The 115,200-nt window shown below is 40.1% G+C and overlaps 1 protein-coding gene across 1 annotated transcript; it reads left to right on the top strand.

Moving 5' to 3' along the window:
• Window positions 1–20,578: 20,578 nt before the first annotated feature.
• On the top strand, window positions 20,579–90,958 carry LOC139780664 (tyrosine-protein kinase Dnt). Its single transcript, XM_071719385.1, has 9 exons — window positions 20,579–21,149; window positions 43,258–43,391; window positions 65,451–65,724; window positions 73,005–73,179; window positions 78,311–78,515; window positions 84,188–84,344; window positions 85,056–85,323; window positions 85,745–85,931; window positions 86,308–90,958. Exons 1-9 carry the CDS (start codon window positions 21,023–21,025, stop codon window positions 86,554–86,556), a joined length of 1,776 nt encoding a protein of 591 aa, XP_071575486.1. The 5' UTR covers window positions 20,579–21,022; the 3' UTR covers window positions 86,557–90,958.
• The last annotated feature ends 24,242 nt before the right edge of the window (window positions 90,959–115,200 follow it).

Here is a 115,200-nt window from a genome sequence, read left to right as displayed (position 1 = left end):
TCTCTCTCTCTCTCTCTCTCTCTCTCTCTCTCTCTCTCTCTCTCTCTCTCTCTCTCTCTCTCTCTCTCTCTCTCTCTCTCTCTCTCTCTCTCTCTCTCTCTCTCTCTCTCTCTCTCTCTCTCTCTCTCTCTCTCTCTCTCTCTCTCTCTCTCTCTCTCTCTCTCTCTCTCTCTCTCTCTCTCTCTCTCTCTCTCTCTCTCTCCTCTGTCTTCCTCTCAAAGCTTTCACCAATTAAGGTGACGCTCACGCGGGAAATGACTTCCTGGTGGCCGATGTGTAAAAGACCCGACGGATTACGCGGCCCGAGGGTGCTCACTCGGTCGTTTCTGAAATTCAGTACGAGTCCTTTGATCCTGTTTCTCCTCCTCCCCTCCTTGATTGCAGGTGTCTGCCGGAGGGACATTTAAAAATATTCACTGCAATTCGAAATAATGTGAATGACGCTACGTGCTCTGTCGTTACGAAGAAATGCTCTACTGTTAGTTTTAAAGCGTTAGTATTCGATATTTTATTATAAGCACACGCGTCTTTTTAGATAATTTCGGAAGTTATAAAGTTTACCGCATGTATGAAATTTTATGCAGAAAGATAGTATACTTTTATATTCGTGATAAATAAATAAATCTCAAATAAAATCAGTACCCCATCGTTCGTTTAATATTTAAATTACGCTTTCTCGTAAAGTCTGAAAATGCGACAACCCGGAACAAGGGTGAAGACATAATTTGGAAAAAACCTTTTATGTATAGCACACGTTATGTATAGTACACGTGTTTTATGCCTCTGAGACTTGATTGTCGATCTTTGTGTATCGATAAAGATTTACAGTTTGCGTACATAAAACGCGTCCGCCGGAGACGACTTGGAGACCAAGTGAAATAAAGCAGCTAATAGGGAGAACTCGTATCGTAAAATCATGCTCGTCCGTATTCTTATACGCGAGTCAATAACGTCCCGATAAAACCGCCCATAAAATTTTATTTCGATGGCAGTACATAGCTCTCTCGATATTTTTCGTTATTAGTACTATAGTGATAGAAAGCGTCTCCGCGATATTATCATATATTTGGCTTTCTCGCCTTAAAGGAATCGGGAATAATAAATCTTTATTTATTTTGTAAATCCTGCATAAATCGCGTATATTTGAAAACGGAATGTATTTCATAAGAATAAAACTTTCACCACAATTCTGAAATATTATTAAAAGCACCTCAGAAGTTTTATATCGGTTTAAAAAGGTGTTAATTAACACTTACAAATCAAAGATCATTGAATAATGTTTTAAAATGTACATTCTGAAAGACACTGTCTATGCATCTTAAGACTTAGTTATCTATTTAAGAATAATATATTGGAGACACTGTTTATTTTTTTTTTTTTCAATTTATTAAAATGTATTGAGAGAAATTATCTTTTTTTCAGAAGCCGATTTATAGAGCAACAATTTTTATTTTAAATTGCAAAGCTTTCAGGGGATTGATTTGTATTTTCGATTAACGCGATAGTTTGCAATCGTGGCTCGTACTGCGGTAAAGCTGAATATAAAATTTAATCCTCGACTGATCTTCCTCGCTCGTGCATTTTGGATAACTGTTACAGTCAGCGGATACGTTGCTGGTTCACACGATCCGTTCACGAGCTACTTTCGCGAAACGAGCTTGCAGCAGGTGAGTTTGAGTTTCCTGCGAGAGAGAACTCCCAGACGCTCTCGTGACGATCGATTCGAATTTCCAAGTAAGTGAGTATACAACCGCCTTATTCTACACTAAAATGACACGTTTGCGACACGTTCAGCAAGCTCTTGATTTACAAACAAGTGCGGCACTTTCTGGCGATTTTGCGTAAATTGTTACGTAAACTTCAGCTGATCCTGGATTACACAGCTATCACTGATAATTGAAGGACAAGTAATGTTACCATTTGACCGCGTTCAAGCGATAAGATACTTGTAAGCGCTCGATATTGCAAGAGTTACGTAAGATAATCGACGGTGTAACGCACCAACGTCAACGTGCGACTCGGAAGAAACGAGTTTCATCCCCGTGTCGCTGAGCGATAGTTCGCGAGGGAGGATCGAGACGCGTCAGAACGTTTCTAATATCCTGTCTGTCGGCGGGAGATGAGGTGAAAGGGCATCGAGGATCAGCGCGGGACGCGATCGCGAATAGATTTGACGAACGCCCGCGGTGATCCCCGGAGGGGGTGCGCACAGGGAGATGGGGGAAGGGGATGATATTCTATTCTCGACGAGCTGGCCCGGACAGTTACGAATATTAGATTAAACGCCGCTTCGATCCCCTGTCATTAGCAGGATGCTCTAATCAAAGTCGATCCAAAGTTCGGTACCCGTTCGACGTGGGTGGTGCGGCGTCTTATTAAAGCAAAGACAGCCCCTCGGCACTTCTCGTCCTGCCCCGCAGCCATCTATAGAGTAACTCGCCAGCTTATCCGCGTCGTTACTCGCCCGCGGGGGCACCCCGCATTAAGGGATCATAGACGGATGATGCGCGCGTTAAGTGTAGTTCGCCGAGGTGCTGTAAGTGAATTATCTCCCCGTGTAACGCGCCCGTGATCGACGTCGATGTCGGTGCCATTTCGGGAGGTATACGGTCGTGCATCGCAATTTGCACTTAGGCGTCTCGGATTCTGGCGCATTCACGCTCGTGAATGCGCGCGAGATACAACTTTATCTATGGGATTAATTGAGAGGAGTCGTTACGCTGTAATAGTCGTCTCGCGTGACGCGAAAATTGGATCGCGTTTAAGCGGCGGCGTGCGTTAAGACACAGGGCCGGTAATCAATGCGATTTTTGCATGTTACGTTGCGTGTTACCGGTCTCCTCACAAGTTAATTTAGGTAATAACGCTTTGTATCTTTCATTCGGTTTTTTTTTTATAATTGTACGACGTCTAAAGGTATCTGCGTGCAAATTTACATAATCTCTCGCACAAGTGCTACGTACTACAGAGAGCGCGGAAAAGATAGCGGTACAATGCTACTCCACTCGTTTTTACGTTCGTTAAGTACCGAGCGTTTGCTTGATTATTTATTGGCTTTGCGCGAGTGGACGAGGAGAGCGACGCATTAAAGCGCACGATAATGAGAAACGTCGCGCCTTAACGGAACACTCGGTAGGTTCCGCCACTCGTTCCGTGCCGTAGTGCATAATCGTTATCGTTTTCATTATACAATACGTTTTCTACGGCGCCGCCGCTACGCCGGTCCAGACGCGCGGTGTTCCTCGAAAACGCGCCAGAAACGGCGCGTTCCAAACGTCCCATTCACGCTCCATTTCTCGTACACATTCATGGTCCATTAATCTTTAACTGCAGGTACGTAAGCGTACGTGAGTTCATGCTAATTTTATCACTCGCGGATACGGGAGAGAAAGAAAGAGAGAATGAGAACGGATCGAACGGCTCTGGTCATAATCTTCGATGACAAGATAATTAATTTGTTATTGTTAGATATTGTTAATTAATACAGATGAACAAAAGTTGGAATAAAATCTGCGCGTTAAATAATAATACAAATTAATAATTATATAGTATTAAAAATTTTATTAACAAACTTTATTTGTAATTATATACGTATATATGTATAAACGTGTACGATATTGGATTTATGACACAAGGATTTGAAGTTTTCAAAGATTTGAAAGTTCGTATAATATAATTCTAAAGAATAAGTCACGATCTGAAACTGTTGAAAGAGCAATTTTTGTGAAACTTTTCGATATGTTTGCTTCACGAGACGGAAGTTAAGTCCTTCAAAGAGAACCAAGTTGGTTCTCTTATCGGATGCGATAAGAAGACTCGCGAAAAATTCCCCCGGTTCATCCAGATGAGCGTCGATACGCGCAGGTTTGGCGAGTTTTTGCATTTTTCAATGTGTCCAGCGCAGCACCGGCAACTATCGGCGGCGGATTCCTGTCCGATTTCTACGGGAACACACCGAAGTTACCGCACGGTTCAATGGGACAAAGAGATACCATTGGTACTATTGGCGCTGCCGACTCGATCGATATTTACTGAGGCGTACATAACTCGATAGAATACGCGAATGAACGTAGTGCGCAATCCGTGTGATAACTCGCAGCTTCGGGCATTGCTGGATCAAAACATTGAATAGATTCACCGCTGAACAGAAACGCGACAAATTTGTCACCGAACAATTTCCTCGAACACATAAAGAAATGTATTATTTACGTAATTAATAATACGCGCATTGCGCAGATGAAAACAAAAAATGCAGTGCCAATTCTCAGCGTAGATTTGGCATTGAATGCCAATTAAAGATTATCTTTTGATATCATATTGGTATAAGATATGTATTAAATAGAGAACTAAAATGCAATAAAATTTAATTCGTGTTAAAAAGATGGATGATCATATTTGGGCCACTCTGCACACAGCATTAATACAGACAAAAGACCAAGGAAAAAGAGTTAAATAAAATTTTAGACTGTCAGTGGCACAATATAAAGGTTTTTTTTTCTAAAAAATAAAATTCCGCACATCTTGCGAATATAAAAACTGCATTTTTTCATTTTACCTCCATTCTATGTGTGGCAATTTAGTACGCAAACACAGATAAAAGATATAATTTTCGGCACAAACATTGCTCATGTAATTGCGCCCGGAATTCGTGTACCTAGAATCTTTCCTGTTTTCTTTTTCCTTTATAAAGTACACTGCCGCGTATCCGAATTATTGACATTTAACCATCGATATTATCTCGTGCGGCGGATAAATCCACCTGCTCGTCGTTCCTCCGCGTCGAGGTACGATGCGGGAAGCTGGAAATTTTATGGAAATTATGCTCCAAGAAGAACGAGATGGGATCCTGCTACGGCGACTCGCAAATCGAACGCATTAAAAGTCCATTATCGGTCGCTGCGAGAAAGAGGAAGAGAGAGAGAGAAGGAAAAGGGAGGGATGAAGAACAAAGAGAAAAAAGTGATGGAAGTGGACCAAAGCATCGAGGAAGATTCAATTGGTCATGGCCCAGCAGTTAGTTAAGATTCTACTACTTGTTAATCCTTAACGTAATAATCTGCCTGCTGAGACATAGAATATCAATTGCTAAATAATGATAATTTAGTTAAAAGCCGTTCATATTATTCTCTAATGCTCGTATTTTATAGGACACATCATTAAAAATTACTACTCCAAAATCTCTTGGAGATATTGTAACCATATAGATAATACAAATATTAAAACTACACGTATGTACCCCTTAATTTTCAATAAAGTCATTTATCATTTAGAATCTATGATCTACTGAGAGTTTTTGATTAGAAAATTATTAAAATATATGATTATGTCGAACTGTAAATACTGTTTCAAGTTTCTGACAATTGTAATGTTTCATTTCATTATATGTATATATTTGCAAGTTTCGAATACATGTTTATAAATCAAGACAATTGCCTTAAATTTCACTTATCTTCATCAAATAATTGTTTTATCCTAGAGTCTTTTCTACAAAATAATATTTTCTTGTATTCTATATCAGTTAAAAGATAGATAACATTGATGCCTTTTTCCATCATTTTTTTCCTCTTTTTCCACTTAATGGGTATGATGAACGAAACAAACTCATTAACTCTATTAATCTAACATATAGTTCACGTAGGGCTGTTTCCCCGATTATATGTACTTAAGGAAGGGGCGACTGAAAGGCTGCTTGTGAAAGATAAAAGGGTGGTGACCCCTCGAGAAGATGGATTCGACAATATGCTAGACACGATTCGGCATTATTATAATATATTACAAAGATTTACTTTCATTACATACAAAAGGATGCGAATGGAATAGAAATTATTATAGTAATTTACATTTAATAAGATATTTTTGTATCTATTCTAGCTCACATATCTATTTGTTTAATAAAAAAGCAATATTTATTAAAAATATATAGAATTTGGTAAATGTTACTTTGCAGAAAAAAAATTTAATTTTGTAGGTACTAAAATAATTATTTGATGCGTAACAATATCTTGATTTAAAGATATACATTTAAAACGTATCTATAAATGCGTATAAAATATTTGTTGTCGCAAAGGAACATAATCCCGTAGAATCGAGATTCTCAGAAATATTTCGTTCAATATTAAAAGCTCATATATCAAAAGCATTTTTCCTTTCTCGGAAGTTTACAAAATGTGCGTTAAAGCGTGCGATCGATGGAAACCTTCAATCTAATCACCGAGAGCTACCCTCTGAAATTCGAAACGTCCTGTCAGGATCGATGTCGTACTCACACTCGCTGCGCGTGTCGTCGTGCCACGTTGAAGCGCGCGCAGAGAAAGCGGAGTCATACATACATGTATATATGTATATATACGCGGGGGCTCACACTGCAGCATCCGAAGAGACGCGGTGGAAATCGCTGTATAAGCTTAAGTACATGTGTCTGCTCCGGGATAGGGTAGGTATGTAGGACGTTATCAACGTGCGCCACATTGGTCCGAAGGCCGAAATACGATTTCGTACTTTGTTCCCGCGCGGGGGGTTCACGATAATTGCGCAGAATTGCGCCTCTTAGATTACACCGGAGAGTGCCTTCTTTGACGGCCGGGACCGCTCGAGTGCCCTTCGGCAAAGGCGAGCAAATTCGGAGGCGATGGGCGTAAGTAATTGGTGCAGCGAGGCTGAAGCGGATGAGAACGGAGGCCGGAATTAGATGTTCTTATGTAACATTGAGAAAGAAAGAGAGTTGGCGTTTTTCGTATCTTCCTGGATTCGTAGCAGAAAAAGAGAGAAAAAGAGAGAGAGAGAGAGAGCGCCGTTCCTCGCGGCCAGATCGGACGAAACGAAGTAGCGTGAAATACCTTGATGAAAGAATTATTTATTAAAGACCGACGTGCTTCACACGGAATACGTTGGCTCTCCGAGGAACCTTCCTTTGGAAAGTTTACGTTCTTCTTTCGTGTGATAGAGCGGGCTACACAGATTAAAGTCTAGAAATTGTCTTATTGCATATAGGTACACATATAATTAATGAAATTAAGGAAAATAATATACCAAGCTTGTAATATTAAACGTAACATTTCGTTTTTTCTAATATTTCATATGTAAGATTACAAAATTATACATATACACATATTTTTTAAATCGGATATGTTTCCTCTAAACTTGATACTGACTACTTGATCTGATAAACTTGCTATCTATATTTTGAAGCCTGTTTAATATTTTGCATTTTGTTGTATCAAAGTGGCGTGTGCGCCAGTCAGCTGTTTCGAGGGAAAACAGAGCGATTTCGCGGCATTAATTTAATAGAATCAACCGTTGGGAAGCTGTTTGCACCGTAAGCCTGCCTACGTGACTTCCGCTAAAGACGTCGGCTTATTTCCCCCCCGGCACCGCTCATACTGGGCAAACAATGGCATTAAAATCTGTTTGGAACGATTCGGCACCTCACCATCGACACCGTCGCATTCCGCCAATTTTCCGCGTTATGATCGCCAAGGCAATTTAATCGGCTAACCAACAGAAACGCGATAGCTTTCGCCGACGTGTAATATCGATAACGAGCGCACGGAAAATTACTTTTTCGCTTTACTATCAATTAAAATAGCTCTCTCGCGCAACTAAGCTCTCTAGCATTATCATTCACTTACATAAAGAACACATTTAACGCAGAGAGATAAATCATTGGGGTTATTCGCAGGAAATATCGGCGATCATATAGGCAGGGTGAGTTTAATAACAGTACCTATGTACATACAGCGCGCGCATTCGAAATATTTATATCTCCATTCCGGACGACCAGGGAAACGCCCCCTTATTGTCGTGGAGAGCCGCGACAGAATCGACCTTGGGTTAACAAAATATCATGACCAGGAACGGAAAGAATTTATAGTTTATTAGCTTGGAGCTGGCTAGCTGGGTAGCTATTGGGCTATTGGGCGAAGTCCATTTAAACTTCGCTGGCACCGGGAATAGGATAATAAAGAAAGGGAAGACCAGTGGAAAGAGAAAAAGGAAAGAAATAAAAATGTATGTAGACTTTGCTACAGGCGAGTTTCGAGAATGCATGCGAGAAGATTAGAAATCGAAGATTTTAGTATATAAAATATCATTTACGAATATGCAAGTGGAAATATTTGAAAACTTTTCTCTCACAAAATTCAACATCTTCTTCATCTCAATTTTGCAACATTTTCTGTATCCCTTTCCTTCCTTGTTTTCTTCTTTTTTACATTAGCAAACGACAGTTCGTATATAGAATTCGAGAGATTCGATATTTCCGATGTCATCAGTTCATGTGCATGTTTTATCGTGAAACATTTCCAATATCGTACGCCATCAGGTCCCCTCGCAGATTCCTCTACGAATGAAGCAACAGAAACTAGGCGGAACGCACGCGGATATGGCGATCGACCAAAAATTATGCATTCCGTCGGTTCGGTCTCGCAAACAGCAATTTACAGCTATTCACTATACGTACGCGAGATCGAGGATCATTCTTCCGAAGGAAGTGTAGGATTGGCCGAAGCACACGTCATAGACCGCCACTCCCGTTGGGAATCCGTCGTGGCTGACGGGTCCGCGTTTACCCTCCGATGGCTCGACGGAGAAAGGGGTCGCACGGACGGGAGGGACGATCTTTTACGAGCTCTTGGCTCGCTTGGAAATTTGTCTGGATGCCATGGCACCCGGGTATCCCGAGCGTCGGTTTTTCTTGGCGCGCCAGGAGTTAGGGCTCGCCGAGAGAAACAGGAAGTAGTAAAAGAAGCTTCGACTGTGTTTCCTCTCGCGTGTTCTTAAACCGTCGGTATATATACGCGACTTGCTTCCTCTCTTCCTCACCCTTACGCGATCTGTTCTTTCGTTCACTGTCGCAGATAGCTCTCCGCGTCGCTAGTAAATCCGTCGCACCACCAGCCACATTACTCTCGTCCGAACGAGAACCGTCCGATTACGAATAAACGACGCTACGGCGCGCGGCGTGGGTCCGGATAAACGGAACGATATAGGCGGACGAGACGAATAAATCATTGGACGTGCATCGCGCGGCATTCGTTTTTACGATCCGTCGCGCGTCGCAGCCGCGCGTTTGCGGCGAATTCGCACGGAGCCGGTAGCGAGACAAGTCAAGTAGTAAATTACCTTTCTTTCCCATCTTTCTCAAGCAAGCGCTACTTATAAGATTACAGACGTTCCACAGACGTGTTCGGGAAATAAACAGCAAATTGTAAAACGAATGGTTATAAATATATCTAATTGTAAGTTATTATTTTATTTATTCGCTAGAACTGTCAGAATTCATAAATATAATTAAAGCTTCTTAAAAAAAATCAAGGTAAAACTCTTAAAGTTAAAAATGCAAGGAATATTAGCACAGATATCAAAGTGTATACTGTTAATTACTTTCTTCATTGAAACGCCTATTATTATACAGGGAAACTTCAAATTTTAGGAAAATATTTAGTTTGCCTCGTAACTCGCTGTAACTCTCTATTAAAAGTTAATAAGTTAAAAATTAACTTCCATCTAACTGTTATCTCCCAGTTTTAAACAAATAACTTATACAATTGACTCGCCTTCTCTGTAAATCTTCCGTCAATTTAAATAAGGACTATACTTTCTCGCTCCTTCTTCCAACATTACGCAGATTGCGGTACCTGTGTACCCACCTGGAGAAGTAAATCCCGCGAAGAGGTAATTTCTCTCTCGCGCGCGTAATATATATACCGGTATGAATTAAACCAATCTTCTGATTAACCAATCCCGATGATTACAAACGGCGCGCTTCATCTACGGACGGCCATTAACGTGAAAGGCTTCACGGATGGCCCGCGCCTCCGGATTCGCACCGGAACCGTTCTCTGTCATTGGCGTTCGAGAGTTCTAAGGTATTTATCACCGATCTTTCTCACCCCCTCCCCCTCCTTCTCTTCCGGAGCTTCGCACCTCCGAGAATCACGCGGAATCACCGGTACGTGAAAAGAAACGAAAGTAATCTCGCGATTCTTGTTCCCGCCACTTCCGCCTCCGCCGTCGCTTGAAAGAGGAGGAAGAAAAAAAAAAGTGAACGAGTACAAGCGGATTATCTGTCGGCGAACACACATTGACATCCGCAAACTGCTGCAGTTAACTACCGTCCGCCAATGCATATATTTGCTTTTTAACCTTTAAGTGTGTAGCTCAGCATATATGCGATCTCTCGCTTATCACAAATGTAATTATACTTCTGTAAACGTAATTATTATATATGCTCGAGAATATCTAGATTAAATCTCTAAATTTGAGGCGAAGCCAGTAAGGGAAGGATTTTAAGCTCGCGTACGTGACAAAATTAAATTATTAAATATGTAAATATTTCAAATAATATAGCAAAATATATATTAATAAATATATTGATTAATTTATATTTTTAATGTATACGTGAGTGTGCGTGTCCAGCTTTGCAAATTCACGCAGAATACAACCGGATTATTTTAATGTAACAGATTAATTTTCGGTAATAGTGGAAAGTGCTGCGGGTACTGTTTATAAATCCACGTACATATATTCTACCGCAAATAAACATACACGACGATCACGTTCTGCTAAAACCTCCCGCGGCCGCGCGAGCTTTGCAAACATCTCGATATTACAACGTCGCGACATGCGAGCGAAATAAACGTACATACGCTGAAACAAATCTAGCGGGAATGTAATTTCGAACAATCGATAGGAAAACCCGTGGAACCGCGCGATGTCGCGTAACATCGGGGACATGTATAAGCGCGGTCGTCGCGGCGTGACGGCAAACTTTGGGGGGGCCGCGAGTTATTAATTTAATTATGTATGCGAAATTCAATTCTCTCTCGTTAAAATGCTCGCTAAATATTAATCGATCGAACGTCAAACGCCGTTCGAATTATCGCCGGCCGGCGCGGCGGGAGGAGGGCAATTAAGTGGCCAAATATTATTCCATCGTAAACACATTGGACACGCGCATTCCGTCGCGTATAATGGGAAGAGCGTCGTTGAAATCACATAAATATTTTCTCGATCAAATGAAGCAGGTTTCGCTCTTCAAACAGACGTCAGATTTAATGTGAAAAATGAGACGATAATCTATATCGAGATTCAGAATGCAAAGAACGGGATGTGCTCTGTTTTTTCATTAGTCCCGGTCTACAATAGGTGTTTTAAGCCCTAAGCCTTAAGAAATTGTTCAATCACAGTTGAATTTGAGGAGAATAATTGACTGTGATTGGTCAATTTCTTAGGGCTCAGGGCTTAAAACACCTATTGTAGACTGGGACTTATCGGATCTTCTGATGAACCTGATATATTTTTGCTGACTGTTATTTACTAGCTAATTATTAGCATCTTTTAAATAATAACACAGTTTTTTATAAAGAGAAAGATATGATTGACGCCTCTTTTGTAACTGTAATATTTTTTAGATATTTATTAAAGTAAAATTTTCAATACCTACATTGGCAATTATTCGTTATGTTTTATATTTCAACGTTTTATTCCTTATAACATTGTACGTACTGCAATCATGATAAGAACATATACAATATTCAATACAATTATTTGCAAAACGCAGAAGACCCGTTTTTGTTGCATGTCGCTACGTCAATTTTTCGTGAAGTTACACTGTTACACTATTTTGAAAATCGGATGCGCGTGCGCCATAAATACATAAAAGAGCAAAAATATGCTGCGCATATTTTTTGCTTGTAATTTGACAGATTCGTTATTTAAAAAACAGGTGCAAAAACATGCGAGGTGCTTTGAAATATGATAGTGCGCTGACATCGAGAGCACGCGCGCGCTGGACATGCAATTTCACCACTAAATTGTAATCCTCGATATAATCGTAATATTTTTGCGTAGAAAAACCGCCGCAAAATAATTTTGGACTGGTTTAAAAGCTAAAAGTCTAACGCTTCCATTGAGCACAAGGTTTTGCTTATCTCGGACGATTAGTTTGCGAGATATCGTCGATTAATTATGAAAATAAGATGAAATTTGCTTTGAGATTTTTGTTATTAAAGTATTCCCGTGAAATTGCGAATCGATATAATTGCCAATACCTTTAGCCCCATTATTTTAAATTAAAATAAAAAATGATTAAAAACTTACCGACACGATGCGCTGCAGCGGAGTAGTTGCACAGCACGTCCATCTGTAAAACACAAGAATATCTCAATTATAGCATGCTGGTAATATGTGACAACAATAATAAATATTTCAAAAAATGATTATTGCTATACAGTGAATTATTTCTTTGTTTCTTAAACCGGATTCAAATTACATATCTCGATGTATAAACTAAATTCACGTTGAGCTGAGATTATGCGCTACTCGCGATTCGTATTTTACCATTACTTTGTACACTGATTCGTGGCGATTCGCGGTGAAAGATACTTATTGATTTCGTCGAGAAACCTCTCCGCTCGCGAATCAGAACGTTTAACGAATTTTCGCTTCACATTATTCACGAATCGCGAATATTATTAGTTATTACTCCGCGCAGTCAATTTGAAAAGTAATAGGCAAATTGTAACTATTAAATCGGTGAAGAATTTAAAACCCGATGTTGTGAGAGAGATGTATACTCGAATCTAATTGCTAAGATGCAATTATCGCTCTAAGGCCGGTTCTACAAAATCAGTCGTATGTCGGAGTCGGAAGCATTCCCGATTTCATTCCCATTTTTCAATACAGCATTCCCAACGTTAATCGCGACGCGCATCTTATCACGTTGCAAAAAGAAAAGTACTTAGAATCGTGCAAAGCTGACGATTCATTCGGCGTTTCGCGACATCCCGCATATTAACGCCACACTCACTCTAATGGCAGACAGTCGTATGTAACTGCCGAATCGCTGTACGGCTGTACAGAATCGCGTCACATCGAATTCGCGTCACGTCGGTAATAAATATCAAGATACTTGCGCTTATTTATGATAGTACTTAGTAATTAGACGTGCCTGAAGGCCTGAACATCGCACGATGGAACGAGCTATTCGCTATTCTCCATTCAGCCCATGATCCGCGATATCCCACGCGGAAACGGGACTTACGGGACAGTGTGCCGTCCAGAAAAATCGCAAGGAAATGATCTTGGGCTCGTTTGAAAGCTAAAGCTAAAACTCTAGCAAGTTAAATTTTAATAAGTATTACATTTATTTCAGATAAATACTTTGCAAGATCGTTGACTTATTATATAAAATAAAATTAATTTTATTCAAGAGAGAATCAAAATATTTAACGGTTTGTATATTAATTTTACGCTAAATATTCTATTTTGTATTTTGCTTAAATCTTTAAGATTTGGAAGCAAAAGATATTAAAGCTTTTTATATATGCATTATCTCTCACAAAACCGTAATTTAAATGCATGTATGCAATGTGTAAATGTATGTGTGTGCGCAGTGTGTATTGAGCTCGGGTGTGTGGGGGTTCGTTAAGCCCAAAATGATTGTGCGGATCGGTAATCCTTGCGGAGGTCCGGGATATCGCGAGCTACGATCAAGGGTCGTCGTTGATGCTATGGACGCCGGGAATCGATTCCTGGACTATCGTTATCACAGCCATGATTGACGTCAAATGTAAATGACTATTATACGCAGCAATTCATTCATATTTATTCATATTTATTCATTCGCCGCGCATTGCTCGCAATATTCCGATTATGTTAAATTGTTAAAATTATTATATAATATTATATAATATTATAGTAAGTCTCGACTCTCTCTCTTTCATAGTTATAATAATATTAAGTTATTACTATATAGCAAGTCTTTTAGAGTAATATTTTTAGTAATTTTATAATAATTATAAATGTAAAGTAATTTAATTGGCATAAGATCGATTTGCGATTTAATTAGAAAAATTCGGATGTAAAACTAAATATATGCGCGATTTTCAAAAAATTCCGATTGTTTTCTAAAAGTTCTAATATTCCTGCTACGTTTCTAAAAGAATTTAAAGCAATTACAAGCGACAAAAGCGATAATTGTAAACTTTGGGTGATCCTTTAGTTTTTGTACAAAAAGTTAACGTTAAATCGAAAATACGAAATATAAATACACGGATCGCAGAATCGAACAAAACAACCGCGGGGTATGGGATATTGATTATTTATTAATAATATAGTTTTACACGTTTTCGTGAGATTTATGAGTTCGGTGTGTATCGCATAGGAAATATGAAATTTTAATTCCACATTTTCGATTAATTAACCGCGGTTATATTTGCCGCGTCCGGTACCGCGCGAATACCGAACTGAAGTTGTCCTCGAAGTCCGCCATCTTTGAACGTTTCGTCGCCACTCGGCCACTCGCCATCATTAACGGAACGCGGTGGACACGGGTTGGATCGTCTCCGGTCTCCGGGCGTCGCGACGCGTTTAAGTGGTAAGTAAAACATATGTTAATCCAATATTCATCGCAATAAGGAATAATGCGATATTACACGCGTAACAGATTCGGCGTTGGTACGTTAACGCGCGCATTTCGCGAGACTCGCTCGGCCGAAGAATCTGTCGCGCGAACAGTCGACAAAGCGAAACGGTTTTCTCTTTCTAGACGTCGTCGCAAGGTATCGCGGGTATCTATATATAATTTCAAATTACATATTCAGCTTGCGTTATAGGGCGAGATAACAGTCGCGTTGGAAGGCGGGCATGTACTATTTATTACTCGAAAATGCGGAAAATGCGTGAACGCGAAGCTACAGGAGCAACAGGTCGCGGCGTCGCCGCCGTCAAGCTGACCGCGTACGAATCTATCTTCCGCCATCTTAGATGCGTTCCGTCGCGGGTGTCGAACGTGCCGTGGTCTCGCGCGCGCTTCTACTCCTCTGCTCAGCTGTGCTGTCGCGACATAATTAAGTGCGCGTCCGCCGCGTCGTGCGCGTCGCGTGCAAGTAGTCTAATATCGAGAGTTTCGTACGAAGTGCCGCGCGAGTATGTATGCTAGCGATTACACTTAATTAACTAACGTGTTTTCGCAAATAGATACATCAGTGCCACGAAGAGGCGACGACGGAGAGACAAGGGAGCAGGAGAAGGCCAAAGAGATACCGGGACACCGGGTGACGGCGGAGTAATCGCGAGGTGAGCACTTCATAACCTATTTCGATGTTTATTCTGTTGAAATGTTGATGGAAACAATCATTCGTTTGCGCAGTGCATTTCAAATCACTGTGCAATATACAAAATATTTTAAATTATATCTTAAGATTCTTCAAACTGCTTAGCAAAATATGTATTTATGATATTAACATATTTAATGTTAACAAATACGTATAAAATATTTCAAATTGCCAATTCATCAAAACGAAAATGTATTTTCTATGTATATAAAACTCCTTTTAAATCGCGTACTTAATTAACTATTCAAATCCTCATTGAAATAAAGACAAACAATTTGCGTGTAAAATTTATTATTAATATATTGCCAAATTTATTACTACACGTACATTTATTTTATTACACGCATTAATCAAATTGCGTCAAATTATAGGATACTATAACAATTCCATTATAGAACTCTCAATTGAATGAAATTAATCGTTTTAGACAAAGATTCGAAACAATCGTTTTATGCTAACGAGTCCACGTAATATAAAGCATAAAATTTGCGACAATAGCTTATTCATTGAAATGTAAGGAATAAAATATCTGGCTCAGAAGTCACGAGTAATTTTATCTATTGTATTTTTTGATACGGGACGAGATACGGGAGATATATCTCAATAACGGGAGAATATATGTTGATCTCGTTGTACAAATAACAGTGACAGAGATGCCACTGTTTTTATTATACGGGAAAATTGTATATACAATATTTTTACCATGCAATAATTTGAAAAACGATAATTGTCATCGATCCTTTGCCGAAATTATCGGAGGCAATCCCCGAAAGATTCTTTTCTTCCTGCGGCGGGTCCTTTGCTTAACTTCGTGGATCGATCCTGTGGGATTCGACAAAAGCAGGGTGTTTTGAGGTCGCTCTCCACCATGAGAATCGTTATTTTTTTGTGTCGTTTACCAATCAACGTGCCATGCGTCTGTGAAGATGGCACGCTGATTGGTAGACGACATTCTACGAATTTAAAAAAAAATACTAACAAGAATTCTAATAGCACTTTTCATAGTTCTACAGTTCTATAGTTCTACAGTTCCTGATAAAAATTAAAAATTAAAAGTTCCTTATATTAAAAAATCGTGCACGTGGCCAAAGGGTGGCCATGATGAAAGGGGCTTTGATTTGACTAAATCGTCGAGCTAATTATCATTCATTAAACGTCATGATAACGCGATCGTTTCATAAGGCCTATAACACACGTCAGTAATCGCAGTATTATTTCCTGCGATTGAGGAACATAAATTAATAAATTCATTAACGAGTTTTTTAGTCGCGGTTGCTTGTCATTTAACGCTTAATAAGCTCCATAATTGTAAACGAATAATTAATAATTGCCTGCCGCATAATTAATTGTCATTTATGAACATACCTATTGCACACAGTCAATAATTTTGTGTCTGGTACAAAAATCATGAATTCTGTATTATTATATACGCATTTTCGACATTTTTGAGTAATTTGTTATTAATAAAATTAAATGTATAAGCAGCTTGATTATATATTTTGTAATAATGTTGTATTTGTAACATTGTATTTTGATGAAATTTATATCGTATTGTAAAATAAGTCATGTGAAAAATAATGAATTATGCACAGACAAAAATAGAATAACACATGTGCAAAGAAAAGACTGCCGATTACAAACGGCGGGAATGGCGAAAGGTCTTTATGGTTTGTTTTTACTGAATAAAAGTTTGAGACTTTAAAATTAAAAGTGTAGCTTAATTTATAAAAATGTATGATCAAGCCAACCAAAGTATATCTAACTGCAATGATATTCGGTGATAAAATCGAGCAGTTTATATAAAAAGATACGATTTCTTGCATATATTCTGACGATAATAAAATAATACGATAATAAATGACAATAATAAAAAGTGTAACAAAAAATCTAATTAATATAAAGTATAATATCAATTTCGCGATAATTGTTCTCTATTAATGAAATAAATTTATTATTAATTATTTTTGGACTTATAACAAAATAACGCTTCCATTAGAAGGATCTTTTGATTCATTTCAGTTAAAGGTAAGAGGACGGCCAATGTGTGGTCGATCGATCACAGCAATCAAACATTTGCGGATGTTACACACATTTAGTTTGTCTTGATTTAATCAGGAATTTGGCGGAGTGTTTATTTGGCTCTCTGAAAGTTACTGATATAGCGATAACATTATTAACGTAATATAGATAAATCTATATGTAAATAGCTATGACAAAATTGGCTTCTTAAAGTTATATATGTATAATTTAAACAGAAATTTAATTTTATTAGCTATAAATCTGTGTTTTTTTTAATGCGTTCTAAAGCGAAAGATTCATTGAAAGCGTAGATATGAAAACAGTGGAGAAATTTATAAAGAATGCATTTCAAAATTTATTTGCGAAGCGTTGCAAGCTAGAATTAATTCTCAGTGTAAATCATACAAAATACTGGACGAATCGATATGACACGCGAAGATGTATATCGCTTATCAGGAAGCGTACAATCCGGAATATAGTTGCTCGAAATGTGTTGAATTGTGAAAATCATAATAATTCAGTCTGGAACGCTGGAAATCCCCGGCGGCATTAAGTTGAAATAAGAGGGACGACGAGGAAGAAATATAAATGTAAATATTAATACAGAGAGAGAGTTGGGCTACTATGGATCTTAAGAGCCGAGGGGAGACTTCCTCCACGAGCTTGCTTCCCTAGCCTCTTTCGTTCGCTCAAATATTTAATGGATTCGGCTAGATCCACTCTTAGCTTTAGGTATATTCGTGTAACTTTCCTTATATATGTGCAGATTGAGTTCGTGTGCCGTCCAATTTATATACGCACATACATACGCTATACGCTTGCGTGATTCTGCGCACGGAAGCTCGAACTACATCCTTAGAAGTTGTAGTCCGATTCACATTTCTCTCTGGTGAAATTACTTTTGCAATCAGGTAGAATGCATTTTTCAACGATAAGTCAAATTACATCGAACAATATGCAATTCGTATAAAACGAGAAAATATTATATTGAAAAATGTCATGGATGGAGCAAGATGAAATATATTCTTAAGTTATAAATCTCTAAAAGTTTCAATCAAACTTTTACTGATTTATTGCTAAAAATAGAAAAATAGGAAATTGGTGAAAATAGAAAAATAGGATACAGTTAGAGATATAACTATATGAGATTTGGGACTCTCTTTTTCTCTTTGTGCTTTTTATACAATTTCTTTAATATAAAACAAGAATTTATAAATTATAATACCTTCTATTGATCATGTTGCGCAGTTTGCGGTATTATTGCATGCTATGCAACTTCTTTCCACGAACGTAATGACATTTCGTTCGTACATCGAGCATCAATGTCGTCACATCGACGAGTCGTCAATAAATATTAATCACTCCGTCAATCACTCCGCGAACTCCGCGAAGCATCTGTTTGCGTGTAAGCGCGAGGGAGGCGCGGTTCCACGAAGGAAAGAGCGAAGGAAACGAACGAAAAACGGTCTTTAATTATTTGCGATCGGCTCGGCGAGTCCCGCGGGTGTGTTCCGCCGGAGTTCGACGGAGAGTTAATTAATCCCGCGGTATAATTAAAGCGCCGTTTTGTCGAGCATCGCGGAGGGTAGGACGGAAGGGGGACCAGAGGAATGGTCCGCTCTCTGGAAGTTAAACTCTACGAAGATCAAATTGTGAATCCCGAGGCTGCGAACTGTCCGGCGAGGGACTCTCGCCCGAGCAGAGGGTGGAAAGGAAGTGGACTCTGCGACACGACAGGGGTAGCCGGGGACCGATTTAATTAAATTCTAACGCTTTCGGACAACGCGCGCGCGAGCGGCGTCGATCGCGCGCCGATATCTCCGACCTTTCCCCACCCGGGATCACGGGGCACGAGGAATCGGCGCGGGTGATCTGGACCGACAGGCGAGGTCATTCGAAATTATTTCTTTCGTCGTTACGTTGCCTACGCCCTTTCGTGTGTCGGGCTAAAGCTCGTCAGTGACGATATTGCGTGCTAACGAAGCCAGGACCCGGGGATACGAAGTCGCGAACACGAACGGGCGGGGAGGGTGGGTACCATTACGATGAAATTTCATGACTCCAAGTGGATTGAAAAGTTTTTGATGTTATTGGACGCCGAACGTCAATTTCGTCGTTGTTCGCCGAGTCGTGGCCGTTAATCGGCACTCTGTCGTCACGTCAATAACGAGCTCGATAGAATTACGAGCGACAAAGGTTTCCGGTATTATTTCGAAATTATATCCGTAAATCCGATTCATTTCACGTCGCGGTACACGTCGCGAAAATATTTATATGTTCTATGAAGAAACTTTATTCCCGATTTTTCTGCGTTATACGCACCACCAAGCGTTAATATAAAATGGATTGCTGATTTTTATTTTTCTGCATTATATACAATCCTCGTGAATAAATTATGTTTTCACAAACGCGTATATCAGTTTAAAACTGAAAAGTTCTCCCTTCTATTTCATATTTTTATACCTCGATATAAGTTCGTCGCTACAAAACAGATGTTTTTCACTCAATATCTATAATATAACTAAATACAAATTTAAATAATCACTCATCAAAATAATTTCTCAATTATTTAATAAAAAAAAAATGTTTTTAAAAATATTTATAATAGACGAGTGTTGCGTGCGCGAGCGTTTACAAAATAAAGCATCTGTTCTGCTATTCTTGCAAAAATATTATGCATATTTAAAATAACCAGTGTTTGTGTAAAAGATTTATTATTCATTCTGCCATGTCTCTGAAAATTCACAAATGACGAGGGTATGACAAAGGTGAACATATTATAAATGTGCACGGTCCTTGGTTAAAGCGTTTCCATGGAGATATATCATTGTGGTTGGCCTATTTCCAACCATGAGGACGTACTCAGTGACCGCAAATATTTGCTAATTACAGTGTAACGTCGTCTATAACTGCAAAAGCTGTATCTAGTGATTACTGCCAGCATCGCTTTTGATCTCAAACGTTATCGACGATCACGCGGAATATGTTCAATGATCGTTCGAGCATCCTCTCGATATCGCGTCGAGTAGCGGGCGCGCACCTTTGCGCGATTTTTCAATCAGAGGCAATATTCCGGCAGTAGCGCAAAACCGGATAAACCGTTGGAAAAAAAGCGCGCAAGTGGATAGTTTTTTTCCCCCGTGCAATCCGCGGACGATGCATATTCCCTCGCTATTTTCGCAGCCCGCGCCCTGCCGCCCGCGTCATTTTCGCGATGTTTATCCGGCTATCTATTTTTGGCGACATAATTTACACCTTACACCGGGACACGCAATGCGTACGCATGCATACGCACTGTTTTTCTAGCAATCCGTCACACGTACGTGCATAATACGCGTTCCGTACGCGATATAGGTGACTGGCCGCATAGGCGCAAGCGCGACCAGACTCGCCGTCGAAAACGATGGACGTACAGTCGCTCGGCACTCAGTCGAGCACCGACGTCGTCGACGACGACGTCGTCTCCTCCCTTGCGCCAGGACGCCACCCTAATCTCGTCATCGCGCACCGCAGTGCCATGTGATCGTCTCGCCGTTCGAGAACGCGCTCGATTATGAACGACTTATGACAGCACACGCGCGAACGAGACACTGAAGACGCTGACAATTGTTGAAATTCGCTTTTCTCTATGTATCATACATGTGGATGGACGAAATTTTTTCCACAATGATCTCTTATGACGATTACAAAGCGCGCTGAATTTTTGCGAGCGCGGTAATCGAGAGACTCTTAAATATATCTCGAGGGGTGGCGCGAGAAATGGCAGGCCACGTCCGTGGATGGAACCACGTGCGAGCAGTCGGTGTCGAAGCGAACGATAGGTGTTGAAGTTGAAACTAACTAACTTGATTAGGCAGGTGCGTGGTACGTACGGAGCATGTAAGACAATGCGGTGGTGTGGTGGTCCTTGCGATCTCCTGCGGCGCAACATTTTCGTCCTCCTGTTTCTGATCGGCTGCAGCGATGGCTATTTTAATATATTCATCAGCCATTCCCAGGTCATGAAGCTTTTAGGTATGTAGGACTCGATGTCAACAAATGTGAGAAGGAAGTAGAGGGAACTAAATAAATAGTCACCAGGACGAATTAAATATGTAGAAATTAGATTTTATTTTACTCTATAAATCTGTATAAAATTAATCAAATTTGTAAAAGTAATATTTAAAAAAATATGTCTGAAAGAGCAAATATGAAAAAAAGAAAAGTACTTGCATACAAATTGCATAATTTATTTACGTTTATATTTGATTCATACTGGTGCCTATTGTGTTTGTGATACAACGTGAAATTTTTCAAATATGCAAATTTTTTGTTCGAATGAACATAGGTTTAGCAGTCTGTATAATTTTTTTAATATCAAGATTGGAATATGATTTGAAATGTTGAATGTAATAAAAAATTTGATGCATTTTGTTTGAATATAGTCCTATTTGATGTAGGATCCATTGAAGCAAAGTTTTAGTGCGATTCAATTAACTAATAAAAAATAACTTGGATAAAAATAATCTTTGCTACTTAAGTTTGTGCATTACAAATAGAAATTATCTATTTAAAATTTATTACAAGCAAGTTTGCTAACACAAAGACATACTCATCCGACATTGATTGCAGAGCAACTTTAATTATACCTGATTTATTAATAGAACAATCTATTATCTTCTTGCGAGCAATCTTTTTCTCGTGACACCGTGTCATCCTAACTCAACGCGTTAATTGCAAAAGTGTTAAAATCCTCGTCCCGCCCTGCCCTTACTTTTTCCATTCAATCTAAACTCTCACGTACATTTCCGCGTGGCGGGTAAACATGAAAATTTCCTCTCCCGCGACTTGTTAACAGGTCCCATTACAATTGCACGTCGGACGCGGTATTTTCTGAAGGTAAACGAAAGCCGGCGAACGCGCGAAAAAAGGTTGCTAGAGAGAATCTGCGAAACCGGACGATTTACTATGTTGTCGCACTGTCGGGGTTTGTGCGTGTGAAGTCGACCAACAATAAAAATCACTTTAAACATATAATATAAACAAAAGAAGATAAATGAAGAGTGACGTAGCGGGAAGGTTAAGAGGATTAATTTAAGTATAAAAAAATCAAGGATTTCTCAAAATTAACAGACGTACGACATGTTAAGAATAATATAGATTTTTATACATAATTAGCTTGGAATTTTGATATATATTATCAGCAAGAATCCTGATTTATGAGGAAAAATCCTTGAGTTTCATGTATCTTATAACGAATTCTGTCGATTAAATATAAAAAACAAGGTTCTAAAAATAATAAAATATATATAGAACATTTCCGTTATACAAAAATTGATAGTTTCTCGTTTGAATTAGGATCTTAATTAATTAAAATAAATAGGGACTGTTAATATCCTTTATTATCTCGGAACAAACATCAAAGGTACTTATATGCATAACATAAGCATAATAATGTTAATTAGCATCAGAATACTCTCTTTCCGCTTTTACGATTATAATCGCCGTTGTGACTGTGTTATCCCTTGTACCTTATCTAATTTCGCCTCTTTAGCGTTCGCATCGTTCTACATACCCCCAGGGCGCAATTAACGCGATTGTAACGCGTCGCGAGGGAAAAATTCTTTCGCGAGAGATTCTCGTTGCGGCACGGTTTTAACGAACGCGGACGGAAAAACTTGAGGTCATGTGGCGGTATATCGGGGGATGGTTACACCACTTTGTGGCATCGCGAGCGACGGCGCCGGCGAAATCGCGGGACGGCCGGTGAAAGAGCGAATTAGCCTCGGGACCGCTTATGGCGAGTGTGCGGAGTGTCATTTCAGCAATTTGCGGCACGAGCCACTCGTTTTAATGGTCGCCGGCCATATACCGGGCAGAAGTCGACGCTCGCGCGCGCGCACATATGCACCTAGAAAGTCTCCGTTCCATTCGATATCACTTTACGGCTTCGTGATTCATGTATCGCGCGCGTGGTTGCGCCGCACCACCGTGGACCAGACGTTCTCCACGCGACGTCGGTCGATTGGGTCGGAGGGCCCGATGAGGACCACGGTCGGCCGGGCGAACGTTGGTGGACGGCCAGGGGAGGAAAAAAATAGTGGAATCGCCGTATTTACGAGCGATCGGCGGCTCGTGACTCTTCGAAAATCGAGGCAATTCCGGCGGTTGCGACACTCCGAATGGCAGAGCGATCTGACACGTTCCGCTGGGTGCGTGTGCCGTGCTGCAGCGGTATAGATTGCGCTACGGCACTTTCGTACATTTCGCGTTAATCGCGAAATATGGCACGTCGGCGAGTGTGCGAAAAAAAGGGGAAAAAAGAGATGCACGCAGAAGTGAATTCGTTCGCGAACTGAAAGCGCGGGTCGGCGAAGTTTAACGTATTTTTTTTTTTTAATTTGTTGGTTTATCCGGCGCAGTCCATTTGGCGATGAATAATTGCGCATTTATTCGCTAGAAATGGGAGTGGAGAAAGTGGTATAATATCGAAATGCGCGCGGCAAGTAGATATGAAATATTTACGATAAATTCAAGTTTCGCAATATATACCGATATAGATTATATTAGATTAGTTCGGCTTTTGGTAACTTTGGAAATATATAATTGAATTTCGCCAGAATTATGCGAGTAGTATCAGCATATATTTGAGATAAATGAAGATAAACCCCCATGCGAGTGATATGAAATGTCTTCTATTAATTTTAATAATATATTTTTTAGCGCATGTAAAGTGACTTTTCTATCAGAAAAATTTGTACGACAGCATCATTTCTCTCTCTTTCTTATCTATTAAAAACTACGGGGGGAGAGAGGACTACTCTTTAATTATACATACATATTTGTTTATAATAACTTTATTTAAAATCAATGCAATCTTTTATTCTACGCAACTGTTACTAATTCATGCAATTCGGTTATAGAAGCGAAACATTTTGTTGACGGTTGGTTAAAGTTAACTGTTTCATCTTATAGTTTATACAACATCGAGTAAATTTAGCAAAAAGGACGGTGGCTCTGTACCTTAAACGAGTCTATTTTTCAAGTGGCCCCGAGCGGCCCACGGATCTCTAGATACAGGGTAATCTTCGTCACATTTCGGATTCTGTCGTTGCGGCGATGGAGGAGCGGGGGGGGGGGGGACGATGGGAAAGTGAAAGGGTTGCTCCTGAGAGGAGGTAAGCGGTGGGGCAAGTTTCGTCGCCGGGGCTCTCGAAAGTCACTTAACTTAGATTGCACGAGCGAAATGACTTTACTTCCCCGGAAAACTTCGTTCCGTTGGAAAGGCATCTCCTCTCTGCAAGTACCCCCAAAAAAACGAGAAAGAGATAGAAAAAAAGGAGCGGAGAATAAGGATGAAGAGAGAAAGGCTGACAGAGATGGAGAGAAAGAAAGGCAGAGTGTGTGCGCGAGAAAGGCGGTTGAAGGTGGTGTGTTACGTATAGAGATGGAGGGTACGGGGGGAGCGAAGGAGAGAAAATACTCACCGCCACCTTCCGCGTACACGCCCTCCCGTTTCCACGCTCTGCGAGGACGAAGATACGAGTCGACTATTACCTGACACCTCCGTGCGGATTCAGCATTTACTTCCGCCGTCGAGTTCAGAACGTTTACACGGGGTTTGCTCTGATTGGGCAGGGGATTTCTCACCGTGTGATGAAAGGCGCGGGATGAGCTTGCGCTTTGAAGTAATATCCTTATTCCTCGAATGGAGTTGTCTCTCGGCAACCTGGATTTACTACCGAAATTGCTTCGCGCTAGTCAACTGGTCTCTCACGGCTTCAACGGTGTAGAGTATCGAGTTTTCCTCCTCGACGAAGTTATCCGAAGGCAATGTCTGAGGGCATAAGTCTAATTTACGTCTATTTGTACGACAAGAAAAATTAAATGAATGGCGAGTTTAAATCGAAAGACAATACAGAATATAATTAATAGCGAGAGCTGCTCGGAATTTACGTAAATATAGACAATTTTTTTTTAATTTAGAAATATTAATTGGACCGTGGTGATGCGGATGTTCGCACATTGTCTCTATCTTGCGTATACAGATTTTGGGGAATCACATGCTGCGCGCAATAAGCAGGGACTCCGGAATTGTTTCCCTCTCCTAGAATTGATTTTTAATTTACCCTCGAACACACACGCACACACACTATGCACTCTCGTTGCAATCGTCTCCGTATGTTTGTCCTGTCTGGACCACGAAACGCTCCGACAAACAACCGACAACATGTTCATTGCCGTCGACTATCGGACTAGCTCGTGAAACGACCCTTGTCGATTCCCCAGGCTCCAGCTGCGTTGCTGGAAACGACACGAGAAAATCGATTATTCCGCAAGAACACCCATTAAAAAAAAAAAGTATTACGCGAAAAGATTATCGCGTACATTCATGAAGTACCTTGCATATCCATGAACATTTTTTTTAACGTTAACGTTCATCACTTTTGCGTTGCTCCAATTTAATAATATATATTATTTATTAATTATATTTTATCCATTGTACACATTAGTGCGTGGTTTTATACATTTAATTTTTAATAAATTTGGAATTGATCTTCTATACTTATTTAAAGATATATTATTTAAAAAATCTATCGGCCGCATTTCTGATGCAAAGATATAAAAATCATCCACGAATAATAACGCGAGAAACGGACATATTCCGCACATGATCGATCTAATTTCTTTATGCGATTTCGGCGTTGCAAACTTGAAGGAATTAGGGCGTCCAATTTTCCCATCCGTTGAACAAATTGCTTCCACTCTAGAACAGTTTCTTTCGCTTCTGGTTTCCCTCATCCAGGTTTATCTAGTTACCGGTCACGAGCAATCCGCTACTAATTTCTCCTATTAGATGCAACGCACGTTGTCTGGTGTCGCGTCACATGATCTTCTTTTCAGACTTATTTATTTAATATGAAATATTACACTATACACGGAGAGAATTTTTTGTTATATTTTACCCTTAAATTCACTACAAACTTGGGACAACTTGGCAACCAAGGAATTTTTAAAATGTACAAAAGACATTTTACAAACAACGTGATAAAAATTACCAAGCAGATTGGTAAATTTTGAAAAATTATTGAACTTTCCTAGATATATTTTAGTAAAATTAATCAAACATATTTTATATTTTAATGTAATAGATATTAATATATCTTTTATTATGGTAAATATTAATCAGAATAGCTCGCATAAAATTCTTGGTGGTACATGTTGTCCCACAACTACCATGATTTCAGGGTAAATTTTAAGAAAAAATTCTCTCCGTGTAATAGTTTACTTAGTTTAGAAGATTATATTACAATGTTGTTGGCATAGACTAAAAATATTAATAACGATACATTCCGTTTCTTTATCTTAAAAAAAAATAAAAATAAAAGAGAGAGAAGATCTTCCGAAACAATTATTTAATATTTAGGACTTTGGCTTAGGAAATAGGAAAAATATGTCACTCTGTATCGGTTCGAATAGTGTGTTTCCGTATTACCTGTCATTACAGTATTACACTATGAGATATTGACGAAATTCTTTCTCTTCCTCGAAAATTTCGATTTTTAAAATATTTATACGTAATGTCGGGCATACGCGAACACAATGCCCGACCGTATCAATTTCGAGCGCGTGCGCTGGTTGGTGGCAAGGTGGAGGAACAGCGTTAGCCTAAATTGCAGTAGTTTGCCGACGGATAGATCCGACCATACGATAACGTAAACCGCCCATGGTTTATAGCCGCGCGAGCGAACGCTCCCGTGCGCTCGTATTCACGCATACTCGCGCGATCCGCGATTGAACGTGCAGCCCGCACGATCGCCGTGTGCGTGTACGCTGTAGGAGCAGACTGTGTGTCTCTTTAGCCGCGCGTTACTGCAAAGCCCTTGATCCAGCGATAATAGATTAATTAATACGTCTTTCCTGTAATTGACGGCATTTACGCCGTCGCGTTTCCGTCTTTCGCAAGTGCGACAAATTGGGAAAGGGTTTGAGCTGATAAGCACGTCGACGGTGAGGGTGAATGTGGCGTCTCCACGGTGCGAGATTTTCTTTTCTTTTCTTAATTACTAAGAACTTAACGGAACTTAAAGGATAGCAATCAATGAGTTTCAATTTTCAAAGAAAAATAAAGCAAAATTAAGTACCTATATTTACTTTAACTCTTGATAGAAATATAGTCGAAGTATCATTTTTATATAGTATAATAAAACTGTTAAAAAAATAATAAGAAAAATAAGAAATTATTAAGAAGAAGAAATATTAGATTTAAAATTGCAAATTGTAAGGTTCGCTACATCCTAATACATTTTACTATAATTATTTTAATTTTGTCAAGATTATAATTTTGCTATAAATAATTTCGCATTTTGTGTATGAAGAATATTTATATGGAATTTACGTACAACTATCAAATAATTGTAGACACATCGCTCTATTTGAACAGAAGTTTCAAGTGTACCTACGATTGCGAATTACGTGCGATTGAGACTAGTTGAGAGATTTTTACGAAATGCAATTGTTTTTTAGAAACGGACATTAGCGAGCCTTCTACGCACGATCCATTTGACGTCGGGTGTAGACGCTACATATACATCACAGTTAATTTGTCGGCTAGCAAGTATGCAGCTGATTTGCAATCCGATTCACGAGCGCGCCAACCGCCGCGCCGCGCCGCGTCGGCCTGCCGGCCGGCTTACACAGGAAATTGATATGACCGTACAAACGCCGACGTTCGCGATATGCACGCTTCTCCATATCCACGATTTCGTACATATTTACACGCGTCTCGCCCGTGCACCGGCAGACACGCGTGATTTACGCAAACGCGCGAAGATGCGCCGACGAAAATTTATCTTCCGACCCGCCATTGATGTACCTATACATAGCTAAAGCATATTGCATTTTACGGTTTATACATTATATACACTTTATATTGTATATATATATATATATATATATATATATATATATATATATGCATATATGTATATACTTTACATATTGATTTTCTGGGATAAGTTGATAGAATATCTAAGAACGAGAGAATACGCTATTAAAACATATTTTAATTCTGTGCAAATAGATCGATTAATCATAATCTTACTTTAAAAACAGAGTCATATAATTTTCGAGATGTTTAAACGTTGGGAGAACGGCATGTTGCGACAAAAACATAATTCTTATTAAAATGTTCGCATAAAGTAAATCTATTTTAAAAATGAACATTTTAGTTATTAGTTGTATTTTTACATTTTTTTTCAAATATTATGTAAATGATTGCTTTTCACCCGTCATATTTCTGTTTTCTATCCATGCGGCGTAGATCCATTTTATGCATTTGCGCCGCAACTATTAATCTTTTTTTTTTCGTCGGATGCTTGAAAGATTTCTATTGATTCGAGAACTCATCGTTTCGTACGTGACGTATGGTACGTGTCAAATGCATCGTGCACGCATCACGTACGAAGTGGTCTCATAGGATATTCGTAGGGACACAGCGCAAATAGTATAGATATAGAGGTGTTGGCTACGTGTATTCGCCCTGGCACTTGCACATTAGTACCGCTTCGCCTATACGTCGATATCCGTGCATACGTGGTTAAACATATTTGTATATGCAGCTAGGGTCAAATCCGTTCGTATTAATTGGCAAACATTAAACTCGTTATGTGTATTCGAGCCTCGCACACGTAACGCGAGCGATGAAATGTTATTTCAAGTCGGTGAAAACGCATCTGATAAAAAAAAAGTACATCGCGCTCTTGATATGTCGTACTATTTAATTATAGTCCATCGTTTTTGAATATTTTCGAATACTTTGATCCTATTTTAATCGGCGCTCTCTAAACTCGTGTGTCGAAATGTATACAAATGTTTCTATTTCCTTCTTCATTGTGTATTATAATTTACTTATATAACGCAGAATACTTTTCAATATTTTTATATCGCACGCGCGTGCACGACGTATATATCGTATTTACTTTTTCAAAGCGTGTTAGAGTATTTTTATAAATATTTCCATCGCGATGCCTGTGTGCGCGCGGCACGATGGATGCACCTAAAACAAGGATGCAATTCGAAAAATAAAGAACACGCTTTTACGCTCTATATGTACACACATGCACATGTCGGTGTATGCCGTTAAGCGTTGACATCGTTATACGTACAAATCGGACGTGTACACGTCGATTGATGGGATCGATAATGTAACAAAAAGCGTGACGCTGTATATCGTTGTCGTGCGCCGCCCATACCATAAATTTGGCGTCATTTAATTCCTTCATTTAATCGGATGACGTGGTACACGAGCATTTCGACAGGAACAAATTTGCGAAGCAAAGCGCCAGAATATACACGTCGTGTTGCGGGTATACGCGTTTTCCAAGTCGCCTCTTTTTCTCGGGTTCACCGTTCGATTCCGAATATCGACGATTCGCGTTCGCAATAATCTCGCGAAATTATTCTAATGCAAATTGTCGGGATTCGCTGTATACGCGTTCGTCACGTTCGAGAGCGCGAAGAGAGGAAGAGAAACCAAAGCGGGAGCGGCGAGAAGGAAGAACGGGAGGGATCGAAAAATGCACAGAGTGCGAGAGCCTTTTCATGGCAGCGCAAATGAAAATGCGCAGAAAATCGCCGGGACGGTCGTCTCTGCCAGCTCTGCTTTCTGCGGTTGCGTATACCTGCAGTACCTGTCGAAACCTATCACTGTATGAAATCTTCCTGTAGGTGCGATAGTCCGTTCCGCCGCGACCAATGGAAATTGCTCGTGATTCCCGAACATTTTTTACACCCCCGTTTCCTCCTCGTTGTCCGGATCCCGCCTGCCGTTTTATTCTTTTCGCGTATCCCTCGGTCTCTCCGCGTAGATAACATCGTATCGTTCGCCTCCACTTGTAAATCACGCGGTATCGGTGATGCCGGTCGGCTTTTCGATATTTTATTGGGGTGATTTAAACGGATATTAAACATGCAAATGTAAATCCTTCGTTGTGTATTCTCTTTACCCCATGTATACATATTACAAGATTCCCGTGTATATAGAGGGTAGCAACATCAAAAAATTAAAGAATGAAATAAAATGAATAACAAATACGATGCAAGCTATATACTGAAAACTCGATCGGCTCTTTAGTAAACTCGGATCTCGGTTCGAATTTTATATTATGCGGGGATCGTTTATCCCGAGGTTTATCCATTTCAGTAATTTATTGCGCATTTATGTACACGTTATTCACGTTTAGTCTGCAAATCGTAAATGCGCATGTTGATAAAAACCACCGGTACTAGAAGAATTAATATCGATTGTACACCGAATGAATATTCAGCGTGTGATTGGGACCCCACAATGTTGCTACGGGTCCACATCCTAATGAGCGTTGCATTCCATCGTCATCAATTATCCTAATTGACAATTAGTCGCCAGACATCATGAGGTATCAAGAATGGAAAATGTGGCATTAAATCGATAGCGATAAAATGTAAAACATACAACTTCGTTCCTCATACAAATAAATTTATAAATCTTGTTTTTTTGACAGATTTACATTTATGTAAATTAATATAAGACTCTTCGTAAAAAGTTATAAATGCTTACGTGAACGTTAATGTTTATCCCCCTTGTACTATTTCTACATTTTCTTAACAGTTTCATTTTTTACCATAAATCAAAAAATATTAAATATACTGAAAAAAGTTTAGGTTTAGATATGTTAAAAAGTCTATATTTATTTCAATTGGAAGATTGAGCATACTCATTAGCTTTATTGCTTTATATTTAAACTCGACGTGCAGTTTCGTGATTCAAACTTTGGCTAGGCTAATGAGATACAATTCAATATCGAATAGCTTCGATAAATAATGTATCTGTAGGCACGTATATAGCCAGAAATTGAATTTTAAAAAGTAGTTATTCGGATTTACGGAAATAGCGAGGAACAGTGGTTGCGTGCAAGTAGTACGATAAGTGAAAAGGTCGACAACACTGTAAAAGGAACGTTTTCTATGAAAATTACATTCTTGAAATTGTCGTGTATAAAAGAGAGAGAGAGAGAGAGAGAGAGAGAGAGAGAGAGAGAGAGAGAGAGAGAGAGAGAGAGAGAGGGGGGAGAGAGAAAGAAATGAGCTTGAGCAAGATTAAAACTTGTAACAGAACTTGTATCATTAAAACTGTAGTACAGAATAATATAACAACGTCAGTTTCTTTTTAGATATGTTTCTATTTAGATATAATAAATAAAAAATGTTCGTACTTTCTTAATTCTATTTAAAAAGTACGCGATAAATCCTTAAAAGATTCTAAAAAAGAATTCTAAATAGTTGCTATCTAATTTAATTTTATGCAGCACACTTTTAACTTCATGAGAATATATTTAGAGATTTATAAAAACTTAAAGAGTTTGTATAGAAAGAAGTATCGGGCGTAACATACATAAAGTGCATGCGAGTTTAGGAATATATTCATATTTCTGAAGGAATAAATATATATATATGGCAATGAGAGACTCTCTCGCGTATAATATATAATAACTTCGTTTGAAACTACCTGGTTAATTCTGCAGTTTGAGGAGGTATTTACCGTTATTAACAAAGTGAGAACGTTAGTTCGAAGAGTCAGGTCAATGCGTTGGGGATATTAACGAAATCGATTTTCGATTCGACATGGCGGTGCCTGGATTGAAACTTTATAACGCGAACAATCGACAACTTGGCACACGGTGTTACACGCTGTTCGTGATAGATATGTAATTGCGGCACAGATTCGCTTTGACGTAGTACGCAGTGAATTTGTTTTACATATATATAATTAAAGATGACGAAACAAGTTATAAAAATCGGATTATCTAACTCAGGTATTGCCGCCGTCCTCAACAATAAACGCTTTATAATCAATGCTGATTATTGAAAAACACAAATAAGATATCTCGTAACTTTACATAATTTAAATTTATATAACTGTTTTGTTTGTTTGACGAACTGTTTATCCGGAACTCTTCTGTTTCCGTTACATAGGGGTAAAGAGTACAGTTGTTGACCACTCTACAATGATTGGCCACATCTTAAAAAATTAAAGATTATAAAAAAAGGAATAATTATAATATTTTTGTACTAATAATTAAAAACATTTTAATAGTATTTCTTTAATATTATTTTATAATATTTAATTTTTTAAGATGTGGCCAATCATTGTAGAGTGCCCAACAACTGTACTGTTTACCCCCATTAGACAAACTGTCCGCGATAGGGATTTTGAGCTAATTCTCTCGACGATTGCGATTCCGATAGCGTTCTCGATCTGTATTTCAAACAATAAAATTCATTCGCGAAATTAATATCGCCAACGAGACGACGCAAACTTTTTCATACGATTGCGAGACCGTTCCATTTGACGATTTAATTAGCATTCTCTGGCAGCGTCGGAACTCCCGCTTTTCTTTTTCTATAGCTTGCTTGGGTCAGTCTCGTCGGAGAAGAGCAAAAATTTTTCCATCGGATGTTCCCCCAATTAAAAATTCCGGACAGCTGAGCGCGCCTAATTATCGCTCGTGCACGAACAGCCGCGGAGCGAAGTTCTTAATCAGCGATGGTTAATTGAGAAGCTGCGGTAGCGATCGACCAATTCCTACGAACAAAACCACTTCTGCGGAAGCACTTTATGCGTATGCACCGCTGCCTCGTTTTTTCCCTCTCTTCAGGCTGCGTCCTTTATTTTTCACAAGAAAGGAAAGTAAAGAATAGATCGTGAGAGAGAATCGAAAATTCTGCCCTCTCATAGCCTGCCTTCGCGAACTGAGAGCCATTTTTTGCCAGCTAATTGTTCAGTTCCAGGGGTTCGCTCTTCTTATTTAGAATATTCTCTGATCGATTTGAGATCGAGCTTTCCTTAATAAAAAATTGGAATATCTTTCTGCAACTTCTATCAATCCGTAAATATTCATAAAAACGTTCATTAATTTCTTTCAGTCGCAAAACTCTGTTGCCTCACGAAATCTGGAAACTTCTTAGGAACCGTGTATTTGTATATTTAACTGTAACGAAAACTCGCTGTTTTCAATTATATTATTTCTGTATTTTAAGCAAACCTGACTTCATTTTTTAAGGGAATCTGTCGACGAAAGCAGGTTCGGTGAACTTACAATTAGAGCATTCTGTATGTTCCATGCATGTCTTCCTGCAAATTATGCAAACTCGCGGAGATGGCCGGCCGATTGTAAAGTAGAATGTCGTACGGGAAAGTAATCAAGTTTCAGTCCTGTTAAATCCTGCAATGAATGTGCATTCCGAGGAGCGTCATCCGAGGCAGACCGGGGGAGGGGGGGGGGTGGGAGAAAGGAGACAGGGGTTGGGAAAGGGCGTGAAAGGAAAGCATGGAGAGGAAGTACCGTCACTCGAGGGCGATTAACGATCGCTGATAAAACGCCTGATGGTAGGCGAGTTAGAGAGATTGACTGCTTTCGCAATAACGCCAGGATAGCATTAGCAATCTAGTTTATTAATTTGCTCGCTACTTAGAGGAATGCGTTAATTAATCGGCGTGTTATCAGATAGTTGTAGTGACTGATGAGATACGAAGTGAGGGATATACATCCTTGAAGATATCGCAGTATTGTCGCTAAGTAATAGGTAAATTGATTACGGAAAGTTAATTCATTATTTTTGAATTAACTTGAGTGGTAACAAATAAATTCGTTTTTTTGTTATTAAAAAAAAAGGAGGGATTGATATAAAAATTTATATAAAATAATTGATATTAATATTGATTTAATATTTAAATTGATCTAAAAGTGCCGCTTTTGAGAACTAATTAAAATGACATAGATTTCACAATTTCCGCGGTGTATTGTTCTATCCTAATTTAGCTCAATTAAATCGAGTTTGCTAGCATCAAATGTACTACGTGTTTGTAAAATTTAATGGAACACTTAACGTATGTTCGATTAAATTGATGTATCGCTGGTATTACGTTCATTAACGAACTGGCGGCGCGTTTGTATCTCGTCGACGTAACTCCTCGCGATAATTGTCGCTAATTACGCTTCGCGCATTCGCTTTATTTGAACAAATGCGCCATTATTTCTTTGCTTCTTGGGTCATTGCCCACCTCGTTTTACAGTGATCGTTCTAATGAATCGTCACGGGTTTCAGTATCGATTTAACCGCAAAGTGTCGCGGCACCTCTGTTTCACTTTATCAGATTGGAACACGTTAAATCGAACGACAGTTTTCGACAGTTAATAAAGCAAGAGACGATCGCGTTTGCTATTTTTCCGAAGATATCTTTTTTTCAAATATCCTATCGTAGAAAAAAAATCGGTATTTTTTCCATGATTTTCAGCTGGAGTTAAAATAAAGGATATTGTTACATATCAATTTTCTTGGAGTAATATTTAGAGTTTAATTAACCAGTCAGTCTTAATTTTCTTTTAAAATCAATACGTATATTTTATTGTTCGATCAGCAAAATCTGTTATCTGGATCAAATATAGATTGCATTCAACAATGTATCGATTCTGCTTCAGGCTTTCACTAGGGATACATCACGTATACTGTCAAACAATGACAATCGATGCACGAACGCCACTGCAATCGTGCAGTTTATATTGAATGCGCTTTTTTCCAGGAGAAATCCGTGTAGCGAATAATTCGTGAATAGCGTCCAACTTGGTTTAGCGCTAAAATACTTCCGCAACAAAGAGGCCTGAATAAAATGGCCTTTTTTCTGTACAGTGCTGCAGTGCTCGATGTAATGAAAGCTTGCATCGCGGTGGCCCCCTTTTTCGCATTCATCCCTCGGTTACCATCGTCGCCTCTCTGGCGAGTACAGTTTTTCACGGTAGCAGCCACCTTCCGTTTGTTTATAGCTTCAACTATTTACCGTCGCCGAGGAAACAGGAAGGTTTTATCTGACAGACCCAGGTTAAATTGTTAAAAGAACGACATGCGAGGGGAATTTCATCGAGTTTGTTATAAAAAAGCAAGCAACTTTAGCAACTTTTAGATAATTTTTTTCAGTTTTTTGCTAAGCTTTCCCTTGTTTTTTTTTGGCAATAGTAATCTGCGCGTTTATTCTTTTATCGATATCGACGTGTATAATACTCTAATATACATATCGAAAGTTAAAAACTTTTCGTAATTAAATGGACAGGCTAAACAATAGTAATTATAATAAATAATGATCAACACAGATTTTCAATCGATTCTTACTTTTGTTTCTTGTCTTGTGATTGATTGACAAATTCTATTCTCTCTATTTTAGACAGTTAATGTTAATGCAACGTAAATTAGCATGGAAACAAGTAGCTAGCTAACGTAAACGTAACGTAAATTAACGTGACTGTGCATAAACAGATCTATACCTGTAAAATAAATAAGATAAGACAGTTGAATAAAGGGTAAAGAGGAGCTCGTCGCACAAGGAATTTGCGACGAACAAAACTTAAATTTGCATTAGATCGTCAGTTGCGTAGGAAAGGCTTACTGACGTGCGGACCTCCCGACTTGGAGCGAAATCCAAATATTGCTTACGTGTCCTACGAGCCGTTGACATTAACCGCGCGCCAATTCGTTGGCTATCGCTAATGCCGCCGTACCGAAATTAACGAAATTCAGTAATTGAGTAACGGGAGAGGGAGAGTAACGGGCAGGTCGTGTAATATTCACTTCGTTCTCTCGTGACGCCGGATCAATATTTAATAAATGTTTCAATCTACCTGGAACAACAAATTTATTGGCTCGAACGATTACCACTCGTCGACAATCGCGCCCGAGGGTCCGTGCACAACTAATTAAAAGCACGGGGGGTATAATTGAATATTAAGAATTCTGCCCGAACAAAGCGACAGGCGAACGACGCGGGGAGGGAGGCAAACCGAGCGTGCGATAGGGGAAAAGCAACGGCGAATTTTCGCGGAACAGGCGAGTTGCGACTGATTTTAATTAAAGACAAACATCCCGCTCAACTAGACGAGGACGCGACGCTCTTTCGTGGCCAACTTCGAGGAACAACCGTCCCGAAAGACTCGTCCGCTTCTTTTTGCCCCTTCCGCTTTGTCTTTCTCCCGTTAACTCCTTGTTTTTCCGTTTTTCTCTCGGTTTTCTCCCCTTTCCTCTCTACTTCGTCGTTGATTTTCCGCGGCATTCGCCCTCAGCTCTTTTACGCCAACTATTCGACGAAACCTCGGACAAGACGTCGAAAACTAGAAACGAAGCGAGCGAAGAGAAAGCCGGCAATAGAATGGGGAAAGGTTTTCAAAAGATGGGACTGCCGTTGAACGAATGTAGATAATTTTCAGAGAAAACTCACGAGCACAGAAGGCGGTTGGTTTGGACTTTTGTCGAGATAATTTGCGAAAAATGACGTCAGCTTGCTCTAACCCCTGATTCTTGCTTTTTTTACGCTATTCTCGCTTTTCTCTTTCACTCGAAGTTCGACACAAAGTGTACAAATAAGTATTTAAAAAATTGGTCACTTTAAACTTGAAATAAAATAATGGTTGGTGCTCTTCGCGCTTGAAATGAAATAAGTTCTGCTATTATAAGAAAAAGAAGGAAGCACAGTATGTAGAAAAAATGTGGGAAGTGTAAGCCACATAAACGGAATTAATAATAAAAATCTGGTGAAACATTATAAATTACTTTTGATATAAAAACAGGTATAATAATAAATTTCAACAAAGAGGCACTTTTACCGCAAAAGAGGTAACAAAAGTAAATTCACGTTACGTATGTTTCCATCCCCTCGTACGTCGTCGAGTCTCTCTCTCTCTCTCTCGCAGCGAACTGCAACTCGTACCATATCGCTTTGCCGGTGAAACAAGGTGGACTCTAATGAATAACGAATGAGGGAGGAAGACCGAGCGAAGTGGAAGAGTAAAAGATTAGCTTCTGGCGAGATATTCCTTCCATCGCATCTATCTTCTTTATTGCAAATTCGACTAGTCGACGTGACGCCGCGCACTCTACGCGCCGTCGCCGCCGCCTCGGGAACAATAAATGACTCCTACGGAATTCCATCCGGCGCCCAACGCACACGCTCGCACAGGCGCGGATCTCGCGATAAATGACTCAGATAAAATGAATCGTGGAAACTGCTCAAGGTCGTACCGAGGTGCCGCACTGCGCTCGGTTCGATGCACCAGTGTATATCGATTGTTCCTCGCGACTCTTTCAATCATTAGAGTTCCAATATTTGCAGTCCATCGCGCATGAAAATCCAGGGTGCTGAGTCTCATACAACATACGGGTACATTTATCAGATACGATAAAGAAAGTACGCAACTTTTTCAAAGAGTAAATATATTTATTTAAATATTTTCCATGTTAATTGAAATGTATTACGTAAACCAAAAGACATTGCGTTCGTGTCATCGTCAAGTTACTGCAAATAGAGTAATCAATCTTTTGGCGAAGTGTCGCGAAATAACAAAATCACAAAAAAAAAACACAAATCCGCGAAACTGGCGAAGTTAAACGAAGGGTGAGTCGAGTATCCGAGACACGAATACCCGTGGACACGGGATATCGTTGGATGAAAAGGAGCGCGCTCGTTACTGACGAAGGGGGTAAACGGGTGGAAACGGCGATCGGCGGAAACAAGATCCGAGCGCAGGAGATTAGTTTCCAGGGGATACCGACCTCCACTCCTCCACCCACGCGACTTTTTCCATCTCCGGCGATCCGCGAGACGTTCGAATTTCCGTCGTAGTCAGCCATGCGACGCACGCGGAGTTTCCCCCTATCGGCGGGAGTATGTGTTTCCTGCAGGATGTTGTATCCTTAATGTGTTTACCTTGGCTCCTGACCCTGATCGAACCCTCGCGTGTCTTCCCTCCTGCGCGCTTGGAATATCCACTTAAAGAACAGCCGTGCGCCTCGTGCGCTTAGCCCGGCAGTTAGGCGAATACAAATTGCGCGGTGTGCAATGTTAATGGATTGTCGCGACTTAGAGGCGAACGATCCCAGAAGCATATGCTAAAACATGGAACCATGCTAATAAATTAGACTTGTTAGTTCCACGTGATGACAAAAGATAATAGATTAGTTAGATTAGTTTACTTTATTTCAAATAATTGTAAAGATTGTTCAATGTTAAATATGTTTTTCTATTAATATAAATCTTATTTTATCTTATATTTAGAAGATATCGCACGTTATATATTATTGACAACGAAATCATATTTCTCAATTTCAAGTGAATTTTATTTTAATAGACTATTAATTTGAAACTTAGCTCAAATAAAAATATATGATATTGGAAGTTGAAAGTTGCGACAAATATAATCCTCCCTTGGCATTTTCGCTAAGTAAAACTCGATTTCAAATTCATTTCAAAGAATCTGCCATTAAAATTTAAAAATTCGCCGAATTGTGGAATACCTCGTACGTAATATTTGGGTGTGATCTTCAAAATTCAAACTTTGCAAACCGTTTACGTTACTGACAGAGGATTGTACGAAACGCAGTTACTCGCGCGCGTTTATTTCAAATTCAATTTGGCGTCGCATCAGTCTGCGATACACAACGTCAATCCCTATGCTAATTTAATTTTCCGGGTATGGTATATGCTTCTAGATGAGACTTTCCGCCTCGAAGTGACACACATGTATATTTAACTTCAAATAATGTCTTTCGGCATATTTCTAAACATAGCATTTAATTAGGAAAAAATTAACGGGAGTGTTCAGCCAATAACCGCGATCAATTATTTGACAACTGAAATTTTCGACGAGATAGCTATAGGTCCTTAGAGATTTCTGCTTAGAGACAGCTGAGGATAACACAGTAAATGAAATCGCACTCTGCTTTAATGACCCAAGATAGTCGTTCATATGCCAAACACGGTATTCTACTTAGCACCATCAATGCAGGAAGCCCTACCCGTAGATGAAGCTTCACTTCTGAAGAAGCATCCATAAACTATCTTCCTCGTTCCCGTACTCTCATCCAGAGTGGAGAGCCATCTCCCACGGGACAAGACAGGAGAACCGGCCCGCCCTTCTTCCTAAATTCTTCCTTCCGTGATCTCGACGGCAAATTGATAGATCGCCCTGTGACCCGGCCGTGATCTCGCGCGGTTGCATGTGGGAGATACGTCACGTGATTTGATGGATTCGACCGCGATTTTATCATATGAAAGGACAAACTATGTAATAAAAGATAAAATAAATGATATTTGCACGCGCGCTTGCATGTTTGCACGCTAGCATCGTTCACAAGTCTCCGCGCCTTACAAAATTTCCATGCCTTGAAAGATATAGGAAACTTTTATACGCGGGTACTTCTCGAAGATATGTAAAAAGACTGAAGAAAGATTGCCGTGGAGGAAATGCGACACGTGACAGCTCTATGAATATATCTCCAGCGGAATTAAGCATGTGTGAAAGCAATAAGTAATATCTTGTTTTTTTTCCAAGTAATTTTAAACAGAACGAAAAGGGATTTATTTCGCCAGAAGCTTTTTACTAGAGACAGATATTTAATGTCAAGAATTCGGAAAATGCGAAGAATGGTTGCGCTTCACGTCTCGTTTAGAATCAAAATAAGACATATTTTAAATAAGTAGATGCTGTATTTCTCCAGGGAGAAAAATATGCACTTAATATATATATTATTCGCTCTCATTCTCTCGTGCGCGTGTATTAAAGTTTGCCCCGTAGATGCGGCACGCCAATTTAAGCAGCGCGGACGTACACGACGCTGCAAAACCACGCGTAGAGCGCGGCGCAATTACACGTTCGCTCGCGCGCCGCTAACTTTTCGCCGCTTCGAACTTTAATGCACGTCGAAACGAAGATGCGGCATGCCGTGAAATGAAATCTACGGCGGCGGCGGCGGCGGTCGTGCGGGGGGTCGTATATATACGTGGGTCGTCTACACGCAGGAAGTCCCCACGTAATCCTGGCAACGTAATGCAACGGGGCTTGTGCCATAGCTGCGCGGCGCACAACCTGATTATGTCCATTTGTTGCCCACTCGAAACCCCCGGGCGATATCGCGGAACTTAATCCACCTGAGTTAGTTGCGCGTGCTCGTTCCTCGTGGGATCGTCTAAGATTTATCTTCTTGTGAAATATTTTCTCCCGGCTTTCCAACGCACCATCCGAGTCTCTCTCAGGCTCTCCTCCACGGTGGAGACGAAGCGAGGTGCGCTCGCGCGCGCGCGACAGAGAATACACGCTTTTCTCGGCACGCTCATAGTCCCACCGCTCGCTCTCGCTCCTTCCGCTATATCCCGAAGCCGTTCCCGTTTTACGTGTGCGGCATTCCCGCGGGTACAGACTCGGATAGCTGCGACTGATAAACCGACGTATAAATATCCCCGACAACTTTGCATCCCCGACTACCTCGCGACGCGTTACACGGTGGGGAGGGGGGAAGGGGGCTGGTAATAAAGAAAATTCGCGATTTTCCGGCTGGCCGCGCGCGTCCATTTCGCGAGCGAGTGATTTAATTGGCTGGAACTGAGTACTAATCGTTCACTGGAGTTCGTAATGAAAAGGGTCCCCTATTAGTGAAGTCGTTCGTATTATTTTTACGATGAATCAAGTGAGAATTTCGATGTCGTTGAGAGAGGTCAACGCGCGTTTGCGTCCCGAACTGACGCGTTTATATGATAGAGCACATTTCTATCCAGAAAATCTTCTAATTACTTACGCTACCGTTTGACATGAAAATTAGATATAAATTACGAGTGATATTTATATCTTTAGGTTTTAGCTTTAGGAGATTACACTTTACTTGATTACGTGAGTAAGAGGCAGTTTCATTATCTCATGCAACTCTCAGAATATGATAATACCATTGAACACATCCTCTTTTTGAAGAATAAAATGTACCTTACAAATGCAGGATACGCGTAACACAATGCCATTAAGTAGCGAAAGCGACGAATTTCGGGGCGTCTTAAAGTGCAAGTGGTAAAGCGTTTATTTAGTCAGACACGACTCTCCACTTTAGCCGGGATTAACGTCTGATAATAAAATGGAGTACAGAGGGATTAATTCGATTTCGCGGATGTTTCGCTTAATACACGGCCGACTGTCATTATCAGTTTCTCTGCCGGGTGTTAGTCTTTCCTCCGTAAGACCCGGGGCACGAAGTAGAAAGTTACTTAATCTTCTTACTACGCTTACCCTCGAGCCCGCCCGACGCCGCCTTAAACTTCGACTACCAGCATTTCAATGTATACGTATATTCACGAAACGCTAAGCTATCGCTAAACCGTATCACGGGCATTCGCGTCTTGCTCGACGCTGTACTTGCACACACACAAAAAAGTAGAGTGTATAGTCCATTAAGATTTTTCCAATTTCATTAAGATCTTATTTTGCAGCTGACAGATGATGTGAATCTGTACGCGAATAAATAATAAAAATCTATGCATTTATATTATAAAATGTCTAACAATTGCAGACAAGTAGTTTTGTCTTCAATAAATTTCAAAATGTTGTTAAAATAATAATATTTATATATTATAAGGTATTATAAGAGACGTAACGTTTAATATATTTTTCGAAAGTGAATAGGACTACTCTATTACGGATAATCAAGAAATTAAATGTAGACTTTCAACTGTCAAAGAGCTGAGAGCACAAAAGCAGTAGTAGAACTCTCTGCAGAGTCAGACCATTTAGAGTCAGAGTGGTTCCCATTTGCTACTACAGTTAGAACTTTCCTGGCCCCGGTACACAATGCGTAATGTGAGGATGCCTGAAAACAGCACCGTATAGAAATAGCAGCAAAAATATTTCTCGACAAAAGTTACTGCATATAACAATTTAAGTTCAAGTAGAAATAGCTGCCGAGAGTGTTATATATTTTAACTAAAATATAAATCTAGTGCTTAAACCAAAGACGTGTTAATAGCGAGTAACAGTTCAAGAGCGGACAAAATTTTTCAATATCTTACGTCAAATCGCGACAAGTATTTACGCTCGCAGCATGCTGTCATACGGATTTGTAAAACATTCTATCCTCTCTGCTTTTTTCCTCTTCGCTCCTGTTTCCATTTTCCTGTCTTTTACTGCATTTTACGTGCTTCTCTTCCATCCGAGTGTACAGCACTACGGATCTGAATATCTCGCTTCTTTAAAGGGGGGTCTTATCGCGGAGCAAACGTGACCACGGTTGCGCCGTAGCGCGACGTCGAATACGACGGATACGTACGTACGTTACCTATGTACGTACGGGTATATCTGACAGAGCTTGTTCGCGAGCGTGATATCGAATTGCGTAGTCATACGTGAAGGCAGACGGATGACGCATCCGATCGCCCGAGGAAATTCAGAGATCCTTATGTATCTACACGAGATTTTTCGGGCTGGGGGTTGACAAGGGGGCGTCGCGCGGGGGACGGGGGTGCGCGACTACACGTGTGAGTGCCCAAGAGGAATTTTCAGACCGTGATACACTGAGAAAGAGGATGTGCGCCGAGAAGCGGAGTAGGATGGGGGGTATACCTGGCATCGACGGGATCCGTATTATAAATCCGTTCGCGGAATCCCCGTGGTTATTTCGCGGTAGATATTCCCCGAGATACGATTTCGCCGTATGAGAAATATGCCGATAATAATCGTCGTATTAGATCTCAATCCTGCCACGCCGACATCATACGTCGACGTATGTGTGCGCTCGTGATATATTTCGCTCTTCCCGCCGTTCTCCTCATTTTTAATCTTTAAATCTCTATACACGAGTCTACGTATAAGTGTACAGCGTGCTGCGACGATAAGATCGAGAAGGAGATTAACGCGAGCGCGGAATGTCGTAAAGATATATCCAGAGGAGGATCACATAATACTTTATCAAAGCTCCGACAATAATAATGCGCACTGCGCGATTCGTGTGCCGCTGAAACGAGAAGTTTGCTCCACGGCGAAATTATATTCTGCCTCCTCAAGTTTCCATGGAAATGAATTCCGTACAACTGCGATACTTGGTGTAAAGAAGACGCGCGACCGTGGTCAATGTCCCCAACTTATAACGAAGGGCTGCACGTGCCGTAGTTCGCGATCGGTCGATTCATCGGGGGGAGGGGGAGGGGGAGGGGACAGAGCAGGCGGCGGAGGGAAACTTTGCCGGCGGCATGGTACAGCTTTTTCATAATTGATCGTCCAATCGATACACTCCGCTATTCTGCTTTCAGGAGTACAACTCGAGGCCGAGTTGTACTACGTGCGGGAGGGGGTGGTCAACACGTACGCGATGAAGTTCGTCGTGCCTGTGCCGGCTAACATAGCGGATCTAGAATTTTCATGGCAGAGCCTCGTAGGACACCCGGTAAGTACATATATCTAGGTGAAGACGCTTCTAGCATAATCAAGCACCCAAGCCTACGAGTTACAATTTCAATCCCCATTTGATATTTATTTGTCTTGCCTCGATATCTGCTCGAAGCAAAAGACTCTGGGGTTTTTTTTAGTATACGACATACGTCATACGTCATACAAGACTGTTGCAAGGATATTCGTATATATAACCACGTTCTACGCAAAAGATTTCTTTCGTCATACAAGCGGAATTTTTCAAGATCTCTCTTTTACATCCTCGGTTACGAAAGAAATCACGTTTCGTGTATCCGCGGCGCTGCCGCCGAGGGACGTTAAAAGCACGGGTCTCCCGTGTGCTCGAGCAAAACGTTTCCGCCGGCGATTAACGAGACGCAACAATGCGGAACAAAGTAAACACGTGACCCCGGCTGGAATGGTAACACACGGTATTCCTCGTTTACGTTCCGCTGCGGGATGATGGCCCGTCACGGTGGTTTACCGGGGGTGTTCGCCGAGGGTTAAGAGGGGCTCGGCACGGCTCGTGAGGGGGTGAGACACGACGGTGTGCAGGTCTGTATCAATACTCTATCAATATGAAATACAAACAGATGGCCTGGGCGTGAAAGGGACGGAGCGAGGCCGGTGCACGCCGTGCGGTTCGGTTTTGCGCTCCCTTCGGTCACCAAGGAAACCGAACGCGCCCTCGAAACCCCTCGTGATGTGGGTAGGGCGCGGGAAAAACGTGAAAAGTCGCGATCGGATGTTAAACGACAAGGAAATCTCCGTTCTACAACTAACCGCTGTTGCGTCTGACTGATCGTGACCGCCGTACCAAATTCTGTCGATTATTATTCGGCCGATTAGTTTCAATCGATACATCATCATGTCTCTTCGTTCTGTCACACTCTTTGTATAATTAGTCATCGTTAAAGATGATACAGAATCATGTAATTTGTTATTTGCAGTGATTTTGTCCAAGAACATTGAATAATGAAAAATAGAAAGTTACGAAGCAGCATTCTATGCAATAATCGTTTTAAAAATATATAGATAATTAGCCATTTTTTGGTTTACATTAGTATGGAATATATTAATAGTATAAATAGAGTAATTCCCCTAAAAATATCGTTATATACATCAACACAAAGTGAATTAATGAAATCGTTATAAGATCAACATACGAAAACAGAAATTTATAAATATATAGCTTTTAAAAAGACGTTTCGTATACTGGCTCGTGTTTGCTCGCGCTTATTTGACCGCAGAGTTACTTTAAATGACGCCAACGAGTCTTTCTTGTCGCCATTCGTACGTTGAAATGGAACTCGTATCGCAAATTCATTGAATCCAGGGATTTTTGGAACGAGCGTCCGTAAAAGGCCGATATGTTCGTGCCACGAATCCTAGCCTGTTGTTGGACGCGTCACGACCGTCGGAAAGACGTCCATCCACTCGCTCGTAGATGTATAACATACATCTGGTACCATTACGGTGCGACGCTTTATTGCGGGAATACCACGGCGACCCATCTTATCCCGCAAGGGAGTGTTTTCCAGCCCTCCACCTTTTACCCGTTATCTCGTGGACCCATCCGTAGGTTCGTTAACCGCGAAATCGCGCCATTTCCGTGATCACGGAGCCGTCGTTTCGCCTTATCTCCCGCTCACTTTCGACACGACGGAAGAGTTTCGCTGCTGGAAACGGCCGGAGACGGCGAAAGAATAGAAGAACGGCGTGCGTAACGGGACGAGAACTAGCATGAAAATTGGTCACTTAATTTCGTGCAGATAGTTCCACGATAGCTACTCGTTAAAGAGTTAAAGAGTTTGCGCTTCATTGATTCTAAATTGCTTGAACGGTATGTAAATGTTAAATTATTAATATTGGAATGGAAATTGGTGTGTCAAAGTATTTTGAATTCTAAATTCAAAATTTACTTTGAGAAAAATTAAATATTATTAAATATTTTTTTCGTTTATCAAAATAATCTTTTAAACATTCTTTTACTATTTTTTTTTAAAGAACTTTTAGAACTTTTTAGAACTATGTGTTTTACGTTTACATTCTATCTTGCGTTAGATATTTAGAATTCTAATATCTTGAGTTAAATATTCTCTCAGAAGATAGTTTCTGAAGATTTATCAATAAACTCATAAATGGTAGACACAGGTGATGCACGTGCGAAACGTTAAAATGCTTTCGCGAGGCTCTGATATATGTTGGAAATTTCTTGCTGCCAGCTAAAAGCATAGCAAATACCGTCCAAACACATTTGTGCGCGTTGAGATATGATGCCTCGTAGCACATTCAACAGCGACTCGATTAAACATAGTGTTATCCGGTTTTATCGGGGCAAAAACTTTCCCTCTATCAGGGGAACGCTACATATATTCGTCGTGATTCTGACTCACCAGAGTGTCGTTCGATTTCCGCGTATCTGCATCCTGCGATCGGATGAGAGATCTCTAGTAGGATATCCCGATGTGCATCCCAACTAATCTGGTCATCTGGACCGACCGAGTTCGATCGAGATGAGTCACGACACTTTGTTACTCGCCTTATCCGACAGTTTCATCTATCGAGTGGCTCCCTACGAACGAATATCGCGTATCGCTCCGTGTATAATTCCTCTGGTATTCCGGTCGCGAGATGTTCGACGGAATCGGGCGTCGCCGGGCTCTCATTGTTGACGGCGCGAACAGGAAGGAAACGCTATTTTTCACTTTTAACATGTCTCATCGTAAGATTGCCCTCGGAAGACGTCGCGCTGCGGCAGTGAAAAATGGAACGAAGCGAGAAAAATCGAAGAAAGCAAAAGGAGATTGCGAAGTAACAGAGGAGGCGGAAGCAACCTCGAGCGATAGCACTCTCGATTAGGTTCTCGATTCACGGATCGGAGTGTTACGCGTTTATTTCTTCCTCCCCGGTCCTTTCTTCCTATCTCTCTGTTCTGGATTCGTCGCCCGCGGCGAAACGGGAGTTATTGGTCGTTCTGGACAAGGATATAGACTGAAATGAAGTTTCTCATCGACGAGGGGTGGCGTCGGGCCCCGAATCGGGGATGATTTGTGAATCATCCACTTGTTAGGCGAAAGTTCCGCGCTACTTTTTTTTCTTTCCCTCGAGTCGGGACCGGGGTATATAGCGATAGGGTCGTGGAAAACGTAGGAAGGGTGTCGCAGTCTGGCGGTACACGGTACTATTCTTTCCTGTTCTCTCTCGATCCTTTCTTCTTCTTTTTTCCCCTCTCCTCGTCCTTCTTCATGAAGCTGATTTTTCTTTTTTCATATCTCGTGTTATTTTCCTTCGTATTCTTACTTCGCTTATACGTTTTTCTCCTTCCACCGTGTTTTCCTACGTATCGTATTTTTCCTCTATCTTTTTTTTCTTCGTTTTTTTCCGCCACTCATTTTTCCTTCGCCTCGCCTCCTTCCTCCCGCATCCTCGTTTTGTCTCGCTCTCGAGATCGGGTTGGGAGCTGGGGTGGATATAGGGTCGATCTGCGATCTCCCCAGGGCGACAATTACTTGTAATACCGTTGGTCTCTCGGGGCCGATGGGAACTCGATGGGGCGTATTCCCCGTAAGAAAAAAGGATATTACTGTAACCCACAGTCGAGTCCGACGCTCGCACCCTTACGAAGAGCTCGATCTGTCGCCCTTGTCTTATCATGGTTGACATGTCTGATGATCTGTCAGGGGCCTCTCTTCAATTAGACGTGTGCTGTCCTGTCTATCATGGGAATGGCGCATTTATTTAATTGAAACGCGTAACGTTAGTAGCAACATGTAGTCATACTCGACGAAAAAATTGCAAAAGTTGTATCTTTAAAAATAAATAATTATATTAATGATTTTTCAGATCTAATATGAAACTGTAGTATATAATTTAATTAATATAATTTAAAATAATAATTTAAAAAGCTTTAAAAAATAGATACGCATCTAGATTGCTACTAAACAAAAATCCATTTGAAGTTTATTAGAAAATACGGTTGTTCTTATGCCGGTCCATCAGATATTGACGTCAAAACTTGTATATCGCCATGAACCTTTGATTCTTAGCGCGGAATAGCGTCGCAATTAAGCTTTTGCGTTAAAATTCTCGCGAGAATCAGATCAAACCAATATTCGCTCGGGAGAACATATCCTTTAACAGCTAAATACCAATTTGCGATGCACTCGGCGATGTATTCGCTTTGTCGAATGACGCGGATCCCACGTACCATCGAATTCCGGCCACTTCCGTTAATTAATGAAATCCGAGCCGCGGCTCATTCATCACCGGCGATCGTACGTGTCCGCAATCGGAACGGACGCGGGTCGTATCTCGTCCCGCGAGCGCTCCCGATATGTATGCACGGTGTAAACGACGTGCGCCTTTACGGTGCGACGATGACGGCAATTTCGAATTAATTGCAAATTCACTGAGATCACGCTGGTTGGGGTGACGCGGGGGTGATTAATGTCTCCGTGGTAATCCGGAGGCCGGCTTCCCGCCCCCACGGTCCATCCGCCAGTCGCCCCCTTCCCCCCCCTCCACCGGCCCCGTTTCGTTCTTCCGGCTCCGTTCGCGACGCTTACGTATGGTAAGTGCTGTGGGATAACAGCCTCGTGTTTCGGATAACAGGGAATATCACCCACGGGGACACCCGACACCCCGACACCCCGCCGCCCCCGCCGCCGCCGCCGCCGTCGCCGTGGTGGCTATGACAAACGCACTCACCGCGGATTATACGACATAATCGCTGGAAACCCGAGCGCCCGACGAACGCGCGGTAATTTTCCTGAAATATTCACGGAAGATTTTCGGTGTCGAAGAACGGCCACGTTTGCGGCCGTGTAACGGGAGACAATGACGGAGGGATGGTTGTGTTGGATTTAACGATGGTAGATTACACCCTGACGTTCCACCGCGCGCGGTGATTTCGGTAGACATTGGCTGGACCTTATAAACGAAATTGAATGGGACATTGCTTTTCCATTTTCCACGTTAATATCTTGACAAGTCTGTAACGAACTCGTTAAAAAATTGATCGTTTGTTTGATATAATTGAAACATGATGAAAGTTGTGTTACGTCACGAAAATTGTGTTTTCTCGACACGTTACAATAATTTTGTCAATTATAAATTTTTAGTTTTTTCTTTTATTTTCCGAGATTTGCTAATATATACACAAAATGTCGTGAAACGGCAAATATCACAAAATCGCGATGCATTTAGTTTTTAGATGCATCGTGTTCGATGTTTCTGTGACGTGAAATATATCCGATGGCGAAGTATCTTTTTTTGTCGAATGCAGAAACCTTGTCGGGGAATATCCGTGCATGTCTATGATATAAAATATTCAAACAGGAGTCCCATATGGAGTCATCGTGCTCTGTAACGCTTTGCATTGTTGAAGCGAGAAAACGATGTAGACCGTTTATTGCCCCCTGGGATTACTCAGGAGCCGATAAAAAATTTATCCGGCATCCACCGGATCCTTGCTAAAACGCATAAACGTAGCTGAGTTAGACATGTTAATCCTAAAATCCAGTATTAAACCAAACATATTCATTTTAGCAGTAAGTTATATTCTCACACGCGCACGTCATTGTTTGTCTGCTTAAATAATGTACATCTAGTTTTAAATATTTAATATTACATCGTGACAATTACACATTACAATTCTGAAACATTTACTTTGATAATAATTTATTTCGACAAAATATTCTCGTATTCAGTCATGCATCATTAATTTAAAATAAAATTTAGCTGTTTCTAGCAGTTGCAATGTGCTATATTATTCGCCTAACTTTCGAGAGGAGAGGAAAATCACTTTTTTTATTGTTATAATGTTTTAATGGAATTTGATCGTGATAGATCGTGATTTACATTCGTGAGTAACTATAATAATACGTTAGACATTATAGAGTTAATATTCCATGCCGTTCTGCAAAGTGTATATTGTGTCGATTTAGTAAATCGTCTCGGAGTTGAACGTAACTTTTGCGCGAACGGAACGCGGAGTTTCGGAACTCGAATGTCCGCGAACAAGACGTTAAGGCCCGAAACGTGGGTCGCGTTTAAACTGGAAATTTTGTATATACTGCATAATACGACCTTATTATGTTAAGGTATACGGTAGACTGCGACGCTTGTGGGGTTCCGCGGAGGGGTGAATGCATAATACAGTGCTGCAACCCGGAATACTTGTTCGATAGCATAGGTGGAGGAGATTCGAGTTCGTATCCGGCGCGGCGTAGGAAGGATGCGAAGTAAAGGAGTAGAGTTGTTGCGTGGTCGATTCGGTACTCGAGCCGCCGGGTACGGTATCGATATTCACGATTCGACAACGTTCATATTTTCTCTTGGCTGCGGTGGTTATCCGGCATTATTGTTGCAATAGGAAATAATAAAAATGCCGGTGGAAAATCTCGCCTGCATTTGTATACGAGCTTGCGGCGAATAGACCGGAGCAAATTGATATGCAATTATTTAGCGTTTCTCTAGTTTCGTCTTATGTTTTTATGCATACCCGCGAACGGTTATGCATACGTATGAAGTATATGCGGTGTTTTAGAGGAAAATCGTGTATTCATTCTCAGTATTGTAGAAACATTGAACGTAAGACAGTGGTGATTGTAATAAGCAAAGGATTGTATTTGCGAATATATTGCTTATTGCAAAGAATCCTTATTGGGAAGAATTAGCGTTCACGTTAAGCGTATCTTACGCGGCTAATAAAATTTCAAGAAAAGTTTGTCAAACGCAAAATATCACGCGATATTCAAGAACATTTATTAAGAATCCTTTAAAAAGTTATTTTAATGACTGAAACGTTTTTCATATCGCGCGACTGAATGCGATATACGTTTCTAAATGTAGAAAACCGCTTATCTCTCTTTTTTTGATGTCATATAAATGGCGGATCCGAACTGAATGCGCTGTATTCACAGCCGCGTTTGCAGGAAAGAACTCTAACAGCGGCCGTCGCAAGCGCAAATAAGTAAGGTAAGGCCAAATGATGCGTATATGTATTAATTTTCTCCCCTCGCGACGCCTGGCGACGCTGGTAACGGCTTTCATCGTCAGATATACATGGCGTTGACGTTTTAATAATTTCATTCGCCGCGTCAAGAGCCCCATTTCCCCGGCGCCATCGCGAGGCATTTTCCGCGAGAGGATCGAATCTGCCCCCTTTCTCTTCGGAGTAGATTCAATTCCAACTTGCAGAATTGCATGCACCCGTCGGCGACGACGACGACGGCGGCGCGGCGCGACGCGCGGCAACGTAATTCCGCGCGATTCTTCGGGAAACTCGTTAATTCCTGCGAGAATAAGACTTTTCAATGGTGGCGGAGCGCGCGGAACGCGCGATGTCGTACGGAAAGTTCGTAATGGGGATGCGCGTCTCGCGGCAGCGGCGGGTGGATAAATAAGGTGAAGCGATCAACACGCGAGAGGGAGAGGAAATCACGCGTCATCGAGGAGCTTCGAATACCGTCTCCCGAGAACGATGAGCTTAGTCACCGAAGCAATTTCGAGTTCCGAGACATTAAAGTTTCGATTCATTAAATTTATTAGGTGCGACTAAACAACATCGCTCAATGTAATTGAATAATACTGTTCATATATACCTATCATTTCCTTTAACGCATTATATTAGGTTTACTTTCACAATACCACGAGATCGTTTCAAATTTAAATAATTGTCAAGTGAGCACAGGAACGCGATTCTTTTTTATCCTTTAGCGTTAGTTAAATATCTCTCGCATTTAGTCGGAAAATAAAAATACAACGCTAAAAGAATTTAGCGCATAAATCATCGTTATCGCTTCTAGCGATGCCTCGTTTATCGACAAAAGACCCGCTACGTCGTTCGCCATGGCACACGTGAAGCACGCCGCCAATTTAAGCGCGAGCTCGCTCCGTCGAACGAAAACACGATAACGGCGATGTCCATCCCCGGCGTCGAACACCGCACTGAAACCTATTGTCGCCGTTTTCCTCGCGCCTCGTCTCACCCTCATGAATTTGTTCTACCCGACGGTGCCCTGAAGATCCGATGGTAAAAGTTGCCTATAGAAAACTCTTGGATTCCGTCATTAATTTTCCCCGTGGGTGCGGGAGGAAGGGAGAGGGGGCCGGGGACCGGGGGCGGACGGGCCGGGCTATAGTGAAGATAGTAGCGTCGGTGCCGCTGGCATTGAGCGATCATCTCATCTACTCGGAGAAAGTTAGATGAGGAAATTTGTCCTTGCGATAGGTTCACTCATAGTTCACAAACTTCGGTAGAAGGCCACGCTAGCTACATCGTATATATACCGTTATACGTGTGCGCGTACGTGCGCGTGTGCGGGCAACACCCAATGTCCACACTCTCACGTCCGGCATGTGTACGTGAGAAGCCTCCGTCATTGTGGCGACACCACCACCCGCTAGATCGAATCATCCCTCTCGTCGTGGACCACCCAGCCATGGAGATTCCGGAGTGCGACTACCCGAGAAAAGGAATTGACTAAACCCCTTGAGAATTAATATCTCGGTGGGGGAGCGAACGATCTAAGTGCTTCAATAATCGTCAGAGCGGTTAAGGGTGGAAGATAAAATCGTCCCCGTTCATCGGCAGCGGCGTACAATCATTCGCGACCAGTCATTATATTTTTATTATTTTACCTCTACACAGTAAAGGCGTGCTATGGGTATATTATCAATTCTCTCGTTATTCAAATATTTACAATTTGTTCGTAGCTGATAATTTAAAAACTACGATGGAGCTCCATTAACGCGATATTATTATTATTACTATTTATTAGAATGTAGAGCGGTAAAAGAAATTTATACCCGATCGTTCGAAGTATTAATTTACGGTATTGTTGAGACGTCAATCGAGTTTCTCGCACCGCTATTCTCATCCTTGAAATAAAATATGATGTAAAATATATGGGGCGATATGTAAGGCGATGCGTTACGATAGAGGCAAAATATGAGAAGTTCGCCTAAAGGCGTTCTCGCTCAAAAAGGCGCCTTCTGCTTTATAGGAAACTTGGGATCAAGCGCTCGTTTATCAAACCGAGAATTACGGACATCTGTCCGCTTTGGAACCGCGCCAAATTGAGCGAGCGTCCGCCTTTCACCGGCCGGGCGAGTACTTGAGAATCGATGGAATATTATCGTCCATACCTGCCCTCTGCCTTCGTTTGATTAACGACGATTAAAACTGCAAGGGATCCTCGCGTTTAACGCGATTCAAAACGACCGGACTGATCTGGTGAAGTGCCGGAAGTCTCTGTCTCGGTTTTACATAACGAGGCTTTTACTCGAAACAATTCAGACAAATATTGAAGGTTGTTATAAACTGGATAATAAAATCGAAAGGAGAAATATTAATGCGACAGTCGAGATTTACATATATTTTATGTTTATATTATACATGTGTCTATGAGTTTTTAAAGAATCATTATATTTAAGACAGATATCGCGAGTATATTTGAAATATCTTTTCCATGAAACTTTTTAAGTAGATATATTTATTTCCAGGAATAAGTAATTTTCAGATTGACAGATATATGTATAATTTAATTCTTTAGTTGGTCCGATTCTTTAAGAATGACAGTGCAACGGTATAGCATAAAGAATGCATATATCCATATCAAGATAATGAACGAATTTACTGCGCAAACGATCCGTAACAAATCGCTCCCGCAAGAGTGCTTTCGAAATGGACAAGTTATTACCGCGGACGTGCAAATTCGATATGAAAATTTGATTCCAAGTGGACAATGTGCTAGGTGGTTTACGCACGTGATCCCACGAGAGGCGTCCCTTGATGGACCGACGGGCATCGTGACGGCGTATCCTCGCGCAGGTAACGCAAATGTAATTATCGTTAGGTCTGCGGAGGCCAAGGATCTAATTACACGGTCGTCCAGATTCCGGGACTCAATGACGTGAGTCCATCAAGGCGTAAGCGCGTACGGCTTACGTGACCGGGGGAGGGGGGGGGGGTGAGCGAGGGGCGCGACTTGAGCGAACTGCACGAGGACGCGGACTAGCAGAGGGCAGTGCTAGTGGATGCTCTCGTGTAAGGTAGAAGGTCGGGATCAGGGGCTCGTTTATCAACCTCGGGATTCCAGACGTCTGTCCCGTGTCCCACGGGATGAATTTATCGGTTTTATAATTAAGCGTGGCTCGCGCAACACCAGCGAGGTATAACTTGCACAGTAATTTATATATCTCTATGCCTTCTCTCCCCTCCCCTTCTTTTCCCTCCTTCGCCATCACCCTTTTTCTCCACGGCGACGCGATTTCGAAATACGCAGGCGTGCTTCGTTAACTCCTTTAATTCCCTTTCTTTCTCCCGTTTCTCTTCCGATACCATCTCGTCCGTTCCGAAACACACTACGTGTTTTGCACGCAAACATTTTTCGGTCATCTAGCTGCAGGGGATAACGAACGGGACGAGATAGTAAAAAGATCGCCGGTTGCGCCCGAAGAATTTAATCCCGCACCCGCCGCTCACGCTCCGATGTCCAACGCGTTTAAATGGTAATACTCGACTGGACGATTACGTTGAAGCGTTTTGATAAAGGAAACGATATATATGAGAATGACATAAAGTTTATTTTATAGTGTTCGCCCGAATTTTTAGTATATAAATATGACATTCAATAAATGCAATACATCTTTAGTAACAGAATGCAAAGCTAATTAATTGAAACAGAAACATAGTTGTTCTAATACATGAACTAACATTCAATATCCATTAGACGGATGTAATAAATAAATACGATTGTAATATTTATGTATGTGTAAATAAATAGTAAATGTGTAAATAAATAAATAGATAGCGTATGTCAGTATAGATACATTACCTTCATAAATATGTCGAGCTTCGACTAATGTACATTTTCATTAACTGAAAACGGGTAAATTAAAAATTAAATAGTTATAAATGAGATTAGATACTTCGGTGAGCAATCTTGCTCTGTCGTGCTCGCTAGTGCTTTGCCCATCTATGGAGTGGGTAATGGAAGCTTGATTTCGCCGCGAGATGAAACTACGGCATCTCGTTAGCAAACTCTCTCTCTCTCGCTCGCTCTCTCTCTCTCTCTCGTTCTCTCTTGCTCTCTTGTTGCTGTTTTTCAGTTCCGACAGGCACTAAAGCGACCCGTTATATGATCGCAGAGTATGAAATATTCGTCCGCGCGGGATTCCGTGGAATTCGATTCGATCGGTGGACACGAATGCACGTTGCGGTGGTCGATAATGAGAAGCTATGGACGCGCAAATGACGAGAATTAGAAACGCAATTTTCGAGCACGCCGAGTATTTACATACGGAAATAATGCCGCGGCATCGGCGAGTCGTTATTTCGCAATGAACTTTCCTCATTTATAGTGCGCTTAATTTAAAATATTTCGCAAATAACGAGACGTATTCTCTGCATTCAATTTACATAGAAATTACTGTGCGATAGTATCATCAGTGCTATCACACGTGAGAGATGGATTTATGTCTCTGCGGCGGACACTCTATAAGAGTCCTAGCTTCACTAACATTTGGCATATAAAATTATTATAAAAACCCGGCGACTCCTTGGCGAGTTATCATCCGCGTGAGAAATGGTAGGACCAAACAACGTAAAAGAAGCCCGAATATTTTCTTTCTCAATCCTGAGTTTTATTTCGGATACATATATATTAAAAAAAAAAAGATCGTAATGGCGCATAAATTCGTTGTGTCAGAAGCCATTTTGCGACCGCTCGTATATATGGCGCTTTACGAATTATTCTCGGCACAGAGATGAACGATGATACGAATCCCGTCGCATGCGGACTACTCCCGGCATAGTAATTCGCATTGCAGCCGTGGCCGTGAGACTCACTGTTGGACGTATTATGGCACGTCAGAAAGCCATGCCGCAGGCTTCTCTGCCGGTCGCAGGCCATAAACTAAATGACGGGCTCCAAGCTCTCGGGACTCGCGCACAACCCATCGTCGCGAAACATACGAGAAGAGGGACTCCGCTGTTATTGTTGCTAGCCAACTCGCTCGCGCAGCGAGCGTTAGCGTAGAGCGACGCGCTACGCTAACGAGCAAGTAATTACAATGAAACGATTGAGCCGTCACTGCCTCGTAGTACGGGAGAGATCCAGGTAGTTATCGCAACTGTTGAAATCCCGGAGTACCGTTCGCGGATTTGAGTTGGGCGCAACCCCCCGAAAGAGAGAGGGACGGGCAATGAAAGACGGATGCGATATGCGAGAGAGCCGCAGAAAGACGGATAGCGAGAAAGAGAGATCGGGGAAAACGAGAGAACGCGAGATAGGGGGGGGGAAGGTGGATACGAGGAGAAAGCGGAAAGGAGTGAGAGAGCGAGAGAGAATGGATACGAGAGCCTAGTATGGAGTTTGAGGCTTGTTTGAACAGGCTGCAGCTTCCAGGGAGGGTGGACCGGGGGTACCGGGGGTTGCTATGACGATCACGCCCCATCGAATTACGCGAAAATTGCCCTACGTACCCTCGACCCCTCATCCATCCCCCTTCCACCCTCGTGCCCCTCTCTCACTTTCTCCCCGTCGTACCTCATCCACCCTTCATCAGGACTTCAGTCATTCCAATCTCCCCCCCCCCCCGCCTCTCCCCGTCCCCGTCGCGTTGCGGATGTGAGCGAGGATAAACGGCTCGGCCGAATTGTGCTTCTCGATGAACCTCCTCGAGCTTGCGATACCTTTCGTCGAGAGGAACGGCGCTCGAAGTAAGTGGAGTCTTAAGTCAATGTTAAGAGTAGACGGGTCTCTCCGCCCGGTGGTTTGTCTTAATCATCGCGTTGCCGAGAATGTGGTGCACTCGGTTATTTAACGCGGGCAATTCGCGATATCGTCGAAACGTAATTACGTCGTGAAACAGCTTTACCGAATATATCGAGTTAACGACTTCGATAACTAGTTTTTCAGCTTAATTCATATAAAATATTAGGGAAGGTATACATACTTACATACGTAGGTAATGAGTTTATGTAGATTCATGGCAATTAGCATATCGGAAAGTTTGTTTCATTGGTAAGACGGTGCAAATTTGGGAAAATAATTCGCAGAATCCGGACATCGATCGACAGCACAGCCGCTCTCTCACCCGTCAAAGAAACTAATTTCTCCGTGCGGTTCAGATTTCCATTATCGTGCACGAAAGCGTTTTCATTTCCTTACAGAAGCGTCTGCCGTGTAAACAGCGCATAATGGAATATATTGGAGTCGAGAATATAGTTTGGTGGTTGTGGGGAAGGGGCTAAAACGCTTACCAATCGCTGAAGTAAAGGAATGAAGTAACATAAAGTCTTCTTAAAGTCTATATAAATATCTAGCAATATTATCTAGCAATTATAATATAATTGTTCGTCAAATTTTTACCAATTTCGGAAATCTCAACTTATATCATTTTGCAAGGAAATATGTATTAATTAAAAATTTGCTTATCTCTGTCGACGCTTATCAATTGCCATCAAAGCGTTAACAATATGTCGAAAAATGTATCCTGCTATTACCATGAAGTGCAAAGTAACATTATGTAATTAACTTAACATTGTAAATGCTGTCTGCCGTTAAAGCGCTAACAATGTTGAATAATTTAATTCACGCGACCCTTGGCTTGTTAATGCGTCACGTCACAAATAGGGCACAGCGCCGTGAGCGAAATAATGGAAGCCTCACGCGCGCGCGATAACAACGCGCGTTCTCCAACTTCGACTTCTAATCGCTCGCAGACTTCGCGCGGGGGCCATCGGATTCGGTTAGAACTTCTCGCTGCGAGAGCTGCTGTTCCGCGAAGTTCACGTTCGACCGGCAACCGCACTGTTAAGCCGTCTCGATCTCCACCGAGATTTCCGTCGCGCAGATTTAAAAGGTCGTTACGACTCCGCGCCGTGGTCGCCGAATCGTATTTCTTTTTTCGATCCGCTCGGCAATAAGCCGTCCGCGGGATTAAAAGATTACGACCGACCAATATCGGCGTGGAGGACCCGACCCGGTCGGGTTCCGAGTAAGCACGGGGGGATAGACGTCGCACGAGATTCCTGCGGGAATTCCGGCAATCCTTTACGTGACTACCTTCCGACTTGGTCTCTTGCTACGTGAGTACCGAGGGGAAGCAATGTTTTCGCATTAGGGATAAACTGTCCCACGTCCCGACGGTCGGTCGGTCCGGTCGGTCCGGTCGGTGCGAGCGAGTGTCGCCAAGCCGCTGCAATTTATACGTTCCTGGCGCCAATTAACTGGACTTCCGCGTAATAAAATTAGTCTCGTGCGATTTGACCCTGTCGTCGTCGGGCTGCGTGGTTAACTCCACCGGAGGAGTACCGGAATATTGCGCCCCGGCGGTCCCCGAGCGTCGCTAAACGAATTTTACAAAGTGGACAAAATAAAAACCTTCGGGTGGAAATAAAACGTCTTACCTCTTGTCAGCGTGATAACAAATTGCCGGGTGAATATCGGGCGAAATCATTGTTTAATGATTTCGTTTTTCGAACAAATTTATCGTAGTATAACGCAAAGTGTTATTAAGCGTAGGATAATAGAATGGGATGAAGATTGATTTAGAACTCTTGCGTTAAAAAATTGTTCATTTATTTTTTTTATCTCAACTTACTCTAAATATTTTCCTGATCTCATTAACAGGTAGTCATTACATTATTCCGAACTATTATACTTTTTTTTAAATTTAAAGTATAACCTTTTTATTTTCCACACGCGCAAGTACGCATACGTATTGTCTTCCGTTCTTGTTATATTATCATTGCTGTAGCTGTTCCTTTTTTTGTCTTCACGAAGGATACTCCTCATTGTTTTTAATGCGAGTCGGAGAACGTTCAGAAAGGATACATATATGTATGAAATATGAAACACACTACGTAAAATATTCCGTTAAAATTAAAAAAATAAAGAATAATGCTACGAGCGCTAGGGGAAAAAATGGATAGGTAGCGAAAGTAAAGGAGTATAGAAGCAGACGGCACGTTATAGAGGCAAGAGATTCCATATTTCACGGAGATAATGAAGACAAGTGATGCCTGGGAATATGAAGCTCGAGAAAATGAATAAGGGACCGGCGCGGTGATATGTATAGCGCGGCGGAAATGTCACAATCATAATTGTATATGTATAACGCGTTTAATGTATCATAAACTGTGCGTTACGGCGAGATAGAAGAAACGAAGAAAGAAGCAAGATAAATATATAGAATTAAGGAGTAAAAACATAATGCTATCGGTTTTAAACGAATTGAATTAAATAAGATTGGATTAAATTAATATGCGGATAGAAATATTGGAACAAATGTGCCCTTAAATTACACGAGCGCTAATTAAATATAGCTGTATTCATTTCTAGCGGCATCCAAGCAAGTAATTTATTTTCGTAGCTACAAAAAGCACGTATCATTAACGAGGAAAAGCGAAGGAAGGGAGAGGATATGCCGACGTAGGCGCTAACTGCGAGCTTATAAGAGAAAATGGATGCACGTGGACAGACAGCCCGCAGACGGGCAACGTTCGTGTACACATGCTAAGTGCGTCGCGCCCTAGAGCGAGTATATTGCCTTAACACCGAGGGTGCAAACAGCCCTTGCTTCGCTTGCGCCCTTTGTACGTCGTTCTTGTTCTCTTCGCGGTACAGTACAGTCAGGCTAATTATTAAAGCGTTAAAACCGCTCGTTAAGTTGTCATTTACGTCATGGTAGCATAATTACGAAAATTAATATAGAAATAATCTTTTAGCAAGGTTAAGCGAACGTAGAAGGCATGGAATTTTGCTGAAATAGAAAACTCGTTGTCTAAACGATATTGAGGCTTGTTAGTTAAAGAAATAATGCTATGTTGCGGTCTTTGAACTTCAAAATAGAGTTTTCGCGGAGAAACTTTAGGTGCATAATAAATATCATTCGCGTAATTTTACGATTAGGATCTTCAGTCATAAAAAAGAGAAATTTGACTTGAGATTTAAAATTTGAATTATATATATCATAGAGGGGAAAGAAAGGGAAGCGCAAAGAGAATCTTACTTGAAATATTTTAACTGTTTAATTATATAATCTGCAATTGTTCCGCGAATTGTTATTCATTCGTGTTTTACCGCGTTTCTTCGAACTCAGGATAATGACGTTTATTCGCGATAGAAGGAGTATTAATCAGTTCTATATACATATCTTGTGCCTGTTATCTTTAATTAATCTCATGTATGCGGTGTCATTGCATCTGCCGGCACGTAAATGTTAACGCTTTCCACGAAGGAGGTTTCTTCGCTCGTTCTCCCTTGTTGTTAATTCATTTGCCTACGAAGCAACTAGACTAGAGGGAGGGGCAGTCAAAGGCGGCGCTGGAACGAGAGTGATTAATTCATCGTGTCGTCGGAAGTGGCATTAAGACGCCTTCGTATAAACGCTGTCCAAAAGGAAGTGGCAACGCCTCACTTCGCCTCTCGGGCAACCAGTCTATCTACGTATAAGAGCATTAGCGGCTATATATACGTATATATGCGATTGAGATATTATGGAGAGACTATAAGCGTCCTTTGCGTGCCTCTAAAGAGCCCCGTGAGTAGATGCCGAGAGAGGGATGTTAAAGGGTTTCCGTTCGAGCATGCACGCGATGCTCGACGATACCCGCGATCCTCAGTCGCGCTTTTCATTTTCTTTTCTATCGAAAATTTTTATTCCGTCCATATTTACAACGTAACGTTATTTTTTATCTCTAAATCTATAGTGAAGTTTCTTAGAATTAGTCGTATATATTGCGCGTAAAATATATAAATCGATGAATATCTGATTTTTCTCAAAAATTTTTCAGTTATTTTATTTTGTGATTACTCGGAGCTATGCTAGATTTTTATTTGATTTTTTTTATGTGACCAAAAATCGTCGCGTCTTGACGTACGTCTAAAAGCAATTTGGAGATTCGTCTAGGCGTTGCCTATTGAGAAATTCTCAACATACCGCGAGTCTCCTATGCTATGTTTCTGTCAAAGACTCCGATTTAATTTCTTGTGGCTAAAGGCCATCGGTCAAAGAAAAGGGAACCGAATCAAAGCGTAAACTCGAAACTTTCGTCCGTCGCAGTTCAAGTGCGAGGGTTTTCAGCGGCGATACGGAGGGTGGACACGCAAAAAGACCAATGGCATTTCGTTATTGCACGCTGAAAGCAGGAGGGAAACCATAGGAGGAATCTCGTAAGGCATCGTCAACTTGTTATACCCAATGCTCTTCTTTTTTCTGGCTGTTTTTCCCACTTGTTTGTAGATATTTTATAGAAAGATTAATTACATTTTGTTCGGAATGTTCCTTTTTATTTAAAGGCAAATAGAAAACTCGATATTATTTGAATAAAATAAATTTTGTTCACTTCTTCTTTAATTAAATGATTTCAGATAATTGATAAGATATATAAATATATATTAATATTAACAAATATGTATATATATATTATATCTAAAATATATATAAATCATATGTATATATAATAAAAAAAAGTTCCTTCTATTCTGAATAGAATATTTTTTAAATGTTATCTTATTAAAATGTTATATTTATTATTGCGATCTTATAAGATTTGCGATTCGATCAGCTTTCATATATGTATGAAAATTGTCGTTATTGTCATTGTCTACGAGCGAACGAGATTTTAATTTATAATTTAGAGCTGCATTATTAACGAAGAATATACTGCTGCTCTCCCACATTTAAATTTAAAATGAAAGCAGGTATATCTGTGGGAAACGACTCGAAAATACGCTGTTTTAATCGATCGTCCGATACGATACGCGGTAAAACCGTACGGGTTCAATCGTGTAAAAGATCCATCGGAAAATTCCCATAAAAATTACACGATCGTTGCCTCGAGTGCTTAGCGACACGTGACTAATTTCGTGGCTTATGCACCGATGGATATCGTTTGGGATCGTGTACTTTTGGTTACGCGAAAACGTATGCCGTGTAAATACATATTTGAATAATATTTGTTTAACATGTTTTCTCCCAATTTAAAAATAATATTCATCACACGGTGAATTCGATATTATAATAATGAACGTAACGTTGTTATTCTCCAAAATAACGAAATGGCTCAATCGAGCGAATTTTCGATATGATCAAAGAATTAATGCACGTTTTTAATAGCGATAGATCGCTTGAACGCGTTAAACAAGTTAAAACGTAAAATAGCTTACTTTGGTATTTATCTGAAATGAATAAAAGCTAAAGTGGAATTTTTATTTATCGTAGAATTTTACAGTTGCTGAAACTTTTTTTTATTCAATTTGCTTATTTTATATCATTACGTCGCATGAGGCGTTTAATGCTCGCTCTAAATTATATAACTTATATAAAATATAACTTTCAAACAAAAACGTAGCAGCGCGTGTCAGGGGATCGATAAGAAATATCATGTCTAAACTTATTACTGTTCACGACACACGCTCGGCTGATTCGCGATATTGAAACCTATCTCGAAAATCCTGGCGCCCACGATTAATCACCGAAGCCGCGATCGGCGGCGTTGACCCTTTTCTGTACGCTTCATGCCGCGTTTATCATCGTACTTTTCGCATGGCCGCACATTTTTCATCGCTCACGCGCATCCAGCCGAATCAACCGGCGCGGCTCGGCGGGCTCGCTCACTGGAATAACACAAGGACGCGAATAATACGAGCCGGGAATAATTCCGGGATAAATCAGCTCGCCTTCGTCCTTTAATATTCTCCCCGCTGCTGTCCGATAATACAAAATCGCGGCATAATTTCGGTATAAATCGAGGGTAGGGGGGGAGGGAGCGCGGGGGATACGGGGAAACACCCTCGTCCCTTTAAAAGCCACGGGCGTTTCCTTCCTGGTGTCGGACGATAGGATTCCCTCGTGTTATACGACTTCCTTTTCATCGACAGCAACAATGGCGGTGGTACGCGTCGCTCGTCTCTTGTCGTCTCTTCAGAATCGAAGTTTGCTCTCTGTACACAGAAACACTCGCGCACGTCCCCGCTCACACGTGCGCTCTCGCATACCCCCCCGACTCCCGTGCACGAAAAACGTGGAAAATACGGAAGAAGGTTGACGGATCGCAATTCACACGACCTCTCGCGACTCATGAGCGTCGGAGAGGAGCGCAGAAAGGCGCCGGATATGCGCCGCGTGCCCTTGACTGTTTCCGATCGGAAGATCTAGCCCGCGTGGAAAATTTAACGGGGAAACTTGTAGCTAGCCTTAGGAATGTAAACTACCTGATAAACTCATTAGCAACACGCCGAAGCGGCTGGCGGCTGGCGCACTCGTGCGAAACTGTTTTAATCGAGAAAGTAAAGAAATTCATTGAGACCCAAATGCAACATGCATGTTGAAAAGCGCAAGTTTGCCTATAGCTGTCTCTTTAATTGATAAATATAATAAGTAGAAAAGTTTCTAAGCTCTTTTCTCTCGAGAAAAATTTTCTCGTGCGCCTGCACCCTCGGAGAAATCATGTCGGCGCCCATGATTCTGTTCTCTCTCTAGATTCGAGAAGCAGTGCGCGAGAGGAGCAGACGCCTCTTGGGCAAACATTTTCACGCTATTACGGGAATCCGAGACTGGATATTAAGCAAACGCTTACAGCTGCAGGAAATCACTCGAGTCTCACCCTCACGAAATTCTCAGTCGCTCTTTCTTCCTCTTTCGAGCGCTACCAAACGGGGAGAATCGAAATCTGCGATTTATTTCGCGAATTTTCACCGAAAAATACGTAACGTTACGAACGGGATGGCAGTAACAATTCGATCGATATAGCGCGAATTAAATTCTCTTCAAAGAAAATTTACAATATTCATAGCTGGAAAAAGAATAAACTCTATATATCGTTTCTTTTGTTATTACCGTTTTATCGAATTCAGTGACGTTACCGTGACAAAAGAAATATATCATTTGTTCTGTAATTAAATATTGATTATATTATTGATACAATTTATATGATTATTTTATTAATATTATACGATTATTTTCATGATTTGTTTCAATTGATGGTATCGATACTTTCCGTTTTAATTTCACCTTTGCCGAGCCATAACTCTTGTCCCGCGTCATAAAATATATTTGCAGCACACCACAAATCAATCTAGATTTGTTTAGAGATATCGGCCGTTCCTCTCCACCGGACGAGAGTTCGGAGAGCAATTCCGAGAGACGTGAACGCGTTTAGCCCGGACGCAGTTGATTTATCGTGGGAGAAAAGGGCGGCGCGGCGCGCGGTGAAAGAAAAGGGTGGCTTTTCGACGCGAGAGAACGAGAGGCACTTCTGTCAATTACTACTCGTATAGGTAGAACGGTGAAAACACGGTTTTATCCCTGGCAGCTCGTACGCGACGGATAGATGTCACGTCATCGCCACCCTCGAGAAGCGATTACGAGGCAAACGGCGTCCCGTCTCGAAGCCTACCCTCGACAGCGCGTCCTCGATTCAACCGCATCGTCATTAAGTTACCGTCAATTAGAACGAATGCCAGGGCGAACGCGCGTTCAGGATGAAAAAGCTCGCGTGCCTGGCTGGAGAAAATCGGAAATGCCATTCGTCATTTGTCTGCCCTTTCGAGAAAGCTTTGACTGCCCCCCCCCACCCCCTCTATTCGCGAGGGAAAGTTTGCTGAAGGGAATCTTTATAAAAAGAAGTATCGCTGTTTTATATGCACCGCAATTGATCTTATACAAAAAGTTTATCGAATTAATTATGTTAAGACGAATTTACATCGGCTGGTCGCGTTTACTGGTACCTACGTAAAAAAAAAATTGCTTAGCGCGCTATACATAACCGTAATTAAATTACAGTAACAAATTCTGTTAAAGATAGCTGAGAGCCATAATTCCCGCAAGATCTCTTTCTATCGCTAGCGTCAACGGCTGTGATTAATTACTCGCGTGATACCTATGCAATCCTTTGAATCAAAATAAATCGTCCACCGTAAACTGAGCCACTTTCTGTAATTAAAGGGAAAGGCTCGAGTATATGCGGCACACGGAATGATCTAAGAGCTGTTCGAGAGCCCTGATATAACGGGGGGTACACATTCGCGGTATCTTATGTACGGATATTCCACGGGGAGTGTCGTGACACGCGTGCACGGTCCATTCGTCTCGTTCACGATATCCGCGTGTACATACACGCGGTTTACATATAGGGTAGAAGAAAATAATAAATATCCAGCGAGAAAGCGAGAATGAGAAGAAAAAGAAAAGGAAAAAGAAAAAGAGAAAGAGAGAGAGGTGCGCGATCTCGGGTACGTCATGGGGGTACGATAGGCAGGTGTCACGCCACCGCGACCCCCCGGCGCGACGATTACGACGATTACCGGAGAGTCGGTGGTGTGCTCGCGGGAGGGTGAAGTCCGCCTTTCCGTTGACACCGCATCACGAAGCACTAACCAGGTTATTTATGCTACCTCGTAAAACTTGTGGCGTGCCTGAACACACTAGTCGCCGCCACTGTCCCGTTCTCCCCCCGTTCCGTCGCGGTCGCACGGGGGGCCAATCTCGAATGACAGAACGGGGGTGGTGCACAGTCGTGCCTTCCAGGATCGCGGACTGCCTACCGCGATGCGGTCTTAGCTCGAAAGTTACGGGATAGACGGCAGTAAATACGGAATAGACCGACGTGTGTAGGATTTAATGTAAAATATCGCATGCCGGCCGATACGGCGGCGATATATATATATATATATATATATATATATTCATATATCTATAACGTTAATATGCGCAATCGTATATGCGGCGACCGCGAGAAGGGACCGCGAGTCTGGCATTTTCATGAGTTATGGGCGCCGCGCTATTTTTATTACGTGCCGGCATATCGTCCGACGGACGATAACCGGAATACTTTCCCCAGTACGAAATATCGGCTCGCCAGAAGGAAGCTTGTATTGAAGCACCAGTGTAAATAAAGTTTCTTGAAAATTTGCCTTATGTTGAAGAATGATCTATACGAAGCGATCTATGACAATTTTGCAATAACAACGTACATGACATAAAATCCCTGTCTGTCGAATGTCAAATTATTTGAGAGGCATATCTTTTCTTTCAGTTACCGTATTCAATGGAACTGGATTACGACGTGGTACCGGGCGTACCGGGTGGACCGTCTTCCGGGATGATGGCGTTGCTGCCACCGAGGGTGAACGTGTCCGCCAGAGGCGAAGTACCGGTCACCCTGCAGGTCTTCAGGATCAGATTGCCGTGCTCGGGTGTCGTTAGCGCCGAAATTCCACTTGCGCTCAGATTGAATGTCACCGCGCCGCCCGGCACTAGGTACAACGACACCGTCTTGGTCTTCAAGAGGAACAAGATCTGCTTGAAAGGTTCGTGGGCAGTGATATATCCAGCTATCGCGCGCGGCGCGGCGGTGGCATCTCGCGCGCGCGTGACGATTATGCGTGCTTCTTGCAAGAAGTCGTTATGCTAATTTTGAAAAATGTCGACAAGGCTAATCGCGCTTTATTGTTCTCGTACATGAGAAAAAGCGGTACCCCCCTATTTCATTATTCTCGCGCATGGAATTTAGTGCGGTGCACTGAAATCCCGCGCGATTCTCATGGCAGCCGCGCATTAACCGGCAACCAGATCCGGATCCTAGATTTCATTCTTTTTTTCTGTTGTTGAAGGAACGAACAGCGTTTTCTTCTTCCGCTTGCTTTATTCAGAATCTATGAAAGAATCATGACGACGCGCGCTGTTTGTCTCACTTAAAATTTGAAAATGCTAAAGTGTGAATTATTTAACTCTTCCGCTCAGTAGCGTTTTACCGGCGTAATTAAAATTGTAACTCCTCTTGAATTTTGAATAATGTTTACCCGATTCTCTCTCTCTCTCTCTCTCTCTCTCTCTCTCTCTCTCTCTCTCTCACGCCTTTTCAGATTTATATATTTTTTCATAACCGTAACCCCTTCCTCCTTAATTAATCAATAAATTTTGTTGTAATACAATATGCAAAATTGTATGAATTAAGTAACTTTATAAAATAATTCACGAACGTTAATTAATAGTTGCAGTATCACGTTGGTGTGTGGCTTTCTGTGCTTTGTTATTTTCAACGTAGGAAGTCAAAGGCCAAAATACAAGCAACAAAGAACGTTACTTTAAATTAATTAGTTCATTGTTCAACGGTAGAAGAAACATTGTGATTAATAGTTACAGCATGGTCTTCAATTCGAGAGGATTTAGAGTTATATCCTAAATTCAGATATAAGGATATTAGGACATAGAATATATAACCCTAAATTCTTGTTTCGAAGACCATGCTATGTAATTATTAATCAATTATTAATCAGAACGTTTCTTCTACCATTGGACAATAAATTAGATTAATTCAACAGTAACATTCTATATTGCTCGAATTTTGGCTTTTAACTATCCTGTATTGTTTTTAAATATAACAAGCGTGATTTATTTATTGTCTTGTTATTTTCAATGGCGATATTGATCTACAGTGCACTATATGAAGATCCATTTCAAAGGGGTACTATTATTTAAGCTTTGTTATCTATATAACACATATGCTACTCGCTTTTGCATATCCTGCGGTTCGCGCTGAAACGCCGCTTTTCGTTTATCTACATTCACTTTAACGCCATTGCAGTCTGTTGATAATTATTTCGTTTACGTAATCTCGGATTTAATTAGCACGTTCGCGCGTACCCGGCTGAATATCTTCGTTACGGCGAGACAGTTTCGACGCGGTCGCGATTAAAACGGGAACGCGCATTCATTTCGCGTCACGCGCAAACTCAATTTATACACGCGATTTATGAACTCTGCTGCGGACTGATAACTTTGACGTCGCGATGTTTAAACGTTTATAACGCGTCGAAAAGAATAACAATAACAGGTTTTTGGAACGCGGGATAAAGCAGCTGCGAGTTAATCACGTTGATATTATCGAGAAGTAGTTCGAACACTCAATTTCGCTGCGGTCTGACACAACAATATTAAATACACGATAAACTTTTTATTAACACCAACCGTAGAGTAACGTGATTACAATTTTATAAAGTATTAATCTATTAACTATTTCAGAGCAAATATCTTTCACGGCAATTATCTTTCCGGATCTCTCCTAAGTAAACGTCGTCATATTCTAAATGCAGAAAGTACGGTCGTTTTAATAATTAATTATGTTTAAATAATGAAATTATATATATACACATATACGTACGTTCAGTTTACGTTATGCGGGAGAAATGGAAATAACGGACCGGGGCGAGGGTACAAACGTAATTTCCGCGCCACTTCCGACAAGGGTGCTTGTAAGCTTGTACTCATAGGTACTTCACAGGCGGTTCTCTCGACTCCGCAAACCTCATGTAACCTCGAAAACGTATGTTTTCTAAAAAAACAAGCCACGCAGCAGCGATGAATGCAATCTGGCAAATAGCCCCGATTTTCGTTTCTCTCGCGTCATAATAGCCTGCCAATATTCCATACAAATTTTGTGTTAACTAAAGCGAATTTTGTATGCAGTTTCCGGTAAATAAAAGTACCGCCCGAACTAAATTAGAACCGTAGTCATACTATTTTTTTCACTTTTTTTGTAAATGAGGAAAAAATTAATATTGATTTCCGATAGAAGGAGATGAGCTAAATTTATTCGCCGAATAAAAGAGATGAAAGAAATGTATTTTTAAATTGAAACTATATTTTTGCATTTTGTTCTCTAAGATGTAAATAATATTGTTAGAGATACGGAACCAAAAACCGGATAGATTTTTAAATAAATTTTATTATTGTCATGTTGTATACTCATGCTTGATATTGCATATATGTTAATTACATGTTACGCACACAATTATCTTGAAACTTGGTGAACATTCGTTTCAAGCCACTACACGCCAAGTTGGTAACTGAATATTGCTTGTGCCGGAAAATATATGCGTTTAAGTGATAGAAAACAATCCGACGGCAGAGAATGGCGACGACAAAGAGAAAGAGATGAAAAGAAGAAGAAGAAGCGAAGAAAAAGCAAAGAGGGAAGATAAAGAGAGAGAGAGAGAGAGAAAGAAGCGCAGATTCGGATCCGGTTACCGAAGCAGGCGAAGGTACAACAAAAAGCAATCCGCCGAGTAAAATTGAATCTCGCCGGGGGTCGGTGTATTTAATGAAAGAGAAGAGAAGAGGCAGAGGATACCACCCCTCGCCGAAGATCAAGAGGGTCGGCCGCGTAGAAAAACGAAGTAGGTGGACAGAGGTACGGCGGAAAGGCAGGGAGAAGGATGAAAATAAGTAAGCGTCTCCGCGGTGAGGGCCTTAGTCGCGTCCTGAAGAGCAGATTTCCCGCTTTGTCGAATTTGCTTCTTCCTCGTTCCGCTCCTACATCGCCAAAGTACTAGCCGGTCTCTGACGAGTCCTTCGGCGATCGTTTCGAGCTCGAGAGGTCTTGCTGCAATCCGAAAGCGCACTCGAGATCACTTGAAAATAATCGAATTCTCTATATGGAGACTCTATACTCGACACTCGACGTTCGCGTAGAATTCCATATATTGGAAATCTCCTGTCAAATTGAAAATAAAAGACTCGGTGATTTACACTTCTTAATCCTCAATCTCTAGCTACTGTAATATCTGCGACTTCAGTTTTTCAACCATTTCGATGCGTCGAGAGCGCGTATTAGCTGTTTTTTTTTTCACGTATTGAAACGACGATCGTTTTCACGTCCTATATTTTTTTCAGATTTTTATATTGTTTTCAAATATTCAAATAATTTTACATCTCAAATATGTTCGAAAAATGTTGACGTTTTGAATTATCGAGTATGTTTGCAAGTTTTGCAAGCGTGCGCGCGTACTACGTGAAAAGTATCGAAAAAAATATTTGAGACAAAAGTGGCGCTAGTAAAAATTTTATTTCACGCGACCCTGTGGATTTACAAATATTCGACATGCGTGTACGAGAACACAAAGATTTCTGTTTTCTAAATTGATATTAAAGTTTTTTTTATTCTGCAGAGTAAAAATAATCATATCAGAGCCGCGGTGCACAAGAGACGTAATTCCGTGATTTACGTAAAGCCTCTCAGCATGACCAAATTTGTTTCTAAAGTCCACAGAGCTCCCGGCGAATGAGGGAATGCGATTCGGTGGAGGGTCATCCTGTTAATCCTCCGGAGACTTAATTCCGGGCCTCCGTAAATCTCGGTTAAGGTCTGTTTGATGGTAGCAGATAGCATAGCTCGCCCGGATTTAATTGAGATACGCAGTCGCTCTTAACACGCCTTCCTGACTCCGTTAGTCGCTCTTAAGTCTCGAAGTTTCGGAAACGCGCGTCGCTCGCGCTCTAAGTTACGTCGATAGGTACTCCACTGTTCTTTGAGTGCTGTGTGAGCAACACTCCGCTGCGAGATCGATTTCCCTCGTTACGATAGCATCGGAGCATCGAGATGAAGACGACGTAATGCACTACTCGATTTTTAAATAATATATCAAATTAATTTTGACAAAAATCGTAATACAGGCGGTAAAAGTGAACGCAATAATACGTTACAAGTTGTGAAACAAAATTGAGCTGCAGCTACATCGTTCAAAAAAATCTAATAATATTACAGGAAATGTCAAAAAATAAATATTGCGAAATCTGATGTAGTTACATAATATTAGCGCAGAAATAGTAGAAATCTTTCAAAGATACTTGTTTGTATTTTGGACGCGTTGTAGCGTGTGAGAGGAACATTTTAGGATGATAGAAGGACTGCAGCGCGCAAAGGAACGATGCGAGTTTTGCCCCTGAGAAACTACAACGCCGAAGACTGCTACGATTTATTTAACTTTTTCTTCCTGCTGCTTCCTGCGCACGTCTCATCGCGCTCGAGCAAACTCTTTCTCGTCTTGCTCGTCTTCGTAACTCGTGTTCGCGATGCTCTACTTCGGTTATCACGCAACCCCGCTTGGTTTACGTTATCTTGGCAAAGGCAAGAAGCCTGTTTCCTTCCTTTATGAAACGAGGAAATGAGCGAGGGGGAAAGAAGGAAGTTAAATATTATGGTTTATTACAGCCAATAACGTATTTATTAGAAAATTGCGTTTGTAAGTTTTATGAAAACGTGAAAAAGCAGTTGAATATAAGATAAATAAGATTTAAATTAAAAAGAATATTTTTTTATTGCACGATTATTTTAAAGTTCACATATCAATTGCTTTTATAAAACCGTAGGTAATCAAAAAGCATATGAATTTAAGAAACAAAAACATGAAATACACAAAGTCATATCCTATATGGACAGAGTTACAATTAAAAGCTTAAATATAAAGAGATTTATAAAACATTTTATAATAAAAATCAGAATATTGTATAAAAAGGTGACATTTCTCAGAATATAGAGACCGTTGCACGTTAACACAGTAATTCAATATCAGCATCAACGGATTATAAATTTAATCCTTGACAGTCAACTTTCTTAGTTTCTTTCCATGATAGAAAGGAGAATTTCGCGATGACTGTGTATTATGTCAAGTCTTAATCTCCGAGGTGGATTTTTCTCACGCCGCGCCGCAAGCAATGCAGTGCGGCGTATTTTTAATACACTACGACTTGCAGCTTAACGAACATTTCAGAGAGAGTACGTCGTGGCATTCTTTTTTATTTCCGTAACCAACGTTGATGTTACTTACTCGGATGAGATTGCTCTGCAACAAAAAGCCCCGGCTTTCAAATAAATATAGAAGGGAAAAAAGCATGATTGTGTGTGCATCTTGCTATTAGATCACAACGATAGAAATTTAACTTTTATCGTTAAAAGGTTGCAACTTGAAAAAAATTCTGCGTTAACGTTTCCAGAAATTGAAAAATATTTTCCGCTATATTTAGCTTTTTTGTAGCAAACAAAAGAAGGCGAGAGTCGTAACGAATCTCAAGTAAAGATTTCGCAATTAAAATTTCCATGAAATTGAAAGAGGAAAGTAGCTAGGAATTTGTATAGAGAAATATATGACAATCCCGTACGATGTCCTAAGGTATAAGAAATAATTACTCACACGCGAGTTCTAGACGAGGAGGGAAGCAGAATGTGATAATGCACAATCTTACTCCTTTACGGCGCGCGTAAGTTACCGGAGGGTGAAGAGCTGTTTTGGATTTTAGGCGAGCAATGCCGATGAAGGAATGCATTTAGGGATTATACGACGCTATAATCTCGGGGACGAGTTAAGAGTTGATGGAGTTTACTTAATTTTATCATGACGCTCCGAAAGGATGCGCGTCCCTTTTCCTCAGCGTATCCTAGTCGGGGCTGACGTGCTCGGTTCTTGAAAGCTTTTGAGCCCTCGCGCTAAAGTTCCTCCGTCTAGGCCACGTTATTTACCTTTATAAGAGACGACAAGGCGCCGCGCCCCGCCCGTTCGACCCGAGTCTTTTCTTCTCGCGAAACGCGCACGAAAGGATAGAGAGAAAAGAAATATCAGAAAGCGAGGTACCGGCGGGAAAATGTAAACGCGTGACGCAGCGAAAGAAAAGTCTCGACAAACTCCTTTCAGGCTTTCCCCGCGAGAAACGAGAGTAACGTCAACTGGGTTTGATTAATTCGTTGAGATTTCTTATGAGACGTGTGTATTTTAATAAAGTAACAATTCCACGAAAATTGCGTCACATTGTACATTCGTTAAGTCCCAATATGGAAGTAGGTACTAATATGGTAATCTGATAATATAAAAATACTTAGAAAAAATATTCTACAGACTTTCGGCGGTCAAAATAAATTCAAGAAATTCGGGATTTGAGATGTAAAATAATAAGATGCTAAATTTAAGAAAAGTTCTAAATGCATTAAATGCTGTTTCCAATTCAAGTGAGCAATGAACAATGAACACAACGAAAAATAATGAATGTAACGATGGGATAATTACGTGTAATTCGAAACCACCGTGGTGCGTGAGAAATGCGTCGCTACGCGAGATAAAAGTAAATTGAACGAAATCGCGATAGTGGCTGCACTTGCCAGAAAATTCGTGGTTTACCGGCGAACGATTCGCCATCAAAGTGAGATCTCTTTGAGCACTTTCCATGGCGCTCGTCGATATTCCCGCCCGTTCGATAGCACTCTGTGATACGTATAAACAATGGCTCGATCCATGTCCAAGGGCTTCCCGATAGATTCGGATCTCGAGCACGTGGTTGGAGTGGAAATGCTCCAATTGACAAAATGGATTGCCGATACTATAATGGCGGTCATGCAAGCTTTGCAGATCGAATATACGAATATAAAAACGTAACCGTCGAATGAAATGTGAAGAGGGTACGCGAATCAATTGCGTATCAATTTTTTTTTTAAATTGGAAATCAAATAAAATTAAAATCAAATTAAATTACATATTGACGTTGTTTAAGTCATATATATTGTTTATCGCGTTTATGCTCTGGAAGATTAAAGCTCGAGGGAGGTGCTTTAGTTGACGTTCAACACGTTGGATTTTCGAAAAAATGAGATCGATTTTGTTTTATTAAATTGATTCGATTACCGTCAATTTATTTACGACAATAATTGAAATTTTTTGAACGAATGCCATACTTCATCTGATCATTCTCGATAAAAAGACTGCGTAAGACACAAAATACGCATGAAAATTCCAACTACTGATGAACTGACTTGTATTTGCAGGTGTCGAGACTCCTCCCAGCAACGATTCAGTACGCTTGGAGCCCGATCCGCTCGTGAATGGTGCCGGTGCGCTCTACGTCGCCGCCACGTGTGCTTGCGCCTTAATTCTGGTCGTCGGCAGTGTCGCTAGCGCGTTATACATCCGCAACAGCAAGGCTCGCGTTCAAGAATCTCAGTGAGTAAAATTTGATATCAACGGATATTATATTTAATCGACAAAGAATTAAGCAGCATATAAGAGAACCCTGCGTATTTAATTAATATTACTGCAGTATCTTCATCTACTATTGTTTCCGCATTTAAACTATCCGTTTAAACTTTTCTGTTAAAAATGGAAAAGATTAAGAACGAGAGTTTTTGAGATGTAAGCGAAGTAAGCGGCTTGTCGGAGTCGGTCCTACAGAAATTCCTCGTCTTAATCTTTCCTTCGTTAGAATTAACAAAGCGCGCATTATTAAAAACGCGACGGTAAAAAAGTACCGAGATAGTAATAAATTCAACAAAAACACGTTACCGGTGAAACGCGGTTCTTCGAGCGACGTCCACGGGTGGAAAGAAAACCGACACGAGGGAATAACGTGGACGCCATCCGGCTTCTCATTCTGCCGCTTATTAAATTCGCGTTTCTAAGGATTTTTGTGCGCTCGGTCGCACACGAAAATAAACGCTCGGGGGGGAAAAAAGATTTTCATTACGTAAGACATCGTCGTAAGACGCGTCGTAAATGCGGCTTTTCCGCCGCGCTCTCATTTTCGGCGAGTCACTCGAGCGAAAAGTATCGCGCGGGCGCGAGTTTCACGACGACGCGTCGTCGCGAATTTTCTGCCGAATACGAGAGACGTACTCGGCGCTGCGACCGCAAAACCGGTCGTAGGAGGAGGAGGGTGGGGGGGGGGGGCAAAGGGAGAGCGACAGAAAGATTTCCGCACCCCCGCGGGAAATTCGCGTGGATAAGCTGGATAGGAGGAACTCGTCCGAATGAAATATCCTTTCAATAAGCCGCCGGTGATCCGTCGGCTGCTTGGCACGGCAGCCGACATTTTATTGCATAGCTATGCGCACTCCCTTTCTCGTATCCGGGGACTTCTGCGGGAGAGAATGTAAGGAGGATGTTAGGGGTCGAGAAGATCCGCTTTTACCTCTCTTCCCATATTCGTGCTCTCTCCTTTTTGCTCGTCGACCGACCTTCGCGTGTATGTACCAACTTGAATCTCGAGTGGACTCAATTGCAATATACTTTCTCAAATTAATAACGCTTTCTTCACAAATATACGTTATTGTTGTTCAATTCAATATTCTTAAAAATCCTCCATTTTTTGTTGTCCTCTGTTTTTTATTTAAAGTACGAAAATCTTTTTTGTTTTGTGCTTATAACGTGAATTTTTATTATGATAAAATAAAATAACTTTTATAAATGTTTTTAATTTTTCTCGTGTTTAAAGTATTTTAAATCTTTTTTTAATCTTTTAATAGGATTGTCCCTCCGTTTTCCATCGGCCGGAGCCAATTGTCTTTGCTCGAATGTATTGAGCCCTCTGAAAATCTTCACCATGAATTTTTCTCGTTAAACGAGAAGCGGATCGTGTTTTAGCGCCATTACCCTCATTAACGATGAATATTATGTGAAAACTTCTATCCGCTATACCTTTAAAGTTTGATCGTTACTTTCACTGTAATTATTTTATACTTTAGCACGTCGAGTGTTCCATTCCAGTGCCTCTATTTCAGGAGGTGCATAACCGAAGAACTTGAACGAGATAGAAACCATGCTCTGCCAGGGAGTTAGGGTAGAAACAAAGCTACTCTCTTGCCTCGCTTTACTGCCGTTTCCTTCTCTTCCCCCATTGTTTGTCTCAAAGAGGGAAAATTGTCTTTTACCCGGATATTTATTAGCTCTTTTGATGTTCTCCATTGCGAATTTTTCTCGTTAAATGATAAAGAGGAAAGATTTGCTCTTTCTACGAACTTTGTCAGTATTATTACACATTTATACTTCGTACACGAAACTACTTATTGCAGCCTTTCTTTCATGATAATAATATCATTATTTAAAATATTTACTAATCGTATATAACAGAAAACTTTTCGATATACAGATAAAGCATCAGATATAAAGCATAGGTATATGTTTATATACAGATGCATCGAAAAGTTTTTTTGTTATCTGTGATGAGTGATTGGTAAATATTTTGAAATAATAATGTTATTGTGATATATATGTATATATAAATAAATACTCGACAAAGTTATAATTGGTTTTAAAGGCTAAAAGAATCTGTTTCTCGTTGTCCCGAGTAATCTCTACATTGGGTTTCGCGAAGAAACGCAATGTATAGGAAGATATATTACGTTTATTACGTCCAGCGTTATTTTACGCTGGAGATTGAAATATTACACGGCGATCTGTCGCGCAATTGAAATCAATATCCCACTGCGTGGCACTGACCGCAGCATACGAAAAAGAAAGCAACAGATGTTTCGCTCGAACAAACAACGCACAATTGGCCGGTGCGTGACGCGAATGCGATCGAACGGCGATCGTCCGTAACAATGCGATCTCACGTCGGAAGATGCGGAAGACATCAAATATTTATCGCATGGCAAAGTGGCCTTTATAAGAAACCCAGGGGTGGAGCGCACCCTCATTTTATATCATCTTTCGCTCTTTTTTTACGCTCTCCTCCCGAGACGTAGGCCAATTGTCTCTCCCGGGATATATTAGCTCTTTTGAGGCTCTCCACCCCGATAACACGCGGAGAAACGTCTGGATCTTTGCTTTCCTTGCTTTCTCTTTCTCTCTCTTTCTTTCTCCCCTGTGCCTTCTTACGTCTCTACCGTGTTCGACGTACATCCCCGCCGGCGGATAAAACTGCAGATTTTACATCCGTACGCTCGAGCGAACACGGCCAACCCTCGCCTCTCGTAAGCCCTTCTTCTTGCTGCAGTCGAACTGCACACGATGTACGAAAGGCGCCTTCGAGATTCGGCAAGCAGCGAAAAGTTTTCTCAGGAGTTACGCCACTCGCGAAACTCGTGTCGGAACTTTGCTGCAGTCTTCCAACTTTTCGATTCCCTCCGATGAGATGTTTATTTTTGTGTTTTGGTATTGACTCGATTGGCTCTTACGTAATTCTGTACACGCACGTTGGTTTCTCTTTTTTTGATGAGAATTTTTTTTTTTACAATGAAATTATTGACTCGTTAATTGGTAAAAACGCTTATTTAGGCTAAAATATCATATACCGATTCGTGTTTTAGCGCCATTACCCCAAAAATATATATAAAAGTTATATATAAAATGTAAAGATGTTCAGAATACTCGATCACATCCGTTCTCTTTCACAGCTTATCAGATTGTATTAAAAGTTAGCTCGCCTTCGATAATACTGCGGCGAACACGTCGTCGGTTTCGTCATAAATTCTCAATGGAAATTTCAGCGCAAATACTTGCTCGCGAGTTACAAAAGTGATATTACTTTCCGAACGACACTTTAACGTTTCTGTTCCTGGCGGGAGGGCTCGGTTTCGCAGGTACAGACGGATTCGTCGGAAGTCGATCTGGTCGCGAAACGTTTCCGTAAGGGTCGCGTAAAAATAAACGGGCACGAACGAGCGAACCGGGGATATTTGAAATCGATGGCTGTACGCGTTTTTCCATCGTTCGTCTTTTTAGCGAAATACGTTCGGCGGCAGATTTACATGCACGAAATGGCCAATAAATCTCTAAAAATAGCCTCTTCTATTTCTCGCTGGTATTTTTCAGTCGTCATTCCGTCTTTTTCCTTTTTTTTTTCTTTTTCCCCGCTTGTGTCTCTGGAAATATCGCCCTTATTTTAATAGAACGACCTGCTTCGAAAATTCTTGTTCTAGTAACCGGTACTTTAATTTTAGAATAAAAATGAGCGAGAATGATTTCGGTGCATGTTTATATAATTTTGATGTAAATTATGATAGGTCTTAAAGACTACGCTCTTTGTAGCTTAAGACTTTATAATTATTCTATTGCTAATAAAGTATCTAAAGTCTCCATTCTATTTTTATTGATTTAAATGTTTTCATTTATGTTGAAACTATTGTATTTTCTTCTAAACCATATTAAACTCGCACTACAGAAATGAGGAACAGATAAGTCAAAATGAGTACAGTTGTAAAATTAGATCAGTAATTTAGAAGAGAGAGAAATACATTGAATTTAAATCGAAAATACAGGAGCAGTTTCTTATGTTAAAGTTGAATTGATGCGTCTTCTTGCGAAAGATCGTTGACGGTACGAAAGAGAAAAGGAGAAAGACAGAGAGGATCATTTAGAGCTTTTCGGGAGCTCATCCGGGACGAGATGTAAATCCTCCTAGAGATAGAGAGTGAGTACTCGAGGAACTTCTTGTCGAAGATAATTCCTCGTCGAGGGTAATGTAAAGGGCCGCGGGACGGAGTATACTGAAATATGATAATGCACCATTCTTCCCACTTATGCTCTTCTATCTTTTGCTTGGGAGAAGTGTATGTACGTCGGACTTTATAAAGTGACCGTCTATCTCATAAACGATGTTGTAATTTGAACTGCGTTTATCTCGACATATTGCTGCCTGAGCAGCATCCCACGGGGAAGAGCTTTGCTAAAAGAGCCTATTACGCGGTGATCCCCAGGCGAAATTAAAGCAGTTAAATTAGCGGTTACGGTGTGGATTTTCTGATCCTATAACAATGGAGCCTTATAAATGTTTTTGAAACGTGTAATACGCGATATGCAGCGATGCGTTATTCAATAAAAGGGTAGAAAAGTTTTGAAAAACATTACTTTAAATTCAGATCGCGAATATTGAAGTTTGAATATATTTTTAGAAAAGAGTAAGCGAGAGAGAAAATTATAACAAAATGTTTGAATCATATACGTGGTATTTTTTATAAATTACAGCTAGGTAATTCCTAGCTGTAACTGGACTTTGTAAAAGTCAGACAGCTGTTCTCCGATAGTCGATTGTAACGTAACGTATTAGAGAAACTAATTAATATTTGTGAATCTGAAAAAAAAAACGTAATGTTTCATTTGCGCGCTATTCAAAAGCGCCCCGCGCAAGATTATCGCGTAAAATAATCCTCTCGACGTCCAAAATCGACGGCGGATTCCCGGATTTGCGGAAGAGACTTGGCGCAGCGTGTTAAAATTTGTTTCAGCGAAATCGTCTCGCGGTGGAATCCGGAGCTCCGTGACAATTACTCGAGCACCCGCTTACCCGCCATTGTAACGATAATTAACTCGGGTGTAACAATCGCGTTCGCTACAGAGATCCTTTTCGCTCTTTCAGGAAAACTCTGCCCTGCTGCAGTTACTCCGCGGCCGACACCGGTGGCCTGGCCAGGAGTTCCGTTTTAGTTAGGGTCGACCCACGGCCCGGAAGCGCGAATTCCGGAAGTTACGCCACCATCGCCGACCTCGAGCCGCTGTACGCGAGACCATGCGGTTCCAGAGCCAGTTACTACGCGGCGAGCCACGTGACGCATCTCAGCCAGGTATGCGACGACACGATTTCGCGGATGGAAAAGCGACATTGTCAGTCCGAAGTTATAAAGTGCATACGAAGTATCGAAACTATCATTTTATATTCATATAAAATTATAATTTTATGATGTTCTTTTTTTCACCGCTTTACATCATTATATTACATAAATTAGACTTATTGTTCACCTTATAGTTTCAAAAGCGCATTTCTGAATTAATTTAGAGCTAATCCTTTTTTTATTATCATTGATATCGATACTCTTTGAAAAATTTAAATGTTTTACTTGCCAAAGTATTAATTAAAATTTTAATTCTTAAAATAATAAATAATAGAGAGTGTAACTCGAGTAATTATCCGAATTTGTCATTCATAGTTTCTCTTTCTTTCTTTTCGATAGATGGATATTCAAGTTTCGCGATATTAAGGTAAATGTACCAATGCCTGGACACTTAAGATTAACTAATAAGTTGTAACGCGAATTAAAATCAAAGAATCAAAGATAAAAATATTTTTCTTGTATTATATTTTTATCTTTAATTTTAGTTCGCATTATACTTATTTAAGAACTAAAATGATAAAAGTGTCCAGACATAGGTACATGTCCGGGCATTGATATATTTACCTTATTTGTTGTTTCTTTTCGCGCGTACTCTTGATTTTTCTAATCGCGACGAAACAGCCCGTGAAACAGATTCGACGACGGACGCGAAACTCGTACCGCGCATCAGGAAATCCGATTTTCCCCCGGTCGTTCCTTCCACTTCACTCTATCGCGAACTCCTCCGCGTCTGCCACCGACTACCGGAAGCGGAAGCGGCGCGCGAGACGGCTCCTCCTCTTGTCTCATCCCGCATCCCGTCCTATACCGTCTCGTCTCGTCCCGTATACACAACGAGTGCCGCGCCTCGCAACTTTATCGAGTTTGCGGCCGAGCGAGCCGCTTTCCACGGACAACTTTGGCGCGCCCAACCCTTTCCAGTCCTTCGGCTCTTTATTCAGCGATTCTAAACCTGCCGACTTACAACTCTCATCCCTCCATCCCGAGAAGGGGAAAAGGTCTACGCGTGTAGTGCCTTAGTCGCTTCTACAGCTTCTACTTTCGTCTTCTCGAGCATGCCGGCCGATTTCTTGCGTTTCGAGCAAACGGAATTTCTCTCTTCCTCTCTTTTTCCCTCTTTTTGCTCGCTTCTGTCGTTGCTTTGACACAACTGCTGATCGCGCCTTTGATCCCCTTTTATACCTTTGAGCTCGCGTTTGGGAAAACGAAATGTTTGGCGCATCGAGCGCTTCGTTGGATCCGTTTCTTCAAGAAATGCTGTATAATTCTTTCCGATAAAATTGAAGGTTTTCAACGTGGCGAAGGGTATACTTACCGGCCCGTTATTTTGTGCTTGACTTTATCAACATTTGGTTAAACTAATTATTATTTTTTTCTATCATACACTATTATGTCTCAATGATAACATTTGATTAGTATAATATTAAAATACTAGGATAAAAAATGCGCTTTGCGGACCAAAAGTTATATCTATGTTATATTTTATAATATAAAATAGTATAAAATTATTGTTGTTATATTAGATATCTATATATAATATAAATATACATCATCATCTGCGGTCTTTCCGGAATTTATTATTTTTATAGTATATATAAATCGATATTTTCTGTTTAAGCAAAAATGTAGTATCAGGTAAATGCCTCGTCGAAAGCTGATAATTTATAGGACTATCTTTATAGGAAGATAAAGCAATTCGTACGTAATCTTCGCGCGTAACGCGGCATTTGTACATAGAGCGACATTTACGAGCAAAAGTGGTAAAGGTCGATTTCAATAACCGGCTGTACACGCAATCGCCGCGTGTCACGGTCCGCCGCTTCGTTTTAACTACCGTTTCGAAGCACGCGCTATTACCCGCCGCTATTACTCGCCATCCTCCGAAGAGTATCTTCCCCGCAAAGTGGGCAGTCAAAGAGCGGCGCGAGGGTCGCGCGAAAATGTCGAATAAATATGAGATCGCGCGTTGCCGGAGCGTTCGCGCTATTCTCGCCGGTACAAGCGTTTTGCATTAATTTCCCCGGGAAAAAGAAACACGGTTTCTGGATACCACCTGCACTTTGTCGAGCGCGAGAGACAGAGAGAAGGAGAATGCGTCGGTGGCAGGGGTTACACACACCCACACACATGGGGGTTACAGCGGTCTCCGATGTTGATGCCGACACTCGCCCTCCTCAGACGCGGTACGCACCGAAAGGAGGAGGACGCGAGAGGGCGAGGCTCAGCAGCGAGGGAAACAGCAGAGAGAGACGGAGAAAGAGAGAAAGAGAGAGAGAGAGAGAGGGGGAGGGAAGAGAAAGGGAGAGAGGGAGTGGAAGTGGGTCCTGTGATTGTTTCGGCTTTGATCTTGGATCAATTTACCGGGTATACGCGCGTATGTGCCCGACGAACCCTCCGACGCGACGCTCCGTCTCGAACGCAACCAACCCTATGAACGTGCACACTGAGGCGTCCTCAGAGTCGGCATATCACCTACGCGGTTCACGCTCACGTACATACACCGGGGCACGTACGCACGTACACGTACCGACCGATTGATGTAGCCGTGAACCTTCGTGAAAACCTTACCCTCACCGCGGCCCTTAGCCATCCCATCCCGAAGGCGTCTCACGGACCGACCGACCGACCGACCGACTGACGTAAACCAGCGACAGCGTCTTACCCCACACCCTGTAAAACGATACGCTTGAGATCCCATTGCTGGGGAAGCCATTACCTTGACGCTGTCTATCGGAGGAAACGATCTTCGGCACGAGGACAAATACACATCTTCTTTCCGCCCTCCCCGGATCCTCCGCCGCCACGGATTTCCGCGCGCGAGAGAGTCGGGCGCAGCGAAATGGCGGAATAGCCTGACGACCCGGCATTTTCCACATGGCCTGCCCGGGGACACCGATACTCGGGGCGTTTTTTTTCCCTCGTAAAAGTTGCAAGCACCTCCGTTGCGATGATCGCGATTGAGATAACCGCGGCCACGTGTTTGCCGATGTTCCATTTGATCTGCGCATTTCGCACTCGTATAATAGCGAGCAATTAATTGCAATAAAAAGTGGCAAATTAAATCCAAGAAGTCTAACTCTTTCGTACGCGTTATAGATTGACCCTCGCCTTTTATTTTCTCGTGAAGGAAATTTTGCTTGACTGTCGAGTTTTTGTTTTGAAAATATTACAAAACGAGATATAAATCGAGAAATATCTTCTCATGCTAATTCCTAAAAGTGTTTTATATTTAAAATCCTCTTTTTCTTAAACTTTTTGTTAAAACTCCCAGTTAAATTGGCGCTGAGTGCAGTTTACTTTAGAAAAAAAAACGAGCGTCTAGCAGTTTATCTTGTAAATCGCTCGAGGCGACTCGGTAGTTCACATCGGTAATAATTTCCAGCAGATTAAAAACGTGTAATTATCCAAGACAGTAATAGAATTACAAAATTGCAGGCGCTGCAGTCGCACCGTCGATTGGATTATCAATTACAATTCATATATCATTATATTAGTTAACCGTCGTGTTACATTAGTTACGCGGGTTTACGTAAAAGCTGATTCTTCGATTTAATTAATTCTCACGGCCGCGGAGTTTCGTTCCGTCGTGCCGAGCCGGGGCGCGGGCGCTTTAATCGAGGGAGACGGAAAACCGTATTATTAAATCGGCGGGGTCGAATTAAAAGTGCTCTGGGCATGTCGAGCGTGGTAGTCTGAAAACGAAGCTTTTAGAGCGCCTTCAGCGGGTCGAAGCGAACGAACGAACAAACGTACGAATGAGTGAACGAACGAACGTGATGTTTGACGAAAGCCTTTCAGTAAATAAATCAAATTGCTGCACCGCGCGCTAGATGAGCTAAAAACGCTCCGCCCGTGGCGCTATATACGTTCGATACTACGATTCTGATCCTGTAATGTAAATAGCGAAGTAATCCATTACTAGATTCATGAAAAATTTCGCATAGTCACCAGACGTATGTATCTTCTATTATTTTTCTGCTGCGATCGATAAATAAGTCATGCGCAGCGAATCATTATTCGATTTTAAATCGCACAAGTCACGATTTTTGTTTCAAATTCCAGAACTCCAGCACGAGTTGTTGACAGCCTTAATCGGTTTATTTCGCTTGTATATTGATGAACCCTCGGAACTGCCGATATTAATCAATTTTTTTTGCTCAATGCAATGGTCACGCAATCATCCAACGTAATATTTAATCAGGAATCACTTCAAGCTTCAGATTAATTACGTTAGAAAATTACCGTGACGGGAAAGAATATATAAAACTTAAATTCTTAATCCTAATCTAATTTATATTTATAGCTTCGTTACGCAATACAGCGAATTCCATTCGCACCTTCAGCGCGTCGGGCGCGTACCCGCCCGGCAATTTCCACCTCGCTCATCACATTTTTATCGGGAAACGAAAAAAAAAGCACACGCGAGCGCATATACATTGGCGCCGCCGAGCCGCGGGGAAAAAAAGAAGAAAATATAACCGCGAGGGGGAAAGCGAGATCGACGAATCGCGCGATTCGTCCTCGCGTTCGGGCTCGCCCGTTGTTCACGTTGAAAACAACGTTCGCCAGACGCGCCGCGCCGCGCCGCGCCGACACAATTCGTCTCTGCAATAATCACAGACCCCGATAAGCCGCGGAATTAGCCGCGGTGTTTGCATTTTCACCGAGCATCCCGCGCTATCCGGGAATTTCGTAAATAATTTCCGAGAGACCACTCCGGACCGACCCCCTCTCGGAACCAACCACGGAACGGCGTTATCCGTCCATTCGAACCTACCGCGCCGACCGTCGCCGCACCCCTTTCTCGAATCCAATATATCGCCCGGTAATTTCGCGGCGCGGTCGCAATCGACGTGTTTTGAACTGGTTTTCCGTCGTCTCCTTTCCTTTTTTTTTTTTTTCATCGCCGTGCCTCCATCCTGTCCCTCCACGCTCGTTTCCGCGTCTATGCGCGCGTGTGCGTACGTCCAAATGGAATGGGCGGGGGCCGAAGGCAAAACTCCGGAAAATTGAAATTAATGAATAGTCACCCCTCCCGTGCGCGCGCGCGCGCGTAGCTTTCTCGCGTTTTACGTCGGCTCCGATGGAAATCCGCCTGGCGAACAAAGAGGGCCGCGCGCGGCGATGCTATAACGACCCCCGGGAGGGGAGAATTCTTCCCTGCGCGTCCCCCGGAGGACCCGCGCGAGGTCTCGTCCGCGTCTCCTTACACACGACAAATGCCTTTTTAATGAATCCCCGCCTGATGAGGTTTTTTTTCGGAAGTTATGAATTATGCAGGCGCACCCTCGCGCGTGATTGAGAATTTAAACGACAGCGGGCCCGGGTTGTTAACTACTAACATATAAATAATCGCGTAGTCCCATTTCTCATCGCAAGATGACAATCGCAATCTTTCACTTTTTGCAGGCTTTTGCAATTTCGTCCTGGAATGAAGAACTCACATCTTTTCCAGAAAATGATTTAAATGATCGCTGGATCAACGAGAATATCTGTTTAAAATAAAATAGAAAGTTCTTCTTTATATTGTTATTATTACTATTGTAATATCCTTTGTAACAGATTTTTCATTTTTATCGAATTCAATGGAATTTCTTTGGAAAATATGTACTATTGATTTTTAGTCGACCGATCCATGTGAGAAGGCCAGGGCACTCGCGATATCGAGATCGGCGTTATACTGCCGTACTCTCGTGCAGGAGGGTACTTTCGGTCGCGTATACAAAGGAACTTTGGAGTTAGCCGGACGAGAGCAAGAAGTCATCATAAAGACAGTCACAGGTGAGACTTAATTTTAAAAATATTCGATATCACGTTAATGCACAATTATGTACAGTGCAACGTATCAAGTCGCATTTATTACACATTTTTTTTAAGGAATACTGTAGTTTTGTTAGTTAATATTTTTAATTTGATGAAAGTAATTGGTTTAATATATTAAATTAAATTTACGAAAAATTGTGATTTTCTTACATATTTCACATCTCTTCCAGAAAATGATTTAAACGATCGCTGGATCAACGAGAATATCTGTTTAAGATAAAATAGAAAGTTATTATATCCACCATCGGCTATTCGTAATTCCATATGATTGGATAGAGCAATGTTTAATACTTGAATATAATTGTCAAATAATTACGAGTCGACTTTTATACTTATTTTATTGTAGAAATAATTTACAAATGTTTATAAAATGATTTTCATTTAGATAGACAATTTCACAAAACAAAAGAGATAACTTACTTACTTTATTGAAAAATAATTAAAGTCATATGTTTATCTAATCAGAATAATAATTTTAATTATAAGTTTGGACTTTGATTATTTCATTTTTATTTTAATTATTAGATACATTGCCCTTTGTTAAAAATATTTTTTAGATAGGAGCGACAGGAAAGGAAAAATAGTTTTCTGACAAAACAAATGTTCAATTCCGATGTGATTGCTTTAATTACAAGTATCATTGATACTCGATAATACTGTTTGTTTCAGAAGTCGCATCCGCTTACCAAGCCTCTCTGTTGGTCGTGGAAGGCTCGCAACTGGCTGGATTAGTTCATACAAACATCGCCTCTTTGGCGGCCGCTTGTCTGGACAGTTCGTGCCCTTTATTGGCTTATACGAGCACGCCCGGTGAGCTAAACCTGAAGGTCTACCTTACGGATGGAAATCACCATCCGGTGACTAGAGACTTGGTGCACATTGGTGCGCAAGTCGCTAGAGCTGGGGCGTTCCTTCACGGGCGAGGTCTGCTGCACAGGTAAGTTGACCTAAAGTATTATCCACGTCTCCATTACAGCGTTAAAATCAATGACGAATAATATCGCGTGTTATCGCAAATTATCGTTTTCCTCCTCTATGGTACGATCGTAAAAACTTCAAGTAATTTTCAAACTTAAAATAAAAACATAATAGTTCATTATAGTTAATAAATTTCTCAGACAAAATTATCACATTGCATTGAATAAAACTATTTCTGATAATTAACGATTATATATTAAATCAGGCACTAATTAAATAATTTACTGAATATATATAGAATAAAGTAAATTATTGTTGCTATCTCTCAGAGCTACCATTAAAGATAACGTTAATGTCCCTCGCGATGTACGAGGTTTGCCTATCACGAATATCGCCAAAACATCAACGATAATTTTCATCTTAGACTCGATAATTTCCAGGGATATCGCTGCCAGAAATTGCATAATCGAACCGGGCAGCCTTCGTGTGAGACTAGCTGATGCAGCCCTGGCTCGAGATCTCTTCCCTCAAGACTATCATTGTCTCGGCGATAACGAGAACCGACCCATACGCTGGATGGCCCTAGAGAGTCTCCAGCGCAACGAATACAGCACGGCGACCGACGTGGTACGATCCCAATTTATATACGCAAACATGAATCAAAACTGTGTTGCTTCTTTTCGTTTTTCCTGGCAAATCTAAATAAATATATTAAACATATCTCTATGGATTAATATGTATTATATATACCGGCAAATAATGAGATTCCTAATAAAATTCTGAAGAAAATTGTAGATTGTTTTATATTTACAATTTTGTACGTATTAAAATTCACGCTTTGAAATAAAAATACATAGTTATAAAAAGTACGTGCATATTAAATCAGAACTTGTGTCTTTTTACTTGAACGACTAAAAAATAAAAGTTATGTGTAATAGTATCAAGTTAAATCATTTTGTACAAAAATGCGATGTTCGACTGAAATATTTTCTTTGCTTTCAAGTGGTCCTTCGGGGTTTTCCTATGGGAACTGGCGACACTGGGTCAACAGCCGTACGTAGAAGTGGACCCGTTCGAGATGATGGCGTGTCTCCGAGACGGATATCGGCTCGCTCAGCCGAGACCTTGTCCCGATGAGCTCTTCGCCTGTATGGAAGCCTGCTGGCTCAGTCCCTCCAGGGATCGGCCAACCATGCCGCAGCTGCTCGCCTATTTGCAAGATTTCCACGATGCGCTCGGCGGTTTCATTTAAATCGTCTGTCCGCAAATCGTCGATCGCAACCCGATCTGGCATCGTTCGAAGGACCGACAGCGCGTACCGTCATCGATTCAGACTTATCGATTGCACAGCTGATTAAATTCGACAATTAGAAACGTATTTAGAATCCTATTGTAAGTTGCGAACGGTCGGATGACGAACGCTGTCGCGGTCCGAAACGCCCATTCCGAAACGCCGAAAGGACGTCCACTAAGTTCGCAATCAAATCGAAAGTTACGAAGGAAGAATAGAATCAAAGTCGCATGGAATTGAATGTCGCTGCCCATTTGCAACACACTGCCCTTATCGATAGGTATATCCGTTGCAACTATGATACGTACTGATAATTATATCTATTCCAAGTTGATCGTGAATCAAAGTAGAATATTGGCGAAAGAAGTCGCGGAAAAAAAAAACTAAATCGACACGGACACATCCGTCCATAGTAGTTAAAACGCATATACATGAAGTGTAATCGTTCGCATTTGAGCGATCCATGCAAAAATCCGGTTAATATCGCGCGAAAGAGCCTTATCTTCGATATTACAAAATGCGGAAACAAGTCTTTTTTTCTTAGTTCTTGACTAAGCAAAGCAAATTTTGCAAACTGCCAAGTAATGAAGCAATGAAGAAATTAAATGCACAATGTATAGAAGCCATCGAACATCTGGGTGTTCTTTTTTAATTTAAATAAGACATACATTCAAATTAATATTATATAAATTTAAAAAATCACATATAGACACTCAAACACGTAGCCAATTTCTACGCGAACGATATTTCATAAGGCTTGCCAAGAAATGGAGATCGTTCCTAGTACATTCTCCTTCCTAAGAAAATCTCATTTTACTTGGTTAAATTTATTTGAAAATATATCTTACAAAGATCTTATAATTCGCTGATGCTGCTTTTGCCTGCGCCAGCTCTACAATCTGGGCGCAAAATGCGCCTGTGACGTGGCTTTTCTTTATTCTTTCGACACTGTTGTAACGCGAGATTCAGGCGAATGAATAGAAATGCCGCTCCTCCCATCTGCGTTAATTAGCGTCTGTAAACAGATCGCCGTCTCAAATTTTGAATTAACTTGACTTAATTTAATTAATAAGTGATAGATAAAAGGTATGCATTCAGTTCAATGAGGAAAGCTCCTTGGCTTTTTCAGCGTTTCGCGAGAACGTAAGAATGAGACGAAGGAAAATAGCGTAGCAGTCGAGACGAATAAAATTTCTAAAATTATTATTAGGAATGCATACTGCAGGAGTATACGTTTTTTTATTCGTATTAATGTACATCTAGGAAATAAGATACATCGGAACGAAAGTAAAACGTTAAAGATCGATAAATCTTTTTTAAACAATCGCGCCATGAAAGAATAGTATTTGATATTAAAATATTATAATGTATACAGGTCGAAATTATTACGTGGAAAATTCTAATATCTTCTAACAGTGGAATAATTTTGTATTTCTGAGAGTACGACAATATTAATATACTAATAAAATTATGTAACGAGTTGATACACACGCGCATATACACGCGTTCGTTACATAAGACGGCTATAAACGTGCAAGATCGGTTAATTAGGTCAGTTGGTTTCATTCATTCCGCTTCGCGCCGCTATCGGGCCTGCACGTTTTTTCTGTCAAACTGCCATGCGCAGGTTTTCCGCTACGAAATTGTCCCGACGAACGTCACATAAACCAAGCGCAAGAAAGGCTCATACGCGTGCATACGACCCGATCGAGTCCCGCTCGATCGTTATTCATTAACAATCGTGATTGCGCAACCTCGAATAATCGCGAACCGGAACGATGGAGAGTGGCAAAAGCGAAGCTCCGAACACTTATTAGGAATCCTATTGTTGTATCTGGATATTCGGTGAACACACGTTGTTCCGTAAATGGGCGGTCGAACTATACGTACTTTTGTAGTTAGGTACTTATTAGCCACGCTGCGAAAAGCTACTTCGAATTCCCGTGACTCGCGCCAACAACAAGCTCGAATCTTGCAAAATCGATGCTGGATCTTAATGTCAGGTCTCAGGGGGAAAATGGCCCCGCGCACAAAATTATCTCGATTCCTACCTCGACGCTCGAGCCTTTCGATTGCACCGTCGACTCGCAATGATCTCTCGTGTTGACAGTCTAAAAAGCGTTAAATAATTGATCAATAATATTTATTAAAAGAAGCAGAAGTTAGCTTAGTTTGATGGGATTATTCGTCAAAGGAAAATGCAATGGTTCCAAAATATCTTTTTAAATCACTGAAATCTTTTTATAGCTAACATTGCGAAAATACGTTGACACAAGTAAATTTTATTTGGATATTATAATGGATATTGATCAAAGCTAAATATTTAATTAGTGACATTATTTATACATTTTATTCGGTATTCAGTAAAAAAACAATATATATATATATCTACATTCTGTATTTTAAAATTTAAATCGTATTGCTAAATGGGACGTCCTTTCAATTGAAATATGCCATCATTGATGTTAAATCGATATTTAACATTTCCCTTTGTCGTTTGAATTTTTACAAGTTGTTATTTTATTGTTTGCTGTAAATATAAAATTACCACAGATGTCAGCGACGAACACGGTGAAAGGTTTCGCCATGACATTTCCATCGTAGAAAGACATTACCGAGGGAAATGGAGTTAGAACCTGCTGGCTGGCTGCTTCTGACGGTTAAAAGATATAATTAACATTTACTTTAACATCATAAAAAATAAGAATATATTTATTAATATATTTATTAATTTTAATTTGATTTTATTAAGTATACTGGTCTAGGTGTACCTAAATACTGTTTGTATCACTAAAATTGTACTTCGCAAAGTGAGTCACTCTAAACATTATATTACACATTCTATGAGAACATAACGTTGACATACCAAAGCGTATTACATCGCATTAGTTCAATTGCGCACCATATCTTTTCTGTTGCAAGCGCAATTGCGCAAGTATAGTAGCTAAAGCTGATAAGGCGTACGAACGAGACGAGGGACTAGAAAACACGTTTATCGATGTATTAAACACATACGCAATACTGATCTCACAGGATAAAATTAAACTATGCAGGAGAGCCACTTTGCAGCGCGTACAACAGGATATTCTAGATTCACCGCCTTTCCTTTTAACAGCAGATTCTTTTACGATAAGATTAGAGAATGCAACGTCGATTAATATCGAATATTACATTTCTCATTTCTTTTTAATATTAACTATTTTTGTCATTAGATTCCGAACTCCTGGTAAACAAATTTTGAAACTGACCGTGTCCGAAGCCTTATTACCTGTTTACATTTTCACAACTTTATAGTTCTATTGATCTTTTGTGTTGTGATAAAGCTTCAAGACGCGTTAAATAATAGGCACTAAAAATGGAAGCAAAAATGTAATTTAACTTGCTCCATGGAATTGTTTGTTAAGGGGAAAACGCGATGGCAGAATAACTTTGTAAACTCGCGTTCGCACTCATTTAAGCAATCTGTTTATTCGTGCTCGTTCGCGTTCGTATCCTTTGTCTAGATTCGGCTTCATGCGAGTAACAGGTGCAACTCGAAAACGAGCGAAGATTACGCATTTGCGGCGCGAGGCATACGTAAGATACTTTTAAATGTACTCGATGTGTAAATGTCGCATGTTCCTGACCACGACCAGAAACTTTATCTCGCACTCGTCTTTTACTCATCGTTTCCTGCTCCCCCCTCCTCTTCCCTTAATCCACTCTGTCGATTTACCGCGCAAACCACGTTACGAGAACAACTCTCACGATTTGTCTCGTACTGCTGTCAGACGCATCTACTAATTATCGATATTGCTATTTAATAACTATCGCTCGCTACTACTTATTGCGACGCTCTAAAGTCGCGCGTTTAAAGAAATCGTCGGATTCTATGATGTATTCGTGAATGTCTTTTGAATGGAGGAACAGGGTAGGCTGTAACTGCACACTTTTTCGCTATCGCTGTATAATGGAATCGCTGCTCGTTTCCGCGCGCGAACATATACGTATATATATATATATATATATACTCATCTTTTCCTATAATCACTCTTCCTCCCCTGTTGAGAAAGAAAATCCGGTGGCGCTGGGGATCCGGTTGTCTCCGCTTCGATATCGTTCCCTCGCGCCTTCAGGAATGAAAACCCCTCTTCGGACGACAGTTCCAGTCATTGTAAATATTTGTAGCGAATAACAGCGGTGCGCCGCGCGTGAGAGTGAGGAAATGAGAGAGAAAGAGAGAAAGAAAGAATGAAAGAGAGAAAGAGAGAATGAGAGTGAGAGAGAAAGAATGAGAGTTGATTTGTGCAGATTCTATTATTTCCTACGACGATTTACGGCATTATTTTTCAACGGAAAGTGAAATATACGTGTTAAAAAAATACTGACCCTTCACGATGTTTTTCATGTTTTCCCTCTTCGTTTTTTAATTTGATGAGAGTTCCTGAAAAGGTTAAGTAGGATTCAGAAAAATAACATTATAAATAATGCTTATCTGTAATTTATCCCATAATTTATTTAATTAGATAATTACAATTTTTCTAATTATAATTATAATTAAAAGAATTATAGTACATATAACTTTTTTAAATTTGCGGCTAAGATCAGTATAAGAAAATAACTTTATTAATTCATAATATGTAAATAGCTTCTTATTCTTATATTTATGAAGACTTAAAAATAATTTTAAAAGGGTTGTATCTAGACTTTTATTAAGACCTAAAGCTAAAATTTAAAAAGTTTTTGTCTTTAATATTCATTAAAATTCCTGTTTCATAATTATTTACTAATAAAACTAATCAAATATTTTCTTCTATATAAAAAAAAAACTAATAACGCTGAAGACGCAACTATCAGATTGCTATCTAGCGTTAAAAAAAAGAAAGGCGCGAAATAAGGAAAGGGCGCGTCGCGCATGCCTCGCGTTTCGCGTGGTGCCCCATAACGCGAAGGTACTAATACGGAACGGAGGCAGTGAGAGAGGAGAGAGAGAGAGAGAGAGAGAGAGAGAGAGAGAGAGAGAGAGAGAGAGAGAGAGAGAGAGAGAGAGAGAGAGAGAGAGAGAGAGGTAGGAAACCCTTTCTAAAATCGCGACCGCAGGCGGATCGAGGGTCTGGTGAACGCGGCACACGGGGGCACACTCGGGGGCACGGCGGAGGGGCACGCACTATTTCTTAATCCAAGCGAGAGAGAAACGGGAGAGTCGACCAGCCGACCAACGAAAATGAAAGTGACGGAGAAAGTCAGGGCATTGTTACGAAGCGTAAAGCCCGCGGTGCGACGTTATGCCACGGCTCACGGATCGCGCGGGATTTCGATCCGCGTGGGCTCTCTTGCCCACGACAAACTGGTACCCGCGTGTACGTGGTATTCACACCGAACCGTCGATAATCCCTTCGGAAACGTGTTCCCGTCGAAGACGGGAATTCTCGGGGAAAAATAATGCAGGTGATTTTATTAATTAGGATCGTTAGAATCGTTATCTTGACGATTAAATCGCAATCATATCCCAAGCACGTGATTTTGCCGTTAAATAACTCTGACGCGACTCCCACATTTTTATCGAGAGAAATAAGTTACGTTCGTTTGGACTTATAATATCTCTTTCGCTCTGGGCTATTACAATCGTGACGGAATGACTTTTAGTGCAGGCAGAAAAAAGATAAGAAAAAAAAGTAGATGAAGTTTGTCTGGGCAAATGTCGAATGTCTGCGTCGCGTCGCGTGTGTTTATATTCCTTAAATGTTAACATATTCCATTCTCTTTTCTTAAATATGCAATATGCGGACGCAGTTCGACTTGAAGACAAATAAAATGGTGATTTAACGCGGGTCCGTAAAAGATTTACACGATTATTTCCAGGCCGCGTTTGTAGGAGTATGCCCGCAGACACGGCGTTTTATTTCTGGGATTTCTGGGTCATCACGTCGGTTTGTTCAGTATTCTCCGTTGCATTATCTATCGCGAGCAAACGTCTCTGAAGGGCCTTCCTCGGTTGCACAATTTTCGAGTGGGAGGTTCCACATATGGCGAGTATATTAAGTACACCGTTGCTTTCTCTCTGTCAAAACAGACGTCCGTTCCTCGTTTGATCGCGCATAACGTCACGGTATCGCAAATGTAACATTGCTTACACACGATCGATACGTTTGACAACCGGTAATTCTTGTCGCACGCTAAAGCGACGATATGAACGCGATAATAAATAGTAATAATTATTATCGTCCAACGCGCGCGTGCGGACAGTAATCACTTTTTATCTTGCTAAATCTAACGTCGCGGAATATCACAAACGATAGTATGAAACAGAATTTCAGCCTTAGCCTTCTACCTTCAGTTTTTTTTATAAATAAATATAAAGTGGGCTGTTTTTTAGAGAATTAACGCTAGAACTACCAAAGCAGTCAAAGTGACTGGTACATAATTTTTCATTTTATAATAGTGCATTTTCTAAGATTTGACTTTTGTTACAGTATGTGAATGTGGTTAAATGGATCAATTTATATACTTTTGAAAAAGAGATGAAGAGGAAAGCATTTCTACTATTTTTCCTACTATTATAATATATAAGTATGTGTCAATAGTTAATAGTTCCAGTATTAAACGGAAAGTAGTTTGCTTTAATTTAATTTTGATTCGGAGTAAGTCAGAACTTTCAGGTAATTATAACAATGCTGTTTACTATGATTACAAGAAGGAACGAAGGGACAATGCAAAAACATATTGTAAAACATTAACGACGCAAATCTAGTGTGATTTTTAAGAGGCATTACGTCCGGCTTTTGTGAATATTCGGCAGGGTGAAAGGCCGAATGACGTCCCCACTCTCATTACGCCACACCATGGATCATTGATGGCATTACGATATCACAAAACTTTCTCTTTGACTTAATAAATATTGACAATAGATATTAGCTTTAATGTCGTAATATTAGCAGGTGACGGCGCATAATACCCTTACTCGATTCATTAATCCGCAGCACGTAAATTACACGTTTTAATCGTGGCGCCCCGAATTAGAATAATAAATTGATTTGCAGCTTGGAAGTAAAAAGAAAAGAGTGTTATATTAAAATTTTTTTATTAAATAATCTAAACTATATATAATTACTCATATTAGGTTCAAAATGTTAACGTAACAAAATCGAGAGAGATTCTTAATGTGTTGTGATTACATGGATTTCAGGATTAAACTTGCTTGCTTCTTATGTTTTTTTCTCCTAATCTTAAATTTACTTTCTCCGCGAAAAGATTCGACAGGCGTATACGATAATATGCTGGAGAATTATCGTGTTACATGACGGAATTATATACAAATCGATTTTTAATGCACATTGATAAATGCGCAGAGATTGCGGGATTACGTTGGCGTCGCGCGCGCGTCATGACAGTATTCTCATCAATGTGAATATAATGCCGGTTTTACAATCTCTCTCGTACAATCGACAGTCGTTGTGAAGAATTAATTTTATGAACGAAAAAGAAAAGAATTACTGACGCTGCTTCGTCAACGCGCGCCGACACAGTCGCATGATTGCACTGACATAAGAGGCGCCGACGAAAGTGCGGCGGTTACATAATTCGAGCACGGGACCACTCGTCCTCGCGTCCGGTTGGTAGGAAACAAACGTTAAACTGCCTGCGGTGGGGACAGAAAGATAGCAGTCGGACAAGAAGCTAATTACATTATTTTGTCATAACAGAGGAAACGTTTTCACACAGCCGGTCTTTTGTATCCCGCAAATAGAAATCGATCGTCGTGTGACATTACGACTTCGGTGAACATTAAGGCCCAGTTTCACAGTTTAATCTTAGATTAACTCACTCTTCGTCTCCTTCTAACGTCCCCCTTAGAAAGAGACGAAGAGTGATAAGTTAATCTAAGATTAAAAGTTAACCGACACTTGTGAAACTGGGCCTAAGCGATTCAAGAAGCAAGTTAAATTAGGGTAATTCTGATAACAAACTGCCAGGTTTTAGAAGATACTAGCTTTCTCGTATTAATGGTAAAAATGATGCAGTTTGAAAACAGTTATTTCGGAATTTAATTCTGAAAATTCCTGAAATTTCTAAGAAAAATCTAAAAGTAAATTAATTAAGACATCTTATTGTTAGTGCCCGAAAATGTTATCTCATTTAAATGTCGGAAAGCAATGAGAATATTTATTGAGTTTTTTCTCTTCTTAAATAGCTATTATGCAATTTTAGAAAATTATAACACACTTGGTTAACAAAATTATTTTATGAGATTTTTAAATCATGGTTGAAGTTTTATTAATTTCTTTTTTGGATTGTACACTGTATTATGTTTATTATTATATACTGTACTGTGTTTGTTATTATATTGTCTTAACGCTACAAAGATATGCGAAAAATCGCGATTGTTCGATCGCTTTTATCATAAAATATCGTACGTTTAGCGTTTGGTTCGCTTCATGGATAACGCGCCGATCGCGACCCGGCGCGACGGTGATGCAACTTTTTGTTTCGATGGTCTTCATCTTAAATAGCAATTATCGTGCTTTCCAGTTAGACCGGGTAAAACAATCGGGCCTCGACAGCTACATAAACCGTCGCGCGATCCAACCGGTCTTTCATCCGAGTCGGAAAAACTGGTTCCCTGCCGACGTGCGGCGAGCCGGTGATCCGAACCGATCCGAACAAACAGGCCAAAGACGCGTACACGGTTTATCGACATCGATATGGCATCGGTGCCATTGAGAAGATAAAATCGAAATCAATGAATCGCGCGAGAGGACGTGTATGGCATAAAAATAGATCAGTGCTCTGTATCGCTTGATGTATCGCAGAGATCAAAGCTTAAGAAGATCACACTCTTTCAAATCGAGAAAGAATTATACAAAGTGTTGACAATGATAGAAAGAATTAAATCGTAAATATATTTGTATTTTCTCTCTCTCTCTCATCTTTCTCTGCCAATAAAATGAGAAAACGAAATTGTGCGACTTGTCTAAGGAACCATCAGTCATCTTTTAGTAAAAAGAAAACTAGGTGTAGTTTTATTAAGAACAGTTATGTAATGGCGATAATGCGCTGTCCTAATAATCTTTGATAAAGATTTGGAGCAGGCTAAGGAGCGATCGTGAAGCTAATCGTAAGGAGACTCGGGACAGTAGTCGCGATCGAGCGAACGGTCGGGTTAGTGAAACACTTGGAAAGGCGGCTCAAGGCTTAGCTAGCCTTGGACGCGTTAGATTGCCTAATATTCAGGCTCCGAGCAATGCTGCGTGTCGCCGCCATGGGGCAAAAATACACGTGAAACCGCGCGATAGAAACATGTGGCTTTATCGTCCGCGCGCGACTGCGCCGAAAGCGGACGGTAAAAATTTATTGGTTTCCTGCTGTTACTGTGAAATCGAAGAATCAATTTATTAGCGAAGTATGCTTTTCCAAAAGTCGAATCGTCACGATAGAACTTATGAAAGATTTTGCTCCAAAAAGAGATACTTGACGCTTAAATAGATCTTAATTTATTAACCTCTACAGGACCGACCCCTTTTTTGGACGACCTTTTTAGTTTTAGTGCTAGAACATTTTTGTCCTTGTCAGTGGGTTGAACTACGAAAGAGACGGCGCCACTCTAACTCTAGCGCCTAATATTAGGCTTCCCGTCCCGGAGAGGTTAATACATTTAATTTTTAAATTAAATTTGTGTTAGATAAACCCAATTTTCTTGACATTTCCTTCACATTTCAAAGTAAAGGAGAAATGGGAAATAGTGCGCTTTTGTATTTAAAGACAAAAATAATTCCCTAATGAATTCTATTTTTGGTGTATTTAAGTTGTATTAGTCATTGATCATTTATAGGCATATTCGACGATTGTCTATATGTATGCCCTTCTTTGTAACACGCGATAAAAAAATTTAACCGTATTAAAATCGGTTAGTTAGTATGCCTTTGTATAAGAAGGCTTTTCGGGCTATTTTCTTTTCTTATCAGTGTTGAATCATATTGGCAAATCCTCTTACGTAAAAGACCGAAAGTTTTGTTAGACTTTAGAGAAACGCGCTTGCGAAACTTTATTTTCGGCACGTCACGTCGGCTTTTCATGGAGGATGCTCAGCCCAATGATTATAATCGCCTGCGATTCACAATGGCAGACGAAAAAAAAAGAGTCCCTGGCCGGTTCGCTTTCTAACACTGGGAACTGTTTAACCAATCGCCCATTACCGATGGTCGACGTCGCCATTGGAAGGGTTTGCGAAACCCTCCACCATTTATACTTGTTCCTCCTCCGACACAACGCCGCGACGTCTATTGACGTCAGAGGGAAAGACGCGCATGAAAGCGTATCACAAAAAAATTATGAAAAATGTTTCGAAATATCTACACTGCACAGGCAGCGATTTATTATTATCAAAGAGGTCTACGTGTCTTTGAACAAGTCGGTGCCTGTATATGTGACAAAACGTGATCGTTGACGACATATGACAGCGAAATTAGAGCGAAGGAAGGAGAACGCTAGCAGGAATGCTGACTAGAATCATAACTGATAAGAGATTTACGTGCGTCTATCTATCAATATTCGAAAGTAAAATGAAAATAGAAAATTCCGAGGATCAACCGTTGGTTCATCGCTTATCGGACGTTTGCGCATTCGCGCGCGGCACACGCTTGTAAAAGGCATTACCGAACCCTTGCACGTTTTCAAAAGGTACACGCGTAAGTGAAACACACGTGTGCGCACCTTCGCGCGCTTGTGCGCGTCGGTTATGACATAACGACGTAATGCATGCGTTTAAAGGAGACCATCGGAGAGACGTGAGCCGTCTTGCGGGGGAAAGCACTGCTCACTTTCACCGTTCGCAGGCTTTTACATTGTAACACGCGTGCACCACGCCGCCGCGCCGCCGCGCCGCCGCCGCCGTAGGCACACAACCGCCTTTCGCGTCTCTCGCCGTTTAATATAGTACCAGACGCGCTCTCGCAACGAGGACCTGCATCGGTCTTACATAACTATCCGTCGGAAGACACTTTGTCCTCAAAGTTTTTCACAGCCGCGCGCATCTCGACTGAAAGCAGCGAGAACGCGAGTCACCTCGCATAAAAAACGAAGACGAAGACAGCTACAAATGTTATAAAATATCTTCTAGACATCGTCAATTGTCTCGATGTTAAAATGCTGATTAATATTGTCGTGTAAATTTATGTCTTACGTAAAAAATGCCTATTATAAAAATTGATTATTATAAAATAACGTTTAATGGAATTAACATTACTCTTTGAAGATCTTAGAGAAATAATCGTATTATGCATTTCATACGCGTCTCTGTTAACTATATATATATCAGTTAACTATATATATATTAGTTAACTATATATATATCACATTGATTATCTTTTTCTTCAGACAGGCAATAATGTTGATTTAATGTTATATAATTAATATTGTTGTAAAAAAATGCTTTGTAATGTACACACAGCAATATGTTACGACAATATTAATTAATTATTTGTCTTAATCTTCGTCCCGAGTCGCGAGATGTAAATGTAAATCATCGTAAAGAGCACATATCGTAGAGAGAAATAATGACTTTTCTCAACGGTGATCGCATGGTCAATCTTCTTGACTCAATCCAGATAACCTCGAAACATCTTGATCATATTTCTGACTCAGTATTCGCAATATGATCGCTAAATTAGAGGGAGAGAAAGAGGGAGAGAGAAAGAGAGAGGGAGAGAGAGAGAGCCATGTTCAATTTAACAGATAGATAAAAATAGAGTGGGGCAAATTTGTTCACGTGTAATTCATAAGACTTATTATTTCCCGTGCTGCTTCACTTATTACTTGCAAGTAAACAGGAGGTACTTTACATCATATTTTTACATCATATTTTCTTGTGTAATATATTTCAAAACTGTTACACTTTTATTTAATTATAGAATTCTTATATATATAACAAATATAAATATAATAAAAGTGTAAAACATTAACTTTAAAAGAATATATAAAGAACAAGAAGTAATCCTTCAGAAAATTTTCGTTGAATAAAAACGTATACAAAAAATTATCTAAGAAAAAGTATCGATTCTAAATTTGTCATGAGAAGAAAATGTGATTTAAATATCTCCGATGTATTAATATCTCTTTTTAATTCACTTTTATCTTCGGTACTTAAAACTTATTAGACGAAATTTGTCTACTCTATATGTCTACTTCTTTTCTCAATTCTTCAGTTCTCCATCTTAAATTTGAATGAGGAGCAATTATCTCCACGCGCAGGTCCCTTTCTTCTCTCTTTTTTTTAAATATTCGTTCCTATTCATTCTTTTCATTCGAGACTGCGTCGAGTAAAAGTACGGGGCCTAACGGTCCCGCTCCTTCATAAGGTACCGCGTATCGTCGGCGCGATACGTAAAGTAAGGCGGGCACTTTCGAATTGCATAACCGCGGCCCGCGCCTTCATTCGGTTATGTCAGAAGAAAGCTGTCGAGAGCTGCCTGTCTGGGAAACGTAGATACGGTTGTAGGTATACGCCACGCACACACGGTGCTCGCACGCTCTTTGCGTCTGCTTCTCTTTAAACGTTATAAATAAACGCGCCAGTTTCTTGGCTGGCGGGGCACCTGAATGCCCTACTCATCGAAAAGCGAGGGCACGGCTCCCTCGCGCACGAATACTGTACATCCCGGAATCCCGAAATTGAGCAAGTTACCGATACCATCGGGGATACACATGAAGAAATAAGATTCTTCTTTTAAGTTCTTAGCACTTGTATAGAGTTTCATAATCGCGATAAATTTATCTCTCAATGAATATTTTACTCATTATATACAAATGGCGAAATGTTACCGTATTAATCCTTAATTTTGCTGTAATTTATTTCCATATCAATACTTGAACTTTTTGTAAACGTTTATTATATTTCATTGATTTTCATTAACTTGATTAATGTCGCCGAATAAAGCCGCATTTCATTTTTGTTGATTCATTCAAATATACAAAGAGCAATTAATGATATTCATCGAGAATGTTCATTCACCAAGAAATGAATAAGAGATTAATAGTTTCCGTGTTGAATGAAAAATGAAGCGAAACAATATATTCCCGCAAAATTCTATTCATAGTCAAGGTAAAAGCTTATTATATTCTTATATTCGATTTTCAAGATAATATTAAATAGAATTAAAGAAACGGTATTCAAAGACGATCTGGTTACGCAAACGTAAAACATTCGATCCACGTCATTTGACTGATTCTACCTGTTTCGTCAAATTGTGAGTTTAAAGTCTCCCACGGAGATAACCTTCTCTTTTGCCGAATCGAATTCTAACTCGATAGAGGATTTCCTAAGAAGTGTCATTGAATTGCATCGTTACAATATTGTGTTAACGCCACGCGCCTGACCTGGGATTTACGACTGCAAGCACGTACATTTTTTTTAGCCTTTTTCAGTCGGCGACTTCTTTGTGCAGAAGTCCTTTCTTTTTCTGACCTTACCTCTCTATTTTGACTTACATGATTAGTTACATCATTTCCATCATTAGCAAGGTGAAATTTTTCTTTTCTTCCGCATCTCGCATCTTTTTATAAGCGGGGTCATGCCTGTAATTTCTTTTGTAAATAAGGTTGCTGATAGATTAGACCGGAGATTTACCGGTCACGGTGCTATTATTTTATGAATAATCATTGCGCGCGCATACATCATGGGACCTACAAAGAATGCACTTTGCGGGAAACTGTCATTCATATAAAATTCGGCAATAAAAATAATGAAAGAAAGAAAAAATTTGATTTATAAGTATTTTATCTTGGGATCTTTTCAAAAATCTTTTTACCTTGAAGGTTTTTTTTACCTATTACTAATGTCACATTAACAAGTTGGCTTTCTATATTTAGCACTGCGTAAGAAACCAGCAGGTAATCTTTCAAAGCAACTGTGTGAAATATTACATAATACACAATTTCATCCATTTTTAATTTCCTTAAGAAGTACAGATAAATATTCTATCAATATTTCCGATTATAAATGTTAATAACTACTTAAATATATTTATAAGGAAAGAGTTATTTGTTATCTATTCTTATCTTAATTTATAAAAAGACGTATTTATATGACGCAAGCGAATATTTGAGTAACTAATATATTTTATAATTATTCTCTTACAGATTATATATCATATTCTATTATTCTATTGTCTTTCTATATCGATACATATATGATCTTACAATTAGACATAAACGTATTTTATATTATATTTCTATATTGATAAAAAGTAGAAGTATATTTTGCACGTCTGACCGAAATTGGTTAATCTGTCACAATATTCATTAAATATTTTAATGTTTTATTCGAAATGGAAAATCGCTAATGGAAATCGATTAAGTGTAATGCGTTGCAAGAGCTCAATCAGTGTAAATAGCTTTAACGCCACAAAAAAATCATGTTTAACTCATTGTCAGAAAAATACATGTTGTATCGTCCTGTTGATTGGCCCTAAGATAATAACGTAAAGCATTATCTTTTACATTAATTACTGAGTCGCTTATGGGTTAACACGCGCACGAGCCATGATAATAGCGCGAAACTAGTAAAATGTTGCCTTATCATTAGCGTTATTGCTGTAACAGCAAGAGGCCGTTTATGGCGCGCGACAATTCTTCGTGACGTTAGTGTTTTATCATTTACAGCCAAACTACTTAACCCGGCGTGAGCTAGGTGGATAATTGCAACTTCGACTAGCTAGGTAGGATGTGACATACCCGAACTTGTTTGGCTGATTTTTTCATACTAATTTTAAGAAATCTTACTTAAAATATATTCCTTGCGACATAATGGATCTCCCATCAAATAAAACGCTAAATAAAATATTCAGAATTATAAGAAAATTATGTTTATTAGAATCTCAAGTAAGCAACAATTTTAAACGATACAGAGATCAATCTTTTCAGGAACATCTGTTTCGACCTAAAATTAAAGTAAGAAACAAAAACATTATATCTTTCTTCTTTTAAACAGATAAACTAAAAAACAAAACAAATAATAATAAAATCTTCTCAACTAATCTTCAGAAAGTTCTGCGTTTGTAATACACTCTTTATACTCTACGCGTGTGTATCTAAATCGAATGCCGGCGCAGCACTGAACTGTTGCGTTCCTACTCCTCCCCGCATTCTTATCCATAGCTACTCAACGCATCAAATAAAACAAACGACGGTAACTAAGTGAAAATCAAAACTCAAAATTGGTCGGGTGTGACATACCCGACCTAGCTCACCGCGGGTTAATCACTCTTTAACGGTTTGTTAAAATGCAGTATATTGTAGGCGCGCTCGATTTTCCAATTTTTACAGAAACATTGCATAATACATAATATTCACTGCAGAATTTGCAAAGTATCGTATGAACGAATTTTATAACTTGTATATAATCGACATACATTTAGATAATTAAATTGACATAATTTTGACCAGTCTCTGACTTAAGTTTTTCGATAAATTATGAAGACATTAAAAAACAAATTTTAATTTTAAGACCTTCTGCGCTTAATATTACGTAATGTATTGCAATCTTTGAGCAACCATTAAGGCTTGTTTAGCTAGAAAAATTTATTTGTCACCGATAAAATAAATCGATATGTTACAATACAATTCGTGTCAATATAATTCAATCGACGTATTTTCATTATGTATGTAGGGAAAAGTGAAACAACCTTAACGTGACTATGTCCAGTCGCATAACTTAGCAATGTTACATATGAAAATGTCTTCTAGCCAATGTTGCACAAACGCGCTACAATTTGTTGCTTATGTAAAATGCAATTATGAGGCAATGGTAAAATACTGCGCGTTCTTAGAAAGCGCTTAAAGTCATTGTGCACAAAATATCTATTGCCGATATTGCCGATATTATAAAGAGGAGGTCATCGTAGAAGAGATAGCGTAAAAGCAACATTGTGAGTCTTATCGCTACCGTTAAATTTCCGAACTAATAATTTGCATAAAGTAGAACGGCCATGAGTTTGGCACGTGTAGCTTATAAAACATAAATGGAAAATTTTTATCGTTTCTTCACTACTTACCTTCCGTGAAGTATCCTTCGCGAAGAAAAACGTATAACATTCTAGCACATGTTATCTTTTTACATTATCGCCCTGCAAAACGCATGCAAGCCGCTTCTTCGTATTGTACTCGATATTGGGTATATCACATTTGATGGAAAAAATAACTCGTAATAATTACATGGTTCTCGCGGATGCATATATTTATATATATTTTGTCAAATCTCAGGACTACGTGGTACGCAAATTATGAGTTGCAATCCTTTAAGGGGATCGCAAAATTCTTCTCGCTCTTAATATGTATTAATGTGCAATTTATTTTAATATTTAAAAATGATACGTATATTAAAATTATTAAAAAATTATTAAATTATATATGGAGGGGTTAAAGCCATAGTGGTGTAAGTCAATTTTTTTGACCACTTTTTTTTCTTCTTTTTTCAACATATCTGCATGTGTAGACTGCATCTATGAACTTAACTCGATAGGTTAAAAAAAGTGACTTACACCACTATGGCTTTAACCCCTCCATATATACATAAATTAATAACTAATATTTAAATTTATAATTATCCTTTATTTATATAAATATTTAAAAAGTTAACGGATTGCATCAAATTTCTGTTAATTTCTAAGGAAAGGATATAAAAAGTTTGCGCTCTACTGACCTAATATGTCTATAATATTTGGCGAAATTTTCAAGCTTGTAAAGCTCGGTTTGTTTAATTAAATTCTATTCGATTGTAGATGAAACTCGTTTCTTAAGCAAAAACGCTTTCCCTCGATTCAACGTTGTTCTTCGTGACGCGTGATATCCCTTGGCGCGGCCGTATACGGCGAAAAATGATAATTTTACGACGACAGAGCGTACCGCCGTCACGGTGTTTCACGATTGTACCAGCCGCAAGATCACGCGCCGCTTGATTACGAGACACATTTCCAGCCAGCGCGATAGCCTAGGTGCGTGCATTATGCGTGTGCGCGTGGCGCACGGTATAAGCGTGCTCACGATTGTCACGGAAATAGGTCGTCGAGTGTTAAGACTGTGGTTGCGCGTGTGTGCGCAGGGCGGGGAAGGGGGGGGGGAAGAAAAAAGGAAAGAATCACACCGTTTGCCTTCCTTCTCTTCAGCCGGGCCAGACATTTGGCTGCTTTATTCGCTCGCGACGTTTTAACGACTGCTCCAGAAATGTTTCATCTGCTGAGCCAGTTAAGCCGAATTTATATCTTACCGCTTAATCCTGACGATCATCTCGTGAATCATACGGATAAAAAACTGATTCGTTTCTCGAATCAATCAACTATATCCAATGCAACTCGATTTTAGAGAGACGTGCCTTTATAAATTTCACTTAACATAAAGATGTCATTCTTGCAAAATCGCAGATATAATTTTGATATTTTTATCAGGCAGTTAAGACATTAAGAAAACAATATAAATTATATTAAAAGACTAAAAGAATAATACACTATATTTATTAAAAATAGAACTATTCATTTTTTTTTATTTTTCTGCTACATTTGTTTAAATCGTAAGTTCTATTATTTCGATTGTAAGTGACAGTTTAATTTATTCCATCTGAAATTTTATATTATTAAATGTAATAATATATAATACATAATATATATTTTATATATATTTTTTAGTATATAGTTTATTTTATAAACAGCCGCGCACTTCTTTTTGTGCTTTCCATAACTCAATGTCAAAATTAGCAAAGTATTAACTGTATAATACCATTCAATTATCATTACAGCTGCATTGATTTTAGACAGATAAAGAAGAAAGGTTTTTGTAAAAGGGAAATTGTAAATTATATATAATTTACAAAGAAGATCAGTGATTCGAAAAGTTTTCAGTGCCTCCTAAATCGAAATGTTGGCTCTTTTACCACGTTCACCAGATGATTAACGAATTCAACAAACGCGCGACTCGCACGCTCAAGCCACCGCCCTCGCGGCCGTTAGAAGCGACGATTGCGGCCGCAATAAAAGTACGTGAGACTATCGTGCGCACGAAGTGGGTCAGAGTGCTGACTGGGCCGATGTCGAAAAGAATCGGGGGACGAAATGGGTCAGCGCCGGAAACTCGGTGTCGAAACGAATCGCGCGTCTAGCCGCGCGCTTTCTTCGCGACCTTCCTCCTAGTCTATAAATACGCGTATGTGCATGCCTGTAGTGCCTGTACACACACACACACACACACACACACACACACACACACACACACACACACACCACACACACACACACACACACACACACACACACACACACACACACACGTGCGAGCGAAAGCGCGGGAGTGAGATGTTTCTTCTGCAACGGTCGTCCGGACTGGGAAATAGGTCGGCGACAAGCGTGAGAATTACGTGCTTTCGGCAGCCGAGGTACCAGTGAACTTCCGCACGATAAAAACTACATTATATGCACGAAATTTAGGGTACACATTGTCCCTGAAGATATAAGTCCAATTTGGAACGGACATAGATAGCTTGAATGTATCCTCTTTTAAAATGAAAAGCCTCCAGTTATGAAAGAGACATTGATATATATTTTAGTATTTTTATATTAATTTTTATTAATAAAATTCTAATATAAAAATAATAAACAATGTTTCTCCATAATTAGAGGCTTTTTAATTCATATAGCTCTGGTCTTGAACAGACTTTATAATTTATAAATAGATCATTATAGATATTAATCGTGGAATGTAATCGAAGATTATTGTAATTTACGATCACTTTATTCTAATTGGATAATATGTTTATATAAGAATGGGAGAAAAATGGAATATGCAGAAGTATACTCTTGTACTGGAATGTTTGGAAGAATTTTGATAGAAATTTAAGACAAATCTACATCTATGAATACGTTTCTATTACAAAGAGTCACATTAAATTTGCTTCTTCAATATCTAAAAGGAATTTTTATAACACACCCGCGAATATATATAAGTTCAATAGCGTTTTATGTAAAAATAAAAAAATCTAACAATAAGCTAAGAATCTTCAGCCATTTAGAAAGTTGTAACGCCGCCATCGCTCGTTTGGAAGTTCTACGATTTTTAATGAGAATCGATATCGTCTGCCTCCCCTCCTCCCCCGATACGCAACGAATATTACACAACGCTTGGGTGATATTATTAGTGACCCGTCTGGATGATTGCTCGGCAGCTGCCTTTGCCAAACGGTCAAACGGTCTAGTCTAGGCGCTTTCTTCCCGACCTTCCTCATCTATAAATAAGCGTGTGAAGCTTACGCGAGTGCGTTTATGCAATTGTACGACGAGAAATAGGTCAGGCCAACGAGCGCGATCTTGTTTCACTTTTTCCCATTTCTTGGCGAAGATTAAATATGCTTCACGGGCGATTGCTTTCTATGCGAACGCAAAATAGCTTTAAATTAATCGAGCTAAATGTCAGATTAGGGAGGTGTCTCTACGGTCTGAATATCTTCTGACACATTTAGATGCTCGACATGTCTTACTTTTTATCGTAATATGTGAAATCATTGATACATATCTCATTTTTTAAATACAATTTCTTCTGTTCCTTTCCCTTAAAAAAGAAAAAAATTAATTTTGGATTGCTTAAATCAACAGATCCTGATACTAATAATAGTGTGATATTAATAATTAATAAAACAATGTTTATAGAGAAATATTGTTTTTATATCTTGAATGTGTGTTCGTAAGACCGCATACATTTATTAAAAGCATCGTACTATCGTTATCGTAATATTTGAAATTATTATTAGCGAAGAAATTTTTCGTGACGATCAAAAAAATTCCTTCGCGGCAGCATCGATAACTGCTTGGTCAAGTATTGATAAAGAAGTCACTCGGCGAAGAAAACAGATCGGCGAAGGTCTACGGGCCGCGGAAAATTGGGGTCGCAACGTGCTTTCTTCTTGGCCTTCCACCTTCCTTGACTTCTACTTATACTTCGTCTTCGTTGTGTCTATAAATAGTGGCTTGCACACGCGCGCTTACGCTCGTGCACGCCGACTGCGTGAACCGAGGGACACGCGTATTCACGCACTGTGCGCGATTGCGACAGAACCGCCTGATTACGACAGGGCCGTACGCACGGTGTTCGTGAGAGAAGACACACTTCTCTCTCGTTTCCGTCACCTTGTTCTCTCCCCCCCTTTCCTCCCTTCGCTCCCCCGTTTATCCCTTGAGCTTTCAGAATGTGGCAACAAGTAAATGCCGTAGAAAAATACTCGGATAATATATTTCGAGCGCGTACTTTGGTTTCATTTACAACGAAATAGATTTTCTACCTGTTCGAGGTGTTTTACATGAAGGAAACGACGAACGATAATGTCTATTCTTTCAGCCATTAAGGCCCTTGGACTTCTGTTCAACCCTTTTCCACGTTTTTTTTTTCTAAAAATGGGCTCTTTAGTTACAACTGATACTGTCGACAGCAAACAATTATAATAGAGCAGAACTCAATAGCAATGCTTTTAGTAAGTTAATTCGAATGCAGCATTCAGTGTAGAGTATTAGATACAAGGGTGCAGAGTCGCCATTATGCCGCTAGGAGATCGACAAGGCACAAGAACTTCGAGGCCGACCTTAACTCTTGTCTCGAAACGGGAACATCGGTTTCTAAATGCGTCATGCGCGACACTCTTTGGGCCGTGTTAGCGTTGCTGCGCGAGCGGCAACAAAATACGGTAAAACGTGAGCTCTAGCGTGCCTGCTTTTTTTTTTTCAACTCAATTCGATCAATCCGTAAATGTCTCTTCATTCCGTGGGCCGTGTTTTCGTCCTCGTAAACTGAAATAAAATTTACATTTACAGGCAGTTAAAAATACAACTCGTATCTTTGTATAAAAATAGTTTAATTTATGCTTCAGTTGTCAAGAAGATATCAACTTTTGAAGATTATCGCGTGGAATTAGGTGCAAATGGGAATCATATCTGCACGGCTATTTACATACAATTAGCCATATTAGAAACATTTTATATTCATTCACGTCGTTCGCGTCAAAGTTATGCCCCATAATCTCTTTTCTTCTTTCTCGGGAGTGATCATCAGTGAAATGGCCTAAGCCCGGAGTTAGAGCGCTGACGGCAAGTATATAATAAGAGTGGCCACTATTATTTCGACACGGTTCCCTCCGCGACCGGCCCTTCTCCTCTCTTCCCGCGGTACGGACCACGCTCGCCCGTTTATGTAATTTTCTCAACTGCCGGAGTGCCGTGAACGAAACGAAATTGAAAGTAAAGTAACCAAACGTTCCCCCGTGGCGCACCGTGCTCCGAGCCGTCGAAAGACAGTGAGAAGCGCGACGGAGCGGCGTCGGGTAAAAGGAGACGAGAGACACGGCACGGTAGAGGCTCGGCGAAGGTAGTTTTGTTAAGGTGGGAAGTGAGAAGGTATAGAAGGCTTCCTGCCGTCCTCATCGGGAGGAAGTGGCCGCGAAGGAAATGGCACTCTCTTTTTATCGAGCAAACGCAACCTGGTGAACGGTAGCACACTGGGTCGTTTTTGTGAACAACGCACCGGCGTCCATTAAATTCTAATGATAATTAACCCCTCGGGTGCTACCGTTGCTACCTGTTTGAAAGAACGATCTTAATAATCTTTCGTGATTTGCTCTCTGCTGGATATTTACTCTCTCTTTCTTTCTCTTTCTCTCGGGGACTTTTAAGAAATTTTCGGATTATTTTAAAGGGTCATTTTAGAGAACTTTATCGTGGATTATATATATAGATTGAAGAACTTATTTTATAATAGTTTACAAAATGTCAGTTTCCGATTACGTTAATCAGTCTGTGGAAAAATTTGTGTAATACACAGGGGCCGACAAAAAAATGTTCGGCCTGATAATTTTTGTGCTAAATAAGGAATCTATGTGTAAATAAAACATTTATTTGTTTTTATTACTTTATTAAGACGGTTAGTGATTTATTATACACTTTATCTTTATGAATCGCTGATATTTGTCATCTTAAAATTTAAAATAACCTTAAAACCTGACGTGATGGAGACAATGGACATTTGGACAGCGGCATTGTTTTTTTGTGACCGAAAAACTCTATAAGGGACATTTACTCTAATTAGAGTTACTTGACGAACAAATTTTTTTGTCGGCCTAATTATTTTTTATTTTGTACTAATAAGGAATCTATGTGTAAATAAAAACATTTATTTGTCTTTATTACTTTATTGAGACGGTTAGTGATTTATTATACATTTTATCTCTATGAATAGGTGATTTAAATTCTCATCTTAAAATTCAAAATAACCTTAAAACCTGACGTGATGAAGACAATGGACATTTGAACAGCGACATTGTTTTTTGTGACCGAAAATCTGTAAGAAACATTTACTCTGATTAGAGTTACTTCACAAACCAATTTTTTTGTTGGCCTGTGTAACCATCCAAATGTCATAAAAAAATGTGCTATTAAGATTTGGCATTTATGTAAAATTGTAAGCGCAACGTTGATTTTTCTTTTTTATGAACACAAGATCTATCGCTTCATCGTTTGTATTTCTCGGAACCGGGAATTTTCAACGAATCGGCGAAAAAGCTCGCGTTGGCACGGATCGATTCATGGGAACGATCTATTTTCCCGCGAGTCAGTCACTTGGCCAACCGCTTGGCTAAAAGCCACTTATTGCATCTTAGCAGCCTCTTCCTAACTCTCCGGACCTTGCTCCCATTTCACCCGCTCGGAGGTAAAGAGGAGCAATTAGATTTACACGCGATACACACGCCTGACACTTCTCGCGCGCGAAAGTAACGTAATTGCGGTAATAAAATCGATATTTCTGCGTTATCCAGGTAATGCAGAGTCGATGAAAGATGTTAGACGTAAATTGAAAGCGTGAAGGAATGTTTCATGTTCTCTAAATTTCATTCCGTCATAAAATATTATAAAAAACTATACCATATTTGCGAGGTGCTGTAACGATTCTAGAAGGACACTATCTTTTCTTTATATACTTCCTGGAAGAATTGTTTCAATAGGCGTGTAGGTATATAACTTATAGGTCAAAGAATAGATAAATCATTTTTTTATTTCTTCTAAAAAATACATCCTTTTCTAGAGCAATAAGTGTGATTCATCCAATTCGGTGCAAGGTCAAGCTACGCGACGGAAACAGCTACATACTAACAATAAGGACTGATTTCACTGCTTCCCCGATCGTAATAATAACCCGTTTCTCCCTTTTTCTATCGGCGTCGTACTGCCTTTGCACAATCGCACGTAGACACCCAAGATCAATTTCTATTTCTACGTCAGTCTTAAGAATAAGAGAAACGTCGGTCCTTCGTTTCGGTCGATTGATTGGCAAAAAACGGTTTAGAAAAACCGGCTGAAGAAAAGAGTGAAAATCGTCTCAAAGCGGTTTCCTTGAGCGGAATTGATGGGAAGAATAAAAAAGAAAATAGACCATGGTAAAATTCTAGCTATAGACTGTAAGTCCCAGGCCACTTCCTGAAACATCCTTTGGTGTTAATGGTTTTAGGCTTTAGATTCAAGGGCAAAGGGCACGTTAAGTAAACTTCGGAAGACGTTTATGCGTATATAAAAACTCATAATCTCGCATTGTACATGTAACAGGAGGAATAATTCGTAACAGTTATAAATGCCCTCTCGTAAATGCCTTGTAATATTATGGCTTTGCTGCCTCGGGATTTTGCCTCTGAAGGATACACAGAGTGAAAAATCGTTCTGTCCATCTATCAAGTAACACCTATCTTTTTCATCATTGGTTCTCCTCGAAAGCGTGATCCCGAAAATTTTACGAGTGATACAGTTTTACGAGATCAGCTTTTATCGCCGATCTTGTCGGATGTAGTCTACAAAATGTGGTTGTCAATAGCTTCGTACAGTTCTTCCAGCGCACATAAAATTAATGATTTGTAGCTTCTTTCATGTTCAATATTACATAAAAGAATGCAATTTAAACTAGGAAATAAAAATTTGCCATTTTCAACTCAGGAAAAAGGCGAGTGAATGAAGGAGATGTCATTTATTATAATATCTTAAAAAGAATCTTAAAAAGATCTTAGAAAGAAAATTGGTATTATAATATATATAATTTAGTTATATTATAATATTATATATTTGCATTATGCTAAAAATTTCTGTCACATGTTTGCTAGCAAAAAAAATAGCAATGCTTAAAATAGTGAAATTTGTATCAATTTTTTTTTATAAAGATATCTTATCTATAATTCAGTGAAAGTTAACATTTAATTAACATAATTAGCATAATTGCTTCAAGTTTAAATTGTTTTCTATAATATGCAAGTGTAAATATAAATTCCTTTTAACAAAATGATAACAATGGGACATAAAAGTTGGTTGATAGCCAACACGTGAAGAGCAATTATCGCCGTTAAACACGCAGCGCTCGTCGTTTATTAACTTTCTATGTTTTGAAACTTCGACGTAATCGTCCCCTGAGTTATCTAATATTTACTGCTTTTACATCTAATTGTATTGGGAAAGATTACATAAGCGAAAGATCGACTGAAAAATCCGCTTCTCTCTCGCTCTCTCTCTTTCTCCATCTATCTCTGTCTCGATCTCTCGTTTTCTCTTTGGCGCTCTTTGTCGAGTCTCCACTCATGGGTTACCACAAACGTCGTTTATGGCCACATCTAAGTTGGCCGAGGCTACATTTTACGGCGTTTCGATCTCAGATGGTTCTTTAGTATCTATGCTTCGTTTCACCTATCTGTCCGTCCAAGGCTGTAACTTTGTTGCGCCGTTTACTTCTCTAGATGTGTGAATGCTTGATCTTTCCTTCGTTATTGTCACTGTGATACGTCACATGTTGATGACTCGACGTGTTCTTTGTGGTGATAATGTTGTGACATAGCCCGAAAATTGAGTGGTCTTAATTGCTTGTAATCGATGAAAAATGTGTTTGTTTGCTGAACAACTTTGCGAATAAACACATTTTTAAATTTAGTTACATCAGACTTCTTTTCTTCATTTTTTTCATTGCGCTGTTTTTTTTTATTTAAACGACATAAAACTAAACTCAACAATATTAAATTTTTATATTTGGCTATAAAATAATATAAACAATCGAATTTTATAAGAAAATAAATAAGTGGCGTTTGGTCGCATCACTTATCACGCATCACTTATTGAATAAAAGTTAATACAAATTGCTTGTATAAATTATTTTAGCAAATACGTGGGTGAAATACTTTTTGGTAATTATTTTGCCTCCGGGTTAGAGCATCTTTCAGTGAATGATCATTAATAAAAATCGGCCATGACGATGACGGATCGATTCTCTGTAAAGTAAACGTTTCTCACATTTCTTTTCTATTCATTGATGCTTCGATAACCATCGAGTCCTGACTAGAAACCGACGTGTGAAATTATGTCGAGGTAACTTATCCAGATGTCGTTCGACTTTTCATCGTTACGAGGTTGTTATTATGATGAAACACGACTTGGCTGCAACGGTTGAGACAAAAGATAATGTGTATAACTAGATAAAACACGTACGGCGATATAGGGCATTGCACCACGGGAGCAATGGAAGCAGAGAAGAAACAGAATACACGTGTACGACAAAATGACGAAGCTTATTAAATATTAATTTATAACAACAAGTTATTAATTAGGGTCATCAATTTATGAGGATGCAAATTTCCAGCAGAAGACATCCAGCAGAGAACAATCGATAGTTACTGATTTCGAGTTGCAATTTTAATTAATTTCTTAATGAAGAAATAGTCGATATTTTGTGCAGTTAAATTTTATTTGTATAACGGTTTATAGATAAATTTAATAAGACTTTTATTATAAATATTCTAAAAGAAATTTTACACAAAGTCCACTGCAACTTTAAACAAAAATCGTGCAAACGTGTATTGTAAATATATCCATGTACAGATTTGTTTAATTAAAATTGCAGTGGGAATTTTGCGTAATATTTTTTTAAGAATATTTATAATAAAAGTCTTATTAAATTTATCTATAGGCAATTATATAAATAACAATATGCGTATAATATATATACGTGTCGTTATACGTGTCTGCACCTGTATTGTAAATATATGTTTATTCGCTGAACCTTTAAATTTAGTTGCGTCGGACTTCTTCTGTTAATTTTTATTGCGCTATGTATTTCGACTTAAATAAAACTTAACAGCATTACGTTTTTATATTTGGCTATAAAATAATATAAACAATCAAATTTTATTTAAAAAAAATAAGCAGCGTTTATCAGATTTTGAGCTGGGTCTACTTACAAAGCGTTACAAGTGTCGCTATCGTCAATCAGTCTTTTTATCTTACAAACAACATTGTATCTCGATCTCTCGATGCCTTAACGTGCCGTATCTTCAACGGTGCCGCACCGTAAAAGACACGAAGGATGATCGAAGTGGAAAGATCCAAGAATTACAGATCGGCGACGCGATCCACTCTCCCGTTTCCGGCGACGCGAAGAAAATTACTCAACGGCGCCCTACGTCGATACGCGTGGACGATAAGCATCCGCGACCATTCCGTTTCTCTCTCCTCTTATCAGACGGAACTTCAAACGCGCGGTTACCTATCGCAGGCGTTTCAATTTCCGAATGACCCAATTTCGCAACGGCGCCGCGTATACGTGTGCACGCATGTTCACGCGCCTGCAATTGCTCCAGGCGCCGCGGATCCTCCACATTCCTCGACGTCTTCCACGTGCCGGTCCGAGAGCACGATAGCGGAACAAGAGCGACGTCTTATCTTAGGAGACATTACGGCGAAAGCGGGCGGGGTGTCTTCTCGGAATTTTCGGAGCGGAGTCTCCGGCGAATTTGAAATAAATCCTTATTTAGCGAAAAAAGAAGAAAGAAAAAAATATATACGACATTCTTTGCACGCCACTTGTGCGCATTTATTTCAAGGTTTGATTTTGTAACTGCATGTTTTTTTTCGTTACGGAAATAGCCACAGGCCGGTGATTTTGCGTGTTTTGAATTTGCATATTTACTAGTGAACAAGCAAATAAAGAAATTAACATAAATCTTGGTCACACTTCCCTTATCACCACTTAATGTAACGTTAAACGACGCGAAACGTTATTACCATGTTCCGATAATTGCCGCCATTATTATTTTACATACGCAAAGTGAGATTAAAAAGTTACTTTCGTGAGCGATTATCGCGTTCAATGTACGCCAATATTTTACGTGTGATATGAAATATATTTCTAATCTCTTTCATTTTTTATCATGTAGGGATTTTGTCTAGTATATCAACGCGTTGTCTGTCCAGTAATTTTTATATGGCTTACCGTGTACGCCATAGTTGAATTTTCCTTATTATACAATAAATAAATAATGATAAAATATTATACGTGATTAAATAAAACTTTATGAATAAATGTATCTTATTCTTAATGAATGAAAACCTCATGAGTAATGTGAATCATGTACTTATTACTTTACGTTGTTATCTATCTGTTTATGTCATTCCAAATTTTATATTAAATAATATTTATTTCATTACAAGCGTCTTAAAACATTTCTGAAAGTCACCGGTAACCAGCAGGGCGCCATTGAAAAGTCAAGTGTCAGTCACGGATAATTCCAATGGTAGTTAACGGCAAAGTTAACACGTTCACGCTAAGTGTATGATTTGAGAACAATATAAAATACGAAACTTTTTGAATTATAATATTAAATATATAATATAATTAAATATATATTATATATATAATTAAATTATAATATTAAAATTATAATAAAGAAAAACATTTATTTTTTTGCTTGTCAGTGTATGTCTATTACGAAACAGTTATAAACTTACAAATGGAAGTAATTTTACGTGTTATGCACATTAATTGTTATCATTAATGTCGGCGACTGGTGACCGACACGGAAAAGCGGAAAGCTTAGTGTCCCATTGGTGAACGTGCTGTATAGGTACGTAGATTTATCTGTTACGTAACCTTCTCCCTTCTACTGCTTCACTTATCGAATATTTTCTTTTGTTTTACAATTTGTAGTCTATTACCAGTTATTTATTACCAGTTTTCGAAGAAACTGATTGTTACAAATTATAAAATTTTCTGTGTAAATTCTTATTGATGTAGGTACTTTTTTTCTAATGTTCAATGTCATTCAGGTATTCATCTCAAGCTTTTGTGTTTCCTTTGTTAAAAAACATCGTCATTGTTTCAATCTATTCTTTTGTTTACCGTTAAATCTTGCAGTTACATGTTTGCTGTCAAGTTTGAAATGTGTTATCATGTGCTCTTTGTACTTTTCGTGTTTCAAGCTTTTACACGAGTAGAAATACGAGTAAAAGTATAACGCCAGATAATTCCGAAGATCAAGAAGCTGTGTCACCTGTTCTGTATGACTTCATTTAATACATGAACATTACGAAGTTGAAGGTGAACATTTCAGCTGGGTAAAATATAGATTCCGTAATGTATATTTCCATGTATATACACAGATGTATATTTAACATCTGTATTATGTGGTTTGTATATACATGGAAATGGGGCGCTTTTCAAAAAGGTATTTTTAACTCTTCTACAAAAGAGCAAATCCTTTTTGCTCTACAAAATAGAAATTATGAAGATGTAGTACACATAACACATTATGAA

This window comes from Temnothorax nylanderi, unplaced genomic scaffold (genome assembly GCF_030848795.1).
Source record: "Temnothorax nylanderi isolate EJ_2023f unplaced genomic scaffold, tnyl_v1.0 TNYL_tig0291_pilon, whole genome shotgun sequence".
In the NCBI taxonomy this organism is placed as follows: domain Eukaryota; kingdom Metazoa; phylum Arthropoda; class Insecta; order Hymenoptera; family Formicidae; genus Temnothorax; species Temnothorax nylanderi.
The sequence above is the reverse complement of the archived record's forward strand: the minus strand, read 5'-3'. Positions and strand labels throughout refer to the sequence as shown.

Coding starts and splice junctions, on each gene's coding strand:
- LOC139780664 (XM_071719385.1), top strand. CDS start 21,023: ATGCGGTGGTGTGGTGGTCCTTGCGATCTCCTGCGGCGCAACATTTTC. Junction 73,180..78,310: donor GCTCGCGTTCAAGAATCTCA/GTGAGTAAAATT, acceptor TCGCTCTTTCAG/GAAAACTCTGCCCTGCTGCA. Junction 84,345..85,055: donor CATCATAAAGACAGTCACAG/GTGAGACTTAAT, acceptor TGTTTGTTTCAG/AAGTCGCATCCGCTTACCAA.